This window comes from Doryrhamphus excisus, linkage group LG16, assembly GCF_037039965.1.
Source record: "Doryrhamphus excisus strain RoL-2023G ecotype Guam linkage group LG16, RoL_Dexc_Guam_v1.1, whole genome shotgun sequence".
In the NCBI taxonomy this organism is placed as follows: Eukaryota; Metazoa; Chordata; class Actinopteri; order Syngnathiformes; family Syngnathidae; genus Doryrhamphus; species Doryrhamphus excisus.
Window position 1 is genome coordinate 6,512,401 of NC_136372.1, and position 128,694 is coordinate 6,641,094.

The following is a 128,694-nucleotide window of genomic DNA, read 5'->3' on the forward strand; positions in this document are numbered from 1 at the left end:
GAAAGTCAGGTTTTGTGATGCTTTTATGTATAAATATCATACATACATATGACATACTACAGTATAAGCATGACTACAGAAAAATATAGGAGCGGGCCTGATGTCGCCACTCAGGTTTATCTGATCTCTGTAGACAGCCGGGGTAATTAGCTAATGCTTCCTGTGGTCCTTCCACTAAACAGGCCATTAAGAACGCATTCCTCTTTGCTTTAGATCCTATCTGATGTCCCACTCCCAGCGGAGCGCAGTGATCGAGAATATTTTTTTTAGCCGGCAAACAAGCGAGACTTTCATGCCTTTGTTGGTATGTACAGATAAAACAGCTCTTACCACCATGTCGGCCCACAAAGATCAGAACCGAATGGAATTTGAAACGTTTTAGCCAAAAATGTTTCCATGGTTAAAGTGTTTTTTGCAGAAACGTTTCAGATTTCGTCCCGTTCTCCTGCTTCAGTTTGAACACAGCAGGTGTTCCGGAGCTGGTCGATGCCAAGGTGAGTGACCTTTGGTGTAAACGACTGTTCGGACCACAGTGAGCAAGCACGCCGTGATGAGTCACCAGGATGGAAATGGGACCGGTTCGTCTCACAATAGCGTGCTCGAGGCCGCCTCTTGAGGATACTACACCTTCCCATTTTGTCATTATAGAGCCGCAATGTGACCCTGCCTTCTTCCTCTTTTGCCTCGTGTGTTACGTGACATTTGCAATGAGCGCTGACACCCTCTAATGTGTGTGTGTGATCCAGGTAGTGTGGCCCGCGTAGATAAGCCCCCCCCCCACCCCCCAATGAGGTGAACCCCCTCTCTGCATCCTGCCAGCAGCACTGAGAAAGGGATGTCGGCGCTCTTCTTGCTTTTGGCAATGTTCCTCCTCTCCAGCAGCATCCAGGTGGGTCGTCTTTGCACACACAAGGGGTGTCCAAACTTTTGCTACCAAGGGACTTTGTCTTGTAGGTCACAGGTTCTGAAACATGGAGGCACTCGTACCTTCCCGATTCGAGTCCAAACTACCAATTTAGTCTCACTTTCATTCTACGTTTTAGCATATTTCCACAGCATTTCAGTCCAGCTTCAGCATCCAAACGACTCCTGTGTTTCATTCAAAATTTTGATTGACGCACATTTTTAATGTGTTTCAGTTTCACGCCAGCTACCGACATTGCATCATGTATTTGTACCTAATATTTTGACCGTAGCGTGAGCATACATCTTCACCTCCGCTGCCCTCCGTGACAATCCAGAGCATGTTGATATGGACGTCTAAACTAAGTGTCATGTTTTGTTATAACAGCATATGTGTGTATAATGCCCCCCCCGCCGCCGCCCCACCCCATACATGGATTATGTCACAGGGTAACATGTATGTATACACAAAGTCTATGCAGAGTCACATTGTTGTCATTGCTTCTTAACCAGTGAATGACACGATACAGTACTTTTGTCTGGATGTAAATGACTACAGCATACACTATGTGCGCTTCAACCTGTGGTACCACTCCACTTTAGATGTCCCCCGCCGTCACCATGGATAAGCTGCAGGAGAGCTGGAAGTTGTACATGGAGGAGTGCGAGCGCAACAACAGCAGAGCGCCTCCGAGTAGTGGTGAGCAGGCTGACCAGCGCCGACAAAACGTTCGTTGCATGTTTATGTCAGTTAGTGCTCATCAAATAAAGACGCTGCATAACCTTGACAGACATTTTTGGCAATATGAATTCCAATAAATGACCAGCTTCAACTTGAACATAAACTGATATGAACAGTTGAAGCGACAGAGTAAACGATTTGGAGTTTCTTCCAGTTTGTTCTGGAAATATAACAATACTATATAAAATATATATATATATACGTATATTTAATTATTATTATTATATTTTTTATATAATTATTATATAATATTAATATTATATAATTATTATATAATATTAATATTATATAATTATTATATAATATTGTAATATTAATATTATATTATTTATTATTATATAATTATATAGAATAATTCTATATAATTAGTCTATATAATTCTATAATATTATTCTATAATATAACATAATATAAAAATACTGTGCAAAAACACAACAAAATGTGAAGTACAAACCATCATCTGAAGATGTTCGTATCAAAATGTGATATTTTCCAAATCAGGAAAAACAATATTTTAAAATATTTTTGTATACAACACATGTCATGTTATACATATCAATACTGGCTGACATCGGTATCGGTTTTCGGCAAAAAAGCCAATATCGGACATCCCGAATCACAATACTTCAGATCAGTTCGAATTATCTTTGGCTTTTTTCTGTTATGTCACCACATAAGTTGTTAGGAATGGAATATGTTCCACTCGGTTTTAGACAAAGTATGGCTACTAACTAAAAAAATGGAGGTTTACACCCATTCCACCACCTCTCTGACAAAAGTCACAATGAAAAAGCTTTCTCTCCAGTGCTGGCATTGCAATCGTTTGAAATTGTAAACTGTCCTTGAGACTCCTCCACTCATTTCACAGCTAGCTTGTTAGAATACAAGAATCCGGGTGTTGGACTTTCACCGGTCAAAAAAATTTGTGATAATAACAACGCTAACAGGCAGAAGATAACCAATGGACTGTCTAAATCCAAGATCTTGTCCCCCCGACTACCTGCAGGTCTCGTGTGCAACAGAACCTTTGACAAGTACGCCTGCTGGCCCGACGGACTCCCCAATACTACTGTTAGCGTGACATGTCCGTGGTACCTACCGTGGTACCATAAAGGTACTACTATTAGTTATCTATTGATGCTATATCATGCTAAGCTGTGTGTCTGTGTGTGTAGTTCAGCATGGCATGGTGTACCAAGAGTGTGATGCCAATGGTCAGTGGGTGACTATGAAGAACACCAGTGAGTGTGATTCCAATGATACCAGTCAGGTAAGAGTAGCACACATCAGTTAAACGAAGCCATAAATAAGAATGTTTTTTTGTACCTGCAGCAGTACTACGGACATATTCGCATCATGTACACAGTTGGATATTCGCTATCATTGGTGGCTCTGGTGTTGGCGCTAAGCATCCTCATATTCTTCAGGTAATGGAGTTTACTTCTACCGCAAAAGGAAAGGTGGAACATCATCATACCTTTCGTTGAACAGGAAGCTGCACTGCATGAGGAACAACATCCACATGAACCTCTTTGCGTCCTTCATCCTGCGGGCGCTGTCCATCCTCATCAAGGACGCACTCATGGAGGCCAACATCACCTCGCAGGACCTGAGTCGGGACCAGGAGCAGGGATTCTCACGGGCCTCCATGTCGCCCGTGGACCTGCTGGTAAACAATGAGGTAAGTGGAATTGAACATGGGATCTTATTTTATTTTGGATGTATTTTTTACACCTAAGACATTTTAATTTGGATGCATTTTTACTACTTTTTAAACTTACTGAAGTCAATTTTCATTTTTATCTATTTTATCACTTGTTTACATTTTAAGCCATTTTAATTAGTATATCTTTGTTCATTTCACTTTGGTCATTTTTCATTTTTATCTATCTATCATATTTATCTAACAGTGTCAAAATGAACAAAGATATGCAAATTAAAATGGCTTAAAAATGTAAACAAGAGTGATTCATTCATTCATTTTCTACCGCTTTTTCCTCACGAGGGTCGCGGGGGTGCTGGAGCCTATCCCAGCTGTCTTCGGGCGAGAGGCGGGGTACACCCTGGACTGGTGGCCAGCCAATCACAGGGCACATATAGACAAACAACCATTCACACTCACATTCATACCTATGGACAATTTGGAGTCGCCAATTAACCTAGCATGTTTTTGGAATGTGGGAGGAAACCGGAGTACCCGGAGAAAACCCACGCATGCACGGGGAGAACATGCAAACTCCACACAGAGATGCCAGAGGGTGGAATTGAACCAGCTGTGAGGTCTGCGCACTAACCACTAGACCGACGTGCCGCCCACAAAAGTGATCAAATAGATAAAAATGACATATACAAATTAAAATAGCTTAAAAATGTAAACAAAAGTGATAAAATAGATAAAAATGAAAAATCACTTTGTACATTTCTAAGCCATTTTAATTTGTATATGTTTGTTCATTTTGACACCGTTAAGTCATTTTTCATTTTTATCTATTTCATCACTTTTGTTTACATTTTTAAGCCATTTTAATTTGTATATGTTTGTTCATTTTGACACTGTTAAATCCTTTTTCATTTTTATCTATTTTATCACATTTGTTTACATTTTTAAGCCATTTTAATTTGTATATCTTTGTTCATTTTGACACTTTTTTATGAATTTACACTTTGAAATCATTTTAATTTGTATGCATTTTTTTATTACTTTTTAGACAAGTTGTTTTTATTCTCATTTTTTTACACTTTCATTAAGGTAATTTTATTTTTGTTACTTTGTAAATCATGTCATTTGTAAATTTGTTTAGTTTTCATTTATTTATAAATTTCAATGTCAGTCAATTTTATTTTTATTGGATTTTACACATAAGTTATTTTTATTTAACTTGCATTATTTTTGTACTTTTCTTTAAGTCGTTTTACCATTATTCATTCCTTCATTAGTTATTTATTTTATTGGTATTTTTTCTCCTTCAAGTCAAACAAAACAAATGCATTTGTTTTTTAAACATCAATAGTACACATAATTACATGTCCAAAGTGCTTTTAGAAGAATTTATTAAGGCATTTAATTCAGGAAATGAGGAAAAACACCATATGGGAATTCACACTAATAATGCCTAAATGAATATGAAATACTACAAAGTCAGATGTGGCATTCATAACTGCATTCATAATGAACAATATATAAGTTATACCTGTCACATGTTGGCCTATGGTGCAGAAAGGATGCAGAAAGCAGGAAGCAACTACCAAAGTAGGTTTGCAGTAGCATGTCAAGCTTCCATAAACAACACAACAACAAAAGTGAGAAGCACACACCTGAACTAAATAGAAGGAAACCACTAATTGGCAACAGGTGTGAGTGATTACACACACACAGACCAGGCAAAACAGGAAGCGATACCAAAATAAGAGCATAAATCCAGAACAGAAGAAAATGACTCAAATATTGCTTGGTGCCTCCCGACCCACCAGTTGAGAACCACTGGCATAGAAGCATGGTAGTATTAGTAGTGCTAACCCAACATGGCATGTATCCAGGCTGGTCCACCAAAGATGGTGACCCTGTGTCACCATGGCAACAATAAAAGGCCCAGATGTGGACATACTAGATAAACACCTGAATGTCGTCTGGCAGATAACCATCAGCTGTCGTGTGGCGGCGGTGATGATGCAATACAGCATCTTGGCCAACAGCTACTGGCTCCTGGTGGAAGGCATCTACCTCCACAACCTGCTGGTCATCACCGTGTTTACAGAGAGGAACTACTTCCAGATCTACCTGTGCATCGGCTGGGGTGAGTCGGCCGGCTGGCTTTCATAACCGCAAGGCACATTACTAGAAAAAAACTGTGATTATGTTCATAACGATAACATTTCTTCACAGGTACGCCATTAATATTCCTCGTTCCTTGGGTGATCGCTAAATATCTCTATGAGAATCAAGAGTAAGTTTCTACACTGCTACAGCTAACGTATGATACACAAATGTAAACATGGATTCTCAAATAGTGGGGCGGGCCCCCTTGGGGGACATGGGGAACTGTTAGGGGGAGGACGCGAAAGGCTTTCATTTCAATGCAGCCCTACCAACATGTACACATTTATAGTACCCAACATGCAATTTGACTCTTGAATATGCTTGTATGCTAAGCTAAGCTAACTTAAAAAATGCTAATGTTCAGGGATGTCTGATCATTATCAATACCAATAATTATCGGCCCGATATCAGCATAAAAATGTGATATCTGTCAACATCTGTCAACATCTGTCAGATTTTTTTTTCCTAATAATGAAAACCGATATTAAAAAAATACACACACAAACACATATGTGTATTCATTCCACCATAGGAGGTACAGTATGTCATGTTGTATAAATATCGGTATCGGTATTGATTGATATTGGTATCGGAAATTGAGAGTTGGTATATTTATATTGGTATAGTTGTTTAGATACTCGAGCTGTCACAAAAGTGAAAGTGAAAGCAAGAGCTGCTTTTCTCAATTTGTAGTTGGGAACTGATATTTTCCTGAAACTAACTATGTTTTACTGCTTATTATAAAGAACAGAAAAAGGTAAAAAAAATAAAAATCCTGATAAAAGATGAGGGTCTAATCATTCATTTGGTAGGTTGCATGCTACGGAAGGAGTTAATTATTATATAATAATAAAAATAATAATAATTGATAATAATAATAAAATGTTTGATACAAAATAAAAATATGATAAATTTGATTAAAACATTAATAATAATAATTGAATAAATATAATGGTCTTTAAGTATATAATAATAATAATAATAATAATAATAATAATAGTAGTAATAATAATAATAATAATAATAATAATAATAATAATAATAATAATAATAATATGCCTTGTCCCTCAGTGGGGAAATTTGCAAATTTGCAAAATTTTGCAAATAATAATAATAATAATAATAATAATATACATTTAAAAAAAGTTAAACATAATAATTTCATTTAGGATTGGAGTTATGCATGTTATTATAAAAAAATTACACATTATATATATATATATATATAAATGCTGTATTTATTTCATTTGTACATTAAAAAAACTTAATAAAAGTGTACACCCTGCGTTCTATAATTGTTATATATGTGTAGAGTCATAGGCATTATTTCAGCAGATGAAAAGAAATTTATATTAAACTTAAGTACAAAATAGTTATGTGTGTCCAAACGCTTGTTTCTGTCTGGCGGAGATCAGAAAATGTTGGCAGGTTGTCCTTTTGTCCCAAACAATGTCAATGTTGATGTTGAGCAGTGGACGGTAAATCTAGCACCTCATTAGTGCACACACACACACACGCATATAAACACACACTTCTGTTATGAGCGTCCAAATATGGAAATTATGTCAAAGCACTTTTGGTGCTGGCACCTCGTTAATATTTTAGGTATTTCTGGCTTTGTTACTTGCATAAGCCGTCTACGCATCTTGATGGCGATCACTGGGATGAAGGTCAATGATGATGTGTTTCACTCACAGGTGCTGGGGTCAGAACATAAACATGAACTACTGGTGGATCATACGTTCGCCCATACTGGTGGCAGTGCTGGTAATCCTCCTCTTCCTGTCTTTTTCTTCCATAAACTCAAAGCAAAATTGTTTAAGTTGTGCACACATGAATAGGCAAAGCTATGCAACCCAATAACGTCACAAGCCTACAATGCTTTACACATAGGTTGTCCAAAGTGCGGCCCGGTGACCATTTAAGGCATGAAGCTATATTTTATTGGACTGCAGCACATTTAAAAATATGAAAACAGCAAAAATTTACAAATTGGCAGGAATTTTACAAGAATAAAGTCAAAATACTAAGCGAAACAAGAATACTAACTAGAAAAAGTCATAATTTTACAACCATAATGCAATGTCATTTTAGTAGCATAATGTTGTTATTATGAAAATGTTTTTTTTAAAGTTGCAATATGAGAAATATAATAGAAAACAAATAAAGTTAGTAGGTTAGAATGTAAAGAATAAAGTCAAAATATTGAGGGAATAAAGTCCTTGTTTCGAGAAAAAATTTAAAGGAAGTTGAAATAGTTGAAAAACAACAGCAGAAATTAAAAAATATAATTTCATATAGTTGAAATATGTCATTTTCAAAGGTTTTCCCACTTTTGCAACCTAGAAATGTTCGGTTTCAGAGAGTTTTTTTCTAACATTAGCTCACTGTGACATCACAATTATATGGGCGTGCCTGGGTACAAGCCATGGGTGGAATACATTAAAAACAGACCGTTTTGGAAATCCAAGGAAATATAGCTGGAATAGGTGCAGATTCTGGAAGATCTACAAAGCTTTCTGTGTGGGTTATTGTGTGTAGCTGCTCTATAGGAGTCCACAACTCAATACAAGGTGACAAAAATGAGCATAATAGGTCCCGTTTAGAGTTCTAATATTATAAGAAACAAACATAACAAAATGTCTGGAAAATTGGGTGGGGAAAAAATATATATTCTGGGAATAAAGTCAAAATATTATGGGAATAACATCATAATATTATAAGAAGAAACTTTACCAAGATTATTTGAGGAAAAAATGAAATATTTGGGGAAAAAAAATTAAAAATGGGGGGAAAAGACCGAAGTTCATACTAATAATACACTTTTTCATCAAGGTATATTGCAAAGCTGATTTTTTTTTACTTCTTAGCATATCTACATGTTTTGCATCCTTTCATTTTTCAGTATGTGGCACTTAGTGGAAAAAGTTTGGACGCCCCTGCTCCAGATGAACACCCAGATGTATATAGCGTATATATGAATATGTCAAAAAATGAACATTTGAGTCAATTTCCAACATGTTTTGCGGTATATTTAAACATTTAGCATCCCTCTAACCACGCCTTAGGTTGGAGTTGCTCTGCAAAGGTCATCTTGGAGCATTTATATAAGTCCGATTTGTCACAGCTCTCATGTCAGGCCGGTTCCACACACACATGCAGCTATTTTCCACGCATTAATCGTCCCGCTAAGTGGGCTGTATCTCGCAGGAATTCCTGTGTTTGCGTTGTCGCGGGGACTGCAGGCCTGGTTCCCGTTTTAGTGTTTCCCTCTTTATCCCGGCCGGCTCTGTTGAAGCTGCACATCAGTGGAGGAAAGTAATCCCTGATCCGCTGATATACGTACGTGTGATGAGCAGGAAATGAAGACCGTATGTTTGTATTACAGTGTGTGGGCTTTTTTTTTTTTAACACATTATTCATTTTTGGTTGAAATGTCAGCGAAATGACACTAAATCTTTAGATTCTCCCTTTTGTTTGCCAGATTTTGATTCATGCTGGAGTTCCCCTGCACATTGAAGGTGACAACTTACCTGGAATACAATGTAAAGTTATTTTCATGAAAAGGGGAGCATGTTACACCCGCAAATGTAATAACTGCCCACAAACGTAATACAAATCTGCAGCTTTGAATGTAATAATCCCGCAAATGTAATAAATTTCCCGCAAACGTAATAAAATTTGCCCACTGCAAACGTAATACTGAATTTCCCGCAAATGTAATAGTTATTACATTTTCATTATGTATTATTATATTATATTTGTAGGCGTACATGTGCGTTTTAGTTACAATATATGATTGTATGTGTGATTTTGTGTGTATATGGGGAATAAATAATCAAAAGAAATAATAAAATATAATAATAATAATAGTAATACAAATTTATTTAAAAAATTGCAATTGTCACAATTATGTTATCTTTTTTTATTTAAAATAAATTATAATTTAATAATTAAAGATTTCTTTAATGTATTCAAATGATACTCTTTGAATAATATTTTTTCCACAAAAAAAAGAAAAAAAAGAATGATCTTGTTAAAATCCCCAAAATGACATCTACACCTTCTCCATCATTAAAAGAAGAAAGAACAAACAACAACAACAACCACAAAGATCATTATTTTATCTCATATTACATTTGTGGGAAGTTATTACATTTACAGATTTTTACTTTCCCACATATGTAATAATTTCCTGCAAATGTAATAGTTATTACATTTGCATTATGTATTATTACATTTTATTTGTGGGCGTACATGTGCGTTTTAGTTACAATATGTTATTATGTGATTTTGTGTGTATATGGGGAAGAAATAATCAAAAGAAATAATAAAATCTAATAATAATAATAGTAATAAAATTTTATTAAAACAACTGCAATTATCACAATTATGTTATCTTTTTTAATTTAAAATAAATTATAATTTAATCATTATTTAATTATATTATTAACTATAACTATTAATTGTATTTAATTATATTATTTAATTTAATAAAGATTCCTTTAATGTATTCAAATGACACTCTTTGAATAATATTTTTTCCACAAAATAAAGAAAAAAAAAGAATTATCCAAAGAATTACCCAAAATGACATCTACCTTCTATCAACAGAATGATGAATGGATAGATAAATGACATACTTGCTCGCGGTGCAATAAAAAACACACAACTCACAGGAAGTTAACGCATCACATAAATCAACTACTACTACGTGGGTGATGAACAACAACTAGCTTAAAATTATTTCTAAATGCCCGCAAGGCATGCTAGGTAGCCCAGTGAACAATAATCTCAAGTCATGTTTCTACAGTTTCTGATGTTGAAGTTTTAAAAGAAAGAATTTGAAAGTAGGCTGCACGGCGGACGAGTGGTTAGCATGCAGGCCACACAGCTAGGAGACCCGAGTTCAATTCCACCCTCCGCTATCTCTGTGTGGAGTTTGCGTGGGTTTTCTCCGGGTACTCCAGTTTCTTCCCACATTCCAAAAACATCCTAGGTTAATTGGAGACTCCAAATTGTCCATAGGTATGAATGTGAGTGTGAATGGTTGTTTGTCTATATGTGCACTGTGATTGGCTGGCGACCAGTCCAGGGTGTACCCCGCCTGTTGCCCGAAAATAGCTGGGATAGGCTCCAGCACACCCGCGTCCCTTGTGAGGATAAGCGGTAGAAAATGAATGAATGAATGAATTTGGAAGTGGATTAAGACGCTTTGAGGGCCTGATGTGGCCCATGGGCTGCAGTTTTCCCACCCCTTGTACAGCTGATAAAGCCAAAAGTCAAAATTAATCCAGTATATGAATCCTTCTGGGCTTAAAAAGTGTACACATCTCCCTCCTAGATCAACTTCCTGATTTTCATCCACATCATCAAAATACTGGTGTCCAAACTGAGAGCGCATCAAATGAGATACACCGACTACAAATTCAGGTGAGTTCAAGTCGTAGTAGACTTCTAATAAACTGATCTGACGTTCAAACTCCGGACTCCATCGCAGGTTGGCCAAGTCGACTCTAACCCTCATCCCTCTACTGGGCATCCATCAGGTGGTCTTCATCTACGTGACGGACGAGGCGACCGAGACCACCATCGGTTTACGTCTCACCAAGCTGGTCATTGACCTTTTCTTCTCCTCCTTCCAGGTACAGAACCACTTGGCATGTCGTCAAAATATCTTAATGTGTCTAAGAGCGACAGAGTGGGTCAAAAGGTAGTAGTTTGAGAATTTACGAGGCATTTTAGGGTCCCTAAAGCACACATAAAAGGTCAAGGGCACACTAAAGCAGCTTATAAATCTCCTAGAAAGCATCACGTTTCTTCATACTGAGTGCTGATGACTCCTTGCAGACAAGACTCAGGTGGCTTCCGTGAGCATAATGTGTTGCTAACTGGCTCTGTCACATTACTGTTGACCGTATGGCCACCAGGGCAAAGAAGATGTCTCGTTCATAAGTGGGTTAAGGCTTCTTATCTTGATCACAGTGACGCAGACAGCGAAGGTGGAGAGGATGGTGACACAGAACCACGAAATGATAGTGGATATGTCTAGCCAGAAGACCTTTAATGTACTATATACTGTATGTGAAGCACTACATAATAAGCCCAGGGAGATTACTCTATTCTAGGTGGATTCTAAGGCATGGTGGAAATGTTCCCATCAGGGTTTTATGCTGCCGATACAAATAATACATGAGTGAAATCGACTGATACCGATACCAATACCAATATGGTACCCATTATGTCATTGTATGGTCATATCATCTTGTACTTCGGTACGAGTTGCATTATTAAAAAAATAAAAAATAAACAACCTTAAACTGTATTATGGAAAGCAGGAAGTGACAAATGTAACAGTTACTGATTGTAAAAGTACCAGATGGAGGGGTAGGATTTAATAAGCTTTGCTTCTTCCTACTCCTTTTGGACATGTGGAACTGTGAACTGATTATGTGATGCATTCAACTGTAATCTGATGCATGTTCAAATGAAATAAAACCATTTCCATTACCAATACCGATCACATACATGCAGTATAGATGTTTAAATGTACTAATTATATATTAGGCATCACCAAGTTTTTTTTATTTGTTTTACCAGAAGATGAACAAAATGCTGGTATCCACAACTCACTTTTTGTATTCTTCACATTATTCACTGAAAAACGCGAATAAAAAGACGGTTTGCCCGCCTCTGCTGAGCCCCTCCAGCCACATCCGCTACCTTCTGAAACCACAGAAAGGGCCACCTTTTTTTATTTCAATCCAAACAAAGCCAATACGGGGTCACGGGGGTGCTGGAGCCTATCCCAGCTGCCTTCGGGCAAGAGGCGGGATACAATCACAGGGCACATATAGACAAACAACCATTCACACTCACATTCATGCTTATGGACAATTTGGAGTCGCCAATTAACCTAGCATGTTTTTGGAATGTGGGAGGAAACCGGAGTACCCGGAGAAAACCCATGCATGCACGGGGAGAACATGCAAACTCCACACAGAGATGGCCGAATGTGGACTTGAACTTCGGTCTCCTAGCTGTGAGGACTGCGCGCTACCCACTCAACCACCGTGCACCCTAAATATGAAATTGAGCATCATAATTTTTTCCTCTCTTTCCTAACTTCCCAACATCCTTTGAGATACTTTTTTCCAGCAGGTCTCTTTGGTGTGTGTGATAGACAGGAAGAAAAGCTCTGACTCTCTTGCGGAGAAGATGTTGTTTATCATGTGTAAATCTCTAGACCACAAATAAAAGACGAAAAAAGTGGGTGAATATGTTGATTAAGGCAGGTCTCTTTGGTGTGGGTGATTGACAGGAAGAAAAGCTCTGACTCTCTTGCGGAGAAGATGTTGTTTAGCATGTGTTAATGTCTAGACCACAAATAAAAGACGAAAAAAGTGGGTGAATATGTTAATTAAGGCAGGTCTCTTTGGTGTGTGTGATTGACAGGAAGAAAAGCTCTGACTCTCTTGCGGAGAAGATGTTGTTTAGCATTTGTAAATGTTTAGACCACAAATAAAAGACGAAAAAAGTGGGTGAATATGTTACTTAAGGCAGGTCTCTTTGGTGTGGGTGATTGACAGGAAGAAAAGCTCTGACTCTCTTGCAAAGAAGATGTTGTTTATCATTTGTAAATGTTTAGACCACAAATAATAGATGAAAAAAGTGTGTGAATATGTTACTTAAGTAGCGTTAATGTTATCTACCGTATGGCATTAAAGCATGTGATGTCTCTTTAGGGTCTCCTGGTAGCCATCTTGTACTGCTTCGTCAACAAAGAAGTGAGTTTCCTCCGCCACATCCTTGACTTTTTTTAAAAGCCAGTGATGGATTACGCTAACCCCCTCCGCAGGTTCAGTCTGAAGTCCTGAAGAAGTGGAAACGTTGGAAGCTGGGCCGAAATATCGAGGAGGAATACCGCCACACGTACAGCAACACGCCCAACACCAAAACGGGCAGCCTACTCAACCACGTCTCGCAACGACTGCCTCACCTCCCCGACGTGGCCAAGCCGTCTACGCCCGTCTGCACATCCGAGGAGTGGCACATGTTGGTGGCCAACGGTGGCGGGGCGGCCCACGGCAAAGCGACGGGACAGCACGGCTCCCCGCTACACGAGGGGACGCTCAGTAACTGCACGCTAGTGGAGGACATGAGCCTTGCGGACAAGGCCAAGAGCGTGAACGTGTGAAGGACGCCACAGGAAGTTCTTTTTATTCTGCACTGAGCGGCTTTGATGAACACTAAGCAAAGAGCGAGTGGGCGACTTTGCGGCCCCCACAGCCTGGGAACACACACACACACACAGGGCTGCATGGGGACGGCACAGGCCTATCTCAAGGCAAGGCGAGCCAATACTATTCGTCAAAAACAACCCTCAAACCTCAAACAGCAACTCAAAAGACTTTACAGCATATGAGCCTCTGATTTTATTTGTGTGTTGCAGCACTGGAGGCAAACGTGGGCCTTCAACTGCACACACACAAGAAATACATAGATTAGTTGAGCGCATATTGCCATACTATACAGTATACAGTATCTTACAAAAGTGAGTCCATCCTTCACATTTCAGCAAGTATTTTTACTGTGGTGTATCTTCTCAAGGGACATTCATTCATTCATTCATTCATTTGAGGATCGCGGGGATGCTGGAGCCTATCCCAGCTGTCTTCGGGCGAGAGGCAGGGTACACTCTGGACTGGTGGCCAGCCAATCACAGGGCACATATAGACAAACAACCATTCACACTCACATTCATACCTATGGACAATTTGGAGTCTGCAATTTTTTTGGAATGTGGAAAGAAACCCGGAGTACCCGGAGAAAACCCACGCATGCACGGGGAGAACATGCAAACTCCACACAGAGATGGCCGAGGGTGGAATTGAACCCTGGTCTCCTAGCTGTGAGGTCAGCGCACTAACCACTCGACCGCCGTGCAGCTCTCAAGGGGCATTCATTCATTCATTTTCTACCGCTTATCCTCACGAGGGTCGCGGGGGTGCTGGAACCTATCCCGGCTGTCTTCGGTCGAGAGGCGGGGTACACCCTGGACTGGTCGCCAGCCAATCACATGTAGACAAACAACCATTCACACTCACATTCATACCTATGGACAATTTGGAGTCGCCAATTAATGTAGGAGGAAACCCGGAGTACCCGGAGAAAACCCACATGTGCACGGGGAGAACATGCAAACTCCACATAGAGATTGCCGAGGGTGGAATTGAACCCTGGTCTCCTAGCTGTGAGGTCAGCACGCTAACCACTCGACCGGGACATTCATTCATTTTCTACCGCTTATCCTCACGAGGGTCGCGGGGGTGCTGGAGCCTATCCCAGCTGTCTTCGGGCGAGAGGCAGGGTACTCTCAAGGGACAATACTATGAAAATAAACATGGCTATACTTTAGAGTAGTCTGTGTACAACTTGTATAGCACTATAGAGTTACTATTCACTGAAAACAAGTCAACACACATAATTGCGCATGCGCATGAGTGCTGCCAGCACTGGGGAGCTGCGGTTCATTGACAGGAAACATGAATTCAGACATGCACCGAGACCTTCTGCAGCAGAAACTTAGTTATTCAACATGTCTTCCTGAGGAAGGTGATGGGAGTGAGACCACATGACCAAAGGAGTGAGAGTGGTGCTCACACTTAAATATTCATACCAAGGACACAATATGAATATGCTCATGAGACAATAATGACTGTGTGGTGACTCATTTTCAGTGGATAGCGAATCCTACACAAGCTGTACACTGACTACTCCAAAGTAGTCCAATTTGAGGGGTGTACTCACTTTTACGAGGTACTGTATAACCTCAGTGGAGGTAAAAAAAAAAAAAACATGGCACAAAAGAAGATGGCTGTAAAGTGTTGTTACGTGTTGTTTTTTTTTATACCGTCTGTGCTCATTTTGGTTCTGTTGACGTCGTTGACGTCGTGTGAGCGCCGTGTTCATGGGAAACAGGCAGCTGCTCAGGCCAGGTCCTTCCTGGTTTACATACAGGCCTGAAAAGAGGTCAAGAGAGGCTATGAGATGAATTATAAATAAGATGTAATTGCTCGGCTCTTCTGTGATTGGTCAGAGGAGGAAGAGGGGGCGGGGGGGGGGGCACATACACTTTTTTGCAGCTTTATATGGTTATGATGCTATCTAGTATATACAGTGGTGTGAAAAAGCCGCCTTCCGGGTTTTTTATGTTTTTGCTTGTTTGTTTGTCACACTTAATTAGTCAATGACAACAAAATCCAAACCTACATGGCCCTATGTGAAAAAGTGATTGCTCACACCGGTGTTAAAATATTGAAAACATAACTGAAATTAAATGCGATCTATCAGTTTGGAAAATGTTATCAAGCCATTTGTGAAGCTTTGGGACTCCAGCAAACCACAGTGAGAGACATTATTCACACATGGCAAAGACATGGAACAGTGGTAAACCTTCCCAGGAGTGGCCAACCAACCAAAATTATCCCCTGAGTGGAGTGACGACTCCTCCAAGCGGTCACAAAAGACCCCCCCCCCCCCCAACAACATCCAAAGAACAGTGTTCATGACTCCACCATAAGAAAGACACTGGGTAAAAATGCCTGCATGGCAGAGTTCCAAGCCCAAAAACACTGCTGAACAAAAATAACAATAATAATAATAATTATTATTATAATAAATAATAAGGCTCGTCTCAATGTTGCCAGAAAACACTTAATGATCCCCAAGACCTTTGGAAAATACTATGTGGTCTGACGAGACAGAACCTAAACATATTGGAAGGTGTGAGTCCCATTATAACAGTAATAAGAACATCATACCAACAGTAAAATATGGTGGTGGTAGTGTGATGGTCTGGGGCTGTTTTGCTGCTTCAAGACTTGCTGTGATAAATGGAACCATGAATTCTACCCAAAAAAAAAACCTGAAGGAGAATGTCCGGCCATCTTTTTGTGACCTCAAGCTGAAACCAACTTGGGTTCTGCAGCAGGACAATGACACACCAACACACCAGGAAGTCCACCTCTGGATGAAGACTTTGGAGTGGCCTAGTCAAAGTCCTGACCTGAATCCTATTGAGATGCTGTGGCATGACCTTAAAAAGGCGCTTCATGCTGGAAAAGCCTCCATTGCGACTGAATGACAACAATTCTGCAAACAAACAATTCTACACAGCACTCTATGAGACTCATTGCAAGTTATCACAAACGCTTGATTGCAGTTGTTGCTGCTAAGTGTTGTGATGACTTTTTCACACATGGCCATGGAGGTTTGGATTTTTTTGCTCCCTTAATAATGAAACATTTAATTTTGAGTTCAGTTGAGTTGTCATTGACTAATATTTAAACATGTTTGATGATCTGAAACAATTAAGCATAACAAATAGGCAAAAAAAATACAAAATACAAACACTGTAACTATATGGGCAAAAGTACTGGGACGCTTGACTGGGTTAATACATCTCATACATGTCTTTCAAGTAAAACTGCAGCATCTGACAAGTAGACATTGCTGTGCCTTTTACACAGAACCTCGCAAAGGTCAGTTATTGCTATAAACCGGGTGCGCTTTCACACAGCGACATGGCATGCCACAATTAGATAATTCCATAATACAGTATCAGCGACTTGTTGAACAGTAACAATCACTTTTAACACAACAGGGCAGGAAACTGATTTATTACTGGGTTAGATTTTCCCAATATTCTTCATTTTGGAGCAACATGCTGAACAAGACCATCACATTTATGGAATATGTTTATTAAAGTCCACATCCCTGGTGTATAAAGTACTATTAAAAAAAATATAGTGGTATTTATCACATAGCAAATAATGCAAAGCCAATTCAAACATTTTTAACCCCAAATAAAATAAAAACTAATAATTTTTTTAAGAATAATAAAATTAAAAATATATAAATAATTTAAAAATTAAATTAAATTAAATTAAATTAAATTAAATTAAATTAAATTAAATTAAATTAAATTAAATTAGGAATAAAAATATATATATTTTTTAGAATAATTATAGTTTTACATGCAGAAAATGAACAGATGGAATTTATTGTTGATGCGGACTTCCCGAGATCAAATTCAATACTGTTTCTCACTGTCTTCACCAAAGTGCTGGTATTCGCAACTTTATTTGGCCCCATGACAGGTTATTTTGTATGCACAGTTAATACAAAATGCACAGACAATGAGTCAGCAATAATTAGGTGTTTTGTTTGGACACTTGATTCTACAGAACAATATTATTTACTAGTTTGTGAAAATTGAGCCGGTGTAAAAACGATGGAAAATTTGAGCAAAAAAAAAAAAAAATCATATGAAAACTGCTGCATCTTGGTGTGTACGATTTTTTTTAAAGGCAACCCACACAGTTGTCAACAGTTGTCCATTATTCAGTGCGTCCCAATTCTTTTGTCCACATATTAACAGCCCGCCCAAACCTTGGAAGGCAAACTGTGCAGTGTCACACGCATAAATCCACCTTAGCACGGTGCATTAAAGGTTTTTTTCATCACGTAAAAAGTCCACACTGTCATGAGGGAGGAATGCACATTTTTTTTTAAATTTCCTCCACCCTGAGCTTAAATGTTCTGACGCCGTGTCGGTGCTAGCAGGCGACTTTGTACGGGCTCACGCTCTCTCCTCGGGCTGTGGACGCATTTTTTTTAACAACGCTCTGCACGCTCAAGAGCTGCAGAACAAACAAAAAAAAAGGTACGTTTGTTTTTTGTTTTTGTTTTAAAGAACAAGCATCATGCGGAATGATTCTACCTGACTTTGTCTCTGTGTGTGTGTGACTGTTTGCACAACCTCCCACATGAATTTATCACAGTCTATTAGGCCCACTTTATTAGGTACACCTACACCATTTAATGACATCATGCAATAGTAGTCTTAAGGATGCTGTTTATTATTATATATTATTTGTGGAGGATCCTATGGGTTGTGTTTAAAATGGTTTGGAAGACTACGTATATCCTGTCTTTGGAAGACAGATATCCTCCATGTTTTTATCATCATTCGACAAATTCTTAATGACTTATGGACAATTCATTCATAAGGCCCAGCCTTGCAGAAACAGTTTTGCTTAATGGCGGCCATGTTTTTCAACCAATGTAATTTTAATAAAACACACATGTGCTTGTCAGTCAGTACATACCTTTAAGTATGTACCAAATTTCATAGAGATACAACAAAACACTCTTACAGTGGGTGTTTTGTGCTGGGTGAGACTTTTCATGTCAATTGGACTTATGGGGTTGAACCTTGGGGTTTCATTAATGTGGTGTATCAAAGCACAGGTGTGCATGTTTGGAGCAATTTTCACCCTTTTGTGTGTAGAGGTTCAGGACTATGCGAACCCCGTTGTTAGTCCCAGTGTTGGTCAGTATTTTTTAATAAGCAAAAAACAGGACAAATTTTTTTGTTGTTTTTAAATTATTGCATTTTTTTAAACGTTTTTTAATGTTGTAAAAAATATTTTTGTATTTTTTATTTAATTTGACAATTTCTAATAATTATAGTAATTTCTTTAAATGTCATTATAATTTTTTAAAATATTATATTTAATTGTAATTCACAATTTTCACCACCAGGTAGCGCAACCACACGCCAACTGCATTGGAATGCATGAAAAAAATGATATTGAGCCACGTGGTATACATTGCCATCGTCTACAAACAGTCTATCTTTGCAAAAAAATGACTTTTGAAACATTATTCGGTTGTACAAGTGTACCTAATGAAGCGTCCTTTGAGTGCCTATGTGTTACTATGGGCCTTTTTTGTGTAGCTTGCTGTTGATTCAGTATTACAGTATTTGCAAATATTAGGGTGATTTGTCAGAGGTCACACCTTGTCTACAGTATTACAGTATATTGACATACTGGTGGTGGTGCTGCTGCATACGAGTAGAATAAAGAATATACTGTATTAGTACACTCAGTGGGGTCAATGTGTTGGTTTTTATTTCCCAAAAATAAGCTGTGACCTGGATGTTCTTGTCAGCTTGGCTTCCTCCCCCGCCCTTTTCTATGGACGTGGTTCGATTTGAATGTATTGGCTAGAACTGTGTATTGTTTCTTTAAGGTGTATAGTATTTTTGGTGTGAGTGCTCAGGTGTATACACTTTATCAGTATATGTATTATATATTGTGTCTAAATGATGGGAGAATAAAAACGCAGTCAAAGCTGAAGTGTCTTTTTTTTCCTCCTGCCAGTTATAATGATAACCACCTTGCAGAATGGAAATGAACAGAATGGTTGGAGATAATACACAGTTAGCTTGATCATGCACAGGGACCTGTACCTAGGCAACATAGACAAGGCATACTAAATAATTAATGCGATCGCTCCTTCCACCAGTTATTCATGATAACCACCACCTTGCAGCATGGAAATTAACAGAATGGCTGGAGATAATTCACAAAGTCCAGTTAGCTTGCTCATGCACAGGGACACAGGGACCTGTACCAAGGCAACATACAATAGACACGGCATACTAAATAATTAATGCGATCGCTCCTTCCACCAGTTATTAATGATCCACCACCTTGCAGCGTGGAAATGAACAGAATGGCTGGATATGATACACAAAGTCCACAGTTTGCTTGCTCATGCACAGGGACCTGTACCTACACAACACAGACACGGCATACTAAATAATTAATGCGGTCGCTCCTTCCACCAGTTATTAATGATAACCACCACCTTGCAGCATGGAAATGAACAGAATGGCTGGAGATGATACACAAAGTCCACAGTTAGCTTGATCATGCATAGGGACCTGTACCTAGGCAACATACAATAGACACGGCATACTAAATAATTAATGCAGTCGATCCTTTCACCAGTTATTAATGATAACCACCACCTTGCAGCATAGAAATGAACAGAATGTTGGCGATAATACACAAAGACAGCTTGATCATGCACAGGACCTGTACCTAGGCAACATAGACACGGCTTAATAAATAATTAATATAATCGCTCCTTCAACCAGTTATTGATGATAACCACCACCTTGCAGCATGGAAATGAACAGAATGGTTGGAGATAATACACAAAGACAGTTAGCTTGATCATGCACAGGCACCTGTACCTACACAACACAGACACGGCATATTAAATAATTAATGCGGTCGCTCCTTATTAATGATAACCACCACCTTGCAGCATGGAAATGAACAGAATGGCTGGAGATGATACACAAAGTCCACAGTTAGCTTGCTCATGCACAGGGACCTGCACCTAGGCAACATAGACACGGCAAACAATCGCTCCTACCACCAGTTATTGATGATAACCACTACCTTGCAGCATGGAAATGACCAGAATGGTTGGAGATAATACACAAAGTCCACAGTTAGCTTGCTCATGCACAGGGAACTGTACCTATAGGCAACATACAATAGACACGGCAAACTAAATAATTAATGCGATCGCTCCTTCCACCAGTTATTAATGATAACCACCCCCTTGCAGCATGGAAATGAATAGAATGGCTGGAGATGATACACATAGTCCAGTTAGCTTGCTCATTCACAGGAACCTGCACCGAGGTAACATAGACACGGCATACAATCGCTCCTACCACCAGTTATTAATGATAACCACCTTGCAAAGTCTAAGTAAAGAGACTGAAAGTTATGGTTGATAACCATCATAATAGATATAACCAGAATGAGCGGACACAATACAACAGCCACAGCTGGCATGCTTATGCAGGAGCACATGTACAACATGAACATGTATAAGCACTCAAGCGACACGTGTGCATCTCTCATCTCCATCTGACATTTTGCGTCTTCTATTTGAATGTCATTTACGAGCACTAACCTTGCCATGGATCATTAATTAATTTGCGCTCATAGTGGCTTCTTTATCTCCCACGGAGAGTCATTAATGGAGCCATTTTCACACCAACAAGAAAGCTCGAAAACGCAGCGAGAGTCCATTTGGTAGCGAGTTCGGAGCGCCCCGCGTCGCCAATTATCACGCAACGCCAACTCGTTGAAGTGTCATTTTCTGGGAATCATTTACATGTTCCCTCCTTTTGCCCCTGAGACTCTTTCAGTCTGGAAGTGCTAATAACGTTCCAAAGCGAGGACATCAATTCTATTCCTTAACTGTCACCACTGGCAGGATTCATGAGGCCATCTTCCCGTCTTGGCCAACACAAACTAGAGAAACAAACACAAACAAACTGGGAGGATATTTATGTATGTGCACCACATAACTTCTTTGTTTTGTTTTTTAAAGCGGCCATATTATTTAATTTTACATCAGGTACAAAGCTATAGTTTGTTATGTCTTCACTGGTATATAAAAAGATATTATGTTTATTTTTTTTGACCTGAGGGAAATATGTGTAAAAAATCAAAAATAAAATAAAAACAAAATGTAAGAAAAAAGTAATAATCTTAGCTATTAAATAATATTAATTTTATCATGTGAATATTAGTCGAATAAAGTCATGAATAACACCCAGTCCTTAATTAATTATAATATTACTAGGAGGAAATATGTATATTTTATACAAATATTAACAGAAAAATACCTGCACAAAAATATTATATTATATATTATTATATTACACTACAAAACACTACTGTAGAATGTTATAATAGGAAAACATTTTCATAAAGAAGTGCTAATATTACAACAAAAGTCATATTTTTACTCAACTGATGGCATCATAGTACAAGAATAATGTTGCAATATTAGCAAAAAAAAAGGTCACAATTTTCCTGGACTCCAATTCCAATAAATAAAGTTATAACATTATGAAAAATTGTCTTAATTTTACAAGAATAAATTTATAATAGTGATAACAGAACAAAATCTTAATATTACAAGAAAAGGGAATCATTTTAAAATATGGTCATAACAGTACAAGAATAAAATTGGAACATTACAAAAAAATATTATAATTTTATTAAAGTCATGATAGTACAAGAATAATGTTGTAATATTAGCAACAAAAAATGTGAGAATTCTACGTAAAGTAAAGTTTTAATATTACAAGAGAAAGTAATAATTATATTAAAATTTTATTTTTGTATTAAAATTAAAATCATTTTACAAGAATAAAGATTTAATATTTAAAGAAAGTCATAAATTTGTTAAAATATGTAAAGTCATAATACTGGTAAAGGTGATAATTTTATGACAATAAATTGAATGACACAAAAATGCTTTAATGAGAAATTGCCCAAATAAGGTCTTAATATTGCAAAAAAAAAAAAACCTTTGACTGGGGAAAATATATCAAAAATATTTTAAGATAATAGAGTCATAATATTTATAGGAAAATAAGAAGGACTGTAATATTGCAAGAAAAAAAATCAGAATATTGGTAAAATAAAGTTACAATAAGAGAAAAAATTTGACTTTTCTAAGAATAAAGTCATTATACCTTCTAATATTGCAAAATAGTCATCATTTTACTATAATAAAGTCAAAATATATACAACAAGAATATACAAGAAGTCACAATTTTGACAAGAAAATACTCCATAAATAATCTATTTTCTATGCCGCTTAATCCTCACTGGGGCTGCAGGGGTCTGCTGGACTGGTCGCCAGTTCATTTTTCAGATAAAATGATATTTTTTCATAGTCATAGTATCAAAAAACCCCATAAAATTGTATATTGAGCGACTATATTGATTGTGGTGAAAATCATTCCATGATAACAACATGCTCATGTAAGCACAGCATGTGTCTCATCACAGGCCGCCATGACCTGCTGACCCCTCACGTGTTGGTCACATCACGTTCCCTCCACGGAGCAAAAGGACACACGTCTCGGCAGCGTCTCCTCCACGTGTCCGTGTGTGCGAGCGCAGCAACCGCCCGCTGTTGTCTTCCGCTCTCTAATAGGCCGAACATTAAGAGGTCGTGATGATGGAGTTAACGCCAGCGGGTGGGGGGTGGTGGGGGTGGTATGGGGAGTAGGAGGTGCAAGCTGCTCAGCTGTTATGTCCCTGGTCTTAAATATACGTCTTCGCTGTTTGCGTTAAATCAGCTCAATTTGCCCGGCGGTGCAAAGCGGGCAGGAAATGAAAGCAATTGTTTGCTAATGTGGCTACAAAACAATATGCCCGGTTTGAAAATAGTATTCCATTTGAAAGACTAATCTATTTGCATGTTTTTATAAACTATAAAAACTGTTTATGATTCTTTCCCGGCTCTTTGAGCAATCAACCGGTCAACAATAAAAGAACAGAAATGAATTCATGTGGCATATTTTCTACTGTCGGTAACTTTAATGTCCTATCTAAATAAAGAAATAGCAGACAATTGTGCTGCTAAACGTGACGCTAACAGTATAAAGTACTTGGAGAGCGACGATCGCAACAGGAAATGAAGTGTCAGGTGTTCAACTTAAACACCTCCGACGACAGAATATTGCCTGGTTGACTTCATTCGGTGTTATACAGAAATGCAACACGGAAAAACACTTTCATGAAATTGGATGGTGTTGTTTATACAGAACGATACGGAAAAAAAGAGACTAGCGCTGCCAAAAGTGGAAAGTTGTCGCGTCAACCTGTTTTTTTTTTCAGTGTTGGCGGTGTCAACATGGAACAGCTACATGGAAAAAAATCTGGAAAAAAGGCGGGTCTCAAACACGCGGCCCGCGGGCCAAATGTGGCCCGCAGGACACTAGTTTGAAGCCCCCGCTTTGTTTAATGTTTAATGTTAGTGCGGCCCGCACAAGTTTGATATGGATGCTGTATGGTATCATGTACCCAGAAAAAATGATTACGTTTGATTAATGTTCATGTTAAAGGTTAAATAACTGTTAATAGTTATACTCCTTATCCGTGTGGAAGTGGTAAGTTTTTGGCTATTTAAGTTTAAAGGAAATAACTTGAAGGCTACCGTTTAGGTCGCTAGCTCTCTAGTTTGCGAGTTAGCATGTGTCACAAGACCCTGCAGTTGCGCAATATGTTGTAAATAAAAAAAGTATGAATATAATTATTATATTTATTTATTACTGATTGATTGATTTTCTTTATTCTTGATTTGTTTATTTATTTTTCATCTTATTTTGTGTAGAAAAATAAAAATTAAGATATTTGAAAACAGTGGAATGTTTTATCAGAGCTTTTCTTGTAGAAAATCGGAACCAAAGCAAAGTTTATTCATTTTTCAGAAAACCTGTTGCGGCTCCAGTGGCCCCCAGTTAAATTGAGTTTGAGACATCTGCTGTAGCCAGTTGGAAAAGTCGTACGACATCCAAAGCCGGAAAAGTTCCAGGTCAACTTCATCTCTCCAGGGTGACACCGATGGAAAAATTTTTGTAATTCCTTCCAACGGTTTCATTCAATCACAAGTATCATCTTGTTCCTAATAAATTGTCTTGTTTGGCAGTGGACTTGGTGCGAGAGGCACGTAGGCAGAGACCTTGAGTTGATTCCACTCAACTTTTTTTTTCCATCCATCTACCAAAGCGAGTGGATCAGCAGAACCACAACTTGCTGTTATTAAGCGAGGAAAACTGGCTGCGTCCAACATCGAGACAATTTGGCACCGCTGTTGCATGTGTTTGTTCTTCCAAAAACCGCAACCACTGCAACTCTTTAGGAAAGTAGATTTGCAGAGCCCATCAGGGTCGGACCATGGTAGAACTACAGGGTCAGAACCTTGGACTACACAATACTTTTCATGGCGGCCATGCAGAGGCTAACATATCTGGGCTATATGTATATGTAGGTACTATGTATATGTAGTATAGTAGGATGCATACCTCTCAATATGATGTAGTACACAGCTACCAATGGCAACTGTAACAAGAAAGATATTATTTAAGGATGCCCGATAATTAGCGGTACTGATTGTTATTGGCCCAATATCAGCTGACATCGGCATCTGAAATTGAGAATTGGACGATATCAGATATCGGTTGTCAGGAATACAGCCAATATCAATAATATTATTAGAATAAAAAAAAATATTTCTGCATTTATTTGCATCTTTTTAAAAATATTATTTTATATATTATTTAAATATTTTTTTTCAATTTATATTATATTTTACATTTTTATTCCAGGACAAAATTGTCAATATTACAAGACAAACATTTTCAACATAAAGTCCTGATGTTACAAGAATATATTCACACAAAAATAAGTCATATTTTAGGAGAATAAAGTCATCATAAAAAATGTGCAGGATTAAAAACTTTTTTTTTATTTAAAAAAAAAATTTAATTAAAATTTTGTAAATGACAACAAATCATTTACTAGAATAAAGATGTAATAATATGAGGAAATCTGGACTATAGAAGGGATAAAAGTTTAATAAATAAATAAAAATAATAATAACTAATAACTAAACTAACAATACTACAACATACAACAAAAATATTTTTGAATGAATATTTATTATATGTTTTTTTTATTATTTAATATTATATGCATTTTTCCATTTATTTCCATTTTCATAGGAAATATTAGGTGCACCTCTTAGTTGACAAACTGCATATTAACTGTATTCTAAATAAATATTTGTAATTTTTGTATACATTTTTAAATCATAATAATAAACATTAATAAACAATAAAAAAAAACATTCTTACAAAATAATTTTGCAAAATTTTAAAAAATAGTATTTATATTTTTGAATATTATTCACACCTCAGTGTGATGCAACACTGCTGCAAATTACATAAATTACATAAACAATATAAACGTTTCTTTTTAATAAATATCTGCATTTTCCTATTCATTTTTAATAAATGTTTTTATTATTAATAGAACACATGAGAAAAAGCTCTCAGTATGATGCAGCGCATGGCCACAACAATAAATCCAGTGTCAAATATTGTGTGCAAGCGTACCTAATGTTGTGTCCAGTGGGTGGATTTGACTTGGACTGGATTGGACCGCCATGTCTTCACTTGATTTCCATTCGTCTGCACACACGTTGGGAAACATGTGGGGGGGGGGCACAATGAGTGTCAGGTTGAGTGTAATTTGACCAAGTGTGCACTGACCTATCTGTAACAGCAGCCATGTTTCCATCCATTCACTTCTCTGAACCAATCAAGACAATATGATCCTACACGGAAAGATGCTAAGTTGGCTTTACACTTGCCAAGTCGTTAAAAGAACAATATAAACCGAAACAAAGCTCACTTCATTTACATGTTATGTAATGTAATGTAATGTATTGTAATAGATCACAGCCATAGTCAAGCTAGACGCCGTATTGAGCACTGAGTAGTAGTCAACGTCGCCGCCATATTGGATGGGTCATAAAGCTCCTTTTAAGCGCCTTTTTAATAAAAGATATTCAAGTTAATTCCTCCCGTTTATACATTCATACACGCACTAATATACTTGGGAAACAGATAAAGAAAAGTGCTGTAAGTACATATAGTATTTACTTGTATTCACCGACAGCGCAGCTTTGACACTATATGTCGGCGACGTTGACTTATAGCAGCAGTGGACAAACAAACTCGATGCGGCGTCTGTCTTCGATAACAGCTAGTTTGTCAGTAGTTTTGAAAAAGGATAAACTAAAAGAGTAGTAGTTATACAAGTTTCCCCCCACAGAAATTGGTATTTTTAGAGTAAGGTTGCAAAAAAACAATGGCACTCGAAAGTATTAAAACAGATGTCAGGTTTGAGCTAATGGAGATCTGCTGACCTCTTACGGTAAGTAGGGGTACTGCAACTCGATGAAGTTGTGATTACACTTTTCGTTTATTTAAAGCTGCCGCATTTAATATTTGACCAAATGTGTTATTTTCTAAATGTATTTAAAATTATAATGTGAACACCTTGGTTAAGACACATGAATGGAAATATTTTGTCCTAGCTTGTTTTGCAGTTACACAGACAAATGTCATATGTTCTAGTATATTTCCAGATAAGAACACACACCATCAATAACCAAAAAGAGGCTATTTCTGTTTGTTTTTTTTAATCGCATATCCAACAATTCCTTAAGCAACACAAGAAGTCAGCCATTCCCTGAATATACGTCTGCCCCCCCCCCAACATGGCTTTCTGTTCATTGAAGAGTGAACATACACACAGCATGTGTAGCTACACATGTACACGATGAGACACACACACAGCAGCGAGCACTGGCGGGGGCGGCTGGGAGGTTCCTGGTAAAAAGTTCAGTCTGACTTGTTTCCGCCCCGGCTCTCCGATGAGACACTGTGAATGTGGGGAAGGCCGTTTTTCCATCGTCATCATCTTTGTTGCGTACAAAATTTAAAACGAACCGTGTGCACGGGCGGCGAAGACGGACGGGAGGCGTTTACTCCAACACTACCGTGCCGCCTGCCGCCTGCAACGCCGCTTTCAGTTTCTCCGCCTCCTCTTTGGAAACATTGGCACGGATCTCCTGGGGAAGCGACTCTACAAGTTTCTTGGCCTGGTGGAGAGGGCACAAAAACGGAAGACGCTGTCAGCTGACATGTACGGAAATAATCTGCTTCAGAACCGGTAATGTTGGAAACATGCAAGTGTAAAATACATGGAAAAAAAAACTACAATCAAAGTGTAATAAGAAGTTAATCAACGTGAAAACACAAGCCGTATACTTCTGCAAGTTGGCTTGTATGTCCAGCTCAAATTTGACCATTCTTAGCTGTCAAGTGTAAAAAGAAGTTAACCGCTGTATTAAAAAGGTAAAAAACAACAACAAAATCCTCAGTCTTAACTAGAGATGTCCCGATCCCAGCCGCTGTATTTTAAAGATCCAGTTCCCGTATCACATTTATAAGTCTGGGCCAGACTCCCACTAGGTTAAGTGCGGTAATTTGTCGAAACAAAATGTACCATGGAGACATTTGTTACACTTTGGACCAGGGGTGGGCAAATGTTTTGACTCGCGGGCCGCATTGCTTTAACAAAATTTATGAGGGGCCAAACTATATATTTTGCACATAACAGTCCACCTGAAAGTATTATATCTGTAAAAGTGTGTGTGTTGTGTCTCTTTTTTTCCAGACGCACTTTGTAAACAGCAGACCACATCAAATAACGAAATTGATAAAAACTACTTAAACCGTCAAAAGGTTGGCTCAAGCCATGATGCCAGGTTGTATGTTGAGTTTAAATTAAATACAGTAAAGTCTCGTTATATCGATATCGGTTAAAACGAATTACTACTTATTACGATACTATTTTCATTTCCCGGAAAATTTCTAGTCTTTTATGATATAATTAGCCCCGTTAGTACGATACCTGGTTATTATGATAATCCGGTTAATAGGATGCCCTTTTCATCTCCTGCCAGACAATTTGGTCTGCTTATATCGATACAAAAGCAGCTTAAATCAATCTTTGCTTAAGGATTTCAATACCAAAAAAGAACACGGCGAACGGCTGCTTCCAGTCAACTTTATTTTTCACACTTCCACCACCAGAGTGCAGCACACACAGCGGAAAACACCCGTCCCTCGCACCTACCCCTCCGGGTGGCAACACCTTCCCTATCGATAGTTCCGAGGTGAATTATGTCCCGGTAACCGGTATTCACTACAGCGTAAGTTTATTTTTATTTACTGTAGTACAAAATTTATTGTAGTACAAAAGCATGCTAGATACGCAATCCATGAACTCAAGGAGAAAATTACATGCCATATTAAAGATCCGCCCACTTTTAATGCAGTTCGGCGCAGGATCGGATATATGGATAGTCCGGTTATATCGGTATTTTTTCCGACTCCCGAGAATATCGATATAACGAGACTTTACTGTACAAGGATGAAGAGCCTTGAACCAGTCATGATGTGCTATACATATCACTATATTGACACTTACTATGGTACCCATTATGTCATTGGGTGGTCATATCACCTTGTACTTTGGTACGTGACAAAAAAAAAAAAAACTATATTAGGAAAGCAGGAAGTGAACAAATGTAACAGTTACTGACTGTAAAAGTACCAGATGGAGGGGTAGGATTTAATAAGCTTTGCTTCTTCCTACTCCTTTTGGACATGTGGAACTGTGAACTGATTATGTGATGCATTCAATTGTAATCTGATGCATGTTCAAATGAAATAAAACCATTACCATTACTATTAATATATTCTAAAGTATTCAGCATGAACATTTTTGAATCTATTTATTCTGAAAGCAAAATATTCCCACATTTTCTGTGAACATTAAACGGCGCCCTCTGCTGGTGAAAAAGTCACCCATTACAGTATCACTTTGTGCTTCCCAACCCAAAGGTAGCTGGTTCAATTCCTGCTTATATATTGATCATGTTGTCTAAGGTTAGAATCTAAATAAGTGGATCAGGACATCCCTAGTCTTGTCAATGTGAGTTGGCTATTACCAACATTAAATGTCGTCTGTGCAGAAACAAAACAATATTGTATATTTGTCTTCTCTTATTCACGTCTGCTTTTAACCCCTTAAAAATGCTTATTATTTTTCCTAACAATATTATACAAATTGCACGGTTGTACTATGACAAAGGTGAAAAAGGTGAGCTTACCTGCACCAGGTTCAAGCCTTGGATGCAGTTCTTCACCTCCTTTATGAGTTTGACTTTCTCGGCCGCGTTGACTTCCGTTAGCTTGACGATGAAGTGAGTCTGCTCCTTCTTGACGGGCGCTTCATCTTCTACGGCCTATATCCACATGGAAGGGGGTGGGGCAACCGTAAATAAGAGCGCGCAATGAAAGGAAGGAAGTAGGAGGGGGATGCTTTCAGTTGGGCGGTCCATGCTGGTAGGTATGCTGGAGCCTATCCCAGTATTCAGGCGAGAGGCAGGGTACACCCTGGACTGGTAGCCAGCCAATCGTAGGGCACATATAGACAAACAACCATTCACACTCACATTCATACCTATGGGATAGTGACTTCTTTTTGTTGCACATATATTAAAGGACATCTTTATTTATTTTAAAACACCGCTTACCTGAGCTACAGGAGCAGCTGATGCAGCCATCGCCCCCATCGGCATCATTCCGACATCTTGAATGTTCAAAGTTTTCTGTCACAAGAGGAAAAGCAAAGCAGCATCAATATGTGTATTAATTAAAAGCATATTCTATTATGCAGGTGTCTAATTGGTTAAAACAGTGTTGTGATTAGGGGTTACAGCACCCCCTGCTGCTTTGGCATGCACATGACAGTCTGTAATTGACAGACTGATAAGACATACCTTGAGGAGCTCATTTAGGTCCGAAACTTCTAACAAAGTGAGGCTAGCTATGTCGTTTACAAGCTGCTGGATTTTGGGGGAGTACTGTTTCGTGGAGCCGTCAAACGGAGGGGTGGCGAGGGCTTCTGAGGGCGAGGCGGTGCTGGTTTTGAGGAGTCGAAGCGCACACAGCGCCGGTGTCTGCTGCTGAAGCTGTTGCCTGTAGGAAAATAAAGATGTAATAGTTAGTATGGGTGAATTAGGACGTCAAAATCACAACAAAGTCCCACCTTAACGTGTTTATCAGCATTATAGGTTACAATTAAGGTTATATTTTACAATTGCAGTGCCTGTTTGTAGCTAGCATCATTCTTAAACATGAGTGACCTTGACTGTGAATAGCATAAGTGGTTTAAATATTGGGAGAAACACCAAATATGCTTAATTTTGGTACAACGTTCAAAATAAGTGCAGGAAATGTCACATGACCTACATACAGCTAGCATATAAGACATTAGTGTATTATCTAAGTATGCTAGCTAGCTAAAACTAGCTCAATGGCTAAATGTTGACTATAGCAAGTGTATAAACGTCATATTTCATACACAAATTGTACAAATTTCGTTGGTTTAAAGCGCCAAAACACAAATGTCAGTCGCTGGATGTCTGCCCTTGAGGAGGCGGTCAGTCGGATGCTGAGCTGCCCCCTCCAGGTGTTACATGAACGGCAACAACCGGCGCAAACGTACCGGTGGATGCTCGCCGCGGCCCGCAGCGCCGTTCGGAGGCAGCGTCTGGTGCAGTACATGCTAGCGGGGCGGTGGCTGGAGTCCTCAAATCCCGGTGTTACCCTTCAATGAGCAGCCAAGGTTGGTCACAGCCGAGACTGTTCAGACAAGCGACTCTGCCTCAAAAAAAGCACATGGCGTCCTCAGTAAAACTGACCTACCCGGCATGCATTGCGCCAACTACGGGTGCCGGCGTAGACCATGGATGTTAAATGTCTACTTTATAAAAACGTTGAGTTTGCTCATACATCACGTTAATGTCGTGTCTTTATAGTGCAAAATCAATAGTTAAACTAATATGTTTAGTTATATACTGGAGCACTCAATAGCTTTTTGAGTGTTGGGGTTTCAACACTGCTTTAGTGTCCTCTAGTGGCCATAGTTGGAACTATATAGTCATTTTTCAATATCACAGTTTGTACAAATAAGCTAACAACGAAAAATAATAATACATTAATATAAAATTATTTGTTGGGGGCCTAAAAGACAAAATAAAAAGGACAAAAAGCAATACTTACAAAACATGAAACCAGATTTGGGGATAATCTGGCAAGAATTATAAGTTTTATTGGATGAGGAACCTTTATAATAATGAAGCGCTTGTATCTTGTCTCATTACAGGGGATGAAATGTCTATTTTACATGCAAAACATGTAATGGATGTCAAACTTATCATTATCACCAAGTACCAAGTTCAAGTACCAATGTTTTTTGCAACCTTTTACTGCTATAGTTATGATTTTAATGTTAAATATTCATTCATTCTTTTCTCAAGGAGCAGCTGTCTTGGGGTGAGAGGCGGGGTACACCCTGGACTGGTCGCCAGCCAATCACAGGGCACATATAGACAAACAACCATTCATACTCACATTCATACCTATGGACAATTAACCAATTAACCTAGCATGTTTTTGGAATGTGGGAGGAAACCGGAGTACCCGGAGAAAACCCACGCATGCACGGGGAGAACATGCAAACTCCACACAGAGACGGCAGAGGGTGGAATTGAACTCGGGTCTCCTCGCTGTGAGGCCTGTGCGCTATCCACTTGACTGCCGTGCAGCCTGCAAATTCTATTTGAATCCAAATTCAGAGAATAGTGAGTTACTAAATTTGTATTTGTGCAATTATTTATGTAATTTTATTGTATTAACAAAAAACTCCTGTGTACCACTAGATGAAGCCCACGTACCACCAGTGGTACCCGTTTGAGAGTATTTCCACAGGAGTAGCTCTTTAAGGGAATCCTCTTAAGCAAGTAAGTAATCTTTAGCCCATCTGCTGCCATGTGTGGCCTGCATCGACATGCCGTTCCCCCCATATGGTCCACTGTTATCTGGTTCATGGTTCATCCTCGTCTCTCCTGCAGGCCATGCTGCTGTCTCCTCAGGCTGAGAGAAACTGGGAGCCCGTGTGCTCGGTGCTTCAGGATGTTCTGGAGGAGCAGCCCCATCGGCAGCTCTTCGCCTTGGAGCTGGGCTCCGGAACCGGGCAGCACGTCATACGCTTCGCACAGAGGATGCCCTTCGTCACCTGGCAGCCGTCGGACATCCAAGAGGAAGCCCGGAGCAGGTAGGAGATGCTTCTACTTGTGGTTAAATGTGACACATGGAGGAAGGTGTGCATGTGAACATGAGATGTCGCAGCATTAAGGCGTACATTGCCGCCACCAACATGACGACGGTGCTGCAACCTGTGCACCTGGATGCCAGTGAGCCTTGGGAGAAGTGGGCGGGGCTTTCTCGTGCCTCCTGCGATGTCATTATTGCTATTAACTTACTCCAGTACAGCCCCTTTAAAACAGCACAGGTAGGCTATGATGATGAGAATACATTTCTAATTGTGCCATCTCACATGCACAAAATGTCTTTTTAAATACTTTAAGGGTGTTTTCAACGGGGCAGGTCAGATCATCAAGCAAAATGGCCTTTTGATTACATATGGGGTACGTAATGTCAATTTTTTTTTAAACACAGAAAACAGAATAACTGGTCTTCTTGTGCTTGACTTTCCAGGCATATGCCATTAATGGCACCATTACACCACAATGTAACGAACTCCTGGATGAAGAGCTTCGGAAAAGGTTAGTATACGGATGTTGTGCATTTTTAAGAAGTAAATCTGATTCATTTGTCTCATGAACTATAAAATCAGAGCCGCACGGTGGTCGAGTGGTTAACATGTATGCCACACAGTCAGGTGATCAGGAAGGAGTTTGCATGTTCTGGCTTATTCCAATTGAAGACTCCAAATTGTCCATAGGTATGAATGTGAGTGTGAATGGTTGTTTGTCTATATGTGCCCTGTGATTGACTGGCAACCAGTCCAGGTTGTACCCCGCCTCTCGCCCAAAGACAGCTGGGATACACTCCAGCATACACCCGTGACCCTAGTGAGGAAGTGGTTATTTTAGTGGGTTTTATCCTGCCGTGTGATCTGAGGGCTAAATCAATCTACTGTGAATCATACAATTATGACGATATCATATTGTATCACACAGGAACGCTGAGTGGGGACTTCCTGATATCGACGTGCTGAGACAGCTGGCCTACGCTAACGGGATGCGTATGGAGAGGATGGTGAGTCACATGACAACACCTTTACAGGGAAGTGCCCACAATAGCTTCATGATAATATTTTATCTTTTAGATCGAGATGGAAGAATGCTACAAATTACTCATCTTCAGGAAACTATAGATGCCCTCAAAAGGTCAAGAAAAGGACTCTACGCAGAAAGTGGACAATAAGAACCAGATATTTATTAAATATAAATTTAAAATGACCTTTGAAAGTCGAGACAGATGACTATGATGGAAATAAAGTAGATCACAAATGAAGGAGTTACAGAGATATAAGCTGATTGGCTCGGTGATAAATACATGCGGCCTGTAATCGACGACAAAAGCCTTTTTCCGTTCGCTAACATGCACGCAGCCAATACACACAGCCAGGAGGCCATTAGCAGATGATTACAGGTAGTGCTGTGTCATAATGATGATGATGTAATCATGTGGGTATTTTGGGTGTACGTTACTGACATCAGCAGGATGACTTGAATTGTTCAACCATGTTAAGTCCAGTTGATGCAATTTACAACAAATAAATGCTAATGTCAGACTATATTAGCAACAACTGGAATGTTAGGCTGTGATCCTTCTGATGATGATGACGAGTTAGTGCCATTTATCCCCAAACCTCCCTGACTGTGCTTGCTCTCTTTACAGACACACAAAGACACCACATACACACCGAGTCCTTCAAATAAAGTCTTCACACAGGCTTAAATTAAAAATCATCATGCTTGTTTTGAGTTTTAAAAAGCAAAAAAAGAAATGTTTTGTCTTTTTCCTTATTTGTTGTTAGGAGCATTGACTATTTGTGAGCTTCAGCTATTTCATTTAAGGGACAAATAAAGGTCAGCTGAGAGAGGAAGGTAAGATCTGGGTTTTGGTGCCCCTCCGCGCCTACCCCCCCCACCCCTATGTGGTGGTGCCGTCTCAGAGATGACACAGTAAGATAAGATAATCACAAAGTTTCACTATGCCACACAACATGACAGCAAGGTGTAGGTGGAGAGAGGTGAGTGGGGGGAGGGGGGGTTGAGTAGTGTCAGACCCTGTTCCCAAGTGTACCAGCTTTCAGTCAAAAGAGATGAGCTGCGCCTCAGCGCTGCCAGGTACCACCTGAGGGGGCTGTTGCGGCGGCGGATGTTGCTGCGGTGGCTGTTGCTGCTGCTGTGCTGACTGCTGAGGACCACCAGGGGGGGCCACCTGTCAGAGGCAAGATCAGACAAAAACATTGAATGGGCTCTTACTGTGCAAAACATACTTTTTCAATGATATAACATGTCCTGAGTGCCTGTTCATGAGCACAAACTTGAGAAAAATCAATCATCTCCCCATTTGGTTGCACTTTTTAAGTTCCGGATTGTCATTATGTCAGACAGAACCCTACTTGGGTCTGTTGTTGTTTCTCCTGCACAAGAGAGGAAGTGCTGAGCGACTGACCTGCTGGTACATGGGCTGCTGACCAGACATGTAGGGTTGTTGGGCGGCCATGTTGGGGTCCTGCCCCGGCAGTGTCGTGATCATGTTCTGCATGTTGTACGGCTGGTAGCCCATGTAGCCCATACCGTTGGTGGGGCCAGCCTGGGACATGGGGGGCATGCTCTGGGCCTGTGACGCCACATTCTGTGCAGGAAGGAGGACCACCATTAGCGACATGTTTTGAATAGAAACTCTATGAGGGACCAGACCTGGTAGCCTTGTGTAAGGGTGGGCTGGTAGTTGGAATAAGGTGTACTAGTGGTAGGCGGGGCTTGCCCAGGAGGAGGGGCGGGCTGTCCATTGGTGCCAGCAGCTGGATACATGTATGCATTAACCATATTGGGATCTATAGAAGCAGAAGATGATTTAAAAAAAACACATTAACAAGCTGGAATATGTGTGGGTTCAGCTACCTGTGGCAGCAGGGGGCATAGCCTGGTACTGTGGCGGCGCCGTCTGGCCAGGCTGGTTCATATAAATGTTGTGCATAGGTGACCCTTCCACGGAACCAGCCGGGCTGAAAGTACCCGGGTAGCTGGGAGGAGCACCAGGCTGGTACACCATCCCTCCTGCTACGTTTGGGGGCAGAGACTGCATCTGTGGAACACACAAGTGGATTTTATAGTCATTTGGTGCGGGAAAATGTAATATGACGGGCGGGATGCATGCCTGTGCATAGGGCAAAGAGAAAGCCGGCATCTGAGCTCTCATCTGGATGGTGTGCTTCTGGTGCTCCAGACGCATCTGCCGCTCCTTTTCCTGTTCCTGCAAGCGTTGAATGGCCAGCTGCCTTTGCATCTCCAAGTACTCCTAAAAGCATATAAATTCATGTCTTAGCATGATAACAGAATAGCAATATGTGCATCGTTTTGCTGGGTTTTACTTGACTTTACTTTACTTGACACTTTCGGTGAGCAGACGGGAGGGCAAGCATAAGCTATGGTCACATACACACTCGGTGGGTCGGTGCAATATTTTGGAAATTAAAGCCAATAACGGGGCATCTCGAAGTTATTTGCTCCAATTTAGCGAGAGTACATAGTATGATGTGTGAATATATCAAATAGTTGAAAACAAAAATTAAAAAAAACTTAATTATATTAGGAAAGCAGCAAGTGAACAAATGTAACAGTTACTGATTGTAAAAGTACCAGATGGAGGGGTAGGATTTATTAAGCTTTGCTTCTTCCTACTCCTTTTGGACATGTGGAACTGTGAACTGAATATGTATTATTGTAATCTGATGCATGTCGACGCTCAACTGGCAGTGTAAGCTTATCTTCAGTGTCCAACATAATTGTTTGGCCAAGTTAGCTAACGCCTAGGGAGAGGGCTTCCCTGCCTTTTATGGTTGTTTTTCCTGCACTTTTCCGCGGTTATAATGGACTTAGCAGTTGTGTTTTCTGAAATACATATTTGATTGATTTCGACATGCGAGAATAGTAAATGTATACAGCATTTTTGCTCCAGTCACAAATACGCTTGTTTGCCCCTCATCTCTTTGAAGCAGGCAAGACAACTAGACATGACATCACGTGAATCCCAACAATCAGGAGCCTCAAGTACCTGCTTCTTCTGTCTCATGATTTCCAGTTTCTGTGCCAGCTGGATCTGCCTTTGCCTCTCTGCCTCCTCTGCGGCACGACGCAGTTTTTCCCTGTGCTCATCCCGTAGTGCATTGAGGGCGGCCCGAGCGTCGCGAACTTGAGCCAGCTTGTCCTGCAGCCCCTCGTAGTACACTGCATACGCCATTGATTGGTTTGAGACAAACACAAGGAGGGCAATTCTTTCTTGGAACAAAATACTCACGTCGTTTCTCATCCAGCTGGTTGAGGATGTCCAGCAGCTGCGGGTGCATGTTGTTGATGGACTGGAAGAGGGACAGGACGGCGCTGTCGTTGGTGATACTGCGCCCGCGCATGTGGTTGCTCTTCATGCGGTTGAGGAAGGTGGTCACGGCGTTCTGCAGAGCCTTTAGGAACTGCTCGTGGTTCTCTTCAGACTCCCCGTTCTGATACTGCTGCTGGAGGACGACACGACACATGGCGATACATTAATACCTCTGTGAGAGTATCTTCTAAATGTGAGCATTAATAAATCGTCTCTCATCAAAGCATAGTGTTGTATCATCATACCTCCACTATACTGACTGGCTGCATGGGGACATGACTTTCTACAGGCTGATTGATTGGCAGCACAGGCTCGGCCACTGACACAGGAGCAGGGGCTGAGGGTGTCGGACTCTTCCGAGCCTCTTCCTGCTTCTTCTCCCAATATGTTCTATTGAGGTAACGTGCCAGCTAGAACATACAGTCAGCACAGTAAATCGAAATGTCAAAATGAGAGCCGTTTAAGAGAAGGTCATTCACCTCTGGGTCGACGTCTTCTGCTGATGGAGCCGAGGAGTTCTACAGATTACAAGAGGTACAAGTCAGTCACCAGTTAAATAGAGATGGGGTGAGGAAGGTCTTACCACGGGGGACGTGTAGAGGGTGCTGACTGGGGGTGCTGAAGAAGTCACGGGGGTGGGGTCAGCTTTGGGATACCCAGTGTACGAGTTCTTTTGCCTCTGCAATTGCATACTCGGCTTGTTAACAAGCTTTGCTTTGCACACAATAAATACGAGTGCAGCCGTGCATCCTCACCATTCGTTCTTTCTCTTCTGCCTCGCTTTGGGAGAGAGCGATAGCCAGCTGCAGCTCCTCTTCCTCCTGCAGCGCTGCCTCATCTCTCTTTGGAGGCATCTGGGGAGTATGCAGGGATAGGGATATATGAGGACAAATTCCAAATAGTGCCACAAAAACGTCAATAAAACAAGCGGTGCATTTCCTGGTTATGACCATCAACTAAACACAATTACTTGTGACTGCTGTGACAGTGGGCTGGTAAGATACTCGGGAGGCAGCTCGGCCGAGTTGGTGGACGGAGCTTTACCCTCGGCTTTCCTAAGTGGAGGAGAGAGGGTGGGTTGGCTGGTGAGGAGAGGGATCAGGGTGGACAAACAAACTTGTAAATAAGCGCAGGAAGCATGCATTTTAAAACAACATTCACCACACATTTGGTTTGGTACTCAAAAGCAGCAGTCGTTTCTCATATTTTAGCTTATTTTGCTTAGTCACACAAAATATTACATATCACTAATCTGGACCACAATGTAGGTACTCAGTCCACAATAGACGGCCCACAAAACATCACTTAAACCATTTAATCAAATTCCTATGTTACTGAAGTGCACCTCAATTTTGCATGTTTGCTTTAGCTTAGCTTAAAAGGCCAAGTTCAATGTTTGTGGAATATCACATTTAAGTCATAAAATAAAAGTATTCAAAAACTGGTGATGAACAGTGGAGGAGTGGTTAGCATGTTGGCCACACTGCCCTGTGGGCTCAATTCTCCGCTTGTGCATCCCTGTGTGTATGTTTGCATGTTCTCCCTGTGCGTGCGTGGGTTTTCTCCGGGTACTCCGGTTTCCTCCCACATTCCAAAAGCATTATTGTATTGTACAGTATCGTTCTGGCTAATAAGTATATTGTGATCTTAGTATTTAAAATAGAGTTAAATAGAAGAGCCACAGGATACTCACTTGTTAAGCTGCTCAAAGCAGGGCTCACACACGCGGACCTCCTTCTCTATTCCAAACTTGGGAATTGTGGAGTACTTGGACGAACACTTGCCGCAGAAGATCTGCCCGCAGGCTCGACAGTGGTGCTAAGAGAGCGCGAACGGGAATTCAGGTCAGGCTTGTGCGCCATAAACCGCCCCTGCTCCGTGTGACTGAATGAAGTGTGCACAATGTCCACAATGCCCCACTTTTCAGGTAAGCCCCGCCTACCTTACGCGTCATCACTCCAAACTGAACTCTGCACCGGTGGCATTCCTCAGCGTCAACCCATTCTGGGGCCTAAATGGGTACATACAGCATGTTTTGTTTTACACGGAAGGCAGAATAAAACATGGGAGTCATGCATTGAAAGAATAAATATCACCAATTCATTTGGTGGCGGAAGAAAAACTGAACTTACACGCTCGGCTGCAAACATCGCATCACTCTCCTTAAACTCAGGGAAAACATTACCTGCGAAAGAAAAACAAATCATCATAACACCTCACTGACTGTACTGGTAAGTGTAAAAATAAGCACTATGATGAACTTTGTAAAACTAATACCGTATTTCCTGGACTATAAGTCGCACAAGGCCAAAAATGCATAATTAGGTAGTAAAAAACATACATAAGTCGCACTGGAGTATAAGTCGCATTTTTGCGGGTAATTTATTTTAACTACTTGACCAAAACAGACATTACATCCTTTTGGAAGGCAAGTTGTAACAATAAAAGAATAGAGAACAGGCTGAATAGGTGTAAGATATGCTAACACAATGGTTATTTCTGCTACACAAAAAATAAACATGAACAGAAAAGGTGTCCAGTATTTATGTAACATAAACAGTTTTTTCATTTATAAGTCGCAGGAACAGCCAACCTATGAAAAAGAGTGCAACTTATAGTCCAGAAAATACGGTATATATCGCTAGAATTAATAAAGCTTTGTAGGCCTGTCACGATAATCAACACATACATTAATGATTAAAAAGATTTTTGATAATTTTGGTGGCAGTGATAAATTGACATGTGCTAACAGCAAGTTAGTAAACAAACGCAAATATGAATGACAGCACAAAAGTGATGGCTTCTAGTCCAAATATCACAGCCCTAGCGTGGCGGTGCAGCAGAGCCCTCGTCCCAACCATCAACGCCTACAGAGGCATTTGATCGGCAAAGTAAATATATAACCAAAAGGTGCAAAATGATGCGTGCTCACTGACATTGTTGCTCACTACATTACATAGGAAATACAACCTTTCACTAGGAAATGTTGAACGTATATGTATACGTTTTGTCGTCATTTGCCATTATATAAAATGGCAGAAATTCTAAATTGAACGACACATACAAAAACTGCTAAGAGTTAAAGCAAATAATCTTTGACCCTTTGTGAACTACTCAAAATCGCCTGGCACGCTGGGACACCCCCGTCATACTACCAACATCACAGGTTTGGTCATCAATGGGTTTCATAAGGGAGTGATCAAACACACTGGCATCGATTGGTATAGTCTTTGTCGAACTGTCAAACCGAAGCCATTGAGGTTTAACAGACGAGTTTTGATTTTCAGGGCAATAAAGGACAAAGCGTGCTGGTGCACGCATACTGTTTTTTGTGATGGCCTTTGAAAGACATTTATCGGCATATGCTGATCAGGTGTTTTACAGACTTTGGCCGATACTAATCAGTAGCCCATTGATCAGAACACCCCTAGACAAAACTAATGATTTAAATTACCTTGCCTTCTGGTTCAGAAATGATAGCAAACTGTGAAAACAGAGACACATGTACTCCACTTACCTTCCACTTTCATGATCTGGTAGGTGTCTTGCACCACTTTGTATTTGGGCTCATTGCGGAAGGCGTGGGCCCAGGCCTGGATCAGGTAGAGGATCTTGTTTCGGACATTAGCCTCCGTCTGTTTCTGGTATGGAGAATTGTTTAAAACCAGAGTCATTATGTATTTGTGTTACTTTTGTTCTGTTGTCACATTAAAAACTGAGCTGTTGATATAAAAACAGGATCAGCAGGATGATGTGACAACTGGCATTTAATCACATACAGTATTTCCTAGTTTTTAAATGAGGATGTTTGCAAACTAGGAGGAGTCAGAGGGCAACCTTGAGCAGATCCTTCAGTTCCTCCATTGTCACTTTACTGGCCACCTCATCATGAACGGTCTGCCCACAGTTCTTCACCACGGACTCAAGCACCTGAAGAGGAAGGCCACATTATTATTTACCCATTTTGTTGCGCAATTAGTAGTGGTAACTGCGTCCATATATTACACTACTACAAATTTTCAGTTTTACCTCGAGTGCATAGATTGCCACATGTGGGTTCTTGTCATTCAATTTCTTTTTAATGGCCCCAACTGCATATTTAGCCCTGATAGGAGAAACACATCATGAATTCACTCATTAGGAAAATAGAGGCTACCACAATAAATCAAACAAGCGAGTGTAGACTCACTGGGTGTCTCCTTGTCGAATGAGATCACAGATTTGCAGAATGGACTCCCAGTCAGTCTCCAGAAGCAGCTGACTGGTGGCTTTATCTGGAATTATCACAGGCGTGTTAATACCGACACATACACACATGGACAAAATTGTTGGTACCCCTCGGTTAATGGAAAAATTTAATTTAATGATTTGTCATCAATTTTCCTGCTCCCATGGATCTTAAATTTCTGAATAATATTTGCAACGGTGGTTGGATGGTCTTATAGCCTTTACCTTTAACATACTTGTCTATAATATTCTTTCTAAATCGCCTGAGACAACACTCTCCTTTGCTTCTGTCTTTGTAGACACCCAGGGATCCAGACTGGGACCAAAATATGACAAATCGCAAGCAAATTTTTCCTCTACTCCTATCATCTTCTACCATCCTTGCTTACACATTTTGCCTGGCTCTCATTTCTTCTGGCGGCAGCTATCTGCTTAGCTTCTACTCCACGGATTCCTTACATGACTGTTTTAACACTGGTGGACTCCATATAGGGGGATTCAGCGTTTTAAATAAACATAAATATAACAAATATAGAACCAAAGCTTCCCTTAAGTACAAATAATATCTTCCATTGCTGAAAAATTAACATTGCTTCATTGCAAACAGTACATATGATGATTTGCTACTGATATTAGTGACAAAAATATGACAAAAAGGCAGTTTACTGTATTATTTGCCCTAAAGTATCAAAATATTTAGTGTCGAGTGCAAATATATAGCACTGTAACACACACACACATATATATATATATATATATATACACATATACATATATATATATACACATATACATATATATAAAACACCACAATATATAACACTGTAACGTTAGACTAATAGACAGCATTAGTAACTTTATAAAGGAAGATTTATGTTTTGGATTCCATAAGCATGTGAAGCTGTGTTAAATGAAGTTACCAATAATTTCATAAAAGAACTAAAATTGAGTAAATACATGATCAATCTCAAGTTGTAGATTTACGTCCAGTAAACAGTTCAAGTCATGTGTTTTAGCTTTATTTTAGACAGCAAAGTCATTTTGACGTGGGTCATTAAGAAAACATTACGATGTTTTTTTTCAGTGCGACAGCAGTGTCTAAAAGAATGGCATCATTCTTGGGTAACGCAAGCTTGGCCAAGAACAACAGAGGTCTTGCACAACACAAAGGAAGCGAATGTGGATTACATTAAATAAACTGACTGAAACGGTTGTTATTCGTCACCCGTTTAGGGTATTTTATCAATAGCAGCCAATTGTTGTTAGCTGGCTAAAATTAGCTGGCCTGAGAGGCACAGCCCCTGCGTCTGCCCTAGTCTAAACAATGTACTGGAATACTCCGAAGTCAACTACTAACTTGGCAAATTATGTTCGTAACTTACCCAGGAGTCTGTCAAAGGAACCGCCACCTTTCCCCATGTTCAAATTAAAGTGTTGAAGTAGCTGTCGAGGCGTGTGTTTTCTCCACTCGACGTTCGCTGTTGTTTTGTCAGCGTTAGCTTTAGCCTCCTGGTCGGTAGCTGTAGGAAGAAACACAGCTGGTGCAGCACTTCCTAATTCCGGTTTAGAGGCACTGTCAGCGATACAAGGTAGCGCCATCTAGCGCTTACACGCTATATCGGCGTGATGTGGACAACGAAATATGTACAAATTTATGGATGTTTAGCGATATAAATAATTAAAAACGTTATTTAAAAAAAGTTATTCGAATTTAACATAAGCAAAGGGGCGACAAGACAAAAGTCGAAAAGAGTAACGAAGAAATGTATGTCGGTTTACAATTACATTGACTCTTCAACCACTTGTGTTGCCAAGTGGGAACTCACAAATGATCGTACCATGAATTTTGAGGAATATTATCGAACATACTCGGTTCAACGTTGCTCGGATCCATCTCCAACAGCAAAACACCAACGTATCCTATAGCTTATAACGCAATTTCACCTGCTAAACTAAACTAAAAGCACTCTGGGGGTCGGACACTGCCAGAACAGCGTCGCCACTTGTTCGATAGACTGCTATAGACCGGTTAAATATGACCTTCAAAGCAACAAAGCATTCTATTTGTAACAAAACAAATCTATAAAAGCGTCACTTTTTTGTAGGTGCTTGGAGTGGACGAGGTTGCCAAATGTATGATAGTAATTTCACCCTGTGCTCGATGTACAATTAATAAGTCTGTAAATCAATCAACAATACTACATTTCATCCGAATGCGTCTTTATATATGCATTATTTTTACTCATAATAGGTCTATTCAACCACAGAACAGCATGATTTATTCATATGTTTTTTTTTAAATGGTAATAGTGTACTCACTTCCTGGTTAATTAACACTTGGAATATGACCAAGCTCATTCAGAGCTTTTATACACAGTAAAATAGCACACACCGCCTCACTGTACAGTATGCACAGTGTGTGCCCATCAACTTTGTTATAGGCTGACGTAGGTCATGCATGAGTCACTACCTGGCACTTGGAACACTATAGCACTCATTGTTAGTCTGCTGCCTGCTGTAGTGCATCCTCAAGTGGGTATTGTGTTGGTCTGTACTTGGCTGCTACAATGGAGAAGATGCAAAAACAACATTATGGCAGAATAAATTATGTTAATAAAATACATTTATTTCACTTTAGATTATTGTTATTATTCCGCCCTGAAATGAGTCACTGATTTTCACAATTTTTAGTTTCGAATGTGTCACTTTTTGGTTAAAATGGTATAAAAATGACCATCCTTCTTAAAATCTTACTTATTGTGTGGAAATATGGGGTAATAACTATAAAAGCAATCTTCATTCGCTAAATGTACTGCAAAAAAGGGCAGTAAGGATCATTCATAATACAGAGAACATACCAACTCCTTATTTCTAAAATCACAAATACTTAAACTTGCTGATATAGTTCATCTTCAAACAGCTAAAATAATGCATGGTGCAATAATGCAAAGACATGGTCGAGCATGTCAAGGTACGGTTCCAAACACAGCTATCTCATGGAAATAGTTATGTCCATACACTGTGTATACTGTACATGAAGTCATCTATTAATAAGGAAAGTTAACTGCCTCAACCATAGGGATGCTAACAAGACAGGAAAATATAGTTATGTATTGTTTATGCCACCTAAATCCAGTGGCTCTACCTAGTGGAAAAGTAGGTGAAATACAATTAAAATGTAACATTATCAGTTATGAACACAATAAACACATAATGCCTCATAATGCCACCTACAGAGAACATACTAACTCCTTATTTCTAAAATCACAAATACTTAAACTTGCTGATGTAGTTCATCTTCAAACAGCTAAAATAATGCATAAGGCTAAAAATAACCAATTAGCTAAAAATGTCATCCAATACTTCTCTACAAGAGAGGAGAAATATGATCTCAGGGAAGAACTACATTTGAAACACTTATATGCTAGGACTACGTTAAAAAGTCATAGCATTTTCAGTATGCTAAATAAATGGCATTTGGAACAGTTTGGTTTGGTCACGAAGAACAAATGTGTAAAAATGACTATTCTCCTATCTAAGCTGTCTTCTGGTGAGAGGTGGGCTCCACCCTGGACTGGTCGCCAGCCAATCACAGGGCACATATAGACAAACAACCATTCACACTCACATTCATACCTATATGGACAATTTGGAGTCGCCAATTAACCTAGCATGTTTTTGGAATGTGGGAGGAAACCGGAGTACCCGGAGAAAACCCACGCAGAGATGATCTCCTAGCTGTGGGGTTTGCGCGCTAACCACTAGACCGCCGTGCCGCCCCTAAAATGAATATACTTTGACAAATTTAATCAATATTGACGATATATTTTAGTACCTACTGATTGAAAATACATATAAAAAACTGAATAGCACAAAATGTCCATTGTATCTCTTAAGGGTGAATTACTAAAATGGGAAAAGACACATTTTTAAAGAGCAAATGTTTTATTGTATTGGACATTGACAGAGAAGAAAATGTTATTTAAGCCTGAGAGCAACATTAAATATGAAATAATCGACTTTAAATCAGGAGAGTGAATCAGGCTTTTTGGAGGAACCTTGCTCAAAGATGTTAGACATAACCTTTGACCTGTGAGGCCGGCGCTCTGCGAGGACTACTCTCCCCGCTGCTAAAAGTAGGAGAACCGGGCATGCCAGGCGGACTTGAGCCGGCGTACAGCAGAGACCCTCCAATAAGAAGCAGACCTGACGCCCCCCAGCCGATGTAGAGACCCGGGCCGAGTTCACGCTTGTGTGGGGCAGCCACGTGCGGGTCGTAGAAATCCCTGATGATGGAGTGGGCGGTCCAGCAGACGGGTACTAGGAAGAGGAACCCAGCGATGGCAAAAAGAACACCGGAAATACGTGCGATGCGTGCTTTGAGGCTGTTAACGCCGATGCATTTGGTGCACTTCACCCCGAGTACCCCCAAAGCCAGCGCCACGCCGCATAGCAGTATGGAGAGCACCGTGAGGCCCCGGGCGGCCTGCATGTCGCTAGGCAGCGCCAGCAAACTGTCGTAGACTTTACACTGGATCTGACCCGTGCTCTGCACAATGCAATTCATCCACAGGCCTTCCCAGATGATCTGGGCTGTCACAATGTTGTTGCCGATGAAGGCGGTGACTCGCCACAGCGGCACGGCGACGACGACCGCTCCGGCCACCCAGCCCAAGATGGACATGATGAGGCCGAGCAATTGCATTCCTGTGGTTGCCATAGCAGACTGTGTTATGGTTTCTCCTGGGTCTATGTAAGTCTCTACTTTGTTGAGTCGTGATATTCCACTGCTTTGTCTCGAGGTGATGATGTCACTGAACTGAACTCAGGAGATCTAGAATCCACAAAACAAAAACAAATGTGACATCACATATGCAAACCCCGAGCATATACGTAGTCATAAATCATAAATCATAAATATTTAGTTTAGTGGGTTCTAGGGAGAAGCACACAGACAGAGAATGGCCGTCTTTGACCGGGGAGGCTGTAGGCGTTGGGCTACGCCAGAGCGGGTAATTTCGGCGGACGTGGAGCCATTCAGAACACAAGCGAGCTTTCATGGAGCAATTTCGGTGTGGGCCATGTACAAGCTAGCATCAGTGGCATCTTACTTGTCACATTTGAGCTGTTCTGTGCATCAGATTATACTTTATAATCCTAATAGTACAGTAGTACACTAGTACACTAGTACAGTATCTCGACCAAGGAGGTTGTTGTTATTGCTATTTGTCAGCAAAAACTGTACTAAAAGCAAATATTTACACACAGAAATGGATAAAACAGTATGGAACAAATATTTTGTGGTTTACAACAAAATATTATTATATTTATATTTAAGATTATGATGTTATTTCTGTATGTTTCAGTCAATAACTCATAAATCACATGCTACAATTCAGCTATTTCTACCAAACACTGAAATAATCGCGGTTCTAGAGTGACTATAGTGTATATTTGATATTATGCTTAATATCTGTGTCAATCATGTATAAATCATTGACAACATTTCTACACAAAATTGTGAATATTATGCATTTCTACCAAATTTTTGAAAAAAATAACCCCATCCAGGATTTTTTCATTTTGCAACAGGACAATTTGATGATGTCATTAATTAATATACTAACTGTTAGAGCATATTTAGTCATATGCGGTTGATATCTACAATAGGCTTTTCAGTCAATAGTTCATCAATAATATGATCAAATTCAGGGGTTTCCGTCAAACTTTCCGAACAAAGCAATCAAGATTCCAGTATTTTTTTTGGCATATTTTCTAAATTTCTCAATAATTCTATGAGGGATTATACTGAATATTAAATATGGAGATTTCCAATAGGGTGCCATGGCATTTAAATTACATAGAAACTCATCCTTTGGTTATTTTTCTGTCACTTTTTTCGGTTAACAACTTTTTAAAAAGTCAGGTTTCCATTTTTTTCTGTTTTGTGCACATTTTCCTTAATTTCGCTAAGGATTAATGTATGGATTTATGAAAATCTATATCTACAATAGGAAAAAAAAAAAAAATTCTCTTTACCTTTAACTGGACTGTCCTTTCTCTCTGCGGCTCAGTTTCACTCGGTCCAATGCCCTGACAGTTCAGTTGAGTCCACAGTCAAATGAAGCTTTGTGTCAGAGGTCAGGTGAGCTCGAGCGGACACTGTGGACCCAAGTGGCGAGGATGCATGCCCGGGCGTTGTGGCAGTGGGCAGAAGTGTGTGTCAGTGTGTGTGAATGCGTGAATGTGTCTCCCGGTGCCTGGTGGATGAACATAATAACCCGTTGTTTGGCTGCTAAACCCCCCCCCCACACCCCCTTGTCTCTGCTCCATTACAATCCAACTGTGGCCATGCAGGGACATCCATAACGTCCTTGAGATATTAAATATAATATTTAAATGACTATGTTCGATCTAGATGCTGCAGAAACTGGAGCTTATGATTAAAGGGTCAGCATTCTTTCCCCCATGCAGTCGTCCAGGGCTGAAAAAAGGATACAGGCTGTCTGTAAACGTGTCGGTGAAGGTGTGGATGTGAACTCCTGTCTCTGCACAGTAGAAGGACACGCGGCCTTCGGGGTAGTCCACAAAGATGCCAACTTTCCTGGGTTTCTGCTCCAGCGCCACCGTGGTCACCGGAGCAGTATTGGCGACATACTGTCCCCCTGCTTTCAAGCTCAAGGTCCAAAAACCGTTAGCGGGACACACGGTGAACCTGCCCTTCCTGTTGATGGACTGTCGGACGACGCCCAGGTTCCACTCCATCTTCTCCCCGACCCCCACCTCCCAGTAGCACCTCCCGCCGCTGATGCTGTCCTTGCCCAGGACGTTGGCCACGCGGTCAAAGCGTTTGGGGTGATTGGGTACCTCGTGGCGCTTGTCTGTCTGCCTCACCTGCTTCTTGTCGTCGGACACGGAGAGGGACGGGTGGGCGGTCTTGGCGCTCAGATTGACGTCCACTGTAAAAACAGGGAAGCGCTATGTCAAAGAGTGTTAGCATTTCTATGCTAAACAATAACTAAGCAGTAAATATAACATGTAACTTCAACTGTCATCCAAGAAAATGACATACTTACTCACGGTGGGACAAAACAGAAACATCACATACACAGCAAGTTCACACATCACCGAAATCAACTGCTAGTACTATGTGGGTGATAAACAATAACTAAGCAGTAAACACAACTGTAATCCAAGAAAACAACATACTTACTCACGGTGCAACAAAATGAAAACAACACAACCACAGGAACTTAACACATCATAGAAATGAACTGCTACGGCTATATGGGTGATAAACAACAACAAAGCAGTAAACATAACATGTACCTCCAACTGTCATCCGAGAAAAATGACATACTTACTTACGGTGCGACAAAACAGAAACATCACATACACAGCAAGTTCACACATCACCGAAATCAACTGCTAGTACGATGTGGGTGATAAACAACAACTAAGCAGTAAACACAACATGTAACTTCAACTGTAATCCGAGAAAACAACATACTTACTCACGGTGCAACAAAATGAAAACAACACAACCACAGGAACTTAACACATCATAGAAATTAACTGCTACGACTATGTGGGTGATAAACAACAACTAAGCAGTAAACATAACATGTAACTTCAACTGTCATCTGAGAAAATGACATACTTACTCACGGTGCAACAAAATGAAAACATCACATCCACAGCAAGTTAACACATCGCAGAAATTAACTGCTACTACTATGTGGGTGATAAACAACAACTAGGCATTAAACATAACATGTAACTTCAACTGTAATCCAAGAAAACAACATACTTAGTCACGGTGCAACAAAATGAAAACAACACAACGACAGGAACTTAACACATCGCAGAAATTAACTGCTACTACTATGTGGGTGATAAACAACAACTAAGCAGTAAACATAACAAACTTAGTCACGGTGCAACAAAATGAAAACAACTCAACCACAGGAACTTAACACATCATAGAAGTTAACTGCTACTACTACGTGGGTGATAAACAACAACTGATAACAATTGAAGTTACATGTTATGTTTATTGCTTGTAAACATAACATGTAACTTCAATTGTTATTTCCAAGTGCCGCAAGGCATGCTGGGTAGTTGGGAACAACAGTATGAGCTGATGCGTATCAAGACTATGTTTACTTCCCTGACGACCTCCTCAACATACAACATCCATTCAATGCTGTGGACAAGTAGGAACATAGGAAAGTAACAAATGAAAGTAACAAAAACACAAGCGATTGTATACTTTATGTGCAGGTAAATACTCACCTATGTATCTCTCTATTCTCCTTAGTTCTGTTAAATAAAAAATATATATCAGATATATATATATATATATTAAAATGAATATACGTATCATATAATTCGACAAAAAAGTGTATTACTGACCTGATTTGGAGAGCCTGTTGACTTCCACTTTTATCTTCGTCATCATTTCGGACAACGCTCTCCTGGTGACCCCAACACATGGGTCCGTTTCTATGGTAACCATGGACCAATCCTTCATCTGAACAACATTCTGCATAAGAACAAACTGATGTTTACCATAGAAAGAAGAAGGAAACAAAGAAGTTGGTTCTTACGGTGACGTCTTTCTTTGATTCCTCCTGCTGATTGGAGGCTTTATCAGGACTTGGTGGGTCAGGAGTCGGGTCAGCGGTCTCCTTCCTCAGTTCCTGGATCTCCTGTTCCAGCTCTTTCACCAGGGTATCCACTTTCTTCTGCTCCTCCCTTTGGCGCTCTTCAATGGCCAACACCAACGCTTTGTGGCTCTTCTCCATGGCGCTCACCAGGGCAGAGAAGACCTTCTGGCTCTCTCGCACTTCTCTCAGGTAAGAGCTCTGATGGCACCACAGAATTAGATGCACATTACTGGTAAAATAAATACCATCTAAAATGCAACCAACCTTTTGGAGCTCAAGAGAACTTTTTAACTTCTCTTTCTTCTGCAGCCTTTCCTGAATCATTTGCTCAACGTCCATAACCTGCACATAATAAACAGATATCATCAGAAATGGGGTTTTGAATTGGAGATTGCATGTAGCAGAAATCAATTACGCATAAATAACACTGTTTAATACATCACATCCTAACAGAGCAATCTTCAGATATCATAGCAATATGTTCCCTATAGTTACTGTAAACAAAATAGACAGGATTTCATTATTTGTTTGTCCATAATATATGAATATGTGTATTAGGGCAACATTGAAAAAAATAATGGAGATTTCCAGAATAAAATTGTAAAATTATATTATAAATGAATGAGAAAAAATTGCATATTTATTAGAAAAAAAGTATTAAATTTACGAGAAAAACTCCTACATTTACGAGAATACAGTCATAAATTCACAAAATTAAAGTAGTAAATTTATGAGGAAAAAGCTGTCAATTTATGAGAAAAAAGTAGTGTTATTAAAAGAATAAAGTCCTAAATTTACAAGAATAAAGTCCTAAATTCACGAAAATAAAGTAGTAAATTTACGACTTCATTCTCATGAAAGTAAGATATTTTTTTCTTGTAAGTTTATTACCTTTTTCTTATAAATTTACAATTTTTTTTATTATTTTTTCCTATGTGACCCTAATACTCCATGGTAGTTTTTTTTAAGAAAAATAGTATGTGTTTGTTAGCCTGTCCATTAGTTAGCTACTTCTTGGTTCATGGAAATGATGTAATACAACAGGACTGTACTACGGTTGTGGAGTAACGTATTTGTTAGCTAGCATGCGTGGCTGATGAGGATTCAACTTGTTGTTATTCATCGTCAAATTATTATGATAAATGGTAAAACACCGATATCAATTTCTGATACCGATATCAGCCAATATCGATATGTCTAACGTGACATATCTCCTGTGGTGGAATGAAAACAGCTATTTTTCAAATATCTGTTTTCATGATTGGGACCGATATCACATTTTGATACTGATATAGGGCCGATAATTATCGGTAAGAATAATTACCCAGTAAAAATGTAAGTTTGACCATCCATTATTAGTAAGCATGTGACTTCCTGGTTCATGAATGATGTTAACGCCCCTCCCGGCATCGAACAATGCTGATCAAAACAACACCCTTCACGTTTATGTTGCCATACAACAGCATTATCTTGTGTTTTCTTCCAGCATGTACACAACAGCACTGAAAAGGGATACGGTACCGTCTCTTCCTCAGGAGGTTTCTGCGCCTTGGTCTTCTTATAGTTGTCTGAGATGTCGGACAGAATGTGGTTGACGCTGAGGTCAGGCCTGTCAGTGAAGAGCCTCCGGCAACGTGGACAGTATCTGGACTGGTGTCGCGCCCAGAAGTCGGAGAGACAGGACAGACAGAAGCTGTGTCCACACGGTGTGGTGACTGGATTGCTGAAGATGTCCTTGCACAGTGAGCACAGCAAGGACTTCTCTGGGAGGAGGTCGATGGTCGAGGCCATTGTGGCAGGCTGGAAATATCAGGCAGGAGGTGGAAAGTCATTATAAAACTAGATTGGAAAAAAAACATGTTTTACAACAACTGTTGTGCTGACTTGGCAACAGTTGTTATGCTTTCTCCACTTTTTTAATCTATAAATGTTGTTAGAATGATGTATTCTCGTGTTAAACGATACCAAAGTTTCCGATAGTGAAATTTACGCATTTGGAAGTGAGCCCTGAAAGAAGCTTGGGATGGAACATTCACATTGGAGTGGGCGTGTCCGGAGGTGGGCCGTGGGTGGAATAAAAAATATATATATATATAAATCCTTGGAAATCCAAGGAAATACAACTGGAACAGTTGCAGATTCTGGAAGATCTAGAAAGCTTTTGCTGCTGGTTAATGGGTAAAGCTGCTCTATCGGAGTCCACAACTCAATACAAAGGGCTGCAAATGAGCATAGTAGGTCATGTTAATGATCAGTGTGACCCCAAACAGCATCACATCTGCTTTAAGATGTGTAGAGAAGCCTGTTAGGAGGTTTTTCTCATATTTGGTGATATTTGGTCATATTATTGATATAACATAATTTTTAAAAAGTCACTTTTGCACAACAGGAGACTTCAAAGTAAGTTTTGATGTCATTTAAAGTTTCCCATAACACAGCGCCGTCCAAAGTTGGGCCTTGGGCCATTTAAGCCCCGCATCAAACAAAAAACTAAAAAATATCAAAAAAAGAAAAAAGAGCAGTAATTTTACATGACTAAGGACGACATAGTAAATGAGTTGAGTCATAATATCATGAAAAAATAGCATAAAGTTGAAATATTGTTTTAAAAGTTACAATATTATGAGAATAAAATCAAAATAGTATGACAATAAAGTCATAACATTACATGAAAAAATACACAAGGAAGTTGCAATATAAAAAATAAAAAATAAAAAATAAAAAATAAAAAATAAAAAATAAAAAATAAAAAATAAAAAATAAAAAATAAAAAATAAAAAATAAAAAATAAAAAATAAAAAATAAAAAATAAAAAATAAAAAATAAAAAATAAAAAATAAAAAATAAAAAATAAAAAATAACCCACCTTAGACAGTTACAGTTATCGTCTATTTGATTGAGTGTCTTGTATCTAAAGTACTACATAAAATAGACTTACAAAGAACGAAAGAAGTTATTTAGAATATGCGGTATGCAAGGTATGCGGACAAGCAGGTAGCCACAGAACATTACATCATTGCATAACCTAAAGAAGCTACGACCACACGAGCAGAAACTACAGAAAAAATAGTTTTGAACAGCGTACACATGTCTTCCATAGTACAATCAGGTTTGACACGCACTCCTGGAAACGGATTCTTTATAATGATGTTGAAAGTCATCTACCAGGAAGTGTTTCCAAATGAAAGACAGGTAATTAACTCCAAGTGTAGCCTTACCTGTCCTGTCCAGTTGCCTCTGTCGCACGTCTGCTGTCTTCTCTCCCTAAGCAAACAGGGAAATGCTAATAATGTCTCTTGCTTCCGCTCAGGTAAGGTGTGCAGTCTAATAACAATGGCAGCTTCTGTCGAAACTCCACCCTAGATGTTATCTGAGCTCCACTCTGAGCAAGTACTACCAGGAGGCTGAACGAAATGGTGCGCATGGGGTGCAAAACACAATTTTGGCAGCAGAATAAACACAGTAGGTGTTCCATGTAATAAAAACAGCATGTAGTATAGAATTCCGCCCTACTTTATAGAAAAAACTGGACAACTCATTAGGTACACCAAGACAACCGTCATCCAAAAGCTGTATCAAAAATGAAGTACATGATAATGCTTAGTTTTAGGGTTAACCCTAACCCCCTAACCCTAACCCCTAACCCCTAACCCTAACCCCTAACCCTATAACCCTATAACCCTATAACCCTATAACCCTATAACCCTATAACCCTATAACCCTAACCTAACCTAACCTAACCCTAACCCTAACCCTAACCCCCTAACCCTACCCTAACCCTAACCCCTAACCCTAACCCCCCTAACCCTGCCCTAACCCCCTAACCCTAACCCCTGACCCCTAACCCCGAACACGAACACGAACCCTAACCCTAACCCTAACCCTAATCCCCCTAACCCTACCCTAACCCCCTAACCCCTAACCCTAACCCTACCCTAACCCCTAACTCTAACCCCGTAACCCTAACCCCCTAATCCACTAACCCCCGAACCCCCGAACCCCCTAACCTCCTAACCTCCTAACCCTAACCCCAAACCCTCACCCTAACCCCCTAACCCTAACCCTAACTCTAACCCTAACCCCCTAACCCTACCCTACCCTAACCCTAACCCCTAACCCTAACCCTGCCCTAACCCCCTAACCCTAACCCCTGACCCCTGACCCCTAACCCCTAACACGAACACGAACACGAACACGAACCCTAACCCTAACCCTAACCCTAACCCTAACCCTAACCCTAACCCTAACCCTAACCCTAATCCCCCTAACCCTACCCTAACCCCCTAACCCCTAACCCTAACCCTAACCCTACCCTAACCCCTAACTCTAACCCCGTAACCCTAACCCCCTAATCCACTAACCCCCGAACCCCCGAACCCCCTAACCCCCTAACCTCCTAACCCTAACCCCGAACCCTCATCCTAACCCCCTAACCCTAACCCTAACTCTAACCCTAACCCCCTAACCCTACCCTAACCCTACCCTAACCCCCTAACCCCTAATGCGTTGTAAGTACACTAACACATTTTGTTACTGCCGTTAGCGCGTTAGTTTTGAAAGCCCTAATTTGAATGAAAACAGCAGGGAAAAAAACAGCATTGTCTGTATAGTAATACAGCTCTTTAGATTGAGCAGGTGTACCTAATGTTGTGAACCAGTTGTCATGGCCGAGTCGTTGCAAAGAAGCGATTAATGAAAATGGAATTGAAATTGAGTCTGGCGGGAGGGGCCACTCTGTCCTCCATGTGCTTAATGGCCACTTGAGCTGCACCCCCTGCCGACCCACCCACTGCACCGCCAATGACGCCATAAAGAACCATCCCTCCCGGGCCCTCAATGGAGCCAACCAGCGCCCCCATGACGGCCCCCACCACGACGCCCGTCCCCACCCCTCTGGCCAGGGATGTTCTCAGCCAGCAGTTGTCTACTTCCGCCTTGGCCCTGATCTTGGCGCTGACACTGGCCGTGTGGGCGTCTTTCTGTCGGTACAGCTCGTCTGACAAGTACTTCTTCTCCAGCTCGCTCCACACCTTCTCGTTATCTGCGGTCATCTTCTTCATGAGCCTCTTTTCCTCCTTCTTCACGCTGCGCTCTGCCTTCTGGAACGTCCTACTCGAGAAGCAGGCCCCGCCCAAAGAGGCCACCATGTATTCGATCTTCTGCAGCATCTCACGCTCGTGGCTGCGCTCCCTCCAGTTCTTGTTGAAAATGTAAAAGCGGCCGCCAAAGTCCTCGATTAAATGCCTCAAGGGCCAGTCGGTGTTCTGCACCAAGCCCTCCAAGGAGGCTCCCTCCGGGTTTCCATTGTAGGCCAGCATCACGATGCAGTGTCTCAAACAGCGTCTTCCGAAACGCCTCATCATCAGCTGAGGGGTCCTGATGTCGTTAGGGGAGATTTTGTCCATGTCAAAGGCCACCAGGAAAACATGCGGGCCAGGGACGGACAAACACTTGGACCGCCTCACCTCCATCTTCCTCTTGGCTCGAGATATATCCTTATCGTAGATGTTCGGGGCATTGATCACGGCCACTCGTCTTCCGGCCAGCTCACCCAAAATCTTCCTGCTACCGGAAATACTGGAAATATCCTTGGAAAACTCCTCCCTTCCGAGGACTGCATTGGTGAGCTGGAACTGAGATGGTCCACTGCTGCCGACCACCATCAGCCTCAGTTCCAAAGAAGATCCTGTGGAAAAAAAGCACATTGTCATCCATTAGTGTTGTTATTGTACTTTGTACAGTCCTCCGCTTTTTTTTTTTTTTTTTTTTACAAAATTCCTTTAATGCATTTTTGCATTATATAACAGCAAAGCCTCACCTTTTTTTCTCTTCTCCATTTGTGGATGAGCATAAAGTTGTCAGCTACCAACTGGCCCATTCAATAAAAACACAACCCTAAATTGCTCCACCTCTCTCTCGCTCTCTTTCTCTCTGATGTGGTAATCGGGTACCAGATTTAATATCAAGTGGAAAATGTCCTAAGGGTAGTGGCGACAAGCACATTTAATGTCTAATCAAACACCCATCTGCTAAACTTTTATTTAAAATGACAGTTTAGTATAGACATTTATATCACAGTCAAGATTATTATGTGTTACACAATTCTGTGTGGTTAAAGATAGGTTGGATTTTACGTAAAATTATATTAGTTTATGGCTTTTATATACAATTAATAACATTTTTAAAGTATTTTCTTTTTACAGCCACACACCAGACAGTGGTGTTCCACAGTTAAAGATAATCAATACCTCATTAGAGTCATTTGATTTTATTCTTGTGTAACTCAAACGTATACTCCAGTGTCCTCATGTATCACAGCTGCAATAAATAGTTTTACAATGATATGCTGGCAGATTTAAAAAATAATAACTTTATTTTGAGGCATTTTGGACCATCTGAAAGCGTATTTTTTTTGTTTGGAACATGTTTCCAGACGAACATATTATGACGTTGCACAGCAGTAAAAGCACTCTCCTTCGAAGCGTAAATCCGCCGACACTTTTTGTTCCAATTTGAACATGATATATAGTGATTGAAATTTAAAAAATGGACACGATATGAGATTAGAAGATGAAATTTCGCGGTAAAGTTGACTTTCGCCATCGCGATACACTGTCGCTACACTGTCCCAGTGTCAAGGTCTATTGCATACGGTAGCTGTCATATATATTGTAAAAAAAGACTTCAAATAATGAACTAAATTATGATCCGCATATTGAGAGTGACGGGACGTTTGTTGGTGTCTGACCAACGCTGCTTCTCTAAGATTTTTAAGAGAGAATTTTTAACGGAGGAGAAGTCCGAATCTTCTCAACAGGATCCATGTCTCACAAAAAAGGCGTCTCTCTACATACACGTAAGATACATTTGTACTTTTCGCTGAAGAACACAAGCCCTTTCACAACTTAAAAGTAGCCACTGTAATTGCCTTCAAGTAATTTGGAGTGGTTTTAAAGCGCTTTTCTATTAGAAGTATTGAGCTGTTTTACCCTCCAGGGCCACCGTACTACTACGGCAATGCGGAAGTCAGAACAAAGAAGAAAAAGTCTTATATAAATATGCAATATGAATACACTATATAACGTAGAATATAAAATATACAAATTCAAAACTAAAAATACATACAATATACTTAGGTCTAACAGTACTCGGAAGACTTAAGCTCAAAGTACCTATGATTTGTTTTTTTAAATAGTGACGTTCAATAGCTACAATGCACCAATACTAATAAAATTGAATTTTGAGATACCCATTTCCTGTACATTCTTAAAAGCAGTCGTTATCAATAATGTACATTAATAATGTAATGGTTACACACCATTATCCAGATCTGCACCAAATGAGATTTTGACTACTATTCTGTGCCATTACAATAAACATCAAGAATAACAACGACAGAGAGATCTATGATGCTACATTCATATTCCTTCTTTTGTTCACAGTGGCCTTACTGTCTCAAGCGATGCTCCTACTGCAACTTCAACAAGTACATCCCTAAAGATGACAATAGCCACATAGTAACCCAGTGTCTTCAGCAGGAGACAGAGACATTACTACAGCTCAGTCAAGTGTCCTGGTACCATCATTTGTTCCATCAGACATTACATACTGTATATAGATTCCCCAAACTGCATCACACATTCAGTTTCACCTGCGCGTTCTCCTTACAGCATCACTTCTGTGTTCTTTGGTGGTGGGACCCCAAGCCTGGCGCACCCCTCCACTGTGTCTGCTGTGCTAGAAACGGTCTCCAGGTGTGTGGGTCTAGCAGACGAGGCTGAGGTCACACTGGAGGTCAATCCAACCCCTGAGGGGAGGTCAAAGTTGAAGGATTTTAGCCAAGCAGGGGTGAACCGTTTCTCTATTGGGGTGCAGGCAAGTATCATCATGCTCACATCAATGCTATTTCATTCATTCATTTTCTACCGCTTATCCTCTTGAGGGTCATGGTTGGTGCTGGAGCCTATCCCAGCTGTCTTCGGGCAAGAGGCAGGGTACACCCTGGACTGGTCGCCAGCCAATCACAGGGCACATATAGACAAACAACCATTCACACTCACATTCATACCTATGGACAATTTGGAGTCGCCAATTAACCTAGCATGTTTTTGGAATGTGGGAGGAAACCGGAGTACCCGTAGAAAGCCCACACATGCACGGGGACAAGGGTGGAATTGAACTCGGGTCTCCTTGCTGTGAGGCCTGTGCGCTAACCACTTTTTTCACCGAATTATAAAAACACAAATTGGGCCTCAATTGCTTCCTATCTACTACCACTACACACTAAAACTTTATTAACACCAACCATCAATCTACCAATCAGTTTTTGTCCCCATTACTAGCTTGCATGTCTAATTCTATTTTCAATCATTCAGTCTTTGCAGGATGACGACTTAAAACTCCTCGGCCGAGACCACAGCTCTCATCAGGCTTTGCAGGCCATCGAGGAGGCTCGCAGGCTATGCCCGGGGAGAGTGTCAGTGGATGTGATGTTCGGACGCCCCAACCAGACCGTGCAATCCTGGGAAGCAGAGTTATCCGAGCTGCTTATGCTGTGTGACGACCACTTGTCCCTTTACCAGCTGACCCCAGAGCGAGGCACTTTACTCTTCAAACAGCTACAAGGCGGCGAGCTGGCATTGCCCGGCGACCATGACATGGCGGAGATGTACGAAAGCGCCAGGGGGACACTGCGACAGCACGGCTTTGAGCAGTATGAGGTGTCCAACTTTGCCAGACATGTGAGTCCTCCATTGGAATCATCACCAGTCTGTGATGTTTGTCTTCTTGGAAGATTATTAGATTTCTATTATTTCTATTATTATTATTTACACATTTAATAAGGTTCAGGACAAAATCTATATCAAAAACCCTCTATAGTTCATTTTTATTATTCATGAAAGTATAATAATTATAGGCTTGCCCAGTAATGCAAGCCCCACAAACAGCTGTAAAGCAGCAGTCTATGGGGCTTGCATTACTGAGCTAAGCTAAGCTAGCATGGTAGGTGTTAGCATGTTAGCATTTAAGCTAATTTACTCATGTCTCAAGGCAAATAGACACATGGCACGATGTAGGGATGTTATAGGACAACCTTGGCACTTTCCAAACTTGAGGCTCTCTTGCTAGGTTATAGCATGGTGACTGTTGGCATGTTAGCATTTTAGCTAATTTACTCATGTCTAAAGGCAAATACACACATGGCATGATGTAGGGAGGTTATAGGACAACCTTGGCACTTTCTAACCTTGAGGCTCTCTTGCTAGGTGCTAGCATGATGACTGTTAGCATGTTAGCATTTTAGCTAATTTACTTATGTCTAAAGGCAAATACACACATGGTATGATGTGGGGACACTGTCGGATTGCCTGGACACTTTTGGGACTTGAGGCTGTCTTGCTAGGTGCTAGCATGATGACTATTAGCATGCTAGCATTTTAGTTAATTTACTCATGTCTAAAGGCAAATAGACACATGTCATGATGTGGGGACACTATGGGACTGCCCCAAACCTTTCGGGACCTGAGGCTGTCTTGCTAGGTGCTAGCATGGTAGCCGTTAGCATGTTAGCATTTAAGTTAATTTACTAATGTCTAAAAGCAAATAGACACATGGCATGATGTGGGGACACTATGGGACTGCATCAACCTTTTCGGTACTTGAGGCTTTCTTGCTAGGTGCTAGCATGGCAGTCATTGGCTCCACAGCACAGGTGGCAAGCCCATCAAAATTTCCACAGGAATTTTTTAGTTTGTATTACTAAATATGTCTAAAACTAACCAATTTGTGTAGACAGACACTTTATTGATACAGTTCTTCCATGGCATAAGTGCACCTACTCGAGTGTCAGTTAGTGTAAATTACTGTACATGCAAATGAGTAGTAGTCAAGAATAAAATGTACACAAGAAAGTGATGATTACCTCAAACTAGTTGAGCTTGAAGCAACAGTGCCTCTGCTGGTTGCAATCGAGTACTGCACTCCCATTTTGCCTGTTTGGGACACAGATGAGCATAAATTTTGACATGTGTTGCACATATGTTTCTACAGAGTGCAGTAAGTCATCACAACATGAACACCTGGAAGGGAAGACAATACATTGGTGTGGGTCCAGGTACCCGACTCACTTTTCAAAACCGTGCTTTCCTGAAGGCAACATTTACAAATGCATTCAACACAGGAGCACACGGCCGTTTTGTTCCTCTGGGTGAGGGACGCGTCGACCGAGAGGCCCGCACCCAGACGCTGGAACCCGACGTGTGGATCCGTGAGGTCCGGCATCGGGGACATGGGACCAGGAGGAGGATTCATCTTGGACGCCTTGAAGTGTGAGGTTTTTGCACGTACATGGAGAAGTGTTGTGTGTCAACAACACTAACAACATGCATCATGTGATGAGGAATGCAATGTGTGCTTGGGGTCTGGCACATGTTCTTTCCAACAAGTTCTTCGTGTAGAAATGTCTTGGTGTTAACAGCTCATTATCACACATACTGTCTTGCTCTTGTTATTACATAGTATTATAATCTTTTTTATTACTTTTCTTTTTACTTTACTTTTCAGGCTGGAGGAGGCGTTGGTGATGGGATTGAGGATGACAGAGGGCATCACTCACAAGGTGATACATTAAAACATTAATGCTGCCTACACAGAACATACTAACTCCTTATTTCTAAAATCACAAATACTTGATATGATGATATAGTTAATCTTCAAACAGCTAAAATAATGCATAAGGCTAAAAATAACCAATTACCTAAAAATGTCATCCAAGACTTCTCTACGAGAGAGGAGAAATATGATCTCAGGGAAGAACTACATTTGAAACACGTATATGCTAGGACTACGTTAAAAAGCCATAGCATTTCAGTATGTGGAATCAAACTATGGAATGGATTGAGTAAGACCCTCAAACAATCCACAACGATGAGCCAATTCAAGAAACAATACAAGCAGTTGATGTTTGCTAAATACAAGGATGAAGAGTCTTGAACCAGTCATGATGTGCTATACATATCACTATATTGACACTTACTATGGTACCCATTATGCCATTGTGTCGTCATACCATAAAAAATAAAACCTGTATTAGGAAAGCAGGAAGTGAACAAATGTAACAGTTACTGATTGTAAAAGTACCAGATGGAGGGGTAGGATTTAATAAGCTTTGCTTTTTCCTACTCCTTTTGGACATGTGGACCATAAAACCATTACCATAAATTACCATAAAACCCTCATGTAGTATAGAACAATTTAATCTATTATAGTATTATTTCCACTGTAATATATTAACATTACATGTTAGAGGCCTTGGAGATAAAGTCAGAGAGGCCAGACTGAGATGGTTGGGACATGTCCAGAGGAGAGATAGTGAATATATTGGTAGAAGGATGCTGTGTTTAGAGCTGCCATGTAGGAGGCGTAGAGGAAGACCAAAGAGGAGGTTTATGGATGTAGTGAAGGAGGACATGAGGGTAGTTGGTGTGAGAAGACAGAGTTGGATGGAGGAGATTGATTTGCTGTGGCGACCCCTGAAGGGAAAAGTCCAAAAAGAAACAAGAAGAAATAAAAATGATGATAAATGTAAATGTAATGGCCTTTGCGCTAATACAGTACTCCCATCCATTATGTGTGAAGAAATATAACAAAAATCCTATTTATGATTTTTTTTTTTCGGGGGGAAGCACTGGCAGCTATTCAGTCCACAACTGGCCCTCTGTGACATCTTTGGCTCATGTGCTGATGTCCGAGACTTCTTCCACAGAGGCCATCTGATCCTCGATGACAGGTGACCACCTCACTAAATCAACGTTCTTTCACACCAGTGCCGGAATTAGCTTTTATCTTTTTTAAAATTTTCTCCACTGTAGAGGTCTGCGCTGCTCCTGGGATGGTTTGGCCTTATTGGACAGCATGCTGCCCGCTCTGCTGCTAGAACTGGAGATACAAATCTCCAGCTCTTAATGGTAGCGTTCACGAACACTTCCATTAAGAATCCACTTATTGAAATGAACTTTATTAAGATTGGAGTACAACGATGGCGTCACAGTATCGTCCCTGGCATTTTCAGAGGAACAGGAATATTAGCGAGATATTCTGCTATGTTGGTGAGAATGTGTGTGTGTGTCAGAAGCCGCCATGACGTGCATAATGATGTCTTAATTATTCTTTCTCAGAGAACGCAGAGACACTTATTAAAATGTCAAGACTGGATGAGTATGAGCGCCGTTTTGTCATGTTTATTAGATGCCATCTGCCAGCTCTGAACATAGCCTGCACACAAAACATATTGTAATATACATAGAACTCCATTTTAAACATGAAAGACATGCTGGCCCTTTTAGATACATTTAGTATAGCAACCTGTAGGCAAATATTCAATAGCCAAGACATATTTTATTTCATGAGTGGTTAGCTCTCTGGTTAGATGCATGCAGTGATTTTTATTGCATATATTGTTGTTACCCACCCTCGGCCATACCTGTGTGGAGTTTGCATGTTCTCCTCATACATGCGTGGGTTTTCTGCGAGTACTTTGCTTTTTTCCCACATTCCAAAAACATGCTAGGTTAATTGGAGAATTGTCCATAGGTATGAATGTGAGTGTGAATGGTTGTTTGTCTATATGTGCCCTGTGATAGGCTGGCGACCAGGCCAGGGTGTACCCCACCTCTCGCCAGAAGACAGCTGGGATAGGCTCCAGCACCCCCGTGACCCTTGTGAGGGTAAGCGGCAGAAAATGAATGAATGAATATTGTTGTTACATCAGGTCTGATTTCATGGATGAAATTAAAAAACATTAACATATGAGAGACTGTAATCAGAGCATATTTACATTAATTCATTCATTTTCTACTGCTTTTCCTCGCAAGGGTCTCGGGGGGGCTGGAGCCTATCCCAGCTGTCTTCGGGCGAGAGGCAGGGTACACCCTGGACTGGTCACCAGCCAATCACAGGGCACATATAGACAAACAACCATTCACACTCACATTCATACCTATGGACAATTTGGAGTCACCAATTAACCTAGCATGTTTTTGGAATGTGGGAGGAAACCGGAGTACCCGGAGAAATCCCACGCATGCACGGGGAGAACATGCAAACTCCACACAGAGATTTCCGAGGGTGGATTTGAACCCTGGTCCCTTAGCTGTGAGGTCTGCACGCTAACCACTCAATCGCCATGTAGCCCATATTTACATTTTTCAATAAAAAAATGATTACTCGATTACCAAAATCTACCAATGAGATCCAACATGAGAGCCTATTTGTCACGCCCTGTGTAGGCTCCCGCGTGGCAGTTTGCTTTAGTTACCTTCTTGGGCTTTAGTTTCTGTTTGGACACTTATTTTGTATGGAACTTCCTACTTTGCCTGGTCTTCCTTCATTGCGCCAATCACCCACACCTGTCCCTAATTTCTGGTTGTACTTAGTTCAGGTGTGTGCTTCTCCCTGCGTGGGATCATTATCATTTGTCCATCTGATTCCTGAGTTTCTTTAGCTTGCTGCTGCAATTATTATTATTAAATTCTATGTTTTACCTGCATTTGGTCCTGTTCTCTGCATCCTGGGGTCAAACCGTAAAGCTCTCAAGCCCAAGCGTGACGCTATTGAGTGACATTGCTCAAGAGGAAATATGATTGTATATAGTGGTGGTTGTAGTGTTTTTTTAAATATCTAATAATATAGCCAAATGATAGTATAAACACCTCAGTAACTCTTCTTTTGTGTATTAATCAAAACTGGGTATTATTGTCTTTATAAAGGCAGAATGTTTGCTGCATCTCTGTTCGGTGTACCTAATGAAGCGGCCCAGTGCTGACTAACACACTAGCACATTGTCACACCTCCTCCGTAGTACTCATCCTTGCATGTGTGGGCGCCACAATCTCTCCGGCGTCTGACGATAAGAGGAGTTACTTAAGGGCTTTGTCTGAGTCACCTCCTTCTCTGTATCCCACTCACATACACTTGATGAGGTATTTTTGCATCACTGCCTGGAAACATCTGACTGCTTACGAGCTGGATCTTTATACGGAACACACGTCAGCAATAATATATTCAGACCACCCACAGAGAGAAATGTTTATTATAGCACAATGACGTGTATACAAAAGTAGGAACGCACTGGTCCAGCCAGGTGCTACAGAGTATAACTCCTTACATAATACAACATTGCAGCATACTACTACAATTGGTTTCTTTGGAGAGGTGATCATAATTCATTGAATCTGACACCTCTCGGGTTTGTTGGCTTTGGTGCTTGATCCAAGCACCAGTCGCAGGTCGCTGCCGAAGCTGGGCCGGCGCACCAAGGGGTCCACGACGGCGCAGGGCGTGCGGCTCCGCCTGCGACCCCACTGGCTCGCACACAGCGACTGGTAAGTGACCATGGAAACCAGATGATGCCTCGACGGGCTGGTCTCGTCGGGCAGGCCGCCCATGATGGCAAGTTCCTTGAACACGGCCTCCAGTCCGGTGCCGCGCTTGGCAGATGTTTCGACAAACGTGACATCCTGAGTGAGGGCCTCGGCGACCTCGGACCGGCTGACAGCTCTCTGAGCGGCCAGGTCGGCTTTATTTCCGCAAACAACCACTGGCAATCTCGCCGGGCGTTTGAACTTCAGCAGCTTTGTCTTTGCAGCTCTGATCTCACCGAGGAGCTCACAAAGTTCACTGAAGGACTCTCTGTCATCCAGACTGAAGACCAGCAAGAAGATGTCACCTGGGGAGAGAAAGGATTGAAGTGAAAGCATCAGTGCATATCATAGCAATCCTCAGATGCTGTGCATTAATAATGCAAATATCCCCCCTAGTGTCTGTGATCAGCATAAGAATAACTAAGGACACTGTTCTGGATATCATCATAACATTAATACTTTTAGTGTCAATGTTTGACTTTCATGTCGAACAAAAATTAAAACTATAGTGGCGATCTATGGGCAAATTCTGGGAATTCACACAATAAAATTCGGCGGATAGCCCTTTAAGGGCATTCACGCAATTATAAAACATTTACAAAGCAGTGCCACAAAGCATGCTGGGAAGCAGGAAGAACTCCCAGCAATGCTGTAATATCAATATTGTATAACATACATAACAAATGTCATATTCAATTATATTTTTTATATTTAATATTTATATATATTTTTGGATTTTTTATATTATTTCATATCATTATTTATATTTTATATTTTTTTAATATATTTTTTGTGTATAATGTAAATCTAAACAAGTGACCCATCATTTTACAAAAATATTTAATACTATTGCTACCAATAATAACCTTTTACCATAATTGTTATGCTAGCAATAGTAACATTCATTCATTCATTCATTTTCTGCCGCTTATCTCCATGAGGGTTGCGGGGGTGCTGGAGCCTATCCCAGCTGTCTTCGGGCGAGAGGCGGGGTACACCCTGGACTGGTTGCCAGCCAATCACAGGGCACATATAGACAAACAACCATTCACACTCACATTCATACCTATGGACAATTAACCTAGCATGTTTTTGGAATGTGGGAGGAAACCGGAGTACCCGGAGAAAACCCACGCATGCACGGGGAGAACATGCAAACTCCACACAGAGATGACTGAGGGTGGAATTGAACCCTGGCCTCCTAGCTGTGAGGTCTGTGCGCTAACCACTCAAGCGCCGTGCAGCCCTCAGTACTAACAATAATATAATCAATAATGATACTACTATATATTTACTTAGCATTGAATAGTAAATGTTCACCTGTCAGTATGGAGAGTCTCCGTTTTGCCGGGAAGTTTCTCTCCATGGAGGCGTCCAGGAGGTCGACTTGGTAGGTTTCCCTTCCAATGTGGAACAACTTCCTGTGAAAGTCCTCTGCAGTGGGTTCATACTGCTCTTGGAAGTCTTCCCCCAAGAAGCGCCTGACCACATTGGTTTTGCCCACCCGGGGTGCACCGAGCACCACTATTCTGTGACAGTTCCTGGACTTGATCACGCCCGTGCTGCAGGGCACAGCTGCACACCTGTGGGGGAGCGGGTCACTGGAGACGCTGGCCACTGCTCTCTTGTCCTGCTGCTTCCAGCGCCCCTTCACTGTCTCCAGGAGACCCATGCTTGTCTTTGATAACACCTTTGGGTGCTGCTGCTGGAGGACAGGCGTGAGAGTCGGGCTTTGAGACCGGTGATGTCTGCTGAAGGTGTTGAACATTTCGAGGACGCCATCAACAGGAAGGTGAAACTTCTCAGTTGTGTTCATCTTCGGATTTTGTTCAATGTTCGGTGCCGGACATCGGTGTCAGAATCTGTGAGCCTGGCTCTCTTTTCTCCCCATGTGTGCGCTGAGCGGAGCGGAGTGTGGGATTTTTATACACCCACTTTTTTGCGTCATCCGGTGTCATCCAGGGAACACATTCCTTTTATAGAAGCCCTCGTCTTCCAGTTTGATTTCGGTCTGATTAGTTCACACGTAATGAGTGTTTTGCAGTCTCGTTATGGGTCAGTCGAGGAGACTGAGATAATTGCCCGCATCTGTGTCGTCATGGATACGGGAAGAATGAAACACCTGAGCATCATTGTCTGTTGTCGTCACAATCTAATGAGATACCTTGTTTAGTTCACTAGCATATTAGAAACATCTCTCACTATGATGCAGTAACCACTGCAGGTGTACCTAATGATGTGACACAAAAATCAATCCGTGCTCTGCAGTGATGATCACGACTTGCAGAGAGAAACAGCTCACTCTCTGCGCTATGATTCACCAAATATGATAAGGAGGGTTTTTTTTCCACAGCGTCAGTGTGCTGCTACAACATCAATTATTTATGACATCGTGTTTGTTTCTGTGTCATTTTAGATACTTTCGCCTTAGGAAAAAAAAGGGTCTGAAGAGGGAACACCGTAAAGACATGAATGGAATTCTCATTCCTACAAGATGCATCATCTTATGTTTACTAAGTGATAGCTAATGTTAGGGATGTCAAATTAAATTAATTACAGTCATGTTTAGTGTGTTTATTTTTTTCATCTCTAACTTTATAGTTTCTGTATGTGAGTTGTCTTTTCATCAAATCTGTTTTTATGCATTGGTTTTCTTGTGATTGAGTTATTGGGAGTAAAAAACAGCAATAATCTGTCACATTCTGAAGTGGACAGTCGCTACATTTACATGCAGTCATGTAAACTACATTCCGGTTTCTGAAACATTCGGAATAACCCGTTTACATGCCTCAGCAAACAGGGTTATTCCTGTATACATGGTAATTGTAAACAATCAGGATATCACGATCAAAACAGTGATGCACACAGAGAACGTCATTCGGGTTTCATAAACCGGAATATGAACATATTTTGTTTTTTCAAAAGGGTTTTTGGTGTTTACATGGCCGTGCGCAACCGGGTTATTGCTAATATTCCCGTTATGATATGGTTATTTGACTGCATGTAAACGTAGCCACTTATTGGCTGATAAGATAACCTCCTACTGTAGTTGGGAGGAGCAGAGGGGAGATGTGATAATGGAGGAGTAAGTTAAAGGGGATCTAATATGCTAATTTTTCGGCCCTTTGTATTGAGTTGTGGACTCCTATAGAGCAGCTACACACAATAACCAACAATGAAAGCTCTCTAGTTTTTCCAGAATCCGCACCTATTCTGCTGTATTTATTTGGATTCCGTGGTTCCCCGCAAAAACTGCCTGTTTTAATGTATTCCACTCACGGCCCGCCTCCAGGCACACCCACTCTGCTTTTAACATACAACCATACGTGTTGGATCCCAAATTCGATCTGAAAGTAGAGATGGACAGTCCCGAGTTTCTCAAGAAACATTAGCATTTTATTTTTATTTATTATTTTTATTGCCTCCTCCTAATGAACTATTTGTGCTTGGGAAAATAAACGACTCAGATATAATTACATCATGTTTTATGTCCAGCTTACCGAGGACGTCACACATAGGACTAATAGCTGGCAGTTAAAGTGAGTGGGTGCAAGGGCCAGAGTAAATATAGAAAAGCTGCGTTTTACAGGAGGCGATGTATCATTTGTTTATACAAATCAGTGGAATTTTATGAAATAAGTATTAGTGGAGATGTAACACAATTCACAATAGCTCCTCCCCCAAAAAATGACGATTTATCAGCAACAGGCTCTGGGCCAGGCCATTGGCAGGCGGCCATTGTTCATCCAGTAATTCCACTGAAGTCAACTGTCTGTTCTATTAAAACTTGTCATACAAAAAGCAAGTACTTGCAATATTTTACTGCACTTTATATACGGTGATGTGAAAAAGTGTTTGCCCTCTTCCTGATTTCTTATTCTTTTGCATGTTTGTCACACTTAAATGTTTCAAATAATCATTCATTCATTAATTTTCTACCGCTTATCCTCACAAGGGTAGCAAAGGGTGCTGGAGTCTATCCCAGCTGTCTTCGGGCACCCTGGACTGGTCGTCAGCCAATCACAGGGCACATATAGACAAACAACCATTCACACTCACATTCATACCTATGGACAATTTGGAGTCGCCGATTAACCTAGCATGTTTTTGGAATGTGGGAGGAAACCGGAGTACCCGGAGAAAACCAACGCATGCACGGGGAGACCATGCAAACTCCACACAGAGATGGCCAAGGGTGGGATTGAACTCGGGCCTCCTAGCTATGAGGCCTGCGCGCTAACCGCTCTCCCGCCATGAAGCCAATGACAACACAACTCAACACAAAACTTGATGATCCCGAAGACCTTTGGGAAAATACTGTTATCTGTTAAGTTGAACATTTTGGAAGTTCAATGACAGTTTTATTGTCAATTTTACATTTTTTATTCAATTTTCAGAAATATTTGCTTTGCTGCATTTATGTGCAAATTCCATGCATAGATTGAACTGTCTGATATTTTATATTTTTACATAACATGCACTTGAACACAATTCCGCTTGCAAGGCGACATTACCATTTATAGCCACTAGGGGGCAGCAGAGAAACAGGAATGACATGGGAGTCATGTTTTACAATTTAACCACACAAATCCATTCATTCATTGCCGGGGATCCATTCATATCCATTCATACTATGCCGGGGATATGCTGGAGCCTATCCCAGCTGTCTTTGGACGAGAGGCAAGATACACCCTTGGACAGGCTATGGACAATTTGGAGTAACCCAACATTCATATTTTTGGAATGTAGGAGGAAGCCGGAGTACACGGAAAACATGGAAACTCCACTCAGAGATGCTCAAACGGAGATTCAAACCCAGTTCTTTCTGATCTCCTGACTGTGTAGCCAATATGCTAACCACTTGACCACCGTGCGGCCCCACCACAAAAATCACATTACAAAAAAAGGGAAAACTTCTGTTTATGTGTCCTTCGCACACTTTCTCCTCCCCCTTTTGTCTGCACACCCCTCCCTTGCCTTCCTTGTCCTGACCTCAGCAGGCCTTTTGTTGGGAAACAAAGAATGCTCAGGCATCTGTTTTCAGAAGAAATAAAGACGTGGGGCGCCAAGGCAGATGGAGGGAGTGTCGGGGACCGGAGCTATGAAGTTGAGCTCGACTGACCTGATCACTGAGAGTCAAAACGCAACACACATACATAACACTTTACACACCAAAAGAGCTGCCATATCCGTATTTTAATATCACAATAGAATTATCATTTCCTGTTTCTGCTTCTTAATAATATCCTTACCGCATTAAACTTGTTGACATTTGCAACACTTGTGACTTTGTTTTTTTAAGGTGGAGCTGGTATTTCCTGTATATCCTGCTCAGCCATGCACACTTACCAGTCACCCCTGCAACTGTTCTTGGCCCTAAAGCTTCAAATGCAGCATGTAGAGATGCCCACGCACCACTAGGTTGAATCCAAGCTGAATATACTGTAAGGTCCTGTATAATGCATAAGGCCGTGACTTCAGACAACGTGCCATTAGTGATAATAAATAAGTGAAGACTCGGTGATGGCTCTGCCGAACAAGGAAATGAGGCTCTCAGCTGAACTCCCCTGTGGGATAAATCTCTGCTTCTTGGAATGCATTACAGCCATAATCTTTTATATTATCGTCAAATCTATGCCATCTTTATTTTTATAGCTTCCAAAACAAAAGGGATGCAGCTTGAGGCCCGTCCTTCTGGAATATACAGTAATTGTTTTTTCGACAGCCACTCCCAGTTAGTTCTATTCCCTGTTCCCGTCTGTACTTTGTTGCTATTTTATTATATTTTGCTATTATTACTTGTAATAATTGCCTGAAAGTTGCATCTACATACTCACAAATGCATGGCAGACAGAATGGGGTGCTGTCGTGATATGTTTACGGCCCACGTGATGTAGGTCACCCACCCCTGGCCTGAAAATCTACTCTTTCAAGCCACATTATGAACTGTGTTCATACGTATGTCCAAACTCCTTTTCAGCAAGGGCTGCATACAGAAACATTGAAGGATGCATTGAAGGATTTGTATGTTAAAGATGCTAAAAACCAATCAAATGTAGGTCAATATATGCTAGACTATCTGAAGAAAACACCTATTACCTTTGTGTTGTCAGTGACAAAGCAATTACAGTCAATTAATTACAGACACATTTAAATATTACACAAGTGAATACAGTTCACCTGCAGTTTTTAAATGAAACTTTTTATTATTAAGGGAGACAAAAAAAACTCCAAACCTACATGGCCCTGTGTGAAAAAGTGATTACCCCCTAAACCTAATAACTACTTGGACCACTCTTAGCAGCAACGACTGCAATCAAGCGTTTGTGATAACTTGCAATGAGTCTATTACAGCGCTGTGGAAAAATGTTGGCCCACTCATCTTTGCAGAATTGTTGTCATTCAGTCACAATGGAGGGTTTTCCAGCATGAAGTGCCTTTTTAAGGTCATGCCACAGCATCTCAATAGGATTCAGGTCAGGATTTGGTCTTCATTTTGTTTTTCTTCAGCCATTCAGAGGTGGACTTGCTGGTGTGTTTTGGATCATTGTCCTGCTGTAGAACCCAGGTTCCATTTATCACAGCAAGTCTTCCAGGTCCTGAAGCAGCAAAACATCCCCTGACACATCACACTACCACCACCATATTTTACTGTTGGTATGATGTTTTTTTTCTGAAATGCAATGTTACTTTTGTGCCAGATGTAATGGGACACACGCCTTCATCTCATCAAATCACAGAGTATTTTCCCAAAGATCTTGGGGATCATCAAGATGTTTTCTGGTAAAATTGAGATGAGCCTTAAGGTTATTTTTGTTCAGCAATGGTTTTCATCTTGGAAGTCTGCCACGCAGGCCATTTCTGTCCAGTGTCTTTCTTGTGGTTGTTGTGGGGTCTTTTGTGAACTCTTGGATGAGTCGTCGCTTTGCTCTTGGGGTCAGTTTGGCTGGCCGGACACTCCTGGGAAGGTTCACCACTGTTCCATGTTTTCGTCTTTTGTGGATAATGGCTCTCACTGTGGTTGGCTGGAGTCCCAAAGCTTTAGAGATGGCTTTATAACCATTTCCACTTCAACGCAGGTGTGATAAACCACAGTTAAGTTATGTTTTAATGGGTGTTTGCCCCTTTTCTGATTGGTGTACACACCACTGTACACCAGTGATAGACATCAACGTTTAGTTGCACCACAAGTATTATTAGAAACAGCATAATTCTGTATGATAAAGTGCAGTTCCAACACTTTCAAAAGTGAGTATTATGAAGTGTTGGTGTACCTAATGTTATGACCTGCAAGCAGTATCTGTGTGTGTGTTGCATGAGGTAGTGAAAGGGTTAAGTCTGACTCTGCAGGCACTATGCAGGCCACCCTCCCCCTCCTCCTCCTTCCACTTTGCTGTGTTTTCAGGACAGGAGGGGTGTCAGACCTGTCTCCTCACAGCTCCGATTCCCATAGAGAGTAGAGTTTGGGATATATTTCTTCTGAGTTTGGATCTATAAAGCTATTTCTGCACACTTCATAGTCCGGTCAGGACATGCCTAGAGGCAGAGGCACATTTTGGTCTTCCTGCAGCAGCCAAATCCTCCTCCTCTTCATCATCAACTTGGGAGCCTGACGCTGCCATATCATGAAGGTAAGAGGAAGGAGGAACTAACATGGATTTATTTTTGTTTTGCTCAAAGTCGAGGGTTTAACTTTTTGTTTAAAGACACAACACAGAAGCTGAGTCACGGTGAGAAAGTTCACCGTATCGACCCATTTGACGCAACGTCCCAGTCCAAAAGGACACTCATGGAAACCATTGGACACACTATAGGAGGTTCAACAGCTCACCAATCAATTTTAATAATTTGCTGAAGGAATTCTTACCCATATTGGTTGAATTGTATGACTTATACAGTATGAGCTGCAGCTGAGTACGTGTTTATACTGTCTTGTTACTATGATACGTCTAAATAAGGGTGTAGTGCAAAGCCCAAGCCCACATTTTCGAACCAAATTTCCTTGTTCTACGTCACTGTGAATGTTATTCATTATTGCTTTTAATGTGTATTTAACAGTCGGCGAAGTAACAGGAAGTCCATTACCTGAAACTGATGATGTCACCACCCACATAACCGACTGGTGCACTCTTGGAGTGTGACTTTGTGGTTTAATGTTGTTATTTCAGCTGTCGACACCTTTTTCAATACCTGCAGTTTAAGGGGTTAAAGGTTGTTAAACAAAATTGTTTGTATATGTATATCTTATAGGTAAATTCGCTAGCAGTAGCAAGCATTAGCTACACACCTGTGTGGGTAATGTAATGACGTCCAATATGCGTTACAAAATTATCAAAAATATCTTCCTTAGTCAAAAAATAACTTTACGTACACCATGGCAGAAATGTAAATGGTTCGAAAAAAAACATTTCCCCCGTTGTTTTGTTTTTCCGAGTTTGCTAATTAGCAGGCGACTTCCTGGTTCACGGCTTCCTGGACCATTGTTGCCAACGCCTGAGTAAGAAAAGTAGCTATTGGTTCTCCTAGAAGTCACGAGACGTAGCTATCTCATATGCATATCATTTGCATACAATGTTGTAACATAAACAGGCGCATGTGCAGAATCGATCGTGTTTCCGGGACGAATTGTGACATACACCACACCACCGAATGGTGCGTTTGATTTCAGGTTTGTAATGTATCATTTCGTCCATGGTGACTCAGTGTAAGGGAGTGGAAATTAACTTAAACTTGATTTTGAACCAAAATTATTTCTTACACTCACTGTTTTTACCAGCTAACCAACCAAATACAGTATTTATCGAGCCAAACAACAAATGTCAATTACCATTTTATTTGACACAGATTGACCTGACCATAGTGCGTGCCAAAGTAATGCACTGTACAGCAACACAAAACAGCTCACCTAGTTCCTGCACTCAGATATGGCCTTGAACAATAAAGTATTTATTTCAAGGAAGGAAAGTGCGTTGAAATGCTGAACGTTGACTGACTAAGCCTGGAAACCATGCATTGTGTTTTGCAATACAATTACTTTGTGATGTCCATGAAGAAAGACAAGCTCGGGTATTGAGTTTCATGGTACAAAGTTGCAGTCGCACAATTCATTTTAAAACTAAATTTTTAAAAAAGGTTGGACCTTTTTGTCCAATCGAAATGGGTCTTTGTTGTTTATTTCATTATTTGTTATTTTGTCGTCATGTGTTCCATGTTGAGCATATAAACAAAGCCAATTCATTTTACACATATTTTGGTTGTAAATCAATTTAAACCAGAAAAAAATCTGAGGGGCCATTTGGGAGACAAAAGAATTGATTCTTTTTAGGGAATTGAGCCAAAAGAGCTGAAATTCTCATCACTACAAACCAAGTCCTCTTTCTGGATGCTAATGCCCCCAAAGTCACTTCCTGTCCGTCACTCACTTTACTATCCTTGGGAACTCATTTATCGCAACACACAGTCTTAGATGGCTTATTTACTCTTATTATGTCGACTATATCGGGTAATAGGAATGTAAATGTGACTATAGGGATGTTAGTTTATGCATAGAGGGCTCTAATAATGTTAACTGCTTTCAGAAGGTTGTAAACAGGTTTTCTGTGCTTTAAAAATCCCACAGTCACTTCCTGTTGTTGCAATGTGTGTCCCAATACTAATTGGTTGTTTTCCTCCCAAACAGGAACACCATTGTAGATGTCACTGAATTTGGATTGGACGTTTGATTTCTCACACACTGTTGAGGACACTCTCTAATCGGTCCCTGTTTTTGCCGCCACCGGAGCATTTGTGTTAATAACACCACCGTCGCCATGCAGACTTCATCGATACGCCGTCAGATGAAAAATGTGGTCAACAACTACACGGAGGCCGAGATCAAAGTGCGAGAGGCCACCTCAAACGACCCCTGGGGCGCTTCCGGTTCACTCATGGCCGAAATCGCTGACCTGACCTACAACATGATTGCCTTCACCGAGGTCATGGGTATGATCTGGAGGCGGCTCAACGACCATGGCAAAAACTGGCGCCACGTTTACAAGGCACTCGGCCTGATGGACTACCTGGTGAAAACTGGTTCGGAGCGAGTGGCGCAGGAGTGCCAGGACAACATCCACTCTATCCAGACCCTGAAAGACTTCCAGTACATAGACCGGGATGGACAGGACCAAGGGCAGCACATTCGAGAGAAGGCTAAGAGATTGGTCGCTCTGCTGAAGGATACAGAAAAGCTTAAGAAGGAGAGGAGCGAGGCGTTGAAGACCAAGTCACGCATGGTGGGAGTCCAGTATTACAATGGAGAACTGCCTCCTCCGTACCCGGGAGGCCAGACCAGCCATTACAGGACGTACCCGTCCAGGAGCTCACCTTCTCAGCACTGTGAGTAGCAGTCATCATCCTTTTTGATTTTCCCTTCCAACAGTCAACCTAGAATCCGAACACCAGGGGTAAATTCGTGTGGACCGGGGTGTCCAAAGTCTGGCACAGGGGCCATTTAGAACTTACATTTTTCAAATACAGTTCAGATCACATTATAAAGGAACAGGAGAAACGTTTATCACGGTTAATTGGTTCCAGGCCTGACCACAATATGTAGTTGGGAGTATAGAAAACCTGTTTATGAGTTTCTAAATATATTTTTTACCAGTATTAGAGCCCTCTAGTCATGAAGTAACACCCCTATAGTCACCTTTACACTCATATTATCCAATAATAAGAGAAAATACACCATTTAAGACAGAAATAAGACTTGTGCATGTGTGTGTCGTAATAAATGTCTTCCAGATGTGTGAACAGGAAGTAACTTTCGGAAGTCAGAGTTGGCTTTTAGCTGGAGTATGGCCACAACAGTATTATGCTAGACATAATTTTTTGCCTTGCTTGATGAAGGAGAGTTTAGCTTTTGACCCTCCATTGACTGTCAGACATCTGCATTCCTGTCATTCTCCCGTATACAATCAGCTGACCTGCATTTTTACAAAAGGCATGAGGCCCACGTTGCACCCAAAACCGAGCAAACTGGATGCCACATGTGATTAGGCACCCCCTCCCCCCATTATGTGAAAAAACTGTCACTGTGAAACAACCTTTAGTGACAGTTCAGGTGAGCTTCTTAACAGCCATGCACATGTAAAAAGTAAATGAACCATTATTAAAACAAGGGATGGGCATCCTATACTTAAGGTATGAGTCATGAGTATGGAATTACTTCTTGGGAACCACATCTTGAAACAAATACGGTCACCACTTTGCGCTTCGAACTTTGTGGTTTCACTCTATCCAGCCTAAAAATGGCTACATGAAGTAAAATACAAATACAGGGTCAGGCAAAATGATCTGACACATTTGTAAGTTAAATAAAAGGCAAATAAAGTAAAGAAACAAAAAAGTGTTTTCATGTAAAAGTACATATAATGCCATTTTGTTTCATTATGTTTTAAAAAGGAAATCAGTTCTGGTGGTGCGAGGTTGGCCGGTTGATTTTTGTTTTGTTTCGTTTCAATGATTGTGTTCCGAGCTAGTACAATCATGTATACCAAGATTGAAGTACAAACGGAACGCTTGTTGTGTTGCAGTTACAGATTTGTTTGTTTTGATCAACGTTTCCACAATGAAAGTGCCATGCTCACCAGTCAAAAAAAAAAAAAAAAAAACGAAAAACAATGGCATTATAAAGAAACAAAGCAAAATGGCATTTTATGTACTTTTTGAAAATTCATTAATTCATTCACTTTCTACCGCTTTTTCCTCACGAGGGTCGCGGGGATGCTGGAGCCTATCCCAGCTGTCCACTTTTTGAAAATAAAAACACTTTTTTGTTTCTTTACATCTTTACTTTGCACTCAGCTGCAACAACACACGGCCAACGTCCCTCCATCTCCGTGATTATATCGCTGTTGTTGTGATCACATTGGCTCTATCCGGCCGCTACGGCATAGACGTCGTGGGGCGGAGTCTGGGATCGACTGCTTGTATCTGAGAGCCAATATCGGAGATTTTAGATGCAGGATGATATAATCTTTTTTTTTTGCTGATATTGGACCGATATCAATATTGTATCGAAACACCCCTAACAATAGTCCCCAATAAAAAACACAGGTCAAACTGAAAGTCAACTCTAAATCCCGACATCACTTCCTGTCTTTCCCTCATTCAGCTCCCCTGGGGCACACATTCATCCCAACACACACCGTTAGGAGTCTTATTTATGTCTTAAGGGACTGATTTACTCTTATGTATACAATATTGGGTACAACGTTAAAAAGCCATAGCATTTCAGTATGTGGAATCAAACTATGGAATGGATTGAGTAAGGACCTCAAACAATGCACAACGATGAGCCAATTCAGGAAAAAATGCAAGTAGTTGATGTTTGCTAAATACAAGGATGAAGAGTCTTGAACCTCGTACTTCCGTATGTGACAAAAAATTAAAATTAATTAAAATCAATAAAATAAAAAGTAAAAATAATAAAAAATATATTAGGCAAGCAGGAAGTGAACAAATGTAACAGTTACTGATTGTAAAAGTACCAGATGGAGGGGTAGGATTTAATAAGCTTTGCTTCTTCCTACTCCTTTTTGGACATGTGGAACTGTGAACTGATTATGTGATGCAGTCAATTGTAATCTGATGCATGTTCAATTGAAATAAAACCATTACTATTATCATATTACCATAATATGGGGGTATAAGTGACTATAGGGGTGTTATTTCATGTCTGGAGGGCTCTAATAATATTAAAAACTGTATTTTGGAGGTTGTAAACAGGGTTTTGATGCTCTAACAATGGAAAATTTCCATTTGTGGGTAATGAATCACACTTCAGAAATTCAGTCATCACAAAATTACACTCAATAAAAATATAAGAGACTTTTGTTTTTAATCCTATTTTTCACGAGTTGATCTAAAACTTTTTCTCAGTCACAAAAGGCCTAAAAATATGATCATTCATATTTCATCATTCATCCACCTCACGTATCCTCAGCTATGAAGATGCTTGGATTGGCCACAATAACTCAAAGGTTGTGAAACCCTGGTCTAAGGGCTACTAATGCAACATCATCTGTGGGCTATTTTGAGCTGCATCTACCTAGACTTCCTCTGGGCAGCATTATTACAACACTGCCATTGAAACAGGAGTTCAGACCCATCAGACTTTAATGTGTTTTTCAACTGAGAGATACAAAGCAGTAGCGGAGCATGTTTGCAGATGGTGTCTAACTGTTTTACTGCTTCCTGTTCCTGTAAAGCCACCATCACCACCACCACCACACATTACAAGTTCCTTGCATATTTGTAAGCTTGAAGGTGTGCCAGTGGAAACAAGTGGCCACACCATGTCCGCATGGTTCGGTGGTGCGACAATATCCGGGTAAAATATGTAATCTGATCTGATAGTATGCTGGTAAGTGCTGTCTGCTAAATTAATCAAATCATGGCACCTAGACCGCTATTCAGCCAAAAACCTGAACTCATTTTCTGGAAACCCACCCGTATTTCGATGGGCCCCGCTCCAATTCCCCTTCCATTCGTCTTCCCCCCCCTTCAGCTCTCTCTGCACAGGCTCAGCATTGTTCTCAGTGCAGGCCCAGTGTGTCAAGTAACAGCAACAAAGATACTAAACAACCAGCCATGGAACATAAATTAACATGCAAAGTGTGTACCAGCGCCTTTCTGACCCCAAAAGAGAAGCCAAAGCATTTTTTTTTACGGCCTCTTTTTCACTTTCCATCTGTCAATCGCCCATCCTTCAAAACTCAATCCCCTCCGCTCTTCTCTCCCTTCCTCTGGTTCCGCAGCCACCTCTTACTCCCCGCGACTCGCGCCAGACTTGGAGCAAGCTCGGCCGACCACCAGCGGAGAGGAGGAGCTTCAGCTGCAGCTGGCCTTGGCCATGAGCCGGGAGGAGAGTGAAAATGTATGTCGAAATCGCACACGTGCACACACCCACATATACATATACGGGACTCGTATAATGTATATTCATATATACGTAGCACTGTGCAAAAGTCTTACATAGTCAAACAGTGCATGGGAGTGACTTGAATCAGGGCTACATTCCACTTAGCTTGGAAAGCCACCTTCCTGTAACTTTCCATTGTTTTGCAACATTTTAAATAATCCAGTTAGGTCCAAAAGTATTTGGACTATAATTTGAATGTACAGGGGCAGAATAATAAGTAATTGTAATGTATTCAAATGTTGAGTATATTAATTCTTTATATTTGATATTTTAAAGGCCTTAGCACATTGGCCACACAGTCAGGAGATCAGGAAAACCTGGGTTCGATTCTCTGCTTGTGTAGAGTTTGCATGTTCTCTCCGTGTGTGCGTGGATTTTCTACGGGTATTCCGGTTTCCTCCCACATTCGACTCCAAATTGTCCATAGGTATGAATGTGAGTGTGAATGGTTGTTTGTCTATATGTGTTTGTTGGTCAATAATTTTTTTTTTTTTTACCTTAATTGTAAATTTGAAATATATATTTTTTCAATTTACTCCAATTTACTTGTGGGTTATGTTGTTTTTGTTTACACTTTTAAATAAGCATTTTCATACAAAGTCTTAATGGTTAAAAGGTGCTTGAGAACAAGTGTGTAAGGGAAATTTTATTTTTGCCTTTGCCTTGAAAAAAAGGAACATATAGATATTGAAATTAAAAAATATTTTTAGATTTAGTATTTTTAGTATTTAGTATTTCCGACAATTATGTTTTTATTTTTTATTTTTTTCACTTTGAAAAAAAATATGCAAAGTGGTGGTTCAAAGGTACAACAGAACAAGTGTGAAAGGGGAATTTTATTTTAAATATGTACATATATTTATAATATATAATAAAAATACAAATATTTAATAAAAAAAAAACATAGTATATTTTTCATTTTTAATTACATTTTTAAAATATATTTTTTACAATTATGTCTTTGTTTAATAAAATTTTTGTTCATTTTGAAATACATTTTTTAATGCAAAGTTTTAACAAAGGTTCAGAAGTACATTACAACAAAAGAGTTTTGTTAGGGCAAGTCAGACTAAAATATTAAAGATACTGAACAAAACTAATGACTGAATGAAAGTTTTTTCACAGCACTTTGTACAGACAGCATTCAATGTACAGTATGTACATACGTGCCTCACACGCCTTATAGAAAGACAACCGTGCTGCAGCTCTCCTGCAAAAGCATTAAACCTCGCTTATGCATGCCAACCATTGCCTGAGAACAGAACATCTTTGTCTCTGACTCAGCCACTAATGGCACTTTGATCCATCATTGTGAAGGCTGTGCCAGACAGGAAGTGTGTATCGATCCACACCTCAGAGCCTGACGCGTAGCCCGCCCTTGTCTTCACTGCACTACTCGAGGGCAGCGTCATTAATAATAAATCATCTTTGCTCATCACGCCAATGAATCACAACCTCAACTTTTTCCTCACTTTTCCATGACCCCTAGCCTGATGAAAACAGCCAGTTGCAGATGAACCCCAGCAAGAAGGTCAATAAGGTACACATACACTCAGGGGTCCAGGAAACAAATATATTTCCCCTCTTTCTCCTGGGCAGAGATGGGATACGCTATGTGGACAGAAGTATTGAGACACACATCTGCATAATTATCCAATTAGTTTTACTATTTAATTTACTTTTAATACTTTTGTCCATATAGTGTATATTGGTCAACATGGATCACGTAGCTCTCCTCTCTTAACCAATCATTGTGCTTTCCTCATTGGTGTGAGATTTTAGGGAGTTCAAAGTGGGTGAGGTTGTATGCAAATGTGTGTTAAAGGTCACGTACAAACACCTTATCTATTTATTTTTGGCTTTTCTGCCTCTCACAGCCTGTCAAACCTGCACCGGCCACAATGGACATGGATGAAGACACGCAGCTGAAGTTAGCGATGAACATGAGCAAGGAGACGCATGAACAGGTACGACACCAGTCACAATATTAAGCAAAGGCATTTCACAATGTCAACCTGGCTATTTTCCTGCTTGGGAGGTTGTGGCTCCTTATATACTGCCTGTAAAAGACGGCATTTTTCCATGTCACTGTTCTGTAAAAACAGAGGAGGGATAGCGGCTGTGTGTAAGGGTGTTCCGTAATGTTGCGTACATAATGTTCTGGCAATAACTTCGCCTTTGCTGTTTAAAAGGCACAGGCAGCTCAGATGCGGCTATTTTGCAGGATTTCTGTGTAACAGCAGCTAATATGATGTACAGCAGGGGTGGGCAAATATTTTGACTCGTGGGCCGCATTGCGTTAACAAAATTGTCCGGGCGGCCAGAACATATATTTAACACACACACACACACTATTTCATGCTTATAATTTTCCTTGAATTGTTATACTATCAGCTGTATGTTCTCATGTTCCTTTTTTCAGGAGCACTTTAAACATCAGACCACATCAAACTATGTCATTTAATTTTACAGTTTTGTTGTTGTTTTTTTACTAAATAAGATATCTAACAGGCTGCACGGCGGTCGAGTGGTTAGCACGCAGACGTCACAGCTAGGAGACCCGAGTTCAATCCCACCCTCGGCCATCTCTGTGTGGAGTTTGCATGTTCTCCCCGTGCATGCTTGGGTTTTCTCCGGGTACTCCGGTTTCCTCCCACATTCCAAAAACATGCTAGGTTAATTAGCGACTCCAAATTGTCCATAGGTATGAATGTGAGTGTGAATGGTTGTTTGTCTATATGTGCCCTGTGATTGGCTGGCGACCAGTCCAGGGTGTACCCCGCCTCTCGCCCGAAGATAGCTGGGATAGGCTCCAGCACACCCCGCGACGCTCGTGAGGATAAGCGGTAGAAAATGAATGAAGACATCCGACTTGCAAGTCATGTTGCCAGTTTGTATGTTAGAAGTTGAAATACTTAGAAAGCAACTGGCGGACTCAAACCCTTGGTGGGCCGCATGTGGCCCCCGGGCCACAGTTTGCCCACATTGTACAGTAATCCCTCATTTATCACACTTAATTGGCTGTGATAAGTGCATTCAATATAAATATACAGACTATTTTCGTAGAGCATAGAAAACCTGATTACAACTTTTGAAATGCGATTTTTTTACCATTATAAGAGACATCTAAACATGACGTAACAACCCTATAGTCACCTTTACACTCATATTACACAATGTAGTAAATATAATTGGAGAAAATAAGCTATTAAAGGCAGTGGTTCCCAAACGTTTTGCAGTCACGTACCCCTTCAAACATTTGACCTGAAGCCACGTAACCCTAATGCTGCACACTTAAACCTTATTATGTTAATTAACTTGAAATATTGAAGATAATTAATTGCATCCTATTCCCGGGTGAAAAACATTGTGTTTGGTTTTGTACACATCACCTACTTTGTGCACGTGTTTGCTGTGATTTACAAGTGTCCCTGAATGCAGCGGCAACTTGCGTCCCAGGAGATGATGATGCACTTGAATGCATCATTTTAGAAATATTGAGCAGCACTGACAGCAGTTTGCTCGTTTTGATCCTGCTGGTTGAGTATGAAGTGTCACTTATCTGACTGGGATCTTTCCGTGGTGTCCCAACTCTAAAAGAACTATTACCCCCTTCTTAATAGTATCTGAAATACAAAAATACATACAATCATCAATGACGTGGACAGGAAGTGATGTCAGGGATTCAGAGTTGAGTTTCAGCTGGAAGACGGTCACAAGAGTCGTGATGATTATTTTTATTATTATGATGTTATTATTGTGCCTGTTATGAGGTAAATAATAACATAATAAACGCCTGTAGTTGTGGATCAAGTCTGGTGTATGTTACTACGCTACAGTCCATCAACGTCTTGTATTGCCTTAAACGGTATTGAACATGTGCTCTCAAATGCATCGCCCTGTCCTCTTTGTCGTGATTGCAACACAACTTGAAGCACTGTAAGAGTTCATGGCGGGTGATGCTCAACTCCCATCTTACTTTTATGACCACAAAATGTTTTGTCTCACTCACTCCCCATTCCTTTTAAAATGTTTGACGTCCACGTGTTTATCTGTTTACAGGAGAAGCTCAGTCGCCAAGGAGACGAATCGATGCTGCGGAAAGCTTTGGAGGAGAGCAAACGTGAGATGGCGTCTAAAGGCGGGGTATGAAACTTTGGGGTATGGATGGATTACCTCACAGAGTGGATGGCGTTTTTATGGGAATCGGATTTGTATTTATACTTACCATAAATGCTGTCATGGTAGCCATCGGCGGTTAATTGGAAGCAATAATTGTGTTTGATTTTTAAACTTTAATGATTTGAAGTACAGCTGCAAGGCGGCGAGTGGTGACGAGTGGCACACTGCATGCGCGCTCGTGTTCAATTCCACCCTTGGCCATCTCGGTGTGGAGTTTGCATGTTCTCCTCGTACATGTGTGGGTTTTGTCCGGTTTCCTCCCACATTCCAAAAACATGCTAGGTTAATTGGCGACTCCAAAGGTATGAATGTGAGTGTTAATGGTTGTTTTTCTATATGTGCCCTGTGATTGGCTGGCGACCAGTCCAGGGTGTACACTGCCTCTCGCTCGAAGACAGCTGGGATAAGCTCCAGCACCTCCGCGACCCTCGTGAGGATAAGCGGTAGAAAATGAGCGAATGAATGAATGATTAGAAGTGCATGAGAAAGTGTACAACACAGCAGCAAACATAACCAATGTTGTAGGAGCTTACAGTAATGCCGCTGAAAAGTAATTGTAAACAGGAGTACTAAGTGTAGCAGAAAGGCAACATTTTGGTAATGGTAATGGTTTTATTTCATTTGAACATGCATCAGATTACAATTGAATGCATCCCATAATCAGTTCACAGTTCCACATGTCCAAAAGGAGTAGGAAGAAGCAAAGCTTATTAAATCCTACCCCTCCATCTGGTACTTTTACAATCAGTAACTGTTACATTTGTTCACTTCCTGCTTTCCATAATACAGTTTGCTTTTACAATCAGTGACTGTTACATTTGTTCACTTCCTGCTTTCCATAATACAGTTTACTTTTACAATCAGTAACTGTTACATTTGTTCACTTCCTGCTTTCCATAATACAGTTTACTTTTACAATCAGTAACTGTTTCATTTGTTTTAAAGCGCAAGCAGAGGTAGATAAAGCTGCCACGCCACTGCCAACAATTGTGGGGTTTTTTTTTACTTTAGGATGTTGCATTTAGCCATGGTTGTGCACCCGCCCATTTTAGGAAACTTTAGCAGTTATTAATATAGTGTTGAAACAATGTGATAGGACGACTAGTTTAATTTATTAGTCATTTGTTTTTTTTTTCTATGTTGCCAGACCGCCTTCATGGACCTTGTAGATGTTTTTGCAGTGCCTTCAGATCCTCCTCCTAGTGACCACACATGGAATAAACCCTCATACCAGGCATCTATTCGTACCGGAGGGTCAGACCCCTGGGACCCTTTGGGTGAGCTTTGCCAGCGTGTTAGCATTTGCGTCTTTTACCAACTGCGGCATGTCATCCGCTTTATTCCTTTTAAAAGATGGAAGCAGCAGCACGTCAAGAGTAGATTCTCCCTGGATGGTACCGCCCACATCCAATAGCCCCCCTCCACCCTGGAAGCCCAGCCCGCCCACAGGCAACCCTTGGGATGCCCCGCAGAGCAGTGCCTCCAACCTATGGGGTGTCTCGACCAACACAGGTGGGTGTGTCTTATAGCATCCTGCCATTCGTAACTGTCATACAAGCGTAAAAATAAGTTAACGCCTGATCATGTGACAATGTTGCAGCATCTGCTGTTGTTGATCCATTCCGACTGCCATCAGATATAACATCGAGAGAACCTCTCCGAGCTGGAAGCCCTTCAGGTAAAGCAGCCTAACCACTGTCTCATTATGCAGATGATTAAAATCTGCACACGGTGACTTCCTGTTTAGTTCAGAGTAATAATGGATTCAACCACAGCAACTCACAAAATGTGGCAATGTATTTTTTTTTAGATGATTGTATGAAATGTGGCGGCACGGCGGTCGAGTGGTTAGCGCGCAGACCTCACAGCTCGGAGACCAGGGTTCAATTCCACCCTCGGCCATCTCTGTGTGGAGTTTGCATGTTCTCCCCGTGCATGCGTGGGTTTTCTCCGGGTACTCCGGTTTTCTCCCACATTCTAAAAACATGCTAGGTTAATTGGTGACTCCAAATTGTCCATAGGTATGAATGTGAGTGTGAATGGTTGTTTGTCTATATGTGCCCTGTGATTGGCTGGCGACCAGTCCAGGGTGTACCCTGCCTCTTGCCCGAAGACAGCTGGGATAGGCTCCAGCATCCCCCGCGACCCTTGTGAGGAAAAGCGGTAGAAAATGAATGAATGAATGAATGAATGTATGAAATGTTGCCTGTCATTGTCTAGCCACTGCAGCGCTGTAAAATAAGTGTATAAAATACTATATGAAAACAAAAGAATCTAACCGTAGACTCAAAAATCCTTTATTTATGTCGACAACAGAGCCATAACGGATTCCACAATGTAACCAAGCTCTCCTTTTAGATGGGGATCTGTTCGACGAAGCCATGGACGGGGGTCAGATGAACATCAACGGGCGAAGGGAAGACAGCCCTGAGCTGTATGACTTCTCCCAACTCAAACAAAGCCTGGTGGAGCCCACCCCTCGAGCACTGCATACCCCAGAGGCCTTCCTCGGACCCACGGGTGCCTCTTTGGTGAACCTGGACACTCTGATCCCATCTAACCCCGCACCCATGAACCCCTTTCTTTCAGGTATTAACTGAGTGACTGTGAACCAACATTTATAACTCTAACTCTGGCTTGAACAATGATTTGGAGTACATGAGAAAGGAAAATGGAAACGGAAACATATCTCTTATTAACAAGAATATTGCACAACACATCAGCAATAGAACCAGTGTTGTAAAAGTGGTAAGGAGCAAAATGCTGCCACCATCAGCACCGCTGATGAGCTCATTGTAAACAAACAGTACAGCAAATGTAACACACGCGACTAACACACCAACAAGCAACATTTTAAAGCGCATGCAGAGGCAGATAAAGCTGCTGGATGCTGACCACTCATAATATTTCAAATACAGCTGCTGCCACCTTGTGGATTTGATTTGGAAAAAATACACAAGGAGGTTGACTACAGCCACATTTTTACTGTAAATGCTTTTTTTGGGGGGGGAGGGTGCAGCGCTAATTAGAGATCCCTTGCTTGATTTTGTGGACAACACACCCACTATAGGAGATATTTTTTTTAAAATGTGAGTTTGAATACATTTTTATAAAGTAACCACAAGTTTTTTTCATTCATTCATTTTCTACTGCTTATCCTCACAACGGTCGCATGGGTGCTGGAGCCTATCCCAGCTGTTTTCGGGCGAGAGGCGGGTTACACCCTGAACTGGTCGCCAGCCAATCACAGGGCACATATAGACAAACAACCATTCACACTCACATTCATACCTATGGACAATTTGGAGTCGCTAATTAACCTAGCATGTTTTTGGAATGTGGGAGGAAACCGGAGTACCCGGAGAAAACCCACGCATGCACGGGGAGAACATGCAAACTCCACACAGAGATGGCAGAAGGTGGAATTGAACTCGGGTCTTCTAGCTGTGAGGCCTGAGTGCTAACCACTCAGTTTTTTAACCACAAGTTTATTTGACTTTTATTTATATTATGTATTGCAGTGGCACTGTTGTGTTGTGTTATTGTAGTTTTGTTGGACAATGTGAATTAGTTTCTGTATTGCCATAATAAAAACTTTATTAACATTACAATGTTTAAAATAAAAAAAACTATTTTTTACTATACTTTATACTTTTTACTATACTTTACTAAACTATTTTTTACTTTAAACTATATTTTACATTTCCTTATCTTTTCTTTTTATTCAAGATGGAGCTGCTCCGACAACCAGCAATCCATTCCAAGTGGACCAGACCAGACTAACTCTTGATCAAATGGGCTCGACCACACTGCAGGGCGCTCTTCCGTACAGCGCTTCCCTGCCTCTGCCTATCAGCCACCAGCCCGCCAGCCTCCCGTCGTCATTCACTCATCCCAGCCAGCCCGGCTTGGATCTACCTGAGCCTTTGTTGCCCCTCTCTACTGGCAGTGCTCAGGGGTCCCAGGCCGCACTGAACAATCAGAACCCTTTCCTATGAGGACCGCTTCAACTGGAGAGAATACAGTCAGAAAACTAGGACTAGGCTGGAAATATCAAATTGAACTGCAACTCCATTGGCTCTTTTTTTTATATTGTGTCGTAACCCGCTAACCTTTACACATTACATGCACTCTGGTTCTCTCAACAGCATAGACATGATGTGACTAATATCATGTAAATCTCCTCTTTCAGGTTATTAATTGGCTCATGTGACTAAAAATACACACAAGTTGTTGTGGTTGCACTTTGCCATTATCTCCAACTGGTTTTGTGTTGTCAACAATTCTCCTGCACACTCAGCTGTTTGTGTGTCTGCTGCTGGTGTCACACACTAGCCTGGGCTCATTTTTGATAAGTCATGGACTTTCTGTTGGCAAACCATATGTGGGATTAAAATTGGGGTCAAGAAAATATATAACTTGGGGGGTGGTGCTTCAGGTTTTATGATAATCAATTAGAAAATGAGTTTAATTAATTTCTTGTGAACCAAGAGTGTAATGGGAGCAGTCCGTTAATATACACATTTGATTAAACTGCTCACTCTACGCTATGGTAGACATGCATCACAGTCATTACACATCCCTGCAATCAACTGGTGAATAAAACATTTAATTAAGCGATATACTTAATTGATGTGCCATCTTTCCATTGTTCTTCCGACTTGACGTTTCCTTCAAGCCTATATAAAATGTCACTTATGGTCATTTACTGTGCATGGCGACCGATTCCAGCCAGCTTAACACCTTCTGGAGTCCCATCCCAGAGCGGGCACTGACCTCCAGTGTTGTGACAGGCTGAGGAGCAGATGCGATGATGTCATCCAATCGGAAAAGGGACTGGATCTCCACCAGACTCATCGTGCAAGGCATATCCCTAGAAAGAACACAAAGGCACTTATGATATGATGTGTACCACACTGGTCACAACATTAGGTACACCTGTGCAATATAATACGATGTTTATTTAGAGGGTTACCTCTTGTTGAATAGTATAAGCACTGTGGCATTATGCAGAGGCTCAGCAGACAGCACAGACAACAGCTGGATACATGAAGATGACACCTGAGCAATATTGGCTGAGTCCACCACAAACTTGAAGAAAAAACCCGTAACACTCAATTAACGTGTATTTTTGACCTAAATAGCTATGAGAAGTACTACTTACCATGACAGAGGAGCAATCCTTGTAGTAACTGGGCCATATGGGGCCCATGCAGCCTCCAAGCTCCCGCACTGTCAGCTTCTTTCTCCTCAGGGTCAAATCCGTCAGGTTGGTTCCCACCTGTGCAGATGTAAGCTCTTTTTAATAAAAAAAAGAATTCACTCTAAACACACACATCAATGCTAATTGTAATTATTATTTACGGTTGGCAGAGTATGTGGAGGAGCGTCCACGTCACCAGCTCCATGCAAACTCAGCTGTTAAGAAAGGGTTAAGAAAAGCAACATCAAAAATTACCTTTAAGCTTGTTTTCGTAAATTATATTTTTCAGGAAAACAGTCCGCTTTTCCTTCTTAGCTAGTTAGCATCTCCGTTATGGCAAGGCATACACAAACTTTAAAACTATCTCCTCGCCTTTATTCTACAATTACAACCAAGCAAAAGGATATTTTGTAGACGTTTCAACAAGAGGGTTTTTCCGACGCCAGTAGCTCCAAGGAGCAAACACACGCCATTGCAGCTCATCGGCGCCTCTTTAAGCTATGCTAGCTAAGTCGTTGTAAACATAGCTTTGCTGGGTAACCATAGCGACACTCATGTGACCAGTTACCGCAGTCACGATTGGACAAGACCGGAAAAAGAATCAGTTTCTGATTGGGCACTGTGATGCTTAAACTACGGATACTGATAAAGGTCAAAATAAATGTAAATACTGTGCCAATACTGTTAGCTAATTAGGACTACAGTACCGTTGTAGAGCTAATACGCAATAGGTCACCGAAACAGTGCCTAAACACGTAAAACGGTTGTTAAAACTGTTTATATCTTTTAATAAGGTGTTCATAGAGTCAACCGTTAGCCCACGGTGCTGCGTGGCGTCACGTGCTAGTGGGACGGGTCAGTCGAGACATTTCGTTGTAAATAAACATAGCGGAATATAATGTAACAGATCTCAAGATCGACGCCATTTGCGCACACCCCATTTTTGCCTGCATTTCTTCTGTGGATCGCTTTCAGAACTCATCAAGAATTAGCAATGGAAGCTAAGTTAAAGAAGGAGTTGGGGACATCCATGTTAAAATCTGCAGGACAGGCTTCCGGTGGATGCATCAGCGAGGGTCAGAGTTTTGATACTGATACTGGACGAGTGTTTGTAAAGATAAACCATAAGAGCCAGGTAACTGTTACCTGTTTGTACCACCGTTACAAAAATACCTGTGCATGCTGTGACTGTTTTATTCTCACTCTTTAGGCTAAATTAATGTTTGATGGGGAAATGGCGAGTTTGGAGGCCATTCTAAAAACACAAACTATCAGAGTGCCCAAACCTGTGAAGGTATTCGAGTTGGACACTGGAGGGTGTGTGTTTGTTATGGAGCATTTGGACATGCGTGGTCTAAACAAGTAAGATATTTATAATTTTGGCAATACTTCATGAAAACCTATCTAATTAACTTTATTGCAACATGCAGATATTCACAGACACTTGGAGAGCAGCTGGCTGATCTTCATCTTCACAATCAGAAACAGCTGGAGACAGTGCACAAAGAGCAGCAGACAGTTGGTAATGTCAACCTTTAAAAGCAAATATTGACACGTCAACATGCTGTTTGACACCAGAAGGCTTTTTTTGTTAACTTTGCTTGAGATGTTATCTCTCAATGACTTTGAATATTAAGATTTAAAGGTCACCCGTTATGCAAAATTGATTTTTTTTGTCACAAACATGTATCTCCAGAACCTGTTTATCAGCACCAAACATGAGAATGATATACAGTATCAATGTCCCTCACTTGTTTACTTGACTTTTGAGCGAATAGGCACTCAAATTGTAGATTTCATTATGGCCATACCACCGCTGGCCCGCCCCTAACTACATGAACCCGCACTGTGTCCACACACACCACTTCATGGAGGACAGCTTTGTAAAAAAGCAGGATATAGTATAGCAAAACCTGTACTGTACATCTTAAAATAAAGCCTGCATGGCTACAGGAGTGGACAAACACAGCTCATTAATATGCAAAAGAGTGTGTTCACAGTAGTGCTTACTTAAGTACTTTTAACCAAAATTCTAGCACCGAGGGTAGATTTTAGAATAAACACTATTGTGGGACCTCTTGAGACTTATTTTTGAAAAATAGCATGATGTGGGACCTCTAAAATGGCATTTGTTTCTGTGATTTATTAAGGTATGGCATCTATTAAAGTGAGTCTGCTATTTGAGGATGAATGTAAAGAATTAATTAGTGCTGTCTCTGTAAATAGGAAAAGGAGCTGGTCAGTCTGAGGGGACTTATGTGGAAAAATTTGGGTTCTCCACCACCACATGTTGTGGATACTTACCACAGGTCAAGTATACAGTACATGTCATTGTAGCCTGATGTGTAGGACATGGTGTTATATTGTGGCTTTTGTTTACTCTAACAGGAAAATGAATGGCAGGATGACTGGGTGACATTTTTCACACGGCAGAGGCTTCAGCTTCAGTTAAACCTGCTGGAGGAAACTAATGGAGATAGAGAAGCCAGAGAGCTTTGGACACAGCTTCAGGTACACTTCCACACCTCACCACAGCCATTTATGTGTGCTGATATAACCTTAAATTACACCCATCTTTACAGCTGAAGATCCCACAGTTTTTCAAGGAGGCGGAGCTTGTCCCTGCTCTTCTCCATGGAGACTTATGGGGAGGCAACGTGGCAGAATCCTGCGAAGGACCAGTGGCATTTGACCCCGCTTCCTTCTACGGCCATTCAGAGTTTGAGTTGGCAATCACTGGGATGTTTGGAGGGTTTAACAGCTCGTTTTACTCAGCATACCATGATAAAATTCCGAAGGCACCTGGCTTGGCAAAGAGAAACCAGCTTTACCAACTTTTCCACTACCTGAACCACTGGAACCACTTTGGCGGGAGCTACAGAGGCTCATCAATTAGCGCGATGAAGGGCCTACTGAAATAACTACACTCACAGTCTTAATAAACACAAGCCAGGCTTAAGATACATTTATATCTGCATAACCATACAAGGAAATTGTGCAACAGAACTTTGTAATTATCATTGCATGAAATTCCAACAATGAAAAAATAACTGTAAAGAGCAAGTCTATGCAGTTTGCTTTAATAATGCTCAGTTTTGCTTATTCATTATAGCGGTTGTGAGTCTGTCTATGAGTCTATGGGACAAAAATGTATCTCATTTAGTACAGTAGAATTCAAATAAAGCTTTGGGAGGAAAGATGACCAGTCCAAAAAATGTAACAATAAATAAATGCTCAGAATCACAGTCGTACATAACCTAATGCACTGTTCACCATTTAGATCCAGCAATTAAAACATACATATGAATCAGTACAGAAAGGTGAACACACAAAATAACACGATAAAAAGTTGTACAACATATTTTATTGTTTTGTTTTTGTTCCGGGTATGGCTGTCTTGACGCACGCGCACTAACGTCCCTAGTTGAACTTTATCACTTGCCGTACTATTGGGCGTTAACTTATCTTGCCGACAGTGTACTGTTGATTTGAAGCGGAGTAGCTTTTCTTCTGATTTAATAAGCAAATTTCATTTTTTAACGGGAAACATTGTTGCATATAACAATTAGCTTAGTTACTGTATGTACGTCAATTCAACGTGCAATGTGTCACCCGCTCACTCATGCTATGTTTGCTAGCCGTGAATGCTAACAATAGCAAGCTAGCTTCTATAACCATAGCAAAACTTAATCAAAATGGATTTGTCCAAAAGTCAAATTGACGGCGATAAAGGGGGTAATATGATTTTAGGTGAGATTGGCTACGGGTCCGATGAAGCAAGCAAAATGGATTTAACCGGGACAGAAGAGATTGGATGTTCGGGGGATACAGGAGATGTGGTTTTGAAAACGTGTGTGTTGGAGGGCTTCAATGAGAAGGACATGACCCAGGCTCTCATTGCCAGTCTACCGGAGGTCCACGGAGAGCTGGCCAGCAGAGAGTCCACCACGGAGAAGCTCCTCGGTGAGGCCAAATTAATGGCAAAGTCTTCTTAAACCACTGCCATAATCAAATCATCGCATCTCCACCCACAGTCACACTCAACCTGTATAGAGACCAGCCTCATCTTCTGGACCCACACTTGGGTATGTTGTAAAGACAACGATTAACCTCATGTTTACATCACATTACCACTTTTAAATGTTTACTTAAATGTTTCAGAATGGATGGTGAATATGATACTGGAATTCGTGAGGAAGGAAGACTGTCCTTCTTCTCTGTTTCATTTGGGCTTCAAGTTTCTTTACGTCATCTGTCAGGTCAGACATTAATGTTGCTTATCTAAATTGACAAACGTCAATCTGACATTTATGGAATTTTCAGATCATTTATGGTCGTATTATACAGTTCTCAACAATTTTAAATAGGTTTCAGACGTGCCATATTAGTGTATTGAAAGTCAAAATCCAGCACTGATGCAAGTGCTGATAGTTAGCCCTCCTGGGAGCCGTTTGTATGTACGTATAGCTTTATTGCTAATGTTTGTCATGACAAAGTGTGGCTGCAAGTGGTGCTATGTCAAAATGGATCAACTGTTTATATACTATATACAGTGAAGAAAATAAGTATTTGAACACCCTGCTATTTTGCTATTTCTCCCACTTAGAAATCATGGAGGGGTCTGAAATTTTCATCGTAGGTGCATGTCCACTGTGTGAGAGATAAACTAAAAAGAAAAATCCAGAAATCACAATGCATGATTTTTTAACAATTTATTTGTGTGATACAGCTGCAAATAAGTATTTGAACACCTGAGAAAATGAATGTTAATATTTGGTACAGTAGCCTTTGTTTGCTATTACAGAGGTCAAACGTTTCCTGTAGTTTTTCACCAGGTTTGCACACACTGCAGGAGGGATCTTGGCCCACTCCTCCACACAGATCTTCTCTAGATCAGTCAGGTTTCTGGGCTGTCGCTGAGAAACACAGAGTTTGAGCTCCCTCCAAAGATTTTCGATTGGGTTCAGGTCTGGAGACTGGCTGGGCCATGCTAGAACCTTGATATGCTTCTTACGGAGCCACTCCTTGGTTTTCCTGGCTGTGTGCTTCGGGTCGTTGTCGTGTTGGAAGACCCAGCCACGACCCATCTTCAATGCTCTGACAGAGGGAAGGAGGTTGTTCCCCAAAATCTCACAATACACGGCCCCAGTCATCCTCTCTTTAATGCAGTGCACTCGTCCTGTCCCATGTGCAGAAAAACACACCCAAAGCATGATGCTACCACCCCCATGCTTCACAGTAGGGATGGTGTTCTTCGGATTGTACTCTTCATTCTTCTTCCTCCAAACACGCTTATTGGAATTATGACCAAAAAGTTCTATATTGGTCTCATCTGACCATAAAACTTTCTCCCATGACTCCTCTGTATCATCCAAATGGTCATATGCAAACTTAAGACGGGCCTTGACATGTGCTGGTTTAAGCAGGGGAACCTTTCGTGCCATGCATGATTTCACATCATGACGTCTTAGTGTATTACCTACAGTAACCTTGGAAACGGTGGTCCCAGCTCTTTTCAGGTCATTGACCAAGTCCTGTCGTGTAGTTCTGGGCTGATTCCTCACCTTTCTTAGAATCATTGAGACCCCACGAGGTGATATCTTGCATGGGGCTCCACTCCGATTGAGATTGACCGTCATGTTTAGCTTCTTCCATTTTCTAATGATAGCTCCAACAGTGGACCTTTTTTCACCAAGCTGCTTGGTAATTGCTCCGTAGCCCTTTCCAGCCTTGTGGAGGTGTACAATTTTGTCTCTGGTGTCTTTGGACAGCTCTTTGGTCTTCGCCATGTTACAAGTTAAAGTCTTACTGATTGTATGGGGTGGACAGGTGTCTTTATGCAGCTAACGACCTCAAACAGGTGCATCTGATTCAGGATGATACATGGAGTGCAGGTGGACTTCTAATGGGCAGACTAACAGGTCTTTCAGGGTCAGAATTCTAGATGATACACAGGTGTTCAAATACTTATTTGCAGCTGTATCACAAGAATAAATTGTTAAAAAATCATGCATTGTGATTTCTGGATTTTTCTTTTCAGTTTATCTCTCTCACAGTGGACATGCACCTACGATGAAAATTTCAGACCCCTCCATGATTTCTAAGTGGGAGAAATAGCAAAATAGCAGGGTGTTCAAATACTTATTTTCTTCACTGTATATATATATACACTGTAACGTTGCACTTGTCCTATGTAATAGATGCCATTTATCATAACAACATTATTAAAAGTGAAGTTTTCCTTTAAGGAGTGGGAGGGAGGACACAAATGTAAACAACAGCATGGTTATGTGAGCAACATAACCATTTGTATGTATGTAGCTTTATTGCTAATGTTTGCCTTGACAAAGTGTGTGGCTGCAAGAGGTGCTATGTCAAAATGGAAAACTCTTTATATATATATACACTGTAACATTGCACTTGTCCTATGTAATAGATGCCATTTATCATAACAACATTATTAAAAGTGCAGTTTTCCTTTAAGGAGTGGGAGGGAGGACACAAATGTTAACAGCATGGTTATGTGAGCAACAGTGTTAACAGCAATTTCATGTTGAGTTAGCCTTTCTGCCAATCTGGTTCCAGGATTTATTTTAAGATGTGTAGCGAAGCCTGTTTTAAAGCAAAGCTGGTCTCTATGAAGTAGTAGGCTGATCTTTCATGGTGCCATGCTGTCAATTTTCATTTATATGTGTCTCTGCCCAGGTGCGAGGTTATAAAATCTTCATGCGACGTTTCCCTCATGAAGTCGCTGACATCCAGCCGGTTCTGGATTTGCTCTCCAGCCAGGACCCGACAGACACGGAGGTTCAATCAACACTAGACAAGTTTTGTTTTCCTGGTCATCAGATGCTAGATAAGATTGTTTTGATTCTAGACATGGGAGACACGATACATGCTGTTGCTGTGGCTGTCCATGACGTGCCTCACGCCCTTTGACCTTTCTCGTCTGGATGGGCATTTGGAGTCTGAATGTGGTCAAGCCAGAGTGGCCATCATGGACCGTATTCTGGCGATTGCAAAGGCAAGTAGAACTGATGGATAACAAATAGAGGTCTCAAGTCATAGGAAAGTCCTGTATCCTGTACTGCTATAATACATCTGGTCTACACTTTATTTGTCACTTGTCATTACCTTTTATGATATGTAGTATGTAATTATTTTTGTGACAGTTGATTCAACAGTAGCTTTTTGTCCTTGCAGTCGTATCTTGCTGTCAGAGATAGTTCCAGGGATGCTGCATCTGTGTTGGTATCCAAGTAAGTCACAGTCCTGTTAACAAATCACATTCATTCAATGTAAGACCCACTCTCAACAGGCCCATTCTACACCCTGGCTTTTTAATGCATGATAAAATAAAATAAAATAAGATAAAATAAAATAATAGTCTTGACTTCTTCCCACTCCCTTTCGAACATCTGTATATTTATATATGCATAGGTATTTTTATTTGTATTGATTTTGGTTGGGTTGTTGTGCTTTGGATGTTTTTCATGTTCGAAAGACGAAAAAAAAGAAAAAGTCCAGGTTCAGAGGTGGCCACACTCTTTCAGCCTACAAGCTACATTTAAATGACCAAGTCCCAAAGATCTACTCCTTACTAGAAACATCGAGAATATATATTTATATATATATTAGTATTTATGTACATTCTACATGTAGGGGTGCATACACTTTTTCAGCATGCAAGTAACAAGTAAAAAAAAAATACACCAATAAATGAAAAAGTATAGGAACTGTATAGAACTACTGTATTTCAACTGCACCGTGTGGCCACTAGAGGGCAGGATTGTGCTGGAAATGACTTAACTTTCTCTATGACAGGGGTCTCAAACTCAATTTACTTGGGGGCCACTGGAGCTAGGGTCTGGGTGAGACTGGGCCACATCAGGTTTTCCCCCCAAAAAAACGCATTTATTAAAAACAAAAATATACAAACTTTTTCAGTGCTTTGGTTCCGATTTTCTACAATAAAAGCGCTGATAAAACATTCCACTGTTCTCAAATATCTTAATTTTTATTTTTCTGCACAAAATAAACAAATCAAGAATAAAGAAAATCAATCAATCAAGTCAAGTCAAGTTTATTTATATAGCCCTTAATCACAAAAGAGCCTCAAAGGGCTTAACAAGCAGGCAACAGTAGATGATAGACAATAGACGACAAACAAATCAGTAATAAATAAATAAACATAAACAGCAAATAATAAAAACTTAAGAAACCACATATAGTTGGTGGGTAGACAAATTACTTTTTTCAGATTAAAATTAACAAAGCATTATTAGAGCCCCGTAGACATGACAAAACACGCCTCAAACTAGTGTCCTGTGGGCCACATCTGGCCCGCGGGCTGCGTGTTTGAGACCCCTACTCTATGACATTTCTAGTAGCTCATGTTCAAATGTCCTCTTCAGGTTCATGACACGCCCTGATGTGCAAAAGAAGTGCCTTGGAGACTTTTTGGACTGGAGCCTTCGCACTATATCCCAAACAAATGACCAGTCAGTGCACTCCATTATGTTGCTGGATGGATCTCTTCAGGCCCTGGTAAACATACATTCAGGTCACATGTGATTTTGTGTATACAATATGCGTCCGTATTTTAAGACGGTAGTTAATGATGTAACCAATGACCTCGTGCAAGGTCATTTGTGGTTGAATTTAATTGAAGCCTCATAATACGTATGCTGTACAATGTATGTCACATGACTTAGTGTTAATTAAAGTGATGCTTCAAGCATGTAAGTGTATTTACAGCACTGTGGCATAATGCGGTAAACTTGAATAACGTGTTCCTATAACGTCTCCCCCTTGTTGTGAAGCAGCGCTTAAGGCGTTCAAAACTGAGGCCTGCCCTTAAAAACAATGTGTTTTTGTATTTGTGTGTTTCTTCATCTTGTTTATCTTCCAACAGGCCACGCTTTTTAAACACGGCAAGCGTGATGACCTCTTACAGCACGGTAGGTTCCCCCCTTCGGAGTTTGGACACCGTCGATGTCGACATAAAATAATGAAGGCGTGATTAAAGTGTGACATTCAGCTGTAATTTAAAAGGTGTTACCAAATATGACATTTGTTTTATGAGAAGTACATCCATTTCCTGGGGCTTATAAGTTTCTAGTGTCAATAGATTATTTTAATACTTAAAGGGTATTATCCAAAAACTCCTCAGGCAGTTTCCACCAAACCGTCACAATTATGACGTGAATCATGACAGGATTTTTTTTATTTTTATTTTTTACCACACAGTTTGGTGCTGATGCAACTTAAAATGCCTCGGCGAGGATCTGTGCCATTGTAGTTTAAGAATGTGTTGCGTTCTTAGTTGTTGTTGCTTTTGCCTGTGGTAACAAAGATTTGTGAATACAAATACAGTAATAGTCGCTATTTGCATGCAGACAGGTTATGTGTCCTTCCTGTTCACGGAAATGTGCTTTTACCTAAATAAGGGATTCTAGTAGTTTTTTTTTCCCAAACTGATTGCTGTTTTCATCCTTGCTCCACAGCTCCGACCGTCTTGCAGTGTCTGGAACAGAAACATCTGTCAGAGAGCAGCGAGGCCACGCTGAGGAAGCTCAACGTCAAACTGATCCAGAGACTTGGCCTCACTTATTTGAAGCCTCGTTTGGCACCTTGGAGGTCAGACACAAACCTGATAATAAAGTATCTGCTAATTAGCTCTAACATAATACACTTTGGCTGCATGGCGGTCGAGTGGTTAGCGTGCAGACCGCACAGCTACGAGACCAGGGTTCAATTCCACCCTCGTCCATCTCTGTGTGGAGTTTGCATGTTCTCCCCGTGCATGCGTGGGTTTTCTCCGGGTACTCCGGTTTCCTCCCACATTCCAAAAACATGCTAGGTTAATTGGCGACTCCAAATTGTCCATAGGTATGAATGTGAGTGTGAATGGTTGTTTGTCTATATGTGCCCTGTGATTGGCTGGCGACCAGTCCAGGGTGTACCCTACCTCTTGCCCGAAGACAGCTGGGATAGGTTCCAGCGCCCCGGCAACCCTCTTTTTGTGGATAAGCGGTAGAAAATGAATATTTAAGAATTATTAGAGCCTTCTAGACATGAAATAACACCAGTATATTGAATTTTAAACTCTTATTACTCACATTTGTAAACAAAAGGAAATAAAACCTTTTAGGGGCTGCACGGTGTGTGAGTGGTTAGCACTCAGGCTTCACAAATTGGAGACCTGTGCATGTGTGGGTTTTCTCCGGGTACTCCGGTTTCCTCCCACATTCCAAAAACATGCTAGGTTAATTGGCGACTCCAAATTGTCCATATGTATGAATGTGAGTGTGAATGGTTGTTTGTCTATATGTGCCCTGTGATTGGCTGGCGACCCCGCCTCTTGCCCGAAGACAGCTGGGATAGGTTCCAGCACCCCGGCAACCCTCTTTTTGTGGATAAGCGGTAGAAAATGAATGAATATTTAAGCATTATTAGAGCCATGAAACTAGACATGAAATAACACCCCTATATTGAATTTTAAACTCTTATTACTCACATTTGTAAACAAAAGGAAATAAAACCTTTTAGGGGCTGCACGGTGTGCGAGTGGTTAACACACAGGCTTCACAAATTGGAGACCCGAGTTCAATTCCACCCTCGGCCATCTCTGTGTGGAGTTTGCATGTTCTCCCCGTGCATGCATGGGTATGAATGTGAGTGTGAATGGTTGTTTGTCTATATGTGCCCTGTGATTGGCTGGCGACCAGTCCAGGGTGTACCCCGCCTCTCGCCTGCAAACAGCTAGGATAGGCTCCAGCACCCCCGCAACCCTCGTGAGGATAAGCAGTAGAAAATGAATGAATGAATGAATATTACTATTGATAGTATTAGTCACAATTATGGTGAAAGGTTATTATTGGTAGCAATAGTATTAAATATATTTGTAAAATGATTGGTCACTTGTTTAGATTTACATTATATATTGTTGTATATAAACCAAAATATAATTAAATATGACATTTGTTATGGTTGTTACATACAATATCGATATTGTAGCATTGCTGGGAGTTCTTCTCGCTTCCCAGCACTGCTTTGTAAATGTTTTATAATTACGTGAATGCCCTTAAAGGGCTATCCGCCGAATTTTATTGTGTGAATTCCCAGAATTTGCCCATAAGATCGCCACTATAGTTTTAATTCTTATTCGACATGAAAGTCAAACATTGACACTAAAAGTACCAATGTTATGAGAAAAAAAGTGTCCTTAGTTATTCTTATGCTGATCACCGACACTAGGGGGGATATTTGAAGACAGCTGGGATAGGCTCCAGCACCCCCTGCAACCCTCATGAGGATTCATTCATTCATTTTCTACCGCTTCTTCCTCACGAGGGTCGTGGGGGGGTGCTGGAGCCTATCCCAGCTGTCTTCGGGCGAGAGGCGGGGTACACCCTGGACTGGTCGCCAGCCAATCACAGGGCACATATAGACAAACAACCATTCACACTCACATTCATACCTATGGACAATTTGGAGTGGCCAATTAACCTAGCATGTTTTTGGAATGTGGGAGGAAACCGGAGTACCCGGAGAAAACCCACGCATGCACGGGGAGAACATGCAAACTCCACACAGAGATGGCCAAGGGTGGAATTGAACCCTGGTCTCCTATTTGTGAAGCCTGTGCGCTAACCACTCGCACACCGTGCAGCCCCTAAAAGGTTTTATTTCCTTTTGTTTACAAATGTGAGTAATAAGAGTTTAAAATTTAACATAGGGGTGTTATTTCATGTCTAGAAGGCTCTAATAATGCCGCTGTGCCGGCCCTCGTGAGGATAAGCGGTAGAAAATGAATAAATTAATGAATAATACACTTTTTTCTCCTCCAGGTACCAGAGAGGAAGCAGATCCATAACTTCCACTCTTTTGACCAACACTCACTCAGCAGAGCCTGGAGCCGTTAAAGGGACACAAGCGGAGGAGGATTATGATATACCAGAAGAGTTAGAGACCGTTATTGGTGAGGTTCAAAACAACACGTTTGGTTCAAGTTCCACTGCCTCTGTAGATAAACTAATGTGTTCTTGAATGTGTTTTAGAGCATCTGCTGGTGGGACTTAAGGATAAGGAAACAATAGTGCGTTGGTCTGCAGCAAAAGGGTAACATTCAAACCTTCTTGCTACTTTTTGGTGTTGCATTTCCCGAATGTTGTGTGTTTTTAACCCCTGAAGTGTAGGGAGGGTTACCGGAAGGCTTCCAAAGGAGCTGGCAGATGAGGTGGTCGCATCAGTGTTGGACTGCTTCAGGTACTGTACACATGTACGTACGTATTTAATACGTTTCCTTTAGCTGTTATTTTTCAACCCAGCGTGGGGGTTCATGTTAAAGCTTTCAGGAAACTGACAACACTTGGCATGGAGGCTGTCTGGCTCTGGCGGAACTTGGACGGAGGGGCCTACTGCTGCCCTCCAGATTGACAGATGGTAGGTGGCCATGACTTATGTGCATATAGATCATTATTTTTTTTAAATATTTCTTTATTCCGCTTTTCTTCAAGTGGACTTCATAAAAAGTGAACGTAAACAGTCCTCATCACCTTTTCCAATTAATACATCAGTCAACAGGTACACCTGCACAAGACTTTTAGCAAAATTTTAGCTTTTTTTTTTAGCATTTTAGCAAAATTCCGCCCTTGCAAAGATAATACTGTACATGGAACCTTTTTTTTCCTCCTAGAAAAAAAGTGTAAAAAAGATGAGGTCTACAGATTTATTCAAACCAACATATAGCGCCAAGAGAGTCAGAGCTTTTCTTCCTGCCGCTCACACAGTGACATAAAGAAAGGTGACACAGTGATGTAATTTGTAAGACAATGAAACAAAAGTTAAGCAGCTGAGAAACATGATTAATAAAACAGGTTAAAATGGAATTTAATTTCACTTTCAGATTCATTTATTTTAAAAACTTTTATTTTATTTTTCCATAATCGGCTTTTAAAAGGAAGGGGTCTGCTTATATTCAAGTCCATACGATAATGTTCATATTATTATACATACATTATACAGTATTATTATTTTACACAGTATTTTTGTCACCTCATATGGACAAATAAGGTAACCATAATAATAGAAACACTGCAAATTACAACAACAAGCGTAAACATGTAGTACTCATATTATGCAGGTGTACCTGATGTTGTGTCCTGTGTGTTTGTGTACATAAAAGCATATTTACAAACTGTACCATACAGACAGTGCTATATGTTTTCCTGGTGGTTTATTTGCAGTATTGCAGTCTTTCAGTGCTTCAGTAATGATGTTCAATAGGCTGATTAGAATTAAGTTGGGTTTTTTTTTTTAGAATTTATACAAAATAATATTATACAGTATGTTTAACAACAGCGAGGCCTCCTTCTTGTATTCCGCGTTGCCGCCTTTGCTCTCTTGTTTGGTTTATTTTGGTTTGGTTTTGCTTGGTTTGATCGTTTCACACCTGTCACGGTAGCCCTGGTCCTGCGCTTCGTCTCTTCTGGTGCGTGAGGACCTCCATTTTCTGTGGAATCCTCCTTGAGTCCCTCGGCAGGCTCAAAGTCACCCGAAGTAGCAGCCGTGCTAGCTATGGAGAGCTGACAGAGTGCGAGCGCCGCTGTCTGCCTCTGGTTGAACGTTTCTTCATCCGTGCTGAGCTGATGATCATCCGATGGGCTTGCATGAGAAGAGCGAAGGCTGAGGTTCAGGGGCAGCTCTAGTCCCGTTGGCTCGTCTATGTCAGAGCCGCTCTCTCTGTGCTCGGATGTAACTCTGTCTTTGTTCTGGGTTCTCGTTGAGAGGTTTAGTGGCGCCGGATCTCCTTTGTTGTCCTCATCTTCCTGTTCGGATGTAGTTTCAGGACATGACACAGACACGGCGGAGTATCTGCTGTTGTCAGCTGATCTGTAAAAGAGATCAAGTGACCACATGAATTAAAGTGATCATGTTTATACTAAAGTTGCAGTTTGCTGGCGACCATAATTACACTTTTGACAAAGGCTTCAGGCTAAATCTGTTATTTTGTTTTTGTTTTTTTTACATTTTGCTTAATTTTAGTGAATAATTCATGAAGAAATAATTGGCACAGACTTGAGGGTAGGTATCTACAGGTGATGGGTGTTCCTAAACTTTTTACACCAAGCACCACCTCAAAAATGATTGTGCCTTTACGATTTAGCTTTAAACTTGCAGCTTGTACGTCAGATGAGTTTAGCAAATTTTTAATTTGAATTCAATTTTAGCAAATATTTGTTGTCTTGTTTATTAAAATTAAAATTAAAATTAAAATTAAAATTTGGGATACCCTCACAGACCTAAATAAAAACAACATAAAATGTAAAAACTATCCCAAATGTGTATGAAATAATAATAATACATTTTGAGTTAAATTAAATTAAATTATAAAATGTATAAAATGTATTATTATTTATTAAAATTTAAATTAAATTAATTTATAACATGTATTATTATTATTTCATACACATTTGGGATAGTTTTTACATTTTATGTTGTTTTTATTTTTGGAAAATTCCTGGAATTAAAATTAAAATTTTAATTTTAATTTGGGATCCCCTGACAGACCTAAATAAAAACAACATAAAATGTAAAAACTCTTCCAAATGTTTATGAAATAATAATAATAATAATAAATTTTATGAATTAAATTAAATTAAATTAAAAATGTTATTATTATTATTATTTCATACACATTTGGGATAGTTTTTACATTGTATGTTGTTTTTATTTTTGGAAAATTGCTGGAAACCGGAGTGCAGTACTTGGCTGCAACCAGCAGAGGCACTGTGGATTTGCCGAAAGCCATGTTGATGATAACAAAGATACACAACGGCGGCAATCCTCTTACCCTCCATCCACAAGCAGAGTTCCTAACTGCAGCAAGCTCTCCGCCGTATCCTTCCGCCTGGCGTCAGTCTGCTTCTGCTGAACAGCTGACGATGGCAGCCGCTCGTCCAAGTTGGTGTCATGTGCCGCCTCCCCGCCATCAATCGGGGTGACCTGTGCATGACTAGGTCTGTCAGGGGATCCCAAAGCCGAACATCCCTCCTTCGGGCTCAGTCTGGTTGCCTTGTCTCCACTTTGTCTGTGTCCCAGCTGTTCTTCTTCGGCGGTGTTGAAATGACTGGGATGGGATTGCATGTATAAGTTGTAATCTTTAGAACCGACGGTTGGTCTATACCAGTCCATAGGAAGATATCTTGATGCCGTGATGGGCATGGAGATCTCATGGGGTCTGTACAGGCTATAATGATAGGGGTGGATTGGGTGGCAGTATCTGTACGGGTAAGGTGGGAAGAGTGAAGCAGGAGGTGGCGGAGTGATGGCGTGTGGTACCACTGGCCTTTGGGAAACTGGAACCTCTACCCGGAAAGAAGAATTTGCCTCATTTGCATTTTGGGTTCCAGGGTGGTAGTATGGCAAGGAGAAAGGCCGGTCAGGCAAAAGATAAGGAGAGTATTCGGAACCCATGGGAGTTGGGAATGGCTTAAAAGTCCATGGGAATGGTGGGCAACTGAAATGAGGAATTTGTGGACGGTCTGACTGCTGCACGGATGTCTTGAAGGCTTCATCATGGTTGGGCGTGACCAGAGAGAAGGCAGATGGCCGTGGAATAGACTTGGTGTCATTGCTGTCCTGGTTGTCCCCTACGGGAACATCTTCTTCCCTTTTCTCTCCGTCATGGATAGGACTTTGGCACTCAACATCGACTTCTTCCGGTGCATCACTAACCTCACCTTTGTTTTCCTGTTTCCTCTGACTGATGGATGGAACTCCTGGCGAGACTGGACCCTCCTCAGGCTTTACTGGGACGGTCTTTGCCGGTGCCTTGACCTGTCGGGTTGTCAGACTATTTTTCTGTGACATCAGGGAGATGGAGTTCTTACACAGGTTGTACTTCATATGGTTAAAGAGGTGGGACTTCTCGTTGCAAGTGAAAGGACACTGGAAACACTGGTACTTGAATGGCTTCCCTAGCGGTCGCGGAATGTAGTGAGGCCTTTTTGGCTTGCGTTCCTGGGCAGTGTCCATCTCCAGATTATCTCTATAACAAAGACATTGAACACATGATTTACATAAAATCTCCACCCACATTCACGGCAATATAGGACATACTATGGTAAGGTAATATGTTAATTAAATGCAAAAAATTATGCAATACGTCATTGGTCGTTGATGCCTCTGCAAGCACAAAATTCTGAAAAACTGTAATACCCGAACCAGTAGTTAAGGAAGACGTAGTCAACAATGCAGTTCCTTTTGTGTTATGAATGACACCCTTATTTTGTTTTCACAATTAGTGCTGAAAACCTCTGTGTTTATTGTGTTACGAATGTCTGTTGACGTCCTTATTTCAGTCCGAATTTGCACAACATCCTTGTCGGCATTGTAAAACACCCTCATACAGCCCTAGTAGCACACACAGCATGCTCTGCTAAACTACGCTAACCCCGCTAGCTTCCATTCACGCTTCGTAAGAGAGGTGTTTTGCACATTTTTGCCATTCAATGGCAATGGAAGCCATTCAATTGGAATATTTTGGTCCATGTAAACGTAGCTAATTACCCACGCTAACATTTCTTCTCTTCACAATAACCATGTTTCACAATAGCCAAATATTCCAATTCCATTCGGGTTATTTGCTCAAACAGAAAGAATGTAACTTTTGTATACACCTCATTCCGAAAGAAAAGTGCCAATCCGAATGAATACATAATCGGATTCACAGGGGTGGAATATTCCTTTCCCCAATCCGATTGAGGTATCTTGTACCCACTCAATCGGAAAGTTGTCAGGGTGCGGAAAGTTTGTTTTTTATACAAACTTTTAAAAAAAGTGTAGCAACTGTCCCAACAACCGTGGTAATCACACTCTCGTCCGCCATCTTTGATGAATCACGTGATGTTGTTTACGTTTTACTGTGCATGCCCCATTGACTATTCCTTTTGATTATAGCGGTGCATGTAGACAGGAGATTGGAATATTCCTTTCCATGTATACACTGTTTTCTGGTACGTCATTCGGAAACATTCCATTCGGAATCATGTAAACGTGGCTAATGACAACATTTCATTTACAATATGCCAGTTTCTGTAAGATTCCGTGTTTAACGGTATATTCCATTGGCCAATGGAAACCTGATCAGGATAAGCGGCATAGAAAATGAACAGATGGATGTATGTTCACAATTGCATTAACACAGAAATCATAGTGCTCTACATATGACTATAGAGTGACTAATTTTTCAACATAACTCGTTGTGGTGTCCCCTATAGATTGTGGTTAAAATTATCATTGATGACCAATTAGTTCCCGTGCCCCTGCAAAATTTTGCTAAATAGCGGCCACCCAAAGCAGCATACAAGTTCAAGCGGCAAGCAAATGAACTTGCAACTCGCTAACGTCCCAGCTCAACCTAAATAGAATCCTCATTACCAATAGCAAACAGGCGTGGTTGTATCTCCCTCAAACAAGAGTAAAGGAAAAGCATGTCACTTCAATAATATATAAGACAAGACAGGTTCTTTGATGATAATTAGAGGTAAATTTATAAAAACTTGCATGCAAGGAGGCAAACTGAACATTTACAGACTGTGATGTCATATATAGGGTGTACAGTACAGAGAGATTAAAGCTATTTATTACACATGGAAGGTGCTAATAAGAAATATAATTCTAAATAGTTTTCTAACAGTGACTAAAGCACAATCAAGAGTCCAAACTCTTATGCAGAAGCGTGGCATTACTATCTGCAAATGCTGATATGATGGTTTCCCCTGGTTATATATTTTTGCAAGTAGTCGTGTTGAATGAAAGACCAAAACACATCGGGACAATATTTGTTTTTGCAAATACTAGTGCAAAATCTCTAGCTGCCCAAAAACACTGCACCCTGAGGCTAATGTATTTTTACAACTGATCCTGCAAACTGGTCGGATACCAAACAGGACAGGGATGAATATGCAAAACCTATGCAAACAAGTATGCATACTGTAGCTTTACATAGGTGCACTCTGTTTTCTTGCGGTTTAGGTTAATTAGCGGCCGCTTAAAGCGTCTCCACCTGTACCCACTTATTGTTCACCTGCAAACCAATTCAGTTTAGATATCACTCATCCCAGCGGCCGCTAAGTCACTGCTGTTGGTTTGACTCACTAACACAGACGTGCGGAGGGCGTGCTGTAACTTGCTACTTTCCCCAAACTCACTTTTGCCCGTGTGGGAACCGGGAGCCACCTGCTTCCCATGACTACACCTGCGGGATGCACCAATGAGCTCACCTGGCGCTGGCTAAAAACAATTCGAGGAAAAGCTGCATTACGCGTTACAAAAGTGTACAAATAAGCGTGTCACCTTGTCCTGTAGAAATGAAACATCACCTAAAAAGTGGCGCATTGTGCCTCACGGAGAAACCTGCTTGTCATGAGCTGTCGCAAGAAGTTGTCCCTCAAGTTTCTGCCACTCCCTCACTAAGAACTCCAATTAGCTGTAAAATTGTTTTTTTAATGTTAAAAACACTAACTATTAAAAACGGTTTAAATTCATTTTCCGTGCTATTGAAATAGATACACATATAAATATCAGTGAGCACGATCATCACCAGCGACACACAAGCAACAAAACATTCTAAAATGTAACATAATGTGGAATTTTTTGTGAAATCTTAAAATAGCTTTTACCTGCTCTGAATGCAACTTGAGGTGGTATCAGACGAGCAGGTCCTCAGTTCCTGCTCCTATGACTTTAGAGTGTGTGTTTGTGTTTGTGTGTGTGTGTGTGTGTGGATGTCTGCGATCCACAATGTGTATTGATATTAGTTGTGTGGTGAGTTCCTCTTTCTGAGGGGTTGTCTCACTTAGTGGGTGTGGCCTCAGCCCAAACAGCAGGGCCCTCAGGCAACATCAATGTTCCTGATATTAGTCAAGCCTCAAGCCACGATTTGCATGATGCGCCGAGATGGGCTCCTTCTGTTATCCAGTCTTGTTTCGGGTCATGTGTCTTTTAGCGGATTGTAGTTTTGACGTATTGTCGCCGCAGCCGCTGAGTATTTACATGTGGAGGAAACACAAGGGTTAGAGCATCTCACAGAAGTGAGTATGCCACTTCAGCCATCCTTTTTCTATGCCACTTATCCTCACTAGAGAGCCTATCCATTACCACTATCACATCAAGCTTGGAGCTGGGATAGACTCCAGCACCCCCTGCGACCCTCATGAGAATAAGCGGTAGAAAATGAATGAATGAATGAATGAATGAACATCAAGCTTAGGTTGTCACTGCATAGCTTGTATAGCAGTATAGATTTAGTTGTCACTAAAAATGACTCAACATAATGTACATAATGTCCATTATTGTCTTGTGAAAATGTCCAAATTGTGTCAAGGTGTCAATATTTAGCATGAACACCATTGGTTTTGAGTAGTGATGTCCGATATTAGCATAAAAAATGCTAATCGGTTGATATTGGTATCAGATTAAAAAAAACAAAACGATATTAAAACACATATACAGTGCATCCGGAAAGTATTCACAGCGCTTCACTTTTTCTACATTTTGTCATGTTACAGCCTCATTCCAAATTGTATTAAATTAATCTCTTACCTCAAAATTCTACACAAAATACTCCATTATGACAATGTGAAAACGTTTTTTTTTTACTTTTTTTGAATTTATTAAAAATAGAAAACAAAAAAATCACATTTACATAAGTATTCACAGCCTTTGCCATGAAGCTCAAAATTGAGCTCAGGTGCATCTTTTTTCCACTGATCATCCTTGAGATCTTTCTACAGCTTAATTGGAGTCCACCTGCAGTAAATTCAGTTGATTGGACATGATTTGGAAATATAATAACTGTCTATATAAGGTCCCACAGTTGACTGTGCATGTCAGAGCACAAACACCAAGCATGAAGTCAAAAGAACTGTCTGTAGACCTGCGAGACAGGATTGTCTTGAGGCACAAATCTGGGGAAGGATACAGAAAAATTTCTGCTGCTTTGAAGGTCCCAATGAGCACAGTGGCCTCCATTATTCGTAAATGGAAGACGTTTGGAACCACCAGGACTCTTCCTAGAGCTGGCCGGCCTTCTAAACTGAGCGATCGGGGAAGAAGGGCCTTAGTTAGGGAGGTGACCAAGGCCCCGATGGTCACTCTGTCAGAGCTCCAGCGTTCCTCTGTGGAGAGAGGAGAGCCTTCCAGAAGGACAACCATCTCTGCAGCAATCCACCAATCAGGCCTGTATGGTAGAGTGGCCAGACGAAAGCCATCAGACCAGAGAATTTTGTTTCTCATGGTCTGAGAGTCATTCAGGTGCTTTTTGGCAAATTCCAGACGGGCTGCCATGTTCCTTTTACTAAGGAGTGGCTTTCGTCTGGCAACTCTATATTCATTTATTTTCTACCGCTTATCCTCACGAGGGTTGCGGGGGGTGCTGGAGCCTATCCCAGCAGGAAACCGGAGTACCTGGAGAAAACCCACTCATGCACGGGGAGAACATGCAAACTCCACACAGAGATGGCCGAGGGTGGGATTGAACCCAGGTCTCCTAGCTGTGAGGTCTGCGCATTAACTCGTCCGCCGTGCAGCCTGTCATTATAATATAAGGAAATTCAACTTTGTGGACCACATACTGTACAATATTGACATTATGATTATGATACGACTTGCATTGTATATTGATGAGAATGTTTGTGTGCACATTGGTTTATACTGGTCTGTTTGTATATAGGCTATTTTCTATGCCGCTTATCCTCACTGGGGTCGCGGGGATGCTGGAGCCTACCCCGGCTGTTTTTGTGTGAAAGGCAGGGTACACCCTGGACTGGTCGCCAGCCAATCACAGGGCACATATAGACAAACAACCATTCACACTCACATTCATACCTATGGACAATTTGGAGTCACCAATTAACCTAGCATGTTTTTGGAATGTGGGAGGAAACCGGAGTACCCGGAGAAAACCCACGCATGCACGGGGAGAACATGCAAACTCCACACAGAGATGGCTGAGAGTGGAATTGAACTTGGGTCTCCTAGCTGAGAGTCCTGCGTGCTAACCACTAGACCGCAGTGCAGCCTGGGCTGATACGTATGTGCCCTGTGATTGGCTTAACCATCTGCGAGATGCCTGTGTCATGACCAATGGAGAAAAAATTAGCTGTTTGAATAAAAGTAACATAAAATGTAATTTGCCGGGAGTATGAATAATTTCGGGCTAGAATTTTATGAACTTTGCAAAATATTCTAATTTATTGAGATGCAGAATTACTATCAACTGAAAATGAGTCCACATTACTCTCTAAACATCTGTCAACACATATGAGTAGCAAGAGATTGGGTCTTGCCCATAACCAGGCATGGTCTGAGGCTGCACGAGTGCTGCCAGCACTGGGTAGCTATGGTAGAAAAGCGGCAGAAAATGAATGAATGAATGAATAAATAAACGTAACTAAGATATACTTTTGATCATTATTGCTTCCATCCACCCATTTCCATTGCTGCTTATCCTCATTTAGGGTCACAAGGGTGTGCTGGAGCCTATCCCAGCTGACTTTGGGCGAGTGGCAGGGTACACCGTGGACTGGTCGCCAGCCAATCGCAGGGCATGATTTTAGCTTACTGCTAATAAAAGCCTGCAACATCCATATCTCATATTTAAAAAGTCTTGATCTTTTAAATGGTCTCTCAGTCTGAATTGAACACCTGAAATAAAATAACGTGCAAGCTAATCATATTTATTGAGATGTACCTGTGTACTATATACAAGCTGTACGTTATGTTTACTATCTATGCAATTGTCACTTGACAACGTATAGTGCTGAAATGTGGAATCAGCACTAGGTTTGTGTTACTGTGGGAATTCTATTGATTCTTTATTTTGTCTTTCAGTTGTGCCACTCATCATCAAGTCCCTGACCTATGATGAAAAGAGGGGTGCGTGCAGCATCGGCTCCAATGTCCGCGACGCCGCCTGCTACGTGTGCTGGTCCTTCGCCAGGGCGTATGATCCCAAAGAACTCAAGCCGTTTGTCAATCAAATTGCCAGGTAAGACAACTACCACACCGTTGAGTCAGTCTTTTTTCCCTAAGAGTGACTCGACGGCGATGCGTGTCCCAACGTGCGGCCCCGTGACTGTGCAGACCAGCTCTGCAGCATCAGTTTGATCCCCCTAGCGTCACGACAACGACACCCTCCCTTTGCCCTCGTCTACAGGATCGCCAGGTTTCGCCTGTTGCCGTAGGTTTCGGTCACTGCTTGGCAAAGGTGATATGACAAGCTGGTTCCTGCGCCGTTCAACCTGAAAGCGGTTCTGTGGGAACGATTTTTTTTTTTGCGAGATAACTGATTGATGTGTTTAAGCACCATGAACAAACAAACAAAGGTTGTTATCTGGAGTGCAATCAATTTATTTTCATCACTCCAGGCTAGGGCAGTTGGGAAGACCAAACTGTCCAGGTTTTAGGAAAGAGTAAACAAGGCCAGAAAGTACTTTATCAGGCTGTAACATGGTGTATTCACTGTACCCTGCCGCCGCAGACACATAGTATTCGTACAAGTGAGTATAAATGAGGGGTGTGATGTTGTGATAACGAATAGCTTCACACTAATCAGGGAGCTTTGTCTTTGCATCAGTTACCATATTAGGTAGGTAGATGGATGGATAATTACGTTTGTTAGGAGGCACTTCCTGGTTCACAAAGGATGCTGTAATGGCAAAAAAACGAAAAACACAACACACAGGAACAAAAAGAAGTTAAATTCATGCACTGTAAAAAAAAAATAAATCTGTAAAAAATCCAAGTTGACTCAACTTAAAAAAAATGTGTAACCTCGCTGCCTTAAAATTTGGATTAAATATATTAAATTATTTCGGGTAATTTCAACTCACATGAATATTTTTTGAAGACAAAACAAAAAAAGTTTTAACATTTTTTTGCTTTAATCCAAATTTCTGTTTGGCAGCCTATTGTTTTGTAACAAAATAGTTGATTTAACATGGCATTTCTCGTTGTTATGATTTGTGTCAGATTTCAACCCTGACTTCCAAGTTGACCCAACTTTAAAAAATTTGTAACCTCGCTGCATTAAAATTGTAATTAAATCTAGCAAATTATTTCAACACACAACTAAATTTCTCCAACTTAAAAGATCAAGTTCACGTGACTTATTGCTTTGTTTTGGGAACTTTCTTTATTAGGTCAAATAAACAAATATTTTTGTTGCATCAACAATAGAACTCAAGTAATCTCAACTCACTTTTTGATTTAGTCTAACTAATTAGCTCAAGTAAATTCAACTCACAATTAAATTGAAATTAATTGAAATAATTTGTTAACCTGATTTGAAAATGAGTTGAGATTACTTGATTTACATTGTTGATACGACCAAAATATTTGGTTATTTGAGTTTGTTGAGTCAACTGGGATTTTACTTCTTTTCGTTCGTGTTTTTTGTTAACCTGATTTGAAAATTTGTTGAGATTACTTGATTAATATTGTGGATACGACCAAAATCTTTGGTTATTTGACCTAAAACATGAAGTTCCCACAACAATTCAATAAGTCACGTGAACTTGGTCTTTTAAGTTGGAGAAACTTAGTTGTGTGTTGAAATTACCTGAAATAATTTGCTAGATTTAATCAAAATTTTAAGGCAGCGAGGTTACACATTTTTTTTAAGTCAACTTGGAATTTTTTACAGAACGTATCAGCTTCTTAAATGCAGTCGTCTGGGTTGAAATCTGACGCAAATCATAACAACGAGAAATGCCATGTTAAATCAACTGTTTTGTTACAAAACAATAGACTAACAAACAGAAATTTGGATTAAAGTCAAAAAATGTCTGGAACAATTTATTTTGAAAATATTAAAACTTTCATGTTTTGTTTTTAAAACATATTTTTAAAACATTAGCATAAGAACAATCTGACTGTTTCTTACCATCTGTGTGATGAGTGGCACCATCACAAACGTCTGAGCATGTGCAAACCCCATCACACTCTTGTACAAGTTGTACACCCACATTTCAAAGTAGACTGAACTATTTCATTAATTGGGAGGATCAAAACCTAATTTCATATGGTCATTATAATATTCATTCATATTCAAAACATTTCTAGTTGTTTCAACTTTTTGGCAAAATTTAGTTGTCCTGATGCACAAAAATAAGTTGACAGAACTAAAAGCTAAAAAAAAATGTTTACAGTGTGTGGAAGTGCTGTATATTTGTTTTTGGTATTTTTGTATTTCAGCGCCAATACTTAGAAAAAGTACTGTTGACCATGGAAAATGAAATGACACAAATAAATTGTTATGTTGGCATTTTTTCCATATTTTCACCAAAATGTATTGTTTTCTCTTACATTTTTAAAGAACATAAGTCAATCAAAGGGGACCTCTTACGAGTTTTTCATTTTTCTGACCTTTAAATGTTGCTACAATGTTGTATTACACAATTCCAAAGCATCAGATAATGAGGTTTGGAAGTGAACCCTGAAAGAAATTTGGGATGACTCAGTCCGCTCGAGTTCTACTGATCCAGACTTCCTTATTTGGGCTGCAGTTTGCCTGCACTCGGACCTACCATACATATCTGGAAGTCCTCGGGAGTGCTTGGAAGTGTGACCAATCACAGCAGAGTGGGTGTATCAATAATAGGGCAAGGGTGGAATCAATTAAACATACCATTTGGGTCAGGAGGAAGTCCACTGCAGAAAGAGGTGCAGAATATGTTGGGTACCGTGTTTAGCTGCTCTATAGGAGTCCACAACTCAATGCAAAGCATAATATTATATTGTCCCTCATTATGTGCTTCTCTGCAGCTCTTTGCTGATCGTGACGGTTTTTGATCGAGATGTCAGCTGCCGCAGAGCCGCCTCTGTAAGTGTTCAACACGCCGCATCACTCCGACATCATTTCACATTTTACAGAATTGCATTTTTATTTTATGTCTCACTTCCCGTCCCAGGCTGCTTTCCAGGAGAACGTTGGCAGACAGGTCTGTAATCACACAATTGTGTACAATCCTACTTTATGTTCTGTAGGGCTTGTGAAAGCACTTGAAGCTGGAATAGCTTTCCAGTATAGCTTCAGGGCAGCAGCGACAACAGCCGTTGGGCTCTAAATCACTCTTCAAGTATGAAGTCCGGATTCTTGTGATGAATTGGCTTGTTTGTTTGTCAATCAACAGGGGACATTTCCACACGGCATTGACATTGCAACTACAGCTGACTATCATGCTGTGGGGAATCGCAACAACTGCTATCTGAACACCAGGTACTGAAATACCACCAGTAATCATAACAATAAAATACATAGGATTATAACAACATATACACTTTTTATAAATAAAAGTTCATCCCGTGATGAATTAGTTAATTTCCAAAAAGTAGGATTCCTTATTTAAAAATTTAATATTTTTGTAATTACGACCTTCTATTACAATCCCTCGACATAAAGTAACACCCCATATTCATATATTGTACTCAATATAGTAAACATAATAAGAGTAAATAAGCCATTTAAGACATAAATAAGACCTTGTACTTTTGTGTTTTCTTAAATCTGTAACATTAATCCCTGTTTTCTGTTGTGTCAATCAAAGCAGCAATAAAATCAGATTGTTTCGGCGGTCTTTTTATGCCTTACCGAACATTACAGTAACGTTAGCGACACCTAAATACAAGGATGAAGAGTCTTGAACCAGTCATGATGTGCTATACATATCACTATATTGACACTTACTATGGTACACATTATGTCATTGGATGCTCATATCACCTCGTACATTATTAAAAAAAACAAAAAACCTTAAACTGTATTATGGAAAGCAGGAAGTGAACAAATGTAACAGTTACTGATTGTAAAAATACCAGATGGAGGGGTAGGATTTAATAAGCTTTGCTTCTTCCTACTCCTTTTGGGCATGTGGAACTGTGAACTGATTATGTGATGCATTCAATTGTAATCTGATGCATGTTCAAATGAAATAAATCCATTACCATTACCTAGTGACCAGTGTGGAATATTACATATAATTCCTAGCATCTTCTGAATGCCTTATATTTGCATTTTAGTCAATTTTTATGCTTGAAAATGCTTATTTTAGACAACACACAGCATTGCCTAAATATGCATATGTTTTCAGCAGTAATAGGTTGTATTCAATCTATTCAATATATTGTTAAAACAAAACGTGACAGAGTGAAGCCAGGAAATTGAAAGCACAAAGCGGCAATGTACGACTTTATGCCCAATTGGAATGTTTTTATGTTTTCTGTGTATGTTAATTATTGTTTTGATGTTTTTTTTCCCCCCCAAGTGTTTACATCGCCAGTTTTCCCGAATACACCAAAGCCATGATTGATCACTTAGTAGCCATGAAGATCAACCACTGGGATAGGTAAGTACATTTTCAGCTTTTTTAAATGTATTTTTTTTTTAGTTTAGTTTATTGGATGAGTGGTTCGCATGTTTGCCTCACTGTCAGGAGATTGAGGGTTTGAATCTCCGTTTCGGCATCTCTGTGTGGAGTTTGCATGTTCTCCAGGTACTCCGACTTCCTCCTAAATGACAAAAATACACATGTTAGGTTCATTGGAGACTGTAAATTGAATTTGAGTGTGAGTCTGCAGTGGTGTAAAAAAGTGTTCCTGATATTTTAAATTTTTTTACATGTTTGTCACACTTAAATGTTTCAGATCATCAAATAAAAGTAAATGTCAGTCAATGACAACACAACTGAACACAAAAAGCAGTTTTTAAATGAAAATTGTTATTATTAAGGGAGAAAAAAAATCTAATCCTACATGGCCTTGTATCAAAAAGTAATTACCCCTCCATCAGGAAGAAAGTAATTGAGATCTATCATTCTGGAAAAGGTTATAAACCCATTTCTGAAGCTTTGGGACTCCAGCAAACCACAGTGAGGGCCATTATCCACAAATAGCAAAAACATGGGACAGTGGTGAACCTTTCCAGGAGTGGCCGGCCAACCAAAATGAACCCAAGAGTGCAGTGACGACTCATCCAAGAGGTCACAAAAGACCGCACATTTCAGAAAAAAACATCATACCAACACTAAAATATGGTGGTGGTAGTGTGATGGTCTGGAACTGTTTTGTTGCTTCAAGACTTGCTGTGATAAATGGAACCATGAATTCTCCCAAAAAAAACCCTGAAGGAGAATGTCCGGCCATCTGTTGGTGACTTCAAACTGAAACCAACTTGGGTTCTGCAGCAGGACAATAATCCAAAACACACCAGCAAGTCCACAAAATGAAGACTTTGGAGTAGCCTAGTCAAAGTCCTGACCAGAATCCTATTGAGATGCTGTGGCATGACCTTAAAAAGCAGCTTCATGCTGGAAAAACCTCCATTGCGACTGAATGACAACAATTCTGCAGAGATGAGTGGGCCAACATTTCTCCACAGCGCTGTTAGAGACTCATGGAGAAAAAGAACATCATACCAACAGTAAAATATAGTGGTGGTAGTGTGATGGTGTAGGGCTTTTTTGTTACTTCAAGACCTGGTTGGTGACCTCTAGCTGAAACCAACTTGGGTTCTACAGCAGATCCAAAACACACCAGGAAGTCCACCTTTGGAGTGGCCTAGTCAAAGTCCTGACCTGAATCCTATTGAGATGCTGTGGCATGACCTTAAAAGGCGCTTCATGCTGGAAAACCCTCCAATATGGCTGAATGACAACAATTCTGCAAAGATGAGTGGGCCGAAATTCCTCCACAGTGCTGTAAGAGACTCATTGCAAGTTATTAAAGCGCTTGATTGCACTTGTTGCTGCTGAGTGTGGCCCAACCAGTTATTAGGTTCAATGTTAAGTGTGTATTAAGTGTGACAGACACGCAAAAAAAGTACGAAATCAGGAAGTGTGCAAACAATTTTTCACACCACTGTAATATGTGCCTTGTTATTGGTTGCTGACCAGTCCAGTGTGTACCCTGGGATAGGCTCCAGCTTACTCATGACCCTAATGAGGACAAATGATGGATGGGTGTTTGTTTTTTTTAATGTGTTTTCAGTGCCATTCGGGAGCTTACATCCAAAGCCCTCCACAACCTGACGCCTGAAGACCCTGATTACATGGCGACATCAGGTAAGCAATGTCACCATACCCGTTCCCTTCCAGGCTAAATTCTCAACATGCACATTTTTGACTGAACACTACAATTATTTAAAACAAATTGCACTTGTTTGGTTGCAGTTTTGCCGCGACTGTTGCACATGGCAGTGGCTCCTGACCTTCACGGTCGCCATGGAGCCATTTTGGCGTGCGCCGAGGTCACACATGCGCTCTCCAGACTGGGCCTGCACACCAACAGGTTGATGTTTAATAATATACTACACACATACATGCATGGCTTTAAAGTAAAATCCATTTCTAAATATTTGTTTTAACTTTCCAAAAGGAGCGTAGTGGAAATAATTCCTTCAGAATGTGTAGAGGCATTGAAAGACATTCATCAGAAGGTAAAGCACGCTCCAAATTATAGGGTCATAACTTACATTTTTGCTAACTATCATGTGTGTGACCTACTTTCAGCTACAAGACAAGAAACAGTACAGGTAAGGTGAAATAAAAATAAATAATTCCGATGATGGGCGGCACGATTGTCTAGTGGTGAGCGCGCAGACCTCACAGCTAAGAGACCAGGGTTCAATTCCACCCTCGGCCATCTCTGTGTGGAGTTTGCATGTTCTGCCTGTGCATGCGTGGGTTTTCTCCCAGTACTCCGGTTTCCTCCCACATTCCAAAAACATGCTAGGTTAATTAGCGACTCCAAATTGTCCATAGGTATGAATGTGAGTGTGAATGGTTGTTTGTCTATATGTGCTCTGTGATTGGCTGGCCACCAGTCCAGGGTGTACCCCGCCTCATGCCCAAAGACAGCTGGGATAGGCTCCAGCACCCCCGCGACCCTCGTGAGGAAAAGCGGTAGAAAATGAATGAATGAATGAATTCCGATGATTGCATGTTAAGAAAACATAATAATGTTTTCCTTATGTTTTGTAGGGGATATGGTGGAGAGCTGATGAGACCAGCGAGTAAGTGATTCTTTATAATAATTTAAAAAAAAAGGAAATATCACCTGAAGTTAATATGAGTAATGCTTTTTTTTAGTGTGCAGGCTTATTGAAAAGCTTTCCCTGTCCAAAATGCCCTTCAAGACCGACCCAGTAATCAGTAAGTCATTTAGTTGAAATAGTGGCCCATACTATGTGTCACTGACCACGTGTATTGGGTTCTAGCCGGCTGGCAGTGGCTTATTGACGACACCATCAAGACTCTGCATTTGGTTTCTAGCGGCGCCAAGGATAGCATCATGGTAATGACTAACATGGAGTAATAGTGTGACAGGTTTGTTTATTGTTGGGACTTTGGTGTGCCAACAGGCTGCTGTGGTGTGTGCCTTGACGGCCTTGTGTGAGGAGTACTACCAGGACCAGGACCAGCCCGGCCAGGCTGACTCAGAGAAGCAGAGTGTGTTTTTTTTTTTTTTAGCTTGCTACTGTTGTTCATTCATTTATTCATTCATGCATTTTCTACCGCTTATCCTCACAAGGGCCGTGTGGGGTGCTGGAGCCTATCCCAGCTGTCTTCAGGCGACAGGCGGGGTACACCCTGGACTGGTCACCAGCCAATCACAGGGCACATATAGACAAACAACCATTCACACTCACATTCATACCTATGGACAATTTGGACACACAGAGATACTCAAGGGTGGAATCGAACTCAGGTCTCCTAGCTGTATGACCAGCTGCTACTGTTTTTTTTAATAAAAATAAAAAACAGTAGCAGTAAAAATGACATAGTTTCAGGGTAAGAACTCACAATGATATATTCACCGAAGTAATGTAAACGGCTTTTTAACAATAACAACAGTGACAGAGTGGTTTGCATGCAGGCCACACAATCACAGGACACAGGAGATTAAGACCTGGGTTTGAATCTCCTGTTGTTTTCATGTTCTCCCTGTGCATGTGGGGGTTTTCTCCAGGTACTCCGGTTTCCTCCCACATTCCAAAAACATGCTAGGTTAATTGGCGACTCCAAATTGTCCATAGGTATGAATGTGAGTGTGAATGGTTGTTTGTCTATATGTGCCTTGTGATTGGCTGGCAACCAGTCCAGGGTGTACCCCGCCTCTCACCCCACTTCAGCTGGGATAGGCTCCAGCATACCCATGACCCTCGTGAGGATAAGCTGCATAGAAAATGGATGGATGTACATACATAATACATTTTATCATCAGCAGATTTACTTCCTACCCACTGTTATTACTCTTAAATATGTTTGTTTACAGCTAGGAGACCAGGGTTCAATTCCACCCTCGGCTATCTCTGTGTGGAGTTTGCATGTTCTCCCCATGCATGCATGGGTTTTCTCCGGGTACTCCGGTTTCCTCCCACATTCCAAAAACATGCTAGGTTAATTGGCGACTCCAAATTGTCCATAGGTATGAATGTGAGTGTGAATGGTTGTTTGTCTATATGTGCCCTGTGATTGGTTGGCGACCAGTCCGGGGTGTACCCCGCCTCTCGCCCGAAGACAGCTGGGATATGCTCCAGCACCCCCCGTGACCCTCGTGAGGAAAAAGCAGTAGAAAATGAATGAATGAATGAATGTTTGTTTACTTTTTTCCTTCCATGTATTATACAAGTCTTTGCCCTTAACCCATTTCTGCTTCAAGTCACTCCCATGAGCCCAGAGGCAGTCATATGCAGCAGCGTAGTAAGCGTTACAAACATGACCTTCCAAGTGTATATGTGCTTAGGTGTCCTCGTGTCTCAGTACATCGACGAGCTGAAGAGCCAACAGATGCTCACCCGTTGCGGCTCTGCCCTCGCCCTCGGCTGTCTGCCAAGCTTTCTGATCCACGGTAAACTGAAGCAGGTGCGCCTAAAGTCAACACATCATTACACACACATCATTGACATTGAAGTGTTGCAGCGTGAGCTTATTGTCGGGGTGTATGCATCTCTCTAGGTCCTAGAGGGTCTTCGGTGGATGCACGCCGCATGTCAGAGTGAGGGGCGTTTTCCAGAGGCCAGGAGGGATGCCATCCGAGCTGTGGCTCAGTGAGCTTTTTCTTGTTTTATTCGGTTTTGATTTTTATTTATTTTTGTTGTTGTTTGAAAGCACATCTCTCAAAAGGCTCCTTGTGTTCCTCTGTTGTTTGCTCTGCTGTGTGCGAGCTTCACTGAGGCTAAAATAAACACCTGACTCACATTACCTGCAGGACCTGAATGACGTGTCAGTCCAATTGTACCCAACTCCTCTCAGTTTCTATTTAATCACATTAGATTTTTAAATACAGTTTTTTTTGCAATGCGTTTTAGGCTTTTTATAATTTTTCATATGCTGCTTCCAATAATAAATGCAAAGAAAATTGCGCAATCAGAGAATAAATAAATGGACATGCTAAAGTAAGTGGAAAAAATCACATTGGAATTAAATAATAGTTTAATTTTATTATTATTTAATAATAATAGTTTTAAATATATAATATATTTATATTAAAATAATATTTAAAATAACTATTTTATTTATGTACAGCAGGGGTCTCAAACTCAATTTACCTGGGGGCCACTGGAGCTAGGGTCTGGGCAAGGCTGGGCCGCATCAGGTTTTCAAAAAAAAAAAAAAAAAACAGAAAAATATACAAACTTTTTCAGTGCTTTGGTTCCGATTTTCTACAATAAAAACTCTGATAAAACATTCCACTGTTCTCAAATATCTTAATTTTTATTTTTCTGCACAAAATAAGATGAAAAATAAATAAAAAATCAAGAATAAAGTAATAAATAATCAGTAATAAATACATATAATAATAACAATAAAACGGCAAATAATAAAAACTTAAGAAACCACATATAGTTGGTGGGTAGACAAATTATTTTTTTCAGATTAAAATGAACAAAGCATTATTAGAGCCCTGTAGACATGACAAAGCACGACTATAGTCACATTTATACTCTTTTTATTTACAACATATTGCGCAACTGCAGGGTCTTGAGACACATGCTACCTCGCAAACTAGAGAGTTAGCGACCTAAACGGTAGCCTTCAAGTTATTTCCTTTAAACTTAAAAAGCCAAAAACTTACCACTTCCACACGGATAGGGAGGATAACTATTAACAGTTATTTAACCTTTAACATGAACATTAATCAAACGTAATAATTTTTTCTGGGTACATGATACCATACAGCATCCATATACAACTTGCGTGGGCCGCACTAACATTAAACTTTCATATCAAGGCGGGGGCCTCAAACTAGTGTTCTGTGGGCCACATTTGGCCCGCGGGCCGCGTGTTTGAGACCCCTGATGTACAGTTTCCTGAATTTTTTTTTAATGTAATGACACATTCTCTTAGTTTTGTGTTTTATTTAATATTATTTAGATATTATTTTGCCAAGAAAACATGGTGATGTTATATGGGGGAAGCAGTGGCTCAGGAAGGTTGGCGGTTTGATCCTCGCTGGGCAAGACCCACCATCACCCACTTTTCCTCCCAGTGTTGCCCACACTGGCGTGTGAATGTGAATGAATATTTGGTGGCGGTCGGAGAGGCCGTAGGCACGAATCGGCAGCCACATGTCGGTCAGACTACCCCAAGGGGGCTGTGGATACGGATGTAGAGTACCACCACTAGTGTGGGACTAAGGAGTTATATAATGGGTTCACTCTATATTCATTATTGTTTTCACATAATTGACAAAAAGTTTGAGTTCCAAAGTGAGTCTTACCCTTTCTTAGTACTACCATTTTCAATATTATTTCCTCAGAATTGTCAGAAAATATCCAGAATAGTACGAATAATTTTCAAAATATTTATGGAAAAAAGGAAACAATTATAAATAATGTAATAATAGTACAGTAGGCATTCTTTAGTCCATTTAAAAGCACTATACAAATCCAAGTCAATATTATTATGACTTGTAGTAGTATTAATTATATTAGTAGTAGTAGTATTAAATATTACAAATTTCCCCACTGAGGGATGAATAAAGGCATATCTTAATATTTCTAACACGACTTGTTACTTTTGCCACACAAATATCAGATTCAGTCAATAAATACTCACTGTATAAATATTTTTAGCTTATCTACATGCTGATGTAAATATGTGCCTTGAAAGTACTACAATGTGACTTTGGTGTATGACCCTTAACATGATTTTCTTCCTAAACAGAGTATGTATAAAGGCCGGCGTCTGTGCCAGTGGACCCCCTAGCTCAGTTCTCTGCTCGGACAATATAGCCGAGGTGTATGGCGTCCTGCTGGACAGCATGGACGACTACAGCATGGACAGCAGAGGGGACGTGGGCGCGTGGTGAGTCATTCATATCCATTCATATGTTTGCCTCAGGTATTGAGAATGTTCCCTCCCCGTTAGGCATTTTGGTGTCTTTCTTTCCCTCCACACAGACATAACACGCATGATGATTGTCTTAGCAGTAGCCCGAGGCAACGCTTACCTTTGCAGCAGGAATGCCACCAGGCTTGTCACTTGGTCCCTCCTTTTCTACATGGGATGGGCTGATTCTTTCTCACTCTTATTTCCATACATAGATATACTAGCGATATATGAAATCTCTAGTTTTGATTGGTTACATTTTAGATTTTTTTTCCTCAAGGAAATAGAATTACGGTCATCTTTTCCAGGGTCACATCATCATGTTGGTATCATAAAAAAATTACTTGTGCAGCCAACATTTTAAAGCCATATTTTAACATTCCTAAAAGCAACACAATCTTAACTATGTGTGGCAAAAGTATTGGGTCACTGCTCGAGTCTCACTGTTTTGAATGTGATCTATGTCAGGGCCTCCAGCCAAAGCTCTTTTTTTGTTGGCCCGTGGAACATTCTAAAAATGTAATTTAACAAGAAAACAAAAAAAAAAAAATTTGAAAATTCAACATAATTTTATTTATGTTTATTTATGTTAAAATACGATGGTAATGGTTTTATTTCATTTGAACATGCATCAGATTACAATTGAATGCATCACATAATCAGTTCACAGTTCCACATGTCCAAAAGGAGTAGGAAGAAGCAAAGCTTATTAAATCCTACCCCTCCATCTGGTACTTTTACAATCTGTAACTGTTACATTTGTTCACTTCCTGCTTTCCATAATATGGTTTAAGGTTTTTTTTGTTTTGTTTTTTTTTAAAATAATGTACCTTGTACCAAAGTACGAGGTAATATGACCATACAATGACATAATGGGTACCATAGTAACATAGTAACAAGAAAAAGTTGTAATCTAACAAGAAAAGTCATTATTTTGGGGGGAATAATGTCCTAATATTACTCGGAAAAATAAAGTAATTTTAGTAGCATTCAACTATTAAAGAAAAAATACATTTTTTAATATAATATGTATAATGTGCTACATTTATAATGTAATACAAGTATGTAATAACGTATTATTATTATATATTATTATTATATATTATATTATTGTATATTATATTATTATTACATATATATATAACGTATATTATTACGTATGTAATAATGTAACAATGAAAACAAAACAAAGTGAAAGTAATTTTTTTGGAAAATCAGGTTGTGGAAAAGGTTATAATTTTAGGTGAATGTCAAAATATTATGAGAATAAAGTCATAATTACAAAAATAATTATTTTCAAATAAAGTTGACATTAAAAAAACAGTAGTAAAAATGGGGAAAAAAAGAGCAAAGGCCACAGTTCATTCTAATAAGCTTCTTCGCCCATATTATCATTTACAAAATGTCAAAAAATGCAATATTCACACCCAGAATTCATCCCTTCACTCTTGCTGAACTAAGCTCTTGTACAGTAATGGGAAGTACTGCACTCATGTATTGTTTTATTGTTCAATTCCCCACAGGGTGAGGGAGGCAGCCATGAGTAGCCTGAAGGATGTGACTATTCTGGTGATCAGAACTGCTCCAGAGATCCTTCTCCCAGAGCAGTGAGTAGATTATTCTTCACATCTTATTATCTTTGCTTTGTTTGTAGTTGACAGATGTCTGTAAATGGCTTCTTTTCAGGGTGAAGTGCATGATGTGCGGCCTGGCCCGGCAGGCAGCAGAAAAGATTGACCGCTACAGAGCGCACGCCGGTAACATCTTCACGCAGCTCCTCCATTGCTCTGACCCTGCGGTACCTCACATCCCCCACCAAGAGGAGCTGCTGAGCATCTTCCCACCGTGAGCATCTCCTCTCCTCTTGTCACCTTGGTGTCATGTTCACCTGTCCATGTCCTCGCCTCGTCTTTCAGGGAGGTCAAAGCCAGTCTCAACTGGAACGCCCCATCACAAGCCTTCCCTCTTATCACCCAGCTACTGGGGCTGCCCGAGTACCAGTATCACACCCTGTTAGGCCTCACAGTGTCTGTGGGTGGCATGACCCAATCCACAGTGAGTGGCTCTTTCTCTCTCTATTAAACACACACACACACTCATAGATGACGTTGTGTTTTTAAAAGGCTTGACTCATGTCAAATATTTTTTCCATCCTGGTTTTTAATGTGCCAAGCATCTCTGAAGTATTTTTAAAACTTCTTTTTCACGTCTTCTTATATTGCAATATTTTCAGTAGGAATAATCACTCTTGACTGCAATAAAACACGTCTTTATTCAAACAATAAGGAAAAAAACGTGTCACAAAGGAAAAAGTTGCCACAAAACACATCAACACTGTCATCTAGTGGTCGCAATGAGATACAGCATTTTATTCATAGCAGTAAAATATTCAAAATACAGGCATATTTCAAAGATTGTTTGCTCCACTGTATTTATAAATACACTTAATGAAAAGAATAGTAGGGTATACTTAGCACAATAATCTGTGTTTATTGAGCCACTTTCGCAGTTGTTGAGACATCAAACTAGTCGAGTCTGGATCTACAGCGCCTCTACTGGTTGCAGTCAAGTAGTGCACTCCATTTTTGCAGGACACAATCACCAATTCCACACAATGGACAGCTTTATTCATTCATTTTATAATAATAATAATAATAATACATTTTATTTGTATAGCTCTTTTCAGAGTACTCAAAGACGCTTTACAGTAGAGAAAAAAAGAAATAAAAATACAGTTGAGTAAAAACAATGCATTAAAATACAATATCCAAACATTCATTCAGAGCTAAAACAAGGCTAAAGGCGGGGCGGGGCCACAAAGCTAGGAGACCCGAGTTCAATTCCACCCTTGGCCATGTCTGTGTGGAGTTTGCATGTTCTCCCCGTGCATGCGTGGGTTTTCTCCGGGTACTCCGGTTTCCTTCCACATTCTAAAAACATGCTAGGTTAATTGGCGACTCCAAATTGTCCATAGGTATGAATGTGAGTGTGAATGGTTGTTTGTCTATATGTGCCCTGTGATTGGCTGGCGACGAGTCCAGGGTGTACCCCGCTTCTCGCCCGAAGACAGCTGGGATAGGCTCCAGCACCCCCGCGACCCTTGTGAGGAAAAGCGGTAGAAAATGAATGAATGAATTAAATGGGATACAGTGTATTGTATTATTATGGTTTCCATTTTAATGGTAATGATTTTTATTTCATTTTTATTTCATTTGAGCATGCATCAGATTACAATTGAATGCATCACATAATCAGTTCACAGTTCCACTCCAAAAGGAGTAGGAAGAAGCAAAGCGTATTAAATCCTACCCCTCCATCTGGTACTTTTACAATCAGTAACTGTTACATTTGTTCACTTCCTGCTTTCCTAATATAATGTAAGTTTTTTTAGACATCTTTTATCAAATTTAAATCCAGGTTGTAGCCCGCCTCTTGCCCGAAGACAGCTGGGATAGCCTCTGTGAGGAAAAAGCGATAGAAAATGAATGAATGAATGAATGTTTTTACTGGCCACCCAGTAAATAAATTTAGCACCTTGTGCATGAGTAGAAATCGACCAACAGAGGGCGCCATATAACAACAGAAGCCAGCCTCTTGACTTGTGTCCATAGTCATATCTCTTGAGACCTTCATTTTTTCAGATTACACTCATTTATTCTCTCCCCTGAACCCTTTGGGAGCTGATAACGACAGCAAGTTAAGAGCCGCACAGATGAGGTCAAGTAAAACCCAAGTCCCTGTGTCGGTGGAGTGAGTTAACAAACTAGAAGGAAAGAAGCTTGCTTTTCCACACATGCATCCTCAGGGGGGCCCACAGGATTGATATGTTTGCCCAGGGTCGCCTGTAAAATGAGCCGGGGCTGAATCAATACATGGGCCAACATCAGCATTCTCACACCACAGGCACACACACACACACACATTGTATTAAAGCATCACATAGCTTTCCAGGAAGTGTCCATTTGCAGCTCCCGGGGGCGTATGTGGATGTGTTCAGGCACCCATAAAAGTGATTTACTTAACAAGCTTTTAATCAGCAAGCGTGTAACTACTTATACAAGCAGTTTGTGGTGGTATGGACCATAAATTACACTTTTTATTAGTGCTGATGAGGACTGATGAGCCACAAAACAAACCTGCGATACAGTAGCTGTTCATGGTGTAACAGTGTGTTCATACACAGTAACAAATGTGTCCTTCTGACGCTCTTCTCCAGGTGCTGTCTTCGTCCCAGTCTATGTTTGACTACTTGCGAGGGATCCAGGATGACCACGCCGCTCTAGCACACTTTAGAGACACATTGTTAAAAATCTTTCGGGACAATGTCCGCAACGACAGGTACAAACTGAACTCTTCCTGTTGATTGTAATGGTAATGGTTTTATTTCATTTGAACATGCATCAGATTACAGTTGAATGCATCACATAATAAGTTCACAGTTCCACATGTCCAAAAGGAGTAGGAAGAAGCAAAGCTTATTAAATCCTACCCCTCCATCTGGTACTTTTACAATCAGTAACTGTTACATTTGTTCACTTCCTGCTTTCCTAATCTAGTTTAAGTTTTTTATTTTTTTATTTAATTTTATTTAATTTTATTGTATTTATTTTCTTTTATTTTCTTTTATTTTCTTTTATTTTATTCTATTCTATTCTATTCTATTCTATTCCTGCATCCGTGAAGCGGTTGTGGTATTATTTGGTCCCGCTGTGTCAGCAGCATCATCCCTCGATTATTCATTCTTCTATTTGTAAGAGACGTACAAGATGTTGAACTCCAGAGAAGATGCTCTTATTGCAGAAAAGAAATTCATACTGAATGTACATTTTGTCAATAAAGAGCAGGAAGGAGGCATAAAATAGAAAAAAGGAGGCAAGGACAGTGCGGTAAAGGGAATTGCTGACAAGAAGACATTTGTGTTACAAGTATGCTAGCTCTTCCTTCAAAGCATTTTAACCTATTAAATGGGATACGGCGGCACGTTAGTTGGTTAGCGCGCAGATCTCACAGCTAGGAGACCAGGGTTCGATTCCACCCTCGGCATGTTTTCCCTGTGCATGTGTGGGTTTTCTCCGGGTACTCCGGTTTCCTCCCAAAAACATGCTAGGTTAATTGGCGACTCCAAATTGTCCATAGGTATGAATGTGAGTGTGAATGGTTGTTTGTCTATATGTGCCCTGTGATTGTCTGGCGACCAGTCCTGGGTGTACCCCGCCTCTTGCCCGAAGACAGTTGGGATAGGCTCCAGCGACCCTCGTGAGGAAAAGCGGTAGAAAATGAATGAATGAATTAAATGGGATACAATGCAGTGTATTGTATTATTATGGTTGGCATTTTAATGTTAATGGTTTTATTTCATTTGAACATGCATCAGATTACAATTGAATGCATCACACGATCAGTTCACAGTTCCACATGTCCAAAAGGAGTAGGAAGAAGCAAAGCTTATTAAATCCTACCCCTCCATCTGGTACTTTTACAATCAGTAACTGTTACATTTGTTCACTTCCTGCTTTCCTAATATAATGTAAGATTTTTTTAGACATCTTTTATCAAATTTAATTTGTTTCTTTTTGTAGGATCGTTCTCCCTTTCCTTAAGATGCTAAATCAGATGTTGTCCAACGGCTCCTTTGACATCTTTACTACAGAAGAAAAGTGAGTGTCACTGCAACACCTTATGTATTTCCAGCACAGTATATCAAAAATGTGTGTTAATTATGTTTTTTGCATCACTAGTCACCAGTTCTGTGTGGACCTCCTGGCACTGTGCGAAGGCATCAGAAGATCCAAAGATGTCTCCAAGCTCCGTGCCTGTGTTTCTGTGTGAGTCCCTTTGTCACATTCAGAAAAAAAAAATAATTTTCTTAAAAATAACATCTATGTTCTTGTATGACGTATTTCATTGCCAGCTACTGTGGCCTCATCCAGTTCCAGGGTGATGTCAGGAAGAAGATCCTCTCCCAGCTGTTGATGTTACTCTGCCATTCCTTCCTTGTGGTACTTCCCAAAGAATCAAGACAGCATCAAAGGAAATTCCCTTACTTCCCATCAAATAATCCCATCAAATGGCTTATTTTATAGATAAGGACGACCACCGCCAGCCAGATGTACGAGATGCTGCTAACATACGATGATGTCGTTGATCTGGAGGTTTTGGATGATGTCATGACTCTACTCAGTGATACTGACTGGTAATGGGCCTTTTAAAATTCCTATCTATTTCTTACATAGATTAAGGAAATGTAAAAGTGCCTTTCTTGGTTGCAGGGAGAGTGACCCCGCCACCCTCCGCACCCCAAGAAATCAGCTTTGTGATTGGCTGGGAGTTCCCAGACCACGGCTTGTTGCTAAGGTAACACTCATTAGCCACAACATTAAATACACCTAATACGCCAAGTAATACACCGTAAATACTGTAATTATAGTATTCAGCTCTGAACATAGACGTCACTTCCTGTCTACTCCTCACTCAACTCACCCAGGGAACACATTTCTATCAGCACAAGTCTTATTTTTGTCTTAAATTTGCTTATTGTCTCTTATTATGTGTACTAAATTGGGTAATATTAGTGTAAATGTGACTATAGGGGTGTTAGTTCATGTCTGGAGAGCTCTAATCCTGTTAAAAATCATACAGTGAAGCTCGTAAACAGGTTATCTGTGCTCCAACTGCAAAAAATTCAATTTAGAAATAAAGATCTTACTTGGTGGAAATTCACCTATCGCAGTCGCAACTCTGGTTTGATACAGTTTATGCACTATATATAACAATAACCTTTGTTATTTGTTCTAAAGTAGTGTCTTTTTGCCAACAGAAGCCAGCCTGACATTCCTGGTCATGTTTCCAATGCAAGGTATGATTGTCTGAATGAATGGGTTGCGTCATCTATAATAATCATGGAATCATGTTTTTCCATGATAATAAATAGGCAAAAACACATCCCTGGCGTCCATTCCTTTGTCTCAATTCAAAGTTAAGATACGCTTTCTTCACCTCAGAGCTCCCCTGGCAGGTGAAACCCTCCACAGTTGGAGCATTTTGGCATTTTTGGTTGTCCACCTCTTAAACAGAAGCCATTGTGTTGCTATTGTAACTATTTGATAGTGTCCACATTGTCCTCTTCTTGACTCGTGACAAAGCTGCAGTTGTTGCGTCATGGTTTTGGACCGACACTCTTGGCCATATTGCATTACATTCTTTGGTAATCTGATTAATTTAACAAGATTTTTTTTTTTTTCCTATGAGAAATGTGCTTTCACTCCTTATTGAATGTGGCTGAAAAGCTTCAATGTGTTCTACAGTC

At 40.6% G+C, this 128,694-nt stretch overlaps 13 protein-coding genes across 19 annotated transcripts; 6 read left to right on the forward strand and 7 right to left on the reverse strand.

Annotated features, from left to right (window-relative positions):
• The first annotated feature begins 329 nt into the window (after positions 1-329).
• Positions 330-13,816, forward strand: gcgra (glucagon receptor a). The gene is made up of 13 exons (XM_078797512.1): positions 330-889; positions 1,507-1,603; positions 2,652-2,759; positions 2,821-2,915; positions 2,978-3,072; positions 3,137-3,326; positions 5,280-5,439; positions 5,529-5,589; positions 7,160-7,229; positions 10,807-10,895; positions 10,963-11,107; positions 13,208-13,249; positions 13,321-13,816. Exons 1-13 carry the CDS (start codon positions 836-838, stop codon positions 13,657-13,659), a joined length of 1,545 nt encoding a protein of 514 aa, XP_078653638.1. The 5' UTR covers positions 330-835; the 3' UTR covers positions 13,660-13,816.
• A 13,365-nt stretch (positions 13,817-27,181) lies between these two features.
• Positions 27,182-31,544, reverse strand: mrpl12 (mitochondrial ribosomal protein L12). The gene is made up of 6 exons (XM_058048183.2): positions 31,355-31,544; positions 30,627-30,825; positions 30,381-30,455; positions 29,955-30,089; positions 27,724-27,875; positions 27,182-27,655 (listed from the first exon to the last, which is right to left on the reverse strand). The coding sequence occupies exons 1-5, from the start codon at positions 31,411-31,413 to the stop codon at positions 27,759-27,761; spliced, it is 585 nt and encodes a 194-aa protein (XP_057904166.2). The 5' UTR covers positions 31,414-31,544; the 3' UTR covers positions 27,182-27,655; positions 27,724-27,758.
• Positions 31,545-32,570: 1,026 nt separating this feature from the next.
• Positions 32,571-34,230, forward strand: LOC131102702 (methyltransferase-like 26 B). 3 transcript variants are annotated; one of them, XM_078797200.1, is made up of 7 exons: positions 32,571-32,651; positions 32,763-32,965; positions 33,031-33,202; positions 33,279-33,338; positions 33,409-33,476; positions 33,894-33,972; positions 34,043-34,230. In XM_078797200.1, exons 2-7 carry the CDS (start codon positions 32,766-32,768, stop codon positions 34,088-34,090), a joined length of 627 nt encoding a protein of 208 aa, XP_078653326.1. In that variant the 5' UTR covers positions 32,571-32,651; positions 32,763-32,765; the 3' UTR covers positions 34,091-34,230. The 3 variants fall into 3 exon arrangements, with proteins under 3 accessions (XP_078653326.1, XP_057904161.2, XP_057904162.2); XM_058048178.2 differs by lacking the exon at positions 32,571-32,651 and having other exon boundaries at positions 32,662-32,965; XM_058048179.2 differs by lacking the exon at positions 32,571-32,651 and having other exon boundaries at positions 32,663-32,965; positions 33,040-33,202.
• On the reverse strand, positions 34,131-43,562 carry hgs (hepatocyte growth factor-regulated tyrosine kinase substrate). 4 transcript variants are annotated; one of them, XM_058048170.2, is made up of 21 exons: positions 43,426-43,562; positions 42,939-43,076; positions 41,519-41,603; positions 41,359-41,434; positions 41,167-41,259; positions 40,847-40,970; positions 39,462-39,514; positions 39,272-39,340; positions 39,023-39,147; positions 38,300-38,384; positions 38,085-38,183; positions 37,913-38,008; positions 37,809-37,847; positions 37,575-37,739; positions 37,249-37,459; positions 37,006-37,178; positions 36,109-36,249; positions 35,853-36,036; positions 35,649-35,785; positions 35,401-35,583; positions 34,131-35,163 (listed from the first exon to the last, which is right to left on the reverse strand). In XM_058048170.2, exons 1-21 carry the CDS (start codon positions 43,448-43,450, stop codon positions 35,032-35,034), a joined length of 2,433 nt encoding a protein of 810 aa, XP_057904153.2. In that variant the 5' UTR covers positions 43,451-43,562; the 3' UTR covers positions 34,131-35,031. The 4 variants fall into 4 exon arrangements, with proteins under 4 accessions (XP_057904153.2, XP_057904152.2, XP_057904151.2 ...); XM_058048169.2 differs by having other exon boundaries at positions 37,249-37,462; XM_058048168.2 differs by having other exon boundaries at positions 38,300-38,411.
• A 1,920-nt stretch (positions 43,563-45,482) lies between these two features.
• cldnk (claudin k) lies at positions 45,483-47,877 on the reverse strand. Its single transcript, XM_058048303.2, has 2 exons — positions 47,596-47,877; positions 45,483-46,390 (listed from the first exon to the last, which is right to left on the reverse strand). The coding sequence occupies exon 2, from the start codon at positions 46,274-46,276 to the stop codon at positions 45,629-45,631; it is 648 nt and encodes a 215-aa protein (XP_057904286.1). The 5' UTR covers positions 46,277-46,390; positions 47,596-47,877; the 3' UTR covers positions 45,483-45,628.
• A 93-nt stretch (positions 47,878-47,970) lies between these two features.
• On the reverse strand, positions 47,971-56,079 carry btr02 (bloodthirsty-related gene family, member 2). Its single transcript, XM_058048295.2, has 10 exons — positions 56,044-56,079; positions 54,894-55,911; positions 53,783-53,795; positions 53,444-53,584; positions 51,747-52,025; positions 50,490-50,567; positions 50,166-50,423; positions 49,972-50,101; positions 49,852-49,878; positions 47,971-48,515 (listed from the first exon to the last, which is right to left on the reverse strand). Exons 1-10 carry the CDS (start codon positions 56,060-56,062, stop codon positions 47,971-47,973), a joined length of 2,508 nt encoding a protein of 835 aa, XP_057904278.2. The 5' UTR covers positions 56,063-56,079.
• A 588-nt stretch (positions 56,080-56,667) lies between these two features.
• rsad1 (radical S-adenosyl methionine domain containing 1) lies at positions 56,668-62,696 on the forward strand. The gene is made up of 9 exons (XM_058048294.2): positions 56,668-57,081; positions 57,668-57,801; positions 57,896-58,100; positions 58,601-58,966; positions 60,276-60,339; positions 60,406-60,553; positions 60,789-60,843; positions 61,910-62,013; positions 62,096-62,696. Exons 1-9 carry the CDS (start codon positions 56,929-56,931, stop codon positions 62,187-62,189), a joined length of 1,323 nt encoding a protein of 440 aa, XP_057904277.2. The 5' UTR covers positions 56,668-56,928; the 3' UTR covers positions 62,190-62,696.
• Positions 62,697-64,298: 1,602 nt separating this feature from the next.
• Positions 64,299-66,780, reverse strand: rasd2a (RASD family member 2a). The gene is made up of 2 exons (XM_078797180.1): positions 65,966-66,780; positions 64,299-64,950 (listed from the first exon to the last, which is right to left on the reverse strand). The coding sequence occupies exons 1-2, from the start codon at positions 66,459-66,461 to the stop codon at positions 64,448-64,450; spliced, it is 999 nt and encodes a 332-aa protein (XP_078653306.1). The 5' UTR covers positions 66,462-66,780; the 3' UTR covers positions 64,299-64,447.
• Positions 66,781-72,038: 5,258 nt separating this feature from the next.
• epn3a (epsin 3a) lies at positions 72,039-87,407 on the forward strand. Of its 2 annotated transcripts, XM_058048290.2 has the most exons (11): positions 72,039-72,276; positions 74,325-75,019; positions 78,442-78,560; positions 80,095-80,145; positions 80,483-80,572; positions 82,668-82,751; positions 83,935-84,064; positions 84,141-84,299; positions 84,388-84,465; positions 85,146-85,376; positions 86,517-87,407. In XM_058048290.2, the coding sequence occupies exons 2-11, from the start codon at positions 74,455-74,457 to the stop codon at positions 86,783-86,785; spliced, it is 1,776 nt and encodes a 591-aa protein (XP_057904273.2). In that variant the 5' UTR covers positions 72,039-72,276; positions 74,325-74,454; the 3' UTR covers positions 86,786-87,407. The 2 variants fall into 2 exon arrangements, with proteins under 2 accessions (XP_057904273.2, XP_057904276.2); XM_058048293.2 differs by lacking the exon at positions 80,095-80,145.
• Positions 86,483-88,561, reverse strand: arl16 (ADP-ribosylation factor-like 16). The gene is made up of 5 exons (XM_078797088.1): positions 88,397-88,561; positions 88,152-88,206; positions 87,952-88,068; positions 87,763-87,878; positions 86,483-87,660 (listed from the first exon to the last, which is right to left on the reverse strand). The coding sequence occupies exons 1-5, from the start codon at positions 88,471-88,473 to the stop codon at positions 87,489-87,491; spliced, it is 537 nt and encodes a 178-aa protein (XP_078653214.1). The 5' UTR covers positions 88,474-88,561; the 3' UTR covers positions 86,483-87,488.
• A 148-nt stretch (positions 88,562-88,709) lies between these two features.
• On the forward strand, positions 88,710-91,285 carry fn3krp (fructosamine 3 kinase related protein). Its single transcript, XM_058048302.2, has 6 exons — positions 88,710-89,125; positions 89,201-89,352; positions 89,421-89,512; positions 90,217-90,299; positions 90,379-90,501; positions 90,573-91,285. Exons 1-6 carry the CDS (start codon positions 88,985-88,987, stop codon positions 90,909-90,911), a joined length of 930 nt encoding a protein of 309 aa, XP_057904285.2. The 5' UTR covers positions 88,710-88,984; the 3' UTR covers positions 90,912-91,285.
• Positions 91,286-91,439: 154 nt separating this feature from the next.
• On the forward strand, positions 91,440-128,327 carry tbcd (tubulin folding cofactor D). The gene is made up of 39 exons (XM_058049828.2): positions 91,440-91,953; positions 92,025-92,075; positions 92,152-92,249; positions 94,696-94,797; positions 94,868-95,014; positions 95,194-95,249; positions 96,405-96,537; positions 96,905-96,950; positions 97,497-97,629; positions 99,843-99,973; positions 100,053-100,113; positions 100,186-100,260; positions 100,343-100,437; positions 109,891-110,047; positions 112,825-112,882; positions 112,971-113,000; positions 113,193-113,278; positions 114,324-114,404; positions 116,044-116,117; positions 116,226-116,343; positions 116,431-116,491; positions 116,565-116,587; positions 117,036-117,067; positions 117,144-117,206; positions 117,272-117,348; positions 117,416-117,503; positions 118,801-118,919; positions 119,013-119,104; positions 121,224-121,364; positions 122,912-122,995; positions 123,075-123,233; positions 123,305-123,443; positions 125,605-125,726; positions 126,968-127,045; positions 127,127-127,213; positions 127,300-127,387; positions 127,472-127,581; positions 127,658-127,742; positions 128,206-128,327. The coding sequence occupies exons 1-39, from the start codon at positions 91,686-91,688 to the stop codon at positions 128,215-128,217; spliced, it is 3,660 nt and encodes a 1,219-aa protein (XP_057905811.2). The 5' UTR covers positions 91,440-91,685; the 3' UTR covers positions 128,218-128,327.
• Positions 100,507-106,783, reverse strand: znf750 (zinc finger protein 750). Its single transcript, XM_058049830.2, has 3 exons — positions 106,680-106,783; positions 102,848-104,044; positions 100,507-101,886 (listed from the first exon to the last, which is right to left on the reverse strand). Exons 2-3 carry the CDS (start codon positions 104,029-104,031, stop codon positions 101,346-101,348), a joined length of 1,725 nt encoding a protein of 574 aa, XP_057905813.2. The 5' UTR covers positions 104,032-104,044; positions 106,680-106,783; the 3' UTR covers positions 100,507-101,345.
• Positions 128,328-128,694: the final 367 nt, after the last annotated feature.

What these genes read in the sequence shown, in the direction of transcription:
- gcgra (XM_078797512.1), top strand. Translation starts at nt 836, where the DNA reads ATGTCGGCGCTCTTCTTGCTTTTGGCAATGTTCCTCCTCTCCAGCAGC. An exon ending in CTACCTGTGCATCGGCTGGG is followed by an intron (nt 5,440 to 5,528) that starts GTGAGTCGGCCG and finishes ATTTCTTCACAG; the next exon opens with GTACGCCATTAATATTCCTC. An exon ending in TTTTCTTCTCCTCCTTCCAG is followed by an intron (nt 11,108 to 13,207) that starts GTACAGAACCAC and finishes ATGTCTCTTTAG; the next exon opens with GGTCTCCTGGTAGCCATCTT.
- mrpl12 (XM_058048183.2), bottom strand. Translation starts at nt 31,413, where the DNA reads ATGTACTGCACCAGACGCTGCCTCCGAACGGCGCTGCGGGCCGCGGCG. An exon ending in GCCGCGGCGAGCATCCACCG is followed by an intron (nt 30,826 to 31,354) that starts GTACGTTTGCGC and finishes ATTTTCCTACAG; the next exon opens with GCAACAGCTTCAGCAGCAGA. An exon ending in CAGCTGCTCCTGTAGCTCAG is followed by an intron (nt 30,090 to 30,380) that starts GTAAGCGGTGTT and finishes ATGTGGATATAG; the next exon opens with GCCGTAGAAGATGAAGCGCC.
- LOC131102702 (XM_058048178.2), top strand. Translation starts at nt 32,715, where the DNA reads ATGGTCCACTGTTATCTGGTTCATGGTTCATCCTCGTCTCTCCTGCAG. An exon ending in GCCCCTTTAAAACAGCACAG is followed by an intron (nt 33,203 to 33,278) that starts GTAGGCTATGAT and finishes AAATACTTTAAG; the next exon opens with GGTGTTTTCAACGGGGCAGG. An exon ending in GGATGCGTATGGAGAGGATG is followed by an intron (nt 33,973 to 34,042) that starts GTGAGTCACATG and finishes TTTATCTTTTAG; the next exon opens with ATCGAGATGGAAGAATGCTA.
- hgs (XM_058048167.2), bottom strand. Translation starts at nt 43,450, where the DNA reads ATGGATCCGAGCAACGTTGAACCGA. An exon ending in AACTGAAGGATCTGCTCAAG is followed by an intron (nt 40,971 to 41,166) that starts GTTGCCCTCTGA and finishes TCTCCATACCAG; the next exon opens with AAACAGACGGAGGCTAATGT. An exon ending in CAGAAGACGTCGACCCAGAG is followed by an intron (nt 37,740 to 37,808) that starts GTGAATGACCTT and finishes TGTATGTTCTAG; the next exon opens with CTGGCACGTTACCTCAATAG.
- cldnk (XM_058048303.2), bottom strand. Translation starts at nt 46,276, where the DNA reads ATGGCAACCACAGGAATGCAATTGCTCGGCCTCATCATGTCCATCTTG.
- btr02 (XM_058048295.2), bottom strand. An exon ending in AATCAAAGAAAGACGTCACC is followed by an intron (nt 50,102 to 50,165) that starts GTAAGAACCAAC and finishes GTTCTTATGCAG; the next exon opens with AATGTTGTTCAGATGAAGGA. An exon ending in CAACAGGCTCTCCAAATCAG is followed by an intron (nt 49,879 to 49,971) that starts GTCAGTAATACA and finishes TTTATTTAACAG; the next exon opens with AACTAAGGAGAATAGAGAGA.
- rsad1 (XM_058048294.2), top strand. Translation starts at nt 56,929, where the DNA reads ATGATCCGCATATTGAGAGTGACGGGACGTTTGTTGGTGTCTGACCAA. An exon ending in AGGCGTCTCTCTACATACAC is followed by an intron (nt 57,082 to 57,667) that starts GTAAGATACATT and finishes TTTTGTTCACAG; the next exon opens with TGGCCTTACTGTCTCAAGCG. An exon ending in GTTTCTCTATTGGGGTGCAG is followed by an intron (nt 58,101 to 58,600) that starts GCAAGTATCATC and finishes TCAATCATTCAG; the next exon opens with TCTTTGCAGGATGACGACTT.
- rasd2a (XM_078797180.1), bottom strand. Translation starts at nt 66,461, where the DNA reads ATGAACACAACTGAGAAGTTTCACCTTCCTGTTGATGGCGTCCTCGAA. An exon ending in GAGACTCTCCATACTGACAG is followed by an intron (nt 64,951 to 65,965) that starts GTGAACATTTAC and finishes TTCTCTCCCCAG; the next exon opens with GTGACATCTTCTTGCTGGTC.
- epn3a (XM_058048290.2), top strand. Translation starts at nt 74,455, where the DNA reads ATGCAGACTTCATCGATACGCCGTCAGATGAAAAATGTGGTCAACAAC. An exon ending in GAGCTCACCTTCTCAGCACT is followed by an intron (nt 75,020 to 78,441) that starts GTGAGTAGCAGT and finishes CTGGTTCCGCAG; the next exon opens with CCACCTCTTACTCCCCGCGA. An exon ending in AGATGGCGTCTAAAGGCGGG is followed by an intron (nt 82,752 to 83,934) that starts GTATGAAACTTT and finishes CTATGTTGCCAG; the next exon opens with ACCGCCTTCATGGACCTTGT.
- arl16 (XM_078797088.1), bottom strand. Translation starts at nt 88,473, where the DNA reads ATGAGCTGCAATGGCGTGTGTTTGCTCCTTGGAGCTACTGGCGTCGGA. An exon ending in TTGTTGAAACGTCTACAAAA is followed by an intron (nt 88,207 to 88,396) that starts TATCCTTTTGCT and finishes CCTTTCTTAACA; the next exon opens with GCTGAGTTTGCATGGAGCTG. An exon ending in CTTATACTATTCAACAAGAG is followed by an intron (nt 87,661 to 87,762) that starts GTAACCCTCTAA and finishes TGTTCTTTCTAG; the next exon opens with GGATATGCCTTGCACGATGA.
- fn3krp (XM_058048302.2), top strand. Translation starts at nt 88,985, where the DNA reads ATGGAAGCTAAGTTAAAGAAGGAGTTGGGGACATCCATGTTAAAATCT. An exon ending in CAAAGAGCAGCAGACAGTTG is followed by an intron (nt 89,513 to 90,216) that starts GTAATGTCAACC and finishes CTCTGTAAATAG; the next exon opens with GAAAAGGAGCTGGTCAGTCT. An exon ending in GTTGTGGATACTTACCACAG is followed by an intron (nt 90,300 to 90,378) that starts GTCAAGTATACA and finishes TTACTCTAACAG; the next exon opens with GAAAATGAATGGCAGGATGA.
- tbcd (XM_058049828.2), top strand. Translation starts at nt 91,686, where the DNA reads ATGGATTTGTCCAAAAGTCAAATTGACGGCGATAAAGGGGGTAATATG. An exon ending in AAGATCAACCACTGGGATAG is followed by an intron (nt 114,405 to 116,043) that starts GTAAGTACATTT and finishes ATGTGTTTTCAG; the next exon opens with TGCCATTCGGGAGCTTACAT. An exon ending in CTGCTGAGCATCTTCCCACC is followed by an intron (nt 123,234 to 123,304) that starts GTGAGCATCTCC and finishes CTCGTCTTTCAG; the next exon opens with GGAGGTCAAAGCCAGTCTCA.
- znf750 (XM_058049830.2), bottom strand. Translation starts at nt 104,031, where the DNA reads ATGGACACTGCCCAGGAACGCAAGCCAAAAAGGCCTCACTACATTCCG. An exon ending in ACTCTGCTTGTGGATGGAGG is followed by an intron (nt 101,887 to 102,847) that starts GTAAGAGGATTG and finishes TCTCTTTTACAG; the next exon opens with ATCAGCTGACAACAGCAGAT.